Raw genomic sequence first — 103938 nt, 5'->3', positions numbered from 1 at the left:
TCATGTGAAGGAAGTATTACACAGGCTGCAGCGACATCATTTATTGGTCAAGCCGGAAAAGTGTGCTTTCGCCAAATCCTCCGTCTCCTATCTGGGGTTTATTTTGTCCAGCGAGGGGATCGCCATGGATCCCAAGAAAGTCGAAGCTATTCTAGGCTGGCCCTCCCCTTCGTCGGTCAAGGAGATTCAAAGATTTTTGGGACTGGCCAACTTTTACCGGAAGTTTATTCCCAAATTTTCCAGACTCACTTTGCCTATCACCTCCTTACTAAAGAAAGCCTCCAGGCCCTTTCGATGGTCCAGGGAAGCCGAGGAGAGTTTCATCTGCCTGAAAAGAAGGTTCTGTTCTGCCCCTATTCTGAGACAGCCGGACCAATTGCTTCCCTTTATTCTTGAGACCGACGCCTCCGCGGGTGCGGTTGGCGCCGTTCTCCTACAATCAAATCAGGGCCAAGAACATCCCATCGCCTATTTCTCCAAGACTCTGAACCCTAGTCAGCTAAACTACTCCGTCATAGAAAAGGAGCTCTTAGCTATGAAACTGGCTTGTCTAGAATGGAGGCATCTTCTCCAAGGAAGCTTACATCCGTTCCTGATACGTACTGATCACAAGAACCTACAGATCCTACATCAACAAGAGTGTTATAACACCAGACAAGCCCGATGGGCGCATTTCTTTGCACAGTTCCATTTTCTCATAACATACATACCTGGTACCCAAAACCAGGTTGCTGACGCCTTATCTCGAAGAGATGAGACCTCTCTGGGATACGAGAAAGAGCTCATGTTTCCACATATCAAGATCATTTCCGCTGTATCGTCTTTCTTGGAAGAAGTGAGGGAAAGATCTCTTTCCCCAGGAGAAACACTCTTGCAAGTGGGGAGGACTCCGGTGGATCAGAGGGACGGTCTGTACTTCACTCGAGGGAGGCTCATCCTTCCTTCACAGGACCTCAGAATACAAGCTCTCCAGTGGTGTCACAACTCGAAGGTGGCCAGGCATAGAGGCTTACGAGGGACTTTGGAATTACTGCAGAGATCCTTTTACTGGCCCGGTATGCGAGCCGATACTCAGGCATACATCCAGACCTGTCTGACCTGTATGCAAAATAAACATCCTACTCGAAGTCCCCTTGGCCTGCTTCAACAAGACTCGATTCCCTCAGGCCCCTGGAAGCGCATATCTACAGATTTCATCGTAGATCTACCGGTTTCCCAGGGGTTGTACCTGTATCATGGTAACTGTAGACTCCTTCTCGAAGTTGGCTCATTTTTCCCCCTTACCCAGGATACCTTCGGCCTCCCTTATGGCGGAAGTCTTCATGAAATATGTCTTCAGGTTGCATGGTCTCCCCAAAAAGATCGTGTCTGACCGTGGGAGCCAATACACCTCAAAATTCTGGACTGCCTTGTGCAGACTGTTGGGTATTGAAAGGGCCCTGTCCTCTGGGTTCCACCCACAGACTAACGGGCAGACAGAAAGGCTAAACGGGACCCTTGAGCAGTATTTGAGGTGTTTCATTAACCAACAACAGGATAACTGGGTTTCCCTCTTACCAACAGCTGAGTTCGCTTATAACAATTCTGTACACAGCGCACTTGGGATCAGCCCTTTCTTTTGTACGTATGGGTACCATCCTAAATCTATAGTACCCACCTTCTGGACTGAGACTCCTATACCATCCTTAGAAACCTCTCTGTCTAGATTAAAGGAAGCCCATAACACCGCCAACCAAAGTCTTCTAAAGGCCAACACCCGTAACAAACTACAAGCTGATAAACACCGGAGACCTGTACCGGATTGGAACAGAGGATCCAAGGTCATGTTATCCACCAAGTTTTTGCCCCGCTGGGTACGTCCTTCTAAGCTTTCTCCCCGATTTATTGGTCCCTTCGAAGTCCTATCCAAGATCAATCCAGTAGCTTATCGCCTCAGACTGCCTAAGAATCTTAGTCGCATTCATCCGACCTTTCATACCTCTCAATTACGTCCCTTCGTATCAGGGAACAGAAAACAGAATACCCCCAGACTCCACACTTTGTCTGTGTAACGCTCACCTGAATCCCTCGGAGGCGCAGGTCTGGGCTGGGGGTTCTCGGAGTCTTCTAGGGTCACGCGCAGGCCTCGAATGCCACCCTGGAAAGGCCCTCTCCTCACTGAGATCTTGATCTGAAGGGTGAGGTGTCTGCAATTGGGAGAGCAAGGGGTTAATAGGATATATAAGCCTGACTGGGCAAGCTGACTCCCCTTCCTGGTACTCCCCACGTAGTTCGTAGGCTAAATGAGCTCACCTTATATAGGTGAAAGCGGAGCTCTCCATCCTGCGTCTGTGCAGGGGCGCCGAAGCCAGTTACTTCACTGGTTAATTGTCCAGCCTCTTGGTTGCAGAGGATGAAGATTTGGAGCTAGGCCGTCGTTAGCAGCACGAACGGCGGTTGCTTGAATGGAGAGGGATGGAAAGGCAAAGGTATTGCAGGCAAGTAAGTAGAAAATGTCAATTCGAAGTTTAAAGCACTTCTTAATGTCTCTTTTCCTTTTCCAGGTTGCAGAAGCAGCTGGGTAGAAAAATAGATGTCGAGGAATGCGCCGAGGAGTGAGAAAGATGAGAGCTGCCCAAAACACGTGCGTATGGATGGAGTTTTGTATTTCTTAATGATGTCCTTTTGTTTTGCAGATGCGAGTAGCAGCGTCGGCGGAGGCGAGAAGAAGGCAGCACAGGTAGGGAAAGTTTCACGATGGTTACTAACCAATGTCCTTGCTTCCACAGGGTGCCGAAAAATGAAAAGCTGCAGCCCGTGGCTTGAGATGCACCGATGGATTGGGTAAGTGCTGCGCTGGTTGTTATCTCGTGCAAACCTGGTGTTCTTTTCCCTTCTCAGATGCTGCAGAAGACGAAGATGGTATTTCAGAAGGTAAGATTACGGATTTCTCTTCCCTAGATGCAGAAGTTGAAGATTCTCTGGAGCTGACACGGTGAGCGTCTTGCTGCTATTGCAGAATAACGCGAAGCACGTTGCTCTGATCGGGCGTGGTTTAAATAGTCCTACTGGAGTGCTTAGGTGTCTCCTTCCACAGCAGCCTCGCCCAGGTAAGAAGTCCCAGCTTCCAGAATAGTTCCAGTATCCAGTCCCAGGGAGTGGTGCTGGCCACACCCAGAAGGTAAAGTAGTTCCAGCCATGGATGGATGAGGATTTCATCCTGCAGGGGAGTGAGCAGCATGGTCTGCAGCCGGTAGGTCCACCCAAGCACCATTCCTTACATCATGAGCCCGGCACGTCCTGTGGCGGGACTGGGTCCCCTTATGAGCCTGGCGCCACTGGCGCCAGGACAAGGTCCATAAGGCCCCTATGGGAGCCGATGGGTGCCTGAAAATGAAGTTGTGACCCAGCTTCCGAGGCAGTTGGGCTAAACCTGACTCCTTGGAGGCTGCGGTCATGACAGTACCCCCCCTCAAGGCCCCTCCCAAGCTTGTCTTTTCCGGAGGTTTTGGCTTGTTGGGAAAAGCCCGATGAAATCTTCAGACTAAACGAGGTGCATGTACATATTCTGAGGGTTCCCAAGATCTCTCCTGGGGTCCATATCCCTTCCAATCAATCAGGTAGTATAGTTTTGATTTGGAAATTTTGGAGTCCGAGATGTCTCGAATTTCAAATTCGGATTCTCCGTCAACTTGGATTGGCTCAGGAGGTTTAGTCAAACGGGTTCCGGGTTGCACAGGTTTCAGGAGAGAAACATGGAAGACAGGATGTATCTTCATTCGAGTAGGTAATTCTAGTTTGACAGCCACTGGGTTAATCACGGCCGTGATCGAGTAGGGCCCTAAATATCTTGGGTTGAAGGTGCGTGGCCCTTTTAAAGATAAATGTTTAGTGGACAGCCAGACTTGATCTCCTTTTTGATATTGAGGAGCCTCTTTTCGATGTTGGTCCGCTCCTTTTTTGTATGATTCTTTAGCTCGTTGAAGATGAGCTGTGGCTTCCTTAAATGCTTGAGTTATCGCCGAATGCAGATGGTCAACAGCAGGTGTTCCGAGAGCTTGAGGTGGGTCCAGATTTGAGGTTCGAGGATGACTTCCATACAGCAGGAAAAAAGGGGTTTTTCCTGTCCCAGAATGGATTGAATTATTGTAAGCGTATTCAGCAATCCAAAGGACATCCTTCCAAGTACCCTCGGATTGATGCAACATGCAGCGCAGATATTGTTCTAGAGTTTGGTTAGTTCTCTCAGTCTGCCCATCGGTTTGAGGATGATGGCTGGTGGAAAGTCGTACATCAATCTGTGCTAAACGACAACAACTCCGCCAAAAATGGGAAATGAATTGGCTCCCTCGGTCAGAGATTAGTACTGAAGGGAAACCGTGCAACCGGACAATGTTTTCAAGAAATTCTCGGGCTAGAATGGAAGCTGTAGGTAAACCCTTCAGTGGGATAAAATGAGCCATTTTTGAAAAAAGGTCCACGATCACTAGAATTGTGTTGTATCCGGAGCAAGGGGGTAAATCCGTGATAAAATCCATCGAGAGCGTGTGCCAAGGGCCTGGTGGAATGTCTATTGGACGTAATAATCCTGCTGGTTTTTCCTTCTGACTCTTGTTTTGTGCGCAGATACCACAAGAAGCCACAAACTCCTTAACATCTTTCCTCCAAGATGGCCACCAAAAATGCCTTTTAATTTTCTCTGAGGTTTTGGCAACTCCAGGATGTCCTTCCATTAGAGAATCATGGTAGCAGGTGATGACCTGTTTTTGTAAGTCAGCGCAGGGTAAGAATAGTCTTCCTTGGAAATACAATAGGTTCTGATCTATTGTAAAATCCTTTCCTTTCAATTGCCAATTCGATGAATATTCGGGAGTTATGAGTTGATTGACCCTTGCTTTAATCTCTTCGTGGGATGATGTGTTGATTACTCCTAGTATCTTTTGTTCAGGAATTATTGGCACCGGCTCCGGATTAGCTGTAAGTTCGTCTACCCCTATCCGGGAAAGGGCGTCGGCTTTTCCGTTCCTAACGCCTGGTCGAAATGTGATTACAAAATCGAATTCTGCGAAGAATAAAGCCCAGCGTAGTTGCCTCGAAGATTGAGCTTTAGCTGACTTCAGGTACTGGAGGTTACGGTGATCCGTGATTACAGTTACTGTGTGCCGGGCTCCCAAAAGATAATGCCGCCAGGCCTTAAAGGCGGACTTAATTGCCAAGAGTTCTTTGTCCGTAATTGTGTAGTTGATTTCAGGAGCCGAAAATTTGCGAGACCAAAAGGCTACAGGGTGTAACTGGTGCGTGTCGGGGTCTCTTTGTGACAGCACCGCCCCCATTGCAAGACTGGAAGCGTCTGTCTCGACGATGTAGGGAAGTTCTGGACGGGGATGCCTTAAGACTGGAGCAGAGATAAATTTGGTTTTTAATTCTTGGAAGGCTTGTTCGGCTTCTGGAGTCCACTCGAATTTTTTATTCTTTTTCAGAAGAGCCGTGATAGGTTGGACTACCCGAGAGAATTCAGGAATGAACCTTCGGTAAAAATTAGCGAAAACCAGCATGCTCTGCACACCTTTCACGGAAGTTGGGGAAGGCCATTTGGTGATAGCATCCACTTTTCTTGAGTCCATGTGAACTCCGTTGGGTGATAAGATGAACCCTAAAAATTCCACTTCCTTTGCGTGAAAGGTGCACTTCTCCAGTTTAGCAAACAAGCGGTGTTGGCGAAGTCTCTGTAAAACCGCTGTGACGTGTCTACGATGATCAGATTCTGAGGCTGAGTATACCAGGATGTCGTCAATGTAAACGACTACGCACACATCAATAAGTTCTCTGAGGACATCATTCATGAAAAACTGGAAAGCGGCCGGTGCGTTACATAGTCCGAAGGGCATTACTTGATACTCAAATAATCCATATTTAGTGCGAAAGGCCGTCTTCCATTCGTCGCCCTCCTTAATGCGTACCAAATGGTAAGCTCCTCTGAGGTCTAACTTTGTGTATATGCAGGCGCCTTTTACCTGGTCCAATAATTCAGGAATCAAGGGCAACGGGTATCGGTTTTTGACTGTAATCTGGTTCAGGGCGCGATAATCGATACACGTTCTTAGGTCACCTTCCTTTTTCGGGACGAAGAACAAAGCTGAGGAAGCCGGGGATTTCGAGGGGCGGATGAATCCGTTAGCCAAGTACTGGTCCAAGTATTGCCTGAGATGGAGGTTTTCTGGTTCAGTGAGGGCATATATTCTACTGCACGGAGGGGTGGATCCAGGTATCAGGTCTATCTGGCAGTCGTATGACCGATGTGGAGGCAGGGTGTTGGCTTGATCTTTCTGAAAGACGTCGCTGAACTCTTGGTATTCCAGAGGTAATCGGGGGTCCTCGGAAGTGATGGCTGCTAGCTTGATTTCGGGCTGAGGATAACAGGTTGAAGCGCATTCTGGAAACCGAATCACCTTGGCTCGCCAGTTTATCTGAGGATTGTGCTTTTCCAACCAAGGCATTCCCAGAATCACCTGAAACTGCGGGGCCTTGATTACATCAAACACGATCTTCTCCCGATGTCCGCCTTGACATAACAACGTTACCTCCACGGTGGTATGAGAAACTGGTCCGGAAGCTATTTCAGTACCATCCACTGTAGTGATTACGTCCTTTACCATCTTGGGACGTAGGGGAAGATCCATCCTTGTAGCCAAGTCGTGGTCCACATAATTACCGATTGCTCCGCTATCGATGTATACTTTGATAGCATGCATGCGATCTGGTCTATTGGGACATATGAGGACCATAGGCATTACCAAATGCGAGGTTAAGGAACTGGTTCTAACGCTCGGCAAGCGGACCTCTACGCTTGTCGGGCGAGGTCGTTTCCCGATTCCAGTTTCTCAGCAGTTTTATCAGAAGCTCCTACGGTCTTCTTGACCGGTTTCACTGAGCAATCACGAAGGAAATGTCCAGAATTCCCACAGTATAGGCACAGCTGTAATTGCCTTCTTCTTTCCCGTTCTTTCTGGGTTAATGGTCCTTTTACTACTCCTATTTGCATTGGTTCCACAGAGTCATTCCCTTTAGCGGAGCTCTGAGGTCTTGAAAGTACCCGGGTTTCAAATCTGGATCGATCGGTCTTCCTGTTCTGTAGCCGATGATCTAATTGGACCACTAGGTCGATATAATCTGAACAGTCTTGCGGCGGATTCACCACCTGAGCTAAAACGTCTTTAAGTTCCCCACGTAGACCTCTGTAGAAGAGCGTGATTCTCTTATCTTCAGGCCACCTGGTCTCAACCACCAGTCTATTAAAGGTCGCTATGTAAGCCAGGAGATCCTGATTACCTTGTCTGAGTGACAGGAGTTCATTGTCCAAGGCCTGCCCCTGCGAATGTCTTGCGAACAACTTTTCCATACTGGTCTGAAAGTCTTGAAAGTTATAGAGGAGCGGGTCATCCTGTGTCACGAGAGGAATGGACCAGTCTGCAGCACTACCGCTAAAATAGGAAAGTACAAACGCTACCTTGGCTTGGTCCGTTGGGAATGCGGCGGGTCTACACAGAAAGTGCAAGCGGCATTGATTGATGAATACTGCATATCGCTTTGGATAACCGGAAAAACGTTCGGGCGGGGCCAAAGGCACATTCCCTGGCAGATTAATTTGCACCGGATTACTTGAGATTGTAGGAGTGCCGCCCCCTCCATAGGGAGGCAGTGGCGTCTGTCCCGCTTGAGCCTGTAGCAACTGTCTGGCCAGATCATCAGTCCGTTCCTTGGCCATGATCAACTCCCTTCGTAAAGCGTTTGTTTCTTGGCGAGATGCGTGTACTTCTGCCCTTAGTTCCCCAAGCAATTGAGCCAGTTGATCTGTGTCCGAGGTTTCCATTGCGCCTGGGTGGGAATATTGCGGTAGGCTTTGTGTTCTGTAACGCTCACCTGAATCCCTCGGAGGCGCAGGTCTGGGCTGGGGGTTCTCGGAGTCTTCTAGGGTCACGCGCAGGCCTCGAATGCCACCCTGGAAAGGCCCTCTCCTCACTGAGATCTTGATCTGAAGGGTGAGGTGTCTGCAATTGGGAGAGCAAGGGGTTAATAGGATATATAAGCCTGACTGGGCAAGCTGACTCCCCTTCCTGGTACTCCCCACGTAGTTCGTAGGCTAAATGAGCTCACCTTATATAGGTGAAAGCGGAGCTCTCCATCCTGCGTCTGTGCAGGGGCGCCGAAGCCAGTTACTTCACTGGTTAATTGTCCAGCCTCTTGGTTGCAGAGGATGAAGATTTGGAGCTAGGCCGTCGTTAGCAGCACGAACGGCGGTTGCTTGAATGGAGAGCGATGGAAAGGCGAAGGTATTGCAGGCAAGTAAGTAGAAAATGTCAATTCGAAGTTTAAAGCACTTCTTAATGTCTCTTTTCCTTTTTCAGGTTGCAGAAGCAGCTGGGTAGAAAAATAGATGTCGAGGAATGCGCCGAGGAGTGAGAAAGATGAGAGCTGCCCAAAACACGTGCGTATGGATGGAGTTTTGTATTTCTTAATGATGTCCTTTTGTTTTGCAGATGCGAGTAGCAGCGTCGGCGGAGGCGAGAAGAATGCAGCGCAGGTAGGGAAAGTTTCACGATGGTTACTAACCAATGTCCTTGCTTCCACAGGGTGCCGAAAAATGGAAAGCTGCAGCCCGTGGCTTGAGATGCACCGATGGATTGGGTAAGTGCTGCGCTGGTTGTTATCTCGTGCAAACCTGGTGTTCTTTTCCCTTCTCAGATGCTGCAGAAGACGAAGATGGTATTTCAGAAGGTAAGATTACGGATTTCTCTTCCCTAGATGCAGAAGTTGAAGATTCTCTGGAGCTGACACAGTGAGCGTCTTGCTGCTATTGCAGAATAACGCGAAGCACGTTGCTCTGATCGGGCGTGGTTTAAATAGTCCTACTGGAGTGCTTAGGTGTCTCCTTCCACAGCAGCCTCGCCCAGGTAAGAAGTCCCAGCTTCCAGAATAGTTCCAGTATCCAGTCCCAGGGAGTGGTGCTGACCACACCCAGAAGGTAAAGTAGTTCCAGCCATGGATGGATGAGGATTTCATCCTGCAGGGGAGTGAGCAGCATGGTCTGCAGCCGGTAGGTCCACCCAAGCACCATTCCTTACATCATGAGCCCGGCACGTCCTGTGCCGGGACTGGGTCCCCTTATGAGCCTGGCGCCACTGGCGCCAGGACAAGGTCCATAAGGCCCCTATGGGAGCCGATGGGTGCCTGAAAATGAAGTTGTGACCCAGCTTCCGAGGCAGTTGGGCTAAACCTGACTCCTTGGAGGCTGCGGTCATGACAGCCTGCTCCTACCTCTGAGGAATACGAGGTCTCCCACATCCGGGATTCTCGTTACCACAGAGGTCGGCTTGAATATCTGATTCATTGGAAAGGTTATCCTTCTTCTGAGGATACCTGGGAACCTCGGACCCATGTACATGCTCCCCGTTTGTTACGTCAGTTTCACAGGTTACATCCCAGTCGGCCGGGGGGAACCCTACTTCGAGAGGGGCATACTGTCACAACCGCAGGTTCCTGGCGTTTATGGAAGAGGTGGAAATATGGCGGCCGTCCAACTGTGCCGCCACGTTGTGCTCCCAAGCGCTGTTAGCGGTCTAGTCCTTTCCATCATGGCCGCTGCCGAGTGTACTTCCCTGTTTACGCTCGGCGGCTCGGCGCGTTGCAACTTCTGTATCCTCTTCGTTGCTAGTGCTCCACAGTTCTCTCACTTGGCGGTGTTCCGCTCCTGTCCTATTTTCCTCTGCTTACCTCTCTCTTTCCGTTGTCTTCTCTTCTTTCTCTTGCCTGCGCCCCGTTATTTCTCTTGGGCGCGTGGATTGCTCGCTTCCCTTCTCCTCTCCTGCCTTGCCTCTTTTGAGTTTCTCTCTCGGGCTCCCCCCCCCTTTTGATTCCATTTTGTGCCGTTCTCTCAACTCGCCTTTACTGAGCCCTACCCGCCGGTATTCCGGTCTCCCATATTCCAGCTGGTCTTGGTGTTTCCTCTCGTTCCGCTGCATCGGATATCTACACTCCGAAGGGGTTTTTGTGCCGTAAGGCTTTTCCCCTTGCCTCACTTGTCTGTCGCGGGGGGGAGTCACCGCTGATTCGTTCCCAAAGGGTCGCGGTGGCTTCCTCCCGAGGCCGACCCTATCTACACAAGGAGAGGAGGACTTTCACTCGTCGATCCCGCGGAAAGAAGTTGGACTTCTCATCTTCATCAGGTGAGGAGGAAGGGGAATTTGCAGACTCTCAGGGTTCGAGTGGGGTGGACAACATAACGGAAAACCCTGTCGATACGCCCACAGCATCAGGCATTTTTGATAATTGGCTACACCAAGTCAGAGAAGATGAAGACATAGGCATGCAAGACATCATCTTCCGCATGCAGAAAAACAAGGAAGCCATGTAATCCCAAGGTGACAAACACAGGGCTGCCCACCGCACTGAATCTAATGAAGGTGATCTAGTAAAAAAACGCCTTCCTCACAAAGACACCACACCTGGCTCCAAATACAGTAGGCCTGTAGAGGTCACTGCAAAGGGAACTAACCACGTCCGCACCAGCGACAGCAATCGATTGAACCTGGAAAAGTGGCCATATACCACAGAAGAGCGTCCAACAACCCCCCATCCGTGGAAGCAAGAGATGACCATGAGCAGCGAGGTTTGCCCAGCGACCCCCTTCATCCAGAGACAGAAGCTTTGGGGATACAGGATCAAAGGGAAAATTAAGGCATCAGCCCCTCTCCCCAATCCTGGGAATCACTTGGGGTGGTAACACAAGGAGAACTCGATCCACCTGTATCTCCCCACGTCACCGCTCCAGCCCCAGGTCTCATCTCCAATCAAGACAGACACCAGCGGGAGAGAAGGAAGCTTCTTCCAGGTTCTCAGACTTTGTCTTGGACTAGCATCCATTCTTTTCCCAACAAGGGAGGTGTGTGAGGACTCTGCCTCGCAAGATCACGGGAATATAATCTCGCGAGAACTGAGAGCACGAAGCACGCGCAGAAGCACGAGGCGGCAGAACTCGGCAGGCAGTGATAAAGACACACCGCCCCAGTGCTCCTCTTGTTACTGGAGCCTGAGTATCCTGAGGCCCTGACACGAGAAGCCCTCAAACCCAGAGCGTAATACCAGGGCTGAGGGTAGCCACCTGGGTTCTCTGGCTGTGTGATGTGTGCACCCTACTCACACACAGCATGCAGTGAGGTAACTGCATGTATTGGACTACATCCCTTGCGAGTACATTTTCTTCCCCACCCCTGGACTTTGCGTATTCCCAGTTCAGCATTTTTACAAAGGTGTCCAAATAAACACTGTGTCCAGCACCACCTGTGTCCTGCTTTCCTTCAGGCCACCACATCTGCCCCTACTTAAGAGGTGTAACTCTCCCTTTACAGATTACAAATGAATCCTCAGTTATTTTCATTCCTGCAAGGATTTAGGCCTCTTCACTGTGCAGGGCACAGAGGAGCAAAATCTGGTAACCCTCATCCCGTCGATCTTCCTGCGCTGCTAGGATTTGAGGATACCTAATAGACCCCTGTGGGTCTGGCAGAGTGGAGCTGAAGACTGAGGGTGGAGACTTGGGGGTATCTGAGGGCTTTCAGCTCCATCATGTAATTTCCCTGGGATAAGGGTCCTGGCAGAACTTCCAGGGATAGTTTTTCCCAGGGTGAGTTCAATGATCGGGAAAGCCAGTAGGCGAGAGCCAGCAGGGTATCAGGTAATATTATCCCCACCAATAATATCGCCATATACATGGTAGTTGTGACCGGCCATAGGCGTTATTATTAGTGGGAATAACTTTTGGGGTAAATGGGAGCGGGGGTTGCGGGGGTGTCCGCCGCTCCCTTTAAAATAATATGGCGGTTGCTGGGGTGTCCCCCGCAGGTTTAATGGGTTAATATCACATTAAACCGCCAGTAGTGGGGAGTGTCCAGAGAGGTATGAGGCGCCTCTTCTCTGGTAGCTTAGCAATGTGGGAACACTCCGGGGTGGTAGGCCTTGCTGGTTTCTGGGCAACTTTGGGAGAATCTTGGGGTGAAGCGATACTTTACTCCCTTGTTGCTGGGCAATGTTTTGAAGCAAACCTGGCACGCAAAGGTGCCATAAAATGTCAGCAGGAGGTTGCCTAGCAACTCCTTTGTTGACTGTATTGACACAATAATGGGGAGGTGCTCAGCGAAGAAAAATGGCACAGATCTGCATCTTCCTCTTCCACAAGGCATGCCAGTAATAAGAGGAAAAAGACTTTGATGTGGCAGAAGTATGGTGCCATGATTGTGGTGTGTACCCCTTTAATGGAGCTGTGACGTGCTACGTCACGGCGTGTGTGAAATAAAAGGGACATAACCATGCCACAGACCCTTTGCGAGCACGGGGACCCAAACTGCGCATCTGGTCTCTGCATCCACTTAATCGCCAGGAAGGCCTCACCAGAGCGTGGCTATCCCTGACGTAACATTTGCAATGAGACGTTTGCCATGGCGGATCCGTGTGGTGGAATCCCGCTGCCCCGCCGGCTGCGCTGCACATGCAGCTGCGATCTCTGTCTGCCCAAAAGTGTTATAGGTAAGCGGCCGGGCCGCGCTGGTGGTGGCACTGTGTTGAAGCGTGAAGCCATGCTCCAGCATGCCCCGTTGCACCGGAGCTAGCTTGCTCACCACCTGGGCCCCTGGCAGTGTAATCCAGCTCCAGCCTCCGGTTTGACTCCCCTGCATGTCCCCATGGCGGGGCTCTAGCAGAGCATCCCATTCGGAGCGGGCACGTTTTATGTAATGTTTATTCCAGCTCGTGGAACTCCGCTTCCACGACCCCAGTGTTCCAGCCCCGATCCCTAACCCAAGATTCCTACCTTCCCGTTCTAGTTCAGTTGCTCTGGTCCGACCTCTGGGGGCCGCCGAATAAAACTCCTTAACTCACCGTGCGCCTCGCCTCTTTACTTCAATTGGCGACGAGGAGGTGAACCGGCCCCCGGAGCGCATCGGACTGCCCCAGCTGCCAGCCTCGTCCCACCGCAACGAGGCGATCTCCGCTTGCCGCCACCGCATACATACGGCCGCGCCCCTCCCCGATCCCGGGTAGAGGGCGGCGCAGCCGCAGAGCAGGTGCCCTGTGCAGTGAGAGTGGCCCAGCAAGCAAGGTACAATTTATTTGGGGTTTTGGGCACCAGACACCTCGTCACGCGCCATTACGTCCACGCGCAGCACCAACAGCAGAAAAAAAAAAGGAAAGGACCGCAAAGCGTGCATTACGTGCAGCCATTTTGTTGTCCCTGTTGCCATAGTGACAACGTTATCGAGCATTTCCCGTTCCTCCACAGCCGCTAAACAAATCCTTTGCCGACACAAAAGCCCCCATCTGCTCTTAATAAAGACCAAAAGCAAGAGACTCAAACCAGATGTCTTGATCATACAAAAACAGTTCCACAAAGGAAGACAACAAATAACGCCTTTTCACACCCAGTGACTTTTGCAATCCAGAGACACACAAAAATAAAAAAAATAAAAAAAATAAAAAAATGTTTTTTTCCAGTCTGCCTCTTAACGTAGTTTTCAGCACAGTTTCAACACAGTTTCATCCTCGACTTTAACCTTCCTGTCAACCATTTCAACACAGCTTCACATCTTCCATCATGCAAAACATCCCTCATCCGGCCAAAATTTCTCCCGTGCCCTGGGACACCAGACTCTCCCTGGGAACAATGGATCGATGGGTTCCACATCTACCTGAGAGCCATTGTGGGCAACAAATTCAATGATGACCTCAAGGAAGCGACACTCTTGAATTGCATAGGAGCAGAGGCACTAAGACTGTTTAGGGCATTACCAGAACCGGATGATGTTGGAGGTGATGGAAACCACAACCACAAATTCGACACGGCCTTAGCCAAGCTCACCAAACATTTTGGTAACAAGACCAACATTGTACTAGAGAGGTACAAGTTCTTTACCAGGAAGCAACAAAAGAGTGAGTCGATCGACTCTTACATTGCATCCTTGAGAGTACTAATGTCAACGTGTGAATTCACTGGCGTCAGCGATGAGTATCTGAGGGACCAGCTTGTCCTCAATGTAGCCGACCCTCGTATTCAGCAGAAACTGTGGCAGATGAAGAATCCCTCCCTGGACTAAGCCATAGAGACAGCAAGGAGCCTGGAGTTTGGTGACCACTGCCTGAAGGAGAGACTCGCCCAAAAGGATTGTGTTGAGGTGAAATCCGTTGAAACCAGTCCAGAGGCTGACAACACTGAGAATTTGCTCGCCTTGGTCAGGAGGGCTCCAGCCTTCCGAGGCTCAAGAACTAATTCCAGGAGAGGAAAGGGTCCATCCAATGACTTCAGGGACCCTGCTCATTGCCAACGATGTGGACGGTTCAAACACGAAGACCCTGAGAAGACGTGTCCCGCAAATAATGCTGAGTGTTACAAGTGTGGCCGCCGCGGACACTTCGCCAAGGTTTGCAACAGTAACAGGGGTAGAGCAACCAGACCTCCCAGATACAATAGAGGCCCGTCTATCAGATCTGCCTCGGTGAGATTCATAGAAGATGACCCCAGTTACGATAACATGCTGCTCATCGACCGAGCCTCCCCTCCAATAGAGATACTCACCATCACTTCCTCACGTGACGCCAAGGGCCCGTGGGTCGACATGTATGTGGATGGGACGCTTCTTCAAGTAATGGTAGATACAGGTTCCCCCTATACAATGGTGGATGTCCAAACATTTTTGGGAACTCTCTCTAGTAAGATACAAGACCTACGCTGCACGCCAATAAAGGCCACAGGTTATGGCAAGACACCTATCGAAATAATTGGGTATACCTGGGTCAAACTCAAATTTTTCGAGAGAGAGACATATTGTAAACTTTTCGTGGCCAAAAATGGCTCTTCAGTTGTTGGTTGGAAGGAGCAAGCTGCCTTACGAATAAAGATCCACCCTGGAGAAGAAGTTCCCGTCCTGAGTGTGCTGAGCGACACCGATGCTACTACCAGCTTGGAGCCCACCAACATAAAGTCCACTTTAGCCAAGATGTTTCCAAAGGTATTCAACAACAAGGTGGGACTCCTCTGAGGCTTTCAACATAAGATAGTCTTGAAGAAGGACGCTGTTCCTGTAGCCCATCGTGTTCGTGGAATCCCCTTTGGCACCAAAGACGCCTTGAGGAAAGAGCTCACCTGACTTTGTGAGGAAAACATCATCCAACCCATTGAGAGTTCCGAGTGGCTCGCACAATTGTCCTTGTGGGCAAACCAGACAATTCGATAAGGATGTGTGTTGACCTTCCTGACTTGAACAAGAACATATGGGTGGACAGACACCCTTTCCCTAACATATCAGAACTCCTCACAACAATGAAACCGGCCAAATACTTCAGCACCCTCGACCTCTCGTCGGCATACCATCAGATTGCATTGGAGGAGAACTCAAAAAATCTCACTTCCTTTGTGACACCTCTGGGGGCATTCATGTTTAACAGGATGCCTTTTGGCCTCGCATCAGCCGCAGCTGTTTTCCAACGGTTAATGTCGCACCTGTTTGGAGGTCTCGACGGTGTCCACTGTTTTCAGGACGACATACTCATATCTGCCGAAAACGAAAGAGAACATGATGCCAAGCTCATGTGTGTCCTCCAAGTAATTCAAAAAAGTGGACTCACCCTCAAATTGGAAAAGTGCAACATAAAATGCAGTCAAGTATCCTACCTTGGCCACTCCATAAACGCTGAGGGAATCAGCCCCAAGAAAAAACTCATGGATGTCATAATAAACATCGCCGAACCCGAAAATAAGGATCAGCTCAGGAGTTTTCTCGGCATGACCGAATATTACTCAAAGTTTGTAAACGACTATGCCAACAAGACAAAACACATGAGGAACCTCTTAAAGAAAGCCACCAAATTTGTATGGTCCTCGGAATGTAAGAAGGAGTTTGAGGAGGTCAAGTGCGACATTAATAAGGCTCCTGCTCTAGCAATGTTCGACTGTAAGGCAAAGACCATCATCTCCGTCGATGCCAGCAAATATGGACTTGGTGGTGTCCTGGTACAACAACAAAAGGGAAACATTGTGACCATTGCCTTTGCCTCAAGGGTCTTGCGAGGTGCAGAACTAAATTATTCAACGATTGAGAGAGAAGCCCTGGGGGTGAAATGGATTTTACAACATTTCAGGAACTTAATATGGGGCTTACCTATACTACTCAAAACTGATCACAAACCATTAGTAAACATCCTTCAATCTAAAACACCACACCTCATTTCACCAAGAATCAGGCGTTGGTTTCTTGATATCATGCAGTACAACCTCCAAGTTTGCTACACTCCCGGTTCATCAAATGGAGTAGCCGATTACCTCTCCAGACTCTCTACCAACCAGGAAGAAGAGACCGATCAACCTCAGGAAGACATTATAGCTACTATCAATCCTGCCATTTCCAAAGAGGATTGGCTGAACATCACCAACAATGACACAGAACAACAAGAAATGAGAAAAGTCATAATTAAAGACTGGATCAAACCAAACCACATCCTAACAGACTTCATACCGTTCAAGGATGAAATAAGTATGAATGAAAAACACATATTCAGAGGAGACAAACTGATTCCACCCGTAATGCTCAGAGAGAAACTCCTTGAGCTAGCCCATGAAGGTCATTTGGGAAGAAGCTTGACGAAAAATAGACTGAGGAGCAATTACTGGTGGCCGCACATGTGGAAAGAAGCAGAAGAAACTGTAAAAAATTGCGTCGCATGTGCCTCGAGCGACAAATCAAAAATTGTAAGGAAGACCCCTCTCCAAATCATAGAACCACCCAAGGAGGTCTGGTCAAAAGTTGCTATAGACATTATGGGTCCCTTCGAGAACAATGAAGGTGAGAAAATATACATACTAGTGCTCGTAGATTATACCTCGAAGTGGACTGAATGGGGAATAGCTGAAACAAACGTCTCATCCAAGAAAGTCACACAATTCCTGACAGAAATATTCAACAGAGAAGGGGATCCCAAGGAACTGGTCTCAGACAACGGATCCCAGTTTATATCGTCTGAGTTCCAAGAATTCCTCAAGCACAGATGTATCAAACACTCAACAACATCCCTATACCATCCTATATCAAACGGATTGGTGGAGAGGATGAACACACTTGTAAAGAGCATAATACAGCTGGCCATCTCCAACACTCTCCCAAGGAGAGAAACCCTCAAAGAAGCCTTGTGTGCGTACAGAACAACACCACACACCACCACTAACATCGAGCCATTTACCCTGATGCGTGGTAGAGCCGCAACCAATCGTCTAAGACCAGCTTGGATATTCATGAATGGTGGAGAAGTCAAGATTGACATGGATAAAATCCGGAAGAGAATAACTGAGAAACAGACAAAATACAAAACACATTACGACTCCAAAAATGCAGTAAAAGAAATGCGAGTGCAAGAGGAGACTGGGTCTGCGTCAAAGAACCAAAAAAAACATCCAAGTCCGAAAGTAAGTTCAGACCTCCACAGAAGGTCATCCAATGTCATGGTAAATCCGTCACACTCGATGATGGGAAGAAGTGGTCAGGAGACGACATAGTAAAGATAACAACGGACGTTCACAGACCGAGTACCTCCAAGCACGCACCATTCGGAAATCCGTCAGAGTCAATTCCTCCTTCCACGGGAGCATCTCAAAATAGCCAACGTGAAGACAATAGCTCCCACATGGACACTGAGAAAACCCTCAACAGCAAACTATCGAAGAGGAATCGGAAGATCATACAAAACTTCAACCAAGACTTCTTATATTATTAACAGCTTCCATATGTAATACCCCGACCCCTTTCCTTTCCCTTCCCCCCCCCCCCTCCATCCTGTTTTCCTAGCAGCGGAGATGTTATGTAATGTTTATTCGAGCTCGTGGAACTCCGCTTCCATGAGCCCAGTGTTCCAGCCCCGATCCCTAACTCAAGATTCCTACCTTCCCGTTCTAGTTCAGTTGCTCTGGTCTGACCTCTGGGGGCCGCCGAATAAAACTCTTTAACTCCCCGTGCGCCTCGTCTCTTTACTTCAGCACGTGCAACTGGTGATTGCAAAGAAAAAAAAAAGTAACCGAAATCAAGAGACGGAAAGCAACATTGAACACAGCACGCTCAAGTAACGTTCAACACAGCATGCTTTCCCAGGAGAGTAAGAGTTTATGTGCTCACAGCAGCAAGTTCTTTTTTCCCCTCTCCTTCAAACAAAAGAAAAACAAAATCACCAATTTGGAAACGAGACATTCCACACCACACACAGAAGTGAAAGCTAAAGTCACTAACAAACGTTATGCCAGTAAACTGGTGTTTGCAGTGCATCAAGGATTCAGAAGTTTAGTGTGCTCCCACACATGCATGGTCCCTGTTGGGTCATTCCTGGATAGGGCTTGCAGCTACTGCCTGGAGTGCTTGTGCGCCCCATCTTCAGTAACACTGCTAGTTTGCAGACGGAGAGTCCTACAGAATCAGATCACTGCCCATCAAGTACTTTAATGACACTGGAGCTGGAGGGAATTGCAGCTCCTGGTTGGAGTGCCTGTGCACCCTGTCTCTGGCTCCCTATTTGGTCTCAGGCGACAATCACCTGCTGATCGGGCCAAAGCCCCAGTTTAGCTTCTCCAACCATGGTGCGTTTGGATGTGAAGTGCCTGTCTACGCAGTCCCCGTTAAGTGAACACTATGGTGAACGATGCTGGAGGTGCCCCTGCTGGCACCAGAATGCTGCGGCCTTAGGCCTACCATGTCCCACTGCAAGAATTCAACGTCACAGGTGCCCTGTCAGCCTTAGGCCCCAAGTGGCCTGCATGGGTGAAGCGATTTGAGATGCTTGTAGTGGGCGAAGATAATGCTACAAAAAGACTATCATGCTTTACTCAGCTAGTCCTGCTGTACACAATATCTTTGAGACCCAACAACCTGCTGACAGCACTTTTGACGCAGCCAATACAGCACTCCAAGAATACTTTACGCTGATGCCCAACCTGGACTACGAGAGGTTCCTCATGAAGACGGCGTTGCCGGAGGAAGGTGAATTCCTCGATGCCTTCCACGGCAGACTGCAGCGAAAGGCGGTGACCTGTGCCTGACCGGATTCGGAATATGAAATGCGTCAACAGCTTGTCCAGGTCTGTTCGTACATCAAATTGAGAAGGCAAATACTATGTGAGCCTGGCATCACCCTGGTACGCATCCTGGAGCTGCAATATTCCCATGATCTAGTGGATGTGAGGATGAACATGATGTGTGCCGCCATGAAATCGGTCAAGCTGGAGGATGCATGTGCTTTGGGTAAACAACAATATTGCAAGACAGAAAAGAGACCATCATGGAACAAGAGGGATGGTCGGCGAAATGATCCGACCCTGTGACCCCATTGCAGCTATGACCTTCCCCACTTGGATTGCCCAGCGAAGGACCACATCGATGGCAGATGTGGCATGCCAAATCACTTTGCTTGTGTTTGCCGTGCACCTGCACTATCCACGCCTTCGAGAAGGCAAGCCTCTCCCAGGCAGTCATCCCGAAGGTGAGCCAGGTAGGTTGCCCAGATGGAACAGCCTCCCTTGGACATCGACAAGCCGGAGGAAGAAGAGGAAGATTAGTCTGACTGTGTCTAAGAAGCGCCAGCCTAAGTGCGTGGTCCGCATCTGCAACTCCCTGATTCCTTTATTGATTGACACCGGGACATCAGTGAGTGTCATGGCAGAGGAACATTATCACCAGTTGGCAGATGCCCCACCCTTGAAGGACATGCAAGTGTGTATCTATACATTTGGAGGAAAGCACCTGTTGCCTCTGGACGGAATGTTCATAGCATCTGTTCAACACAATGACACAACCATAAAAGCCAGATTCTTTGTCACCAGGGTGTGCCGCAGCAGAGGCGCTGCACATAGTCAATTTCGCTGTTGGCGTCTATCTAGAAGACATTCAGTACCTGCTGGCCCAGTACTCCGGCGTATTCACGGGTGTTGGGGAAACTCACTGGTGACCGATTCACCTTCACATTGACTCCTCTGCCCAGCCCCCTCCCCCCTAGGCTGGGCACATTGACTCCTCTGCCCAGCCTATTGCGCTGAAGCACAGATGAGTGCCATTCCACTTGCAGTAGAAAGTTGAGAGAGAACAGGACAATCTGGTGGAGATGGATATCTTAGAGGAAGTGGAAGGTCTGACTGCGTGGGTCTCTCCCATTGTGATCGCCAGGAAGCCCAAACAGCCAGACTCAATATTGATCTGTGTTGACTTGTGTCTCCCAAACAGGACCATAAGATGAGAGAGGCACATCACACCAATGCTGGACGACATGTTGGCAAATCTACAGGGAGCCAAATACTTCTCGAAGCTGGTCCTCAAATCCGGCTACCACCAGTTGGTGTTGGATCTAGAATCCCGCTAGATCCCAACGTTTACGGCGCGTAGAGGGCTGTACAAGTTTAAATGCTTGGATTTTGGGATATCGTCAGCTGACTAGGTCTTCAAAAGTACCATCCAGGGGCCCAGGCCGGACTTAAAGGTGCCATCAACATAAGCAACAATATCATAGTGTTCGTTAAGTCGGAGCAAGACCACCTGGAGAGGTTGAGAAAGGTCCTGAAGCGTATCCAACAGCTAGGGCTAACCGTAAACAAAGACAAGTGTGCCTTCCTGCAGAAGAGAATTTAGTTCTTTGGGTTTTTGTTCCAGGAAGGGGTTATTTCACCGGAATCCAGCGAAAGTGAAGGATATCCAAGATGCAGGTGCTCCCATGAATGTGTCTGAGGTGCGAAGCTTCCTTCGAATGGTCACGTACTGAGACAGATTCAGCTGGAATTTGGCCACCCTGTTCAAGCGCCTCTGGAACCTCACCAAGAAAGACTGCGCATAGAGGCAGACTGCCCTGGAACAGAGCGTCTTCTAGGACATTAAAAGCGCACTTACCGCAAACAACACCATGGCCTTGTTTAATCCAGAAAAGTCAGTCGCACCCATATACGAAGTTGCAAACTCCTCTTCTTAATTGCAGTACTGGGAAGAAGAGTAAACCTTGATGGCTGTGGAAAAGGAACAGAAACCTGGAGAAGACAGACAACCCCCGGCATTGTGGACATTGTGTAAAAGGAAGAATAACCTGGGCAAGTGAGATGACCCTTGGGATTGTGAACATTGTGACAAAGCTGAAAGAAGGGAGATACTATCTTATGATCTTAAGGAAGTGGAACCAGGGGAAAGTGGGCACTTCCTCTTGGAACTTGTGAAATTCCGTGAGAAGTCAAGCAAAAGAGAACATTCTCTTGACCCCTGTGGAACTTTGTTTGTTTTTGCACCATTTGGAACTTTGTGTTTGGAACTTTGAGAAGAAGAACCTGCTGAGCAGACAACCCCATTGCACCTTATATTTAGTTATTAGTGTGAGGGCGAGAGTTAGGGTTTTGACACAAAAGTGGACTTATCTTTATTTTGACATACTGACAGACCCCTTTAAGATTTATGTTGAGGCAGGGAAACCCCTCTTATCATTAGGGCTAGCAAGGCCTTTCCCCAACCCCATTTTTCCTTTTTATAAATGTGTGTAGCAATACAAATGCCACCTGTGTGTTGATCTCTCACTACTGCACCCACACATATGTTATCAGCCACCTGGGATCTGCAACTAAAGGAGGCAGTTGTCAAGATTCCAAAGGTCCAGAGGGTATTACAATCCCACCCCAGGATCTTCCTGGTACACAAACCAGGCAGCTACAAGTCCGGGCTTATCATAGACCTAAAGGAATGGAACAAGTTCATATTGGCCAAAACATTCATATTGAAAACACTGCAAATAATTATTCTGGGGATTCTGATGGGGGCTTGGCTGGTCTCAAAACATCTCAAGGATGCCTACTATCACATCCCCATATTCAGCGTTTTCTTAGGTTCTCGATAGGAAAGGACCACTTCCTATCCTTAGTCCTTAATTCCGGCCTCAAATCTGCACCCAGGGTGTTCGCAAAGCTATTGGCCCCTCTGCACCAGGAGGGCATTCGGGTCTATCCTTATCTGGATGATTGGCTGGTCAGGGCCAGGAGGTCTGTTCTAGTACACCTGCACCCGATCTATTGTCAAATGGGGGTTTCTGATAAATGTCCTGAAGTCACAACTGATCCCATCCCAAACATCTTAGTTCATAGGAGCCTAGTTTTGCACAAAGGAGGGGAATGTCCATCTACCACGGGACAGAGCCTGCAGACTTCAGAAATTGCAGAACATCCTCCTCAGCAAGAACTGGGTGATAGCCAGAGTGTTGTTGACTCTTAAGGGTCACATGGGCTCATGTGTGTGTGTGTAGTTCCATGGGCAAGAATGAATTTGAGGCTGCTGTTACGACATCTGCTCTTCAATTAGAACCCAGCATCTCAGTTGTACGACTCCAAGATTCTGATCCAGGCACCCGTGAGAAAATATCTCCTCTGGTGGCCCTCCAGATTTCACCTCTGAAAGGGGGTCAGCATGTCACCTACACAATGGATCATACTTAAGGTCATCAGGCGAGGTGGACGCAGGAAGAGCACAGACGCTCCTCAAATTAGAATGAACTAGTGGCCATTGGAAAGGACTTGGTGTTCTTTAAGAATCACGTTTGGAATCAGGCAGTCGTAGTAAGAATGGAAAACACCACTGCTCTTTCCTATGTGAATCATTGTGGGGTAACAAGATCTCAGTCCCTGGGGTACCTTGCGATGTCTATTGACCACTGTGCAGAGACCCACTTTTTTTCCCAGCAGGCAACCCACATCAGCGGGATAGACAATGTGACAGTGGACCGACTTAGCATGGTATTCCCAGTATCAGGGGAAATAATGTGAAGTGTTCCGCTAAACTAAAGTGAAGGGAACAAAGTCTAGGACAATAAAAGGGTTTGGGGTTAGGGACACAGACTGAGGTAGGGGGATGAAGGATAAGAAATGATGACAAGAGAAAGGGTCGAGAGAGGGGAAAGTGAAAAAAAACACAGGAGAAGCAGAGTGGAAACTACAAACTAGTTATGGAAAAGGGGAGAGATGAAAAGAAAGCAAAAGAGCAAACCAAATGAGATGGGGAAAAATGATAGGAATGAAGGAAAATCCCAAGAAGGGTCCCCGGATAATTCCACTGGTCTTAATACCAAAATACTCTTCAGCAGTCTGTTGACATGTACCTCCTCTCCAGGCGGAGTGGACCAATGAACTCCAAAGACCCTAATAGCCACCCATTGTGCTCTTAAAGTGGACAAGGCAACGCCCTTCCAAACTCCCTCATTTAGGAATTGTACAATGGTAGGTTACCAGCATTACTACCATTCTAGGGCCACAAGATTCTTTCTGCCACACCAAGCAATAAAACCTGCACAGCCACTGTCAGAAGTTCCAAGCACAGAATACCGATGAGCCCTCTGGACCACTTCTGCCACCTGAGCTGAGAGACCTTCCCCTGTAGTCCCTTTCTCTCAACTTGCAAATCCCCATTGAAGAAGAGAAAAGTGGGGTAGGTCCTTCCCTTCCCCGAGGGGGGAACAGGAGCCTTGGCAACACCCAAGGGGGTTCCATCTGCAGCTCGAGAAACCTCGGGAACCATCCCGTACCTGGACCAATAGGGGACCACCAAAATTACTGTAACTGGGATCACCCGGATTGTGATGATTACCTGGGGGATTGATTATAGGGATGGGGAAAGACATAGGGGGTGATTATGAGTTGGGCGGTAAGGGTTAACAGTCACCGGTAATGATGCCGGTGCCGTAAAACCCTTAGCATCCTATTCTGAGGTCCCTTAGCGGGTCCCAGCAGGAACGGCTGGTCTGACCAGCCGTTCCCTGTGGGTCCCGTTAAGGGACCTTGGAGCTAATAATGGGCCCGCAATTTGCGGGCCCGTTATTAGCGCCTTCCTCATTCCCATTGAGCCCTATGGGGGCTCAAATGGGAATGGGGAATGGTAAACTGAATGGGGACTTACCAGGTCCGCCTAGTTTGGAATGTCCCGGTAAGTCCCCATTCAGCCAGACCGGACCCGGGTTTGGAGGCAACGCTAATTGCACCATGGCTACCTCCAAACTCGTAATGATTCCCATAGACCAGAGAGTCCAGCCAACCCAGGAGCAGTGTGTCCACCGCTGGAGACCCCTATTGTCAGGAACCTGAAGCAAACTTGGGACACCGTAGTATTTAAAGTGGAAGCAAAGAGGTCTACCCAAAGGTGCCCCAAACCTCCTGCAGAGTTACGGAAACCCAGACGGCTGCAGAGTGTTACGACTGAGAGCTCATAATCTCATGTTGACAGTGATATTATTGCAAAGCTTGCAACCTTTTAGCAGGTCTGAGCTTAATGTGTTTCCTAACCATTACTGGAGAGGTTTATAAGCACTCACTTTCCTCGACATTGTTAGGGGACTTCCATGCCCCCACGTGGTGAGAATGCTCTGTCATGCAGGGTGGCCGAATGGGCCCATTGTGCAGGAGGCAGCCTTGGGCTGCAATAAACACACCAACTCCAGGGTCAGTCTGCAACTACCAAGCTCATGCATGTGACCACCAACATGTGATTCAGCTTGTTGCTGATGTCACAATATCCCATGCCAAGGGTAAAAACAAACAATTCATGCAATAACAACATCACACAGCATGGATTACAGTGACCGCTAACTCACAATGCACTGGTGGGTCATTTTGGTACACGACTGTGCTCTAGCACCCTGAAGCTTCTTTTGTGCTAGATGAAATTACAGTAATAGACCGTAGACCAAATAACCATGCATACTCAAAGAATATGGCAAGGTACTACTTTGTTATCAGTTTAATAAAGCTGGGTCATCCGGCAGACATCAGAATGATGTTTGCACACTCACACAGTACTTGATTACATGGAGGTGTTATACCCCAATATATGTCATCTACGATGTCATTCTGCGTGGTAAAATACAAAATCTGTCAAAGGGAGGGATTGCTTGAGGGAACATATCTACTTATAAAATATATAAGTAGGAGTGTTTGAGTGTTTCATTGGCTACCCCTTATCTGTAGGGCACGCTTTGAGCTACCTTTAAATGCACACAGTACTGATTATGATTGACAAAATATTGGAGGATTGGCTCTTGCAACTTTTATGTTAGGTTGTACCCCAATCCCACTGATTGGTTGGCATACTATTCCAACCTTGAATTTTCATTTCCTTAGCATCACGTACGTGAAACGAAACTTAGGTGTTTGAATCCCATCAGATTACTTCCCATTTTCTCAATTGGACCATCATCTGACATCAGTAGGCCATCAGTCAGTCTTCTGTTTATAGTAGACCTTGTTGCTGCACACTGTTCTGGAACATTCAATGGAGTATGAGCACACCACTAGCTTAGATTAAAGCTCTAATGAATAGTCTTTGTTTTCGACTTCTGGGTCACGTGTGCATGGACATCAAATTTGTCCATTTCAGCCTTCAATTTACTGCTATTTGATTTAATTATGCATGGTGTTGTTGCTCCTCTTGGCCTCTAGACACTTGCTCACTCTATCTGACATGAACATTATACACTTTTAATCGACCAGCAGTTTGGCTATCATAGATGTTTTCGTCTTCCTTCATCTAAGAAGAAGGTCTCACGTTCAGAGCTTATCCAAGTACTCTCTTTGTCCTCTGTACTTATCCTTTAAAAATAGAATCTTCGTCCGGGCTAATCTTGACTCATCGTCAAGTATGTTTATGGGGCTGTCTTTTTCATGCCTTATAATTCTTACAACTTCAGCTTTTTCCTGAGTTAGCTTGGTTACATTTAAGGTGAACCGTCATCCATTTTCCTAATATGGCAGTTCTTGACGTGTCCTCTATGGCAAGCTTCTATGCGTTGTCTTTCTACCTTGCGTTTCTGTGTATTTCCAGTTTTGTTTTTTAAACATTTTTATTAGTTTATTCAAACAAACAATACAAACCAAACTTGCAGTGCATGAAATAACAATTCAATTATGTATCACTTAGTTACGTCCACTGCTCCCCCCTATCACACACCCCCTTTCGAGCCTACTTTCTCTCAGATTCTGTTTCTGCATCTTGCGGTAGGGATTCCTTTTCCGTGAGTTCTATTGGGTCTTGCATTGGCCCAAATAACTCTGCTATTAGTCATTTCCAGGCCATCACAGTTTCCGTTTCTTCCTCCCCCCAGCACTGCTCGTTTCTTGCCATACCATGGTTTCTGCTTCAGCCCATTTCTGTAAATCTTTCCACCATACTTCTAGTCGTGGTTTGTGGCATGTCTTCCACCCCATAGCAATTCTCCTCTTTGCAAGTGCATAAGCCAAGTCTTTTAGTTTGCTCACATGTTTAAACATACATGGTTTAGGAAACCCACCTATCAAGCAGGCCCACACTGTATCTATCACTATCTTAATACCCCTCTCTTCTAATCTGTGCGCCACTTCACCCCAGAAACGCTCAATGATTGGACATGACCAAAACATATATATGTACCATTCCAGCATTTTCCTCATCACATTTGGGGCATGGTTGCCGTCTTGCATTTTTGAATCTGGCTATCCTCTGAGGTGTCAAATATGCTCTATGTGTAATATATAGTTGCATCTGCTGCAGTCTTGCGTTCCTAGACACCTTTTTGTGATACCCTTAGGCCTGTTCCCACATCTCATCACCCATTGGGACGCCCACTTCCGCCTCCCAATCTTGTCTCAGTTGTATTACCTCTTTTCCCACTTTGGACATCATCAACTCATATATTCTGGAAATCTCATGTCCTCCTTCCGCTATGTCATATATCGTATCTATGGTGGTGTCCGGCTCCTCTCCTAGTACCACTTCGGACCATGTCAGCTTGATTCTCCGCACCACTCTATGATACGTAATGTACTGGCCCGTGTGTTACCCAGTTTCATCCCTCAACACCTCGAAGTCCATTATAGTTCCCTCTTGCCATATGTCACCCATTGTTGCTATCCCCACAGGTTCCCAATGATTCCTAATCATCATCCTCAGTTGCCTTTCTTCACCTGCTAACGCCACTAATGGTACCTGTGGGGAGCATGGGAGCAGGTTCTCCATCATCTGGCATGCCCTACGCCACATCTTCCACCCAAGTATCATTATCTTTTGACGCCCTTTCATTTCTGCCCTAGGCAGCCACATAATTTCCTTTAAGTAGAATGGAGCACAATGCTGTCGGAACAGCCTGGACTCTGAGGTTGCCTCCTCTGAGAGCCATTTAGCTACATACTGCAGCTGGCTTGCTATATAATAAACTTCGTAATTAGGCAGTTTTACACCCCCTTTCTCATATGGATTTTGGAGTTTCCAGGGGGCCACTCTATTTCGTGTTCCATGTCAAAGGAAATCCTTGCACATACCATCTAATCTCATAAAAAATGTCTTCGCTATCAAGTGTGGTACATTCCCAAAGTAATGCAAGAGCCTGGGTAGGACCACCATATTTAAAATTGCACCACGTCCCATCATTACCAAAGGCAGCTTCACCCAGAACTTCATGCAATTTTCAATTTTCTTAATTGCTACTTCGATATTATGCTTATGCTCCTCTTCCACCGTATGATATATATCTATCCCAAGATATTGAAATGTACTAACTTCCCATGGTATCTGTAACACCGGTAGCTGTATTAATGGGATCCCTTTATATCTACCCAGTGGGAACATGCAAGATTTCTGGGGGTTCACAGCTATACCAGACAGCCCCGCATATTTCTCCATCACCTCCAGGATGTATCTGAGGTTTTCGTCCGGGTATCGCAAGTACAAAAACATATCATCCGCATACAGAGAAATTAAGTGCTGTTCCCCTCCCACGGCAATGCCTATCATATCATACTGCTGCCTCAGGTATATCGCTAGGGGTTCTAGGGCCAATATATAAAGCATAAGAGACCATGGACATCCTTGTCTAGTACCCCTACGGAGTTGCCACCTTTCTGATATCACTGCCCCCGTTTTAACTCTAGCCAACGGCTCACTATATAAAATGTTTGCCCACTGTAGGTATCCAGACCCTATTCCATAACCAGCCAAGGTCGCCATCAGCCACGGCCACCTGACCGAGTCAAAGGCCTTTATTGCGTCCAGTGACACAATTGCCAATTCATCTTCGTTCTTGTTTCCATGCTCAATAACTCGATGGAGTCGCCTGAGATTGTTGGATATGTTTCTTTTCGGAACATACCCTGTCTGGTCGGGATGTATTAATTTACCAATCACCCTCCTCATTCTATTTGCCAAAACGGCCGTGAGTATTTTACTGTCCTGATTCAACATCGATAGAGGTCTATACAAACCACATCTATGTCCAGGTTTATTGGGTTTGGGGAGCGGTATTATAATCGCTTCTCTGAGGGACTCTGGTAATCTACCAATCTCATATGCCTCATTCAACATCTCTAAAAGTGGGGGAGCACCTCTCCCTTAAATATCTTGTAGAATTCCCTCGGGAGTCCATCAGCCCCCGGGGTCTTGCAGGTGGGCAACTGCAGCACCACCACTTCTAATTCTTCTAAAGTAATCGTGCATCCAACTCCTCTCGCTCCTCAGCACTAATCTGCGGCAGTCCTATATCCTCCAATGTATCTACTATCTCTGTGTGATTACTCTCCTCATCATCTCCATATAATGACCTGTAATACTCTGCAAACTCCTGATTAACCCCTTCTTGGGTGTCAACCGTGTTCCCATCTTCCTTTATTATTGTTCTAATCGTAGGCCTGGCGGTCTCATTCTTATATAGCCATGCCAAGATCCTTCCTGGTTTATCCCCTCCTGTATGCTGTCTCTCTATGTATTTTTTATAGTTAATGTTACACAGCCTCTCCCAATGCCCAGCACATTTCTGTTGCAGCCTGAGTATTAATTCAGTGTCATCCCTGGTAATATCTCCTCTCCTCAATGCCCTCTCTAATTCTTCCTCCGTTTCCTGTAGCTCAGCCAGGATCCCACCTTGCAGCCCTTTGGACTTTGCTATGGCTACCCCTCTCATCACAACTTTAAAGGCCTCCCAAAGCATATCCGCTGCGTCCACACTGCCAGTGTTGATCTCAAAATAGTTAATAATCTCCTCCCTCATTTCTTCCCTGAAAACGTGGTCTTTCAGCGCCTCTGTTCTGAGGCGCCATGTCGGGATCCTCGCTCTCGGGGGTCGATATTGCCATTTTAGGATTAATGGCGAGTGGTCTGAGAGGACCCTCGCTTTATATTCTGTCTGCGTGATCTCTGTTACTATCTCTTGTGTGGCAAAAAAATAGTCCAACCTAGCATGTAGTTGCTGAAGAGCGGTGTAGTGTGAATATTGCCTCTCTTGGGGGTGATGTGACCTCCATACATCCCCAAGCCCAAAATCATCCAGCAGTGTCTGCAATGCCTTGGCGGCTGGGGTGGGTCTATCCATTTTCCCATCTGATCTGTCTACCTTAGGATTTAGTACACAATTAAAGTCTCCTTCCCTAATCACTACTCTCCCCACACACGTGCTGAGATTGTTACATAGAGTTCTGAAATATGCTGCTGTGTATTGATTTGGAGCGTACGTATTTATAATGCTTATCTCCTTGTTTGCCACCAATCCCCTCATTGTGACCATCCTTCCGTCCATTTCCACTATCGTCTGTAACAATTGAAACGGGACATGCGGCACCACCCAGATTATTACTCCTCTAGCGTAAGACGAATATGATGAGCCCACAACAGTTCCCCTCCATTTCTTCCTGATCATCTCCATTTTATCCAACGTCAGGTGAGCCTCCTGCAGCAGGGCTATGTCTAACTTCTGTCTGCAGAGGTATAGCATAACCTTATTCCTCTTTAAATAGGTATTGAGCCCTCTGACATTCCAGGTGATTATTTTAAGATCCCCATGGCCTATCAAAGTCCCACCCACCCCTCACCAGTGCAGTCCAAATCCCAGTATATTCCCCTTCTATATAGGCTTGTTTACCAACTTGAACACCCTTAACAAAAAACACATCAAACACCCCAACCTCCCACCCACCCACCTCCCTTTCCTGCCCCAACAATGCCCTCCCCAACTGTTGCCCAGCTCCTTCCCTGGATCTCAGGCACCCCTGCATCTAGCCCTTTCTGGCAATAGCCTGTACTCGCAGCTCAGCAGGGTAAAGTCGCCCTAATGGCTGTCTTACTGCTACTTCCCTGCGGGTAGGGTGCCTTCATCCTGCTGCTCCTGTTTGATTCAAATTCACCACACTCAATGCTACCCAGTTTACTTATGTGCTTTATACTCTATATTCCAGTCCAACAAGTCCAACAAGTCCAAGAGTATCATAATGTAATTTCAGCATTAGCGTCTGTACCCTTCCACTGTTATCTATACAACAGTCTCTACTGGGATTCCCCCCCATTTATCGTTTCATTATGCATGAAATATCCCCATCACTTATCGTGCTCCTCGTGGACCTGCTCCTCCTCTCGTTCGGACAGCCCTGCAAGTCCAGCCATGCCGCTGCTTCCTCTGGGGTATCAAAGAAAAACGCTCTACTTTTATGCAAGACTTTTAGATTCGCGGGATACAAAATCATGTATTTGATTCCAGCCGTGCGTAGTCTTCTCTTGATCGCCACATAGCTGTAACGCTGTCTCTGCACTAGCATTGTATAATCAGGATACGCCGTGACGGTCGCAGATGCTCTCTCTATCATTCAACCTTTACAAAAGTACTCCAAGATATTCTCCCTATCTTTATAGTTCAGGATATTTGCAATTATTGCCCGAGGGGGGGGCCCGGCCCGCGGTTTCCTCATCAAGGCCCTATGTGCTCGCTCCACTGTAAATCCTTGTGAGAGCTTGTCGGGCCCTATTTCTTGCAGGGTCATATTCTCCACATAGTCCGTGGGGTCCTGGCCTTCTTCCCCCTCCGGCAGGCCGACCACGCGGATGTTGTTTCGTCTCGCCCTTCCTTCAGCTTCCTCCGCTCGGTTCTCGAGGGTAGCAACCTGCTGCTTTAGCATATGAACCTCCTTTGTGTTACTGGTGCTGGTTTCTGTGTTGGTTTTCACCGCACTCTCTAGGCTACTCGTTCTTTCTGCCAGCAACCTGACATCTTGTCGCAGCTGGGTGACCTCTATTCCTACTGCATCTATTTTGGTCTCCAGGGCAGTTCGTAGGTCCGCCCTTGCTATCCCCCATGAGGTTTTCAACTCCGTTATAGCCGTTAGGATCAAGTGGTTTTCTTTTGCCAGGGTACCTTCCATGGATGCAGTTGCGGCACTTTGTGCTGATGTGGTAGGAGTCTGCTGTGTCTTGGCAAAGGCTTCCATCGTGGGTTGTTTACTCTTGGCCTTAGCTCCTCTCATCGACATCCTGCAATCCTGACTGTGTGTCTAGTTTTAGTTTTTTCGTAGCGTGCCAGTTCTGCCTCTTTGTTCTGGCGTGACACCACAAGGACAGTCTAGGCCTGGGAGCGTTACCCTCGAAGGGCTGCAGTATGTGTTCATATGCATTAAGTTGTATTTCAAGTGGGTTGTATCCTCCCACGTCTTCGACCGTTGTTACTACTTCCTATAGACCTTTTCTGACTCCTGGCAGAGCCATCCGTATTCTGGGCGCTCTATACTCTGTACGCTCGTGTCGACGTTCACACAGGTCCCACAGGTACCGTCAGTAATCTGGCTCGACCCTGCATGCCATGTTCCCCCAGCCGTGACAATCAATGGCCAGCTCATTTGTTCCCTAGGGACATAAGATGTACTTCTTTCTTTACCACCATTACGCTTCAGGTTCACATGGTACATAGCTTCTAAATGCGCCACTTTACCCTATGAAGCATCATTACCAGATTAGTCACCTAGGCATATGTCCCCAGCAGAGTGGAAAGGTCCTTCCTCCTTCCATGGCATCCGGTGTCCGTATTCTTTGGGCACTAATATAGGATTTCGTTCGTGCAGGGTACTTATTTTTCCGACACAATGGCAGGGAGCCGTTACATTCAGTATCTTGCCTCAGCTTCCGTATGTAATTACGGGCAAGAATGTATCCAGCTAGCCGTGCTGGCTCCTCTCACACAGTGTGGCTCCTTCGTTGCTATTTGTTTAAGATAGCACTGTATCCTTTCCGTCGGCTCTGCGGCTGCCCAGAACGTTTCGTCCGTGTCTGGAGGCTCACCGCTTATTGTAGCAAAAAGTTCTCAGAACGCGGCAATCCGCCGCACAGTTCGATCCGCCGCTCCGGGTTCTATAGTTGACTTCGATATGACACGGTGGTGTGTTCTATAAACAAACGTTGCTCATAACGTTAGATCAAGCGGACACCAAGGCACGGCGCCGCGTGAATGTTAAAAGCCAGTCCTCTTCCTCAATCTCCACAGCACAGCTCAATTGCTTCTGCGGTCACCCCTTTGGTCCCTTTGTTGTCCGCCATTTTATGTGTCTTCGTTTCCACGGAGCCACATTCTTAAAAGTTCTAATTCTCCGTGATGCTTCACTCGATTTACTTGCTTCCTTCAGTTGTTGCGGAGCACCTTTTCCGACGTCTTTGCAGTTATTTATGAAGTACGTGGGTCATTTTTTAGTGTGAATCTTCGGATCAACGTCGGATCCTCAGGAGCTGCTTCAGCAAGGTGCGTCCTACACCATGGCTAGTAAGCCACACCCCCCTGCGCATTTACAGTTATTGATCAATAAGTAACTTCAGTTCTTTTTAGATTCATGATCACTTTGACTTCAGATTTTTTTTACTCTTAGTACTTCAGCTACTTCATTACTTAGTATTTTAATATCGTTTCAACATAGGTTTATATATCTTCTTCATGGCATCACTTTTCCCTTGTCAGATTTAATTTAACGTCCATCTATAATATTCATTGAGGCAGTCTGACATCTTGGCAGGCAACATACTTTCATGTAACATTCTTCCATGCAACATCCTTCCACACTTTCAGTGTAAGGGTACATTCTGTATGGTTGCCTGAGTGCATAACTCCTCTCATACACTCAATGTGGTATATGAACGATACAGGGGGGTCCCATCTAAAGCTCTTTTCCGACTGTTACCATATGATGGTGGCAAGGGGCGGCGACTGGCAGGATAGTGCCTACCTGCTCCTCTGAACTATTATATACACTCTTTATAGGGGTCCCCTACCAACATTTGGGTGGTTCAGTTTATTATCTTGTGAGTGATGGCGGTAACTACTTGACCCACTTGCAGTTCTGGCAAACGTCGATGACATGCTGTTTTACTGGGCCTACTTTAAGCAGGAGAGTCGTACGCAGGATCACAGCTTCCAATACACGTTAGTACTGAGTCCACTTTAAGGGTAGCATATCTGCTGTATCACTGCATTGTAAACATGCCTCGTTGTCATGGTATGAACTTATACGCATATATACATTGGTGTGAAACACACCTTTGGTTCTTGAACACTTCACACTTTATTAGTCCAGCAAACCATAGGCAGCGCTCCACTTGCCGGCAAAGCCACACCAGGGCCACCGGGGCCATATCGGCAGGTTGCTCAAGGGGCAGCTCCCCATTCCTAGTCCACAAGAGAGTGGGGTTTGCTCCACTGGCTGGAAAAGCTGCACCAGGGCCACATCGGCAGGCCATCACAGGCCAATCCCTCTTTGTCCGTTTGCCCAGGATGGAGAGCACTCTGATTGCTGACAAAGCAGCACCCGGGGATACTGAGGGCCACATCAGCTGTCGTTTCATCAGCAAGTCACTGCTCCATCTGTGCTGAGGCGGGAGCCCGCCGTTGCGGAGCTGGTGGAGGGTCTTTGGCCCCACCATTCTGAATACTGCAGGATGGTCCTTCCGTTGGGGCCTGGGTGGGTCATAGTCCTTGCCGCAGACAGCCTGCAGCCTTTTCAGCCCCTATTCCCCCATGAGGATGGGATCAAGGGGAAGGACACTCTCATTGAGACCATCATCAGGTTGGGAAAAGCTGACGGCAGCGGGCATGGATGTGCCTGTGTTCCCCAAGGCAGGAGTTCTTTCTCGCTACTGAGGGTGGAGGAGGCCCCACCTCGTTGTGGTCAAGGCCGCGCAATACCCAGGTTCCCCAAGGCGGGAGGTCACCCACCAAGTTATGTGGCAGTGGTCTGGGCCCGCCACGGCTTCTCTCTTCTTGGCAGACACAAATTATATTGATAGAGCGGTGGCAAAAGCCACGCCATGACCAGGAAACCCCAGGCAGGAGTTGACGGCAGCGCACTTGAGGCACTCCACCCTTCCTTGATTGCCTTATCACACGAGTACTCTCTAAGGGAAGAACAGCGGCCAGGCTAAGGCTGTTGCTTCCCTGTCCCCTCCCCAGGTGGGAGTTTGTTGTGGCTGTGGTTGCAGTCCTGGTCGCGCCAACTGTGGGCTCCCCCAGGCAGGAGCGATTCATGGTAATGGGAGAGGCGCAGGAGAGGGAGCGGTTCAGGTCGTGCCAGCTCCCGCTGCTGTGTCAGCAACAAAGGATGCATGTTCATTGTCTCCCCCTCTGGCAGGAGGTCGCTGTCTTGGCGGTCCAGGTCACGCCATCTGCGGGCTCCCCTCCAGGCAGGAGGTTGCGGTGGTGGTGGGGTGCAGGAGACGCAGTGGTTCTGGTTGTGCCATCTTCTCTCCCAGACGTGGTGGCTCACGGTCCGCGCTACCTGCAGGCACATCTTTACTTCTATAAGGGGCAAGCAACTCCTCTCCCTTGTATCCATTTGGTGGGAGCATTTAAACATACTGTAGTGGCGTAGGTTGCTCATCTCCCCCAGTCAGGAGTCCCTGTTGCATCAATGTACTTCTCCTCCCCAGGCTGGAGCACCTTGACTTGCTGTGTGGGATTCGACCATCCGCATGGGCAGTGTACGCTCACCTGGGATGTTTTTGATGATTTTTTTCGGAAATGGAATGATGGGAGATCAACCTTCAAAAATGTGTGGGGCTAATCCACACACATTTTCCAATGCTCGCCGCACAACAAACAAATAGTTGAGGGTACTCTTGGGGCGCAGACTACAGGCACAGTCCTCCCTGTCACATTTATTTGATAGGTGACAATGAGGGGTGCACGAAAACATCCAGAGGAGAAGGGCAACACCTTCCTCCTCCCATGGCCAGCTTAATTAAATATCAAAGGCTCCATGGATCCACTCTTTTCTATTGTCTATGTTATGTGGGGTGGCGGCGCATACTGATGAGAGTTAATTGGAGTAGCCCCGCGAGTAGGCCTGGTCACAGAACTTAACAATGGCCAGGAAAACCTAACACCTCTTTGATATGCAATGTGTCAACTTGAAGCTAGCTCATACCACTCTGTACGAAGGGCAGTGAATGTTATATCTGGGACAACTGTTTACAGTGGGCAAACTCCCTTTCAGAGGGACGAAGTGTGTGATTTGAGGGAGACAGAAGTCTGTTCTCAACACAAACTTAAAAGGAGACCTGTGCTTTGATCAAGAGCCACAGAGGACTCAGTTAACCAGAGAGACACTTTAATCTACAACAGACAGGAAAATGGGTAGGACTTAGGAGTACATGGTGTCACCCTTACCTTTCCTGTTGCAAAGCACTCTGGTCCTGACCTCACACAGAACAGAAGATTGTTTGTGGGGACCCTGGATTGGTTCCTTAAGGTAGGCTTAGCCTTCACCAATCAGTGGGGCCCATTTGGCTTTAAAAGAGGGCTGAGCCCCTCGCTTAGCAGATCATCTGAAGGCTTCAGCAGAAGCAGGAAAGAAGAACTATTACACTGTGCCCAATCTGAGACAAAACCCGTTGTGCAGTTTCACTAACCTGGGCAGCGGGCAGACTTCACATCAGCAACAATGCAGAAAGTGAAAGCTTCCCGGGAAGCCCTGCTTCCTCCCAGCCGTTAGTTATTTCAGCTGCGGAGGAACCACAGTCCCCAGGGAAAACCCTCCGGGGAAGAAAAACCCTGTGTTGCTGTGACAGTAAACTGTGGACTCTCGGGACGAATCTGCCAGGCTTCCTTCAAGGAGTCAGGTGTGGTCGAGGCTGATCCTGGGCGAGAGAAAGGAGAGGTGACAAGTGGACTGACGAGAGGAAAGAGTCTAAGGGATAAAAGGGCAGGTAGAACAGGATATTTTAGTTTCAGAAAGCTAAAGATAGGAGGACGGGATATGAACCACTTTCGCTAGGAACGAACTTACGAAGCGCCGATCTGGAGAGTAGCGACGCATCTGCTGAACTTCCTGGTTGGAAAATATGGAGTCACATGATCGTCGCGGCGTGAAAGTACAGAACGTGCAACCTCTGCACCGTGGCCCGCACAAACGGATTCAGAGGCGTCGGCCATCTTGGGTGAGTAAGGCGGCATCGTATTATACACACAATGTTGTCGCCAGAGCGACCATCGGTGCAAAGGTGTAACAGTATGCCCCCTCCTACGGGGGGGATAACCCGGTTTCCCCGGGTGCAGCCTGAAAAAGCGTCGAACCAATGAGGGAGCATGTACTCCTGATGCCAATTCCCATGTCCGTTCGGCAGGAGAACAACCCTTCCAGTCCACTAGGAATTGCAAGCGACCCCGGTGATATCTGGAGTCGCAAATCCCTGCCACTTCATATTCCGGACCAGTATCGGTCATTATTGGAGGGGGACGAACTGCAGAGGTGCGTTGAAATCGATCCTTAATGGATAATTTGATCTGGGAGACATGAAAGACCGGATGAAGACGGGCCCAAGAAGGAGGCAACTCCAATCGGACTGCTACCGGACCGACCAATGCTATAACTTGAAATGGTCCAAAATATTTGGGCGACAGTTTGGACGGCACCAAATGTCTCGGGAGAAACCGGGCCGATAACCAGACAGCGTCCCCGACTTGAATGGAGGGCAGATCTTGTCGATGGCGGTCTGCTACCCTCTTGGCTCGATCTTGGGCAGCTAGCAGCGCTATCCGAGTGAGCTGTTGTCCCTTCTGAATGCCATCGATTAGACTGTCAATTCCAGGACATCTGGAGGAGGACTTTGAGATAGAAGGTTCAAAGGATGGATGGTAACCATATGAACAGTAAAAAGGACTGGTTTTAGCGCCGAATGGCTGGCATTATTGTAAGCATATTCTGCCAAGGGTAGGAGTTCTCCCCAATTATCTTGTGCTGCAGAAACAAAACAACGTAAATAAGTTTCTAATGTTTGGTTAAGGCGCTCAGTCTGTCCGTTGGTTTGAGGATGATATCCTGAGCTGAGGGCTCTATCGATCCCTAATGCTTGACATATACCCTTCCAAAATTGCGAGATATATTGGGGACCCCGGTCAGACACAATTGTGTTAGGAAGACCATGTCTGGAGAAGATTTCTGATATAAAGATCTTTGACATTAGAGGAGCCCCTGGGAGTTTCTGCAGAGGGGTGAAGTGGGCCATCTTTGTGAAATAGTCGATAGTCACCATAATGGTGGTGCAGCCAGAGGACAAAGGAAGATCGACAATGAAGTCAGTAGAAATGACTTGCCAGGGTTTGTCCGGAATAGGCATGCAGGTGGGTAAACCAAAAGGTGGACACCTTGGAGTCTTAGACTGCAGACAAATAGTACAAGCTGATATATAATCTTGAATATCCTTAGTTAGACCAGGCCACCAGAAATGACGAGTAATTAGCTCAAGGGTGTTTTGATATCCACTGCTTTGGAGTCATGGCACATGAACAGGACTTCTCTCTGAAGGGTTGGGGTCGGAATGAACACTTGATTCTTGAAAAAGTAGTATCCTTTCTCCTGGGTAAGCGAATGAGTCATTTGTAAGTTCCTGCAGATCGGATCCAGACGTGCAGTTTCCTGTTTGACTGTATGTAGAAAATCAGTCACTGTTGCCAGAAATTTAGCTTTAGGAAAGAAAGGCTCTGGGTGGAACTTTTTAATTGGAGGATCCTTTCGTGAAAGTGCGTCGGCTCGAAGATTTTGATCTCCCGGAAGGAAAGTAAATTCTATCCGAAATGGTACAAAAAAGTGAGCCCAGCGAGCCTGTCTACTGTTCGTGGTGTGGGCTTGTTGCAACACTTTGAGGTTGTGATGGTCGGTTCGAACTTCGACCTGGTGGGCCGAGCCCAGCAAAAGATGTCTCCACTCCTCAAATGCTCGCTTAACTGCCAGCAATTCTTTCTCGAGGACCGAATAATTTATTTCCGAGGTGGAGAAGGTTTTGGAGAGATAAGCAACTGGTCTTTCTTCTCCTGACTCGTCTTCTTGCAAAAGAACTGCCCCTAGAGCATGGTGAGACGCATCAGTCTCAACAATGAATGGTCGAGACTGGTCCGGGGTGAGCAAGATGGAAGCGGACGTGAAAAGGCTCTTCAGGTCCGAAAAAGCTTTCTGCGCAGAGTCATCCCAAACGAAAGTCTTCCCCTTCTTCAGAAGACTGGTGATGGGAAGCACGGTCTTGGAGAATCCTGGGATGAACTTTCTGTAAAAGTTTGCGAATCCCAAAAATCGTTGGATCTCTTTGACGTTTGATGGTGAAGGCCAATCTAAAACAGCCGAGATCTTCCGAGGGTCCATTGAAATCCCCTGGGCAGACAACACGAACCCTAGATATGTCACCTGGTTCTTGTGAAATTCACATTTTTCTAGTTTGCAGTATAGCTGGTTGGCCTTAAGACGGTCTAACACTAAATTGACATGACCGATGTGTTCCTCTATACTCTGTCAAAAAACTAGAATATCATCTAAGTAGACGATTACATAGTGAAGGAGTACATCGGCGAATAGATGGTCCATAAAACGCTGAAAAACAGCAGGAGCATTAGCTAATCCAAACGGCATCACCCTATACTCATAATGACCGAATGGGGTCCGAAAGGCAGTCTTCCACTCGTCGCCAGGAGCGATGCGAATCAAATGATATGCCTCTCGTAAATCTAACTTGGTATAGAGAGAAGCCCCTTGGACGGCTTCAAGAATGTCAGGGATAAGCGGCATGGGATACTTATCCGGGATGGTAACCTTGTTAAGCCCTCGATAGTCTATGCATGGCCGTAGTTCTTCTGTATCTCTCTTGGGAATAAAGAACAAAGAGGCTCCGGCTGGTGATTTGGACTCAGTTATAAGACCGTTTTGAAGATTAGTCTGAAGATAGTCTTTGAGAGCCTTTTTCTCCGGCTGTGATAATATGTACATTCGGCCGAAAGGTATCGGTCGATCCGGGAACAAATCCAAATGACAGTCATCCCGACGATGAGGAGGTAATTTAGGGAATTCTGGCTGAGAAAATACGGACTGGAACTGTTGATGACACCTCGGGATCTCACTGACCATCCCAATCGATGGGCCTTCACTCGGTTCAACCATCATGGAAGGAGCTTGAATCCCAACAGAGGATTGAGCAAGACAATGGGAGACACAATATTCGGAACCCAAAAACAAAGTTCCCGCTGCCCAATTTATGAAGGGATTATGGGTTCGCAACCATGGTAACCCCAATATAATGGGAAAATGAGCAGTCTTGATCAAGTCGAAGACTAACGTCTCCTTGTGGGCGGCAATCTGGCATGTAAGAGGGGTTGTCTGTTCTCTAATAGGTCCGGAACTGAGGGGGCACCCATCCACCCCCTGAATGGGGGTTATACAGGTCTTGGCGGATCTAATGATTCCATACTTTGCAGCCCACTGGTCGTCTATAAAGTTGCCAGCTGCTCCACTATCGATTAATGCTGGGACTCCTTGCAGCTCCAAGTCTGGTAATCTCAAGAGCAGGGGAAGTACTAACATAGTGTGTTCCGTCATCTCCTCTTTAAGAGAAGTACCAAGTCTTTTTGGGGAACTCCGTTCAGGACCTCCTGCCGTGGTTCCCCTTACGACAGGGTCTTGGCGTTTCCCTGCATCGGATTCCTTGTCCGACGAGGAGGAACGATGGGACAATCCCTTAACACGTGAGATGAAGCCCCACAGTACATGCATAGGCCCTGACTCTTTCGTCTTTCTTTTTCTCCATCTGACAAGGGGCCTCTGGCCAATCCTATTTGCATAGGTTCGTCGGGAATCTGTGATCGAGACAAAGGGGAAGGAGAACCGGAGAAGGGTTTAGAGGGTTTCCCTTTCTTCTTCTCCTGGAAGCGCTCATGGAGACGGTAGTCTATCTGCATCGTGAGCGCAATCATCTCGGCTAAATTGGCGGGACGAGGAACCTTTGAGACTTCGTCCTTCAGCTCCTCGGAAAGACCTCTGCGAAACAGCGTGAGAAGACCATCATCCGGCCACTCTGTTTCGGCTGATAGCTGTTTGAATTGAGTCACGTAACTCATGAGATCCTTATTGCCCTGCTTTAAATCTAGTAATTTTTCCTGAGTAGAAACTGAAATTTCCTGCCTACTAAACATAGATCGTAGGCTATTAGTAAAGGCTGTGTATGAGTCTAGAATGGCATTTCCCGAGGTGACTAGGGGAGTCGCCCAGGCCAATGCAGGGCCTGTCAAGTGGGATATCAGATAACCTACTTTGTCCTTATCGGACGGGAAAAAACGGGCTTTAAAGGTAAACTGAATTACCTTCAGCCAGAGCGACCATCGGTGCAAAGGTGTAACAAGAACTCAGCATTGGCCCTGGCTGGAGGTACAGTCTACCTTACAGCTTCCACCAGTGAAGGAAGACCAGGATTTCAAAGAGGGGAGCACAATCCCTCCTCTAAACATCTCCCAGAGAACAGAGGGAGATACCAGACTGAAAGGATCTGTCGAGCAGCTCCGGAACCGGTACCCAGCCAGCACACAGCATGCCCTGCTAGGTTCTGCCAGAAAGCTTCCTAGGTGGGAAGTGCCAGAGAGTCTCTGAACAAAGGACAATGCTGTTGCCTGCAAACACTCACCTCAGCTTTGGGCCGTCTGCCAGGGCGACACAGGCGCTGCAAAGAAGCTAGAACGAGTGCAACACAAGCATCAACCAGCGCCCACCTTTGAAGGATTGAGAGAGTCGAGCCCTCGCACCGCGACCGGCTGCACCACTGATTGTTGTCACGCTGCGGTCATTAAAGTCGTCCGAGACGCCTCGACCAGGTTTCCAGATCTGCCAACCAGCAGAGATGATTCTTGACTCTGAGCTGCCATGTAGGCCAGCCTACAGCCATCCGTCCAGCCTCACTTGCCGAACTGCCTGCCGCCTGATACCTGCAGCTGTGTCCCATCTCAAACTCTGTTGCAGGAGTAGCAAAGAATCCTGGAACCGACTCAACGCTGTCCCTTCTGGTGAACTAGAGGTGTGGGGCTGATTGATGGTTTAGAAACCGATATTCATCCCTGGACCACGGGTGCCCCAGAAGTTGATTTGTCACACTTGGTGTCTCTTTCCACCCCAGGCAAGAGTACTCCTTGAATCAATGTACTTCTCCCCCCAGGCCAGAGCATCTTTCTTTGGTGTTTCTGTCCCCCAGGCAGGAGTACTTTGGATACATGTATCTCTCTCCACAAAGCCAGAGCACCTTCACTTGGTGTCTCTCTCCCCAGGCAGGAGTACTTGGGCTGCACGCCAAGGTACAGGCTGCTCTTCTGTCCTCTACCCCCAGGCATGAGCAACTTCTGTTAATGCATGTCTCTGCAGGCAGGAGTTTCCTCTGTGCCGCAGAGGCAGCACCACTCTCTCAGGCTGGAGATTTATGGATGTTTGTGCAGCTGCCCCAGCCACTCTGCGCTCCCCCAGGCAGGAGTTAACTTTTCATTCAGAATTTATTGATTCGTTTGTTTTGTGGCAGTGGTGTAGGCGTTGCACTCTTTCTATCCCCCAGGTGGGAGATTCATTGGGCTTCATTACGGGTCCGGCTGTAACCCTGCCTGTTCTGCCTGCGGGTTTATGTTGGACCTGTAAAAAATTACAGGGGCCTGACTTCCCAGTGCCACCGGGCTATTCCAAATCCTGTGGCTGGGAAGGCAGGTGCCAGTAATTTCGTTAATCCCCATTCCCATAGAGTCCCATATGACTCTATGGGAGTGGGGACATGGAAGCACGGGCACCGTTGTTAACAGTGATGGTGCTTCCCTCACGGCTATGCCTGCTGTGCAAAGCAGCTCCGGCAGGCAAAGCCATAGTTTGCCGGTCCGGAAACAAGGGTGCCGGTGAGCTTACCGGCACCCTTATTTCCGGACCGGCAAACTTGTAATGAAACCCATTTATTGGGCCTCATTACGAGTATGGAGGTAGCCATGCCGCTTTTAGTGGCGTGGCTACCCCCATACCGGGTACTGGGACTGGGTTCCTGGAATGGGGAAATACCGGGCCATTCCGACCTTGGAGGGCCCGGTATTTCCCCATTCCAGGAACCCTGACCCCGTACATCCCCATTCCCATTTGAGCCCCCATAGGGCTCATTGGGAATGGGGAGGATGCTAACAACGGGCCTGTTAATGACGGGCCCGTTGTTAGCATCCTGGTCTGCTAGCGGGTCCCACTAAGGACGCCTGGTTTTACCAGACGTCCTTAGCGACACCCGCCAGCAGACCTCGTAATGGGACGGTAGAGGGATAACGGGGCCGGCAGCTCTACCGGCGCCGGTATCCCTCTACCGCATTCCTAGTAGTGAGGCCCATTGGCTTGTTAATGCGGCGGCAGTGTTGCCTGCGCCGCCCTCAAAACCCAGAAAGGAGATGCAGATAATTTTGTGAAGCAGCGAGGACGCTCTGCTTTTCTCCTCCCCATGTGGGAGTTTCTTTTAAATTTTTTCTTTCCTTTGCGGCGGAAACCCTGCCTCTCAATCACCCCCAGGTGGGAGATTTAAAATGTTATTGCGGCGGGTCTCACGTGTCCCTCCCACCAAGCGGGAGGATATGATTCTCCTTTCGGTCCGAATGCGGCAGGAGCCGCATGCATCTGCTTCGTCCCACCTCGCGGGGCGGATGATAGTGGCCAAGAAGGCCGGCGCTGCCATGTGTCCCCAGAGGGCCGAGCGCTGTGCTCCGGCAGCAGCTCCCTGGCTGCGCTGGGCAAGGCCCAGCTCCCCCTCCAGGGCGCAACTGACCCTTTTGTTGGTTGAGCATGGGGAAGCCGGCAGCAGCACGCGGGTCCGTTGAGCATTGTCGCCAGTGGTTAGGGGCCCCGGGCCACCAGCCCCCATGTTGTGAGATTACCCTGTCATTCCGGGTGGCCCGATGGGCCCATTGTGCAGGAGGCAGCCTCGGACTGTAATAACCATGCCAACACCAGGGTCAGTCTGCAACTGCCGAGTGGCGCAGAGAACTTTGTCTTGCTGACAGTTTTGATTTGGACAGTTGGATACCGAGGCTGTGCCTCATTATTCCAATTTCTCTGGTTGAGAGTGTAGTTGCGGTTTGAAATGCTTCATGATCTGTGTTAGAAGCTCGCTCGGCACCTTTCTTAGCATGGTTCACATGCGCCTGTGGTTCATTGCTGGCGTCACAACAGACATCACACCCTTCATTTTTCTATAGCTTAACACTTTGCACTTCACAACAAAGTGACAAACTAACAAATTAAGTACAATCCGTACTTCATTTGCAACTTTGTCCATTTAAGCGTCACTGGAGAACTAAGATTATAACATCAATTGCGTCATTTTTTTTTTTTTGGCTTTTCGCAAAATGGATAAGAGCTGGATGGCGTGGATAATACATGAGCCAGACCACAGATTTGGGAAAGTCCTTGTGGAATGTCCCTCCAAATGGATTGAGTTATGCCTAATGCCTAATATTACAACCACTATGGTCATTAACAACTTGTAGGAAATATTTGTTAGATAAGGCCTGCCAAAACACGTTGTCACGGACAATGGAGTAGTCTTGGCGTACGCTGAGATGAATAATTTCCTAAGAAGCAATAAAATAATTATGCACAAAGTTGCCACTTTATCATCCCTGACCAACGGACAGGTGGAAAGTACAAATTGTTGCATCATGGGCAGACTCCAACTGCTTTTGGTTTACTGGAAAGACCTGTACCTCACCGCCATTGAAGTGATAGCTGCCTATAGGTTCGCTGCTAGTGGTTTGTCTTTCCAACTCGCCTTTCCAACTCATGACCGGTAGGAGGTACCATTCTTGTCCAATGCTGCCTTGGCTGCCAGATGTGAGAAGTTTGCAATCCGTAACCATAGATGACCTCCTATGCAGAGTTAAAATATACAAAGGAGAAATTAACATTACGATCAGTACAACTTCGCACAAACGTCAAGGATGGCAGAAAGGGATTGGGTCAAAATCACACTAAATCATAGTCACCACCTTAACATGTCCAAGTACACCCCAACAAGTACTCAGAAAAGTGGGCATGTTCTCAGAGACAATAGCAGGGTGCGGCAGACCGAGAGGGTGGCACTATTAAAAAATGGTTCAGATTCCGCCTGTGAGAAATAATTTTTCAAAAAAATCCCAAGAGGGACTTACTGGACCCGGTAATACAGAGTCAGGAACCTCAAAATTACCCAGACAATCTTGATGGTAATAACTTGGCAGGCTGGCACTCACAGCAGAACTGACTTGTTTCACTTGTGTTGAAGAGGCCTGTTCTGAAAGACACGGCCAGAATGGCATTCGTAATAGTGTCTATAGACCCCTGCCAGCAATCATGACCAGACCAGCAAGGAAAATAAAATGCCCAGTAGGTTTCATGATTATGAAAAGGACTGTATACATAGTGGACAGCAACTTGTTCAAAGGGAATGAGGTATGTGGCATTGAGACATAGGTTGAGGCCTTGAAGTGTAATGCACTGACACCGCAGGGCAGGCCACCAGGGAGACGTTCATGCACAAGACACACATTTATGGAGAGCACGAACACAAAGCAGAAGCGACTGTCACTGCTGGCCTGCGGCTTCATCACTTAGTATCGTAATAACTAATTACTGAAAGTGCAATACATAATCATAACCTCCTCTGGTGGTAGTGCGATACATCATTGAGTGACTGCTGGTCTGTGCATGGCCCAACTCCACAGATGGCTGTTTGACAGACGGAATGGTGAAGCTCTGAATCTCCTGACAGAATAACACCCAATAATGTTTCACCACAAATCAGCTCTGACCGTGTAGTGAGGCAGCACAGTGATAGAGTAAAGATGCAGGGTGTTGCTGTCAAAAGGTTGCTTTGGGACTGAGCAGCGGTAGATAACTTGCCACTCAGTGATCTAAACCAATTATGAGCTAGTGTTCCCCCAGAGTGTGCTGGTATGTGCGGGTGCCCTGCATGATTCTATGTGATCTGCGCGGAAATATTTAATCGAATTTTTCATTTTTTACTGATACATTTTGCTGCAAATATATGTGGGGGGGGCGCCCCGCACCCACCCCTTAACCCTCCTACATTTGTTATTAGCCCAAACCCACCCACCACATGGGCCAAAATCCAGTAAAATAACTTGAAATAATTCTACTTCAATGAAATATCCTGCAGCAAAAACTCCCTATCCCGCCCGCATCGCTAACTCTGTGGCACACAAACCGGACGCATGGATGGAAGACACTAGATACTTTTATCATGGTATTTATTGAGCGTGGACCTAGAAGCAATGCAGCGCTTTACAGAGATACTTCCCGTTACACTACAGCTGAAGAGTGAAAGATTTGTTTGCAAAGTTCATAATCTTTGAACTTTATGGGTACTCTACTTTCTTAAAAATGGTTGCCTGGGGTTTCCTCCTCAGACTCTTGTGAGGGTGGTACTGTGACTGCTCATTGCCCTTTTTGTGACTCAGATCTGCCTGTTGGCTGATTGTTCCTCTTTCATATAAGGCTCCCATTTCCGTTATCTAGACTCTGATGTCCTCCATGAGGGCCTAGTTCCTTTCTCCTATTGGTGAAAGAGACGACTGTAGTTGGACAGAGTCCCTCTGTTCTTGTGGTTCGTTTCACTTTAACCCAGCCGTTTTGATGTGTGTTGAGAGCTTTTACTGGCTGCGCTGGTCATACTGATGCTTCTGTTTCATTTGCTTTTTTGTTGACCTGCACAATTGTCTTCTATTCCCAAGCTGGTATCTTCTCTGATGTCAGGTATCCAAGAGACTCAAAGTGGTGTAGGGCCTTCTCCCTCTCAATAAATGCAACAATGACACTCTTGTGACCGTGCTGGATATCAATCTGTAGACCTCGACTGCATTTAACGCTGTATCTTTGGAGCTCCTGTTTGAGGTTGCTACCTACTTAAGACTTTCTTTGATTAATCGATTTGCCCTTTCTACAATCTATTGGCTTGTGGATGATCAAGGGCTTCCTTCATTTGCTGTAGTTTGCATTCTTCCAGAAAGGCCACCATGTTGTGGGATGCTAGCTGAACTCTGTTATCAGTTATCAAACTCTTGGGAAAACCGTTCTTTCTGAAAACCTCTTTCAACACAGCAATCACTGCTTCAGCTGTCATGCTGGGGATAACATCAAGTTCAGCCCACTTGAAAAAGCAATCTGCCTTAAGTCTAACATATTGGGGGTCATTACGACCCTGGCGGTAGGGGTATAACAGGGCCGGTAGAGCTGCCAGCCCCGTTAAACCCCAACCACCTCATTACGAGGTTTGCTCGTGGGACGCACGGTAAAACCAGGCGTCCTTAGCGGGTCCCGCATGCAGACCAGGATGCAAACAACGGGCCCGTTATTAACAGGCCCGTTGTTTGCATCCTCCCCATTCCCATTGAGCCCTATGGGGGCTCGAATGGGAATGGGGATGTAGCGGGTCTGGGTTCCCTGAATGGGGAAATACCGGGCCCTCCAAGGTCGGAATGGCCCGGTAACTCCCCATTCAGGGAACCCGGACCCGGTAACTGGAATGGGGGTAGCCATGCCGCAAATAGCGGCATGGCTACCTCCACGGTCGTAATGACCCCCATTGTGTGCCAGGTTCCATCTCATCCAACAGGCCAATAAACTCATGTCATATTCTGTCACAAGATGCCTCTGGAGCTCCAATGCTCTGTTGTGATGTTTGTCTGGTGTGAAGCTTGTTGCGCATTGCCATCCATCTAATGCAACCCGTATGCTTCTGTCACCCTGTGCTTTGTGCGTGTGATGCTCACATGTCCTTTGTGTGCCTTGTCTACAATGACAGATCTCATCTTGAAGGGAGGAATGGTCTTATGTCCTCTGAATGTCACATGCTGTGTGACAGATTGCCAAAACAATTTGTCTGCATGGTTCTAGCACTAATGCAAGCACCTTTCATTGGGCCACATGTCAATTGTACACTACCGGGCTCTCAATAGTGGATTATCATCATGCATTGGTCAAACCATTCCAATGCACTGATTTTGCCAGTCACCACACTGAAAACACATTCTAATGATGCTACTATGCATTTGTATGTTAGGATTGTCATAGGCATCATTTTCTTGCTGGGTAGGAGTGACATACAGTAAACTTGGTTGTTTTTCCAACAGTCATTGTACACTCTTCCAATTTGGCTGCTGGCTTTGCTAACCTCCAGGTGGATGGCATGTTATTCCGAATTTGTATGCTGGGGGTTTGTGATCAGCCAGAAGGTGAAGCATGTGACACCATATAAACATCCTTTATGTAGGTCATGAGTTTATTAGAACAAAAATCGGCGGCAAAAAACTCTGCAAAAAAAATCCTGGCGATTAATGAATGTCGTACCCATTACCCATGTACAGGCCAGCATCTTTCTATCACAAAACAGTTATTTTCCAACATGCTCCCCAACCCCATTCTGCCCTATGGGGGTGGGGAGCATGCCATACTGGCACCCGCGAAAGGGCAATTACCGGCCCATTCATCTCGTAATGGGCCGGTAATGGCCCATTTGCGGGTGCCGGGGCCGGTAGCGATTTTGGCGGGCACCACCGCCAAACTCGTAATGAGGCCCACGCTTTGGGTCTAAGGGTCTTAAACACAGTGGGCCTCATTACACGGTAGGCAGTAAGTAACGGTCCATACCGGCATGGCGCTAATAACGTGTCCGTGTAGGAAGCAGCCCGCTAATTGCGTGGCATCACGAGTACACGGGCACAAGCTTAGCGCCATGCCGGTAAGGACCCTACCGCCATGCTGCAAAAGGCCCCGAAAAGACCCTTAGCGGCACAGAGGAAAGCGCTGATTGCCCTTCTGCCGTCCTACAACACGGCATTAGCGGTTACCGCCAAAAACGGTGACTGCTAATAGCGGTGACCGCTAATAGCGGTGACCGTAAATAAGCGGAACCGGAAGTAGCGTCTTCGCACAGGAACGGGAAAGAGCACGGCGGCCATCTTTAAAAACACAATCCATTGCCATCCTCTGCCCCCAGGACCTGCAGCCACACCAGAGCTTTCCAAAATCATCCCCAGACCCACTGAGAATGCCCAAGGCCATAAAAAAAGGAGCTGTGCGGCTGCGCAAGGAGCGCTTTTCAAATGAAGAGCTCATAATGCTAACCGACACGCTTGCTGCCAACGCAGAGGTCGTGTTTGCCAATGACATGCAGTGTCCCACCCTAATCAAGAAGAAGGAGATCTGGGCAGAGGTGGCCCGTAAAGTTAGTGCGGTGGGCTCCACCCCCTGCACTGTGAAGGATGTACGGAAGCGGTGGGACGATCTATGCCTCCGTGTACGCAGCATCCTGGCTGCCAACTGGAGCCTAGCCATGGGCACAGGAGGCGCTGGAGGATCCCCAATAAAACTGCAGGAGTGGGAGGAGACCTGTGCAAGCACCATTGGGGTCAAATCAATGGAGGCAGTAGGCGAAATGGAGCGCAGTGTGCCGACATCGTCAGATGGAGGTTAGTGTCCACACAAAACATTGCACTGTCAAACATGAGGTAATCCCCCAAATGTGACCCTGAAATCATCTCATGGATGGGGCCATCAAACATACATGCACACAACCCTACCCATATGCGGTGCACATCCCGACACAAACACATGCATGCAGCACCCAGACTCATGCATGAATGACCCACCCAACTGTCTAACGACCTGTATGGCCAAACATGAAGTCAAAATGCATAGAACAGCAGGAACAACAACATCTGCATGAAGCACGTTGAACCATCACCAATGCCATCCCTCTCTCTGTCCCCCACAGGCTCACAAACTGACAGCGATGAGCAGAACACTGCGACGCAGGCCCCACCTGCTAAGAAACAGGCAAGTGGAATGGAAGCAGCCACCATGGCCTGCACGTCGAGGGGCACTGGAAAGAGTGCACTCCCGCAGAGGGCCAAACCCACAAAGCCACCCACGTCACCAAGACGTGAAAGTCCGCCAGACGCAATTTCAGCACCCACTCCAGCAATCCCCCCTACGCACGATCCACCCGCGGAAGGGACACTTTCCGCTGCTAATAGCTCCAACGGCGAGGCAGCTGCCACGGCACCCATGTCCGATGTGGAGGACACTTGTAACTCGCCCATTCAACACCATACACCCAGCCCGCTGCAGTCAATACAATCGAGTCCACGCCCCATATCACATTCCAGCAGCCATGAGCAGTCTGGGGATGAATTTGTGGCACGGTGCTGGAGTCCACCGGTGACATCACCTGATGCTGGACAAATACCACAAGGTGCGCCACCCACCGCACAACGCAGACACAGAGGCCATGACATGGCCATCATCAGACAGCGGCAGGAAGACATCACTGCGCTGGTTGACCAGCATGTGGGCGAGGCTGCCCTGGCAAGGGAGGAGTGCAGGGAGCATGCAAGGCGCATCAGAGAAGCCATAGAAGCCAGCACCAACTGTCTATGTGAGGAAATGTCCCTTGTGATGCAGGTCCTCACACGCATAGCAGACGCGATAGACAGGCAGAACCCCCCACTGGCACAGGACCAACCGTGCACCTCCTCCTCTGCCGGCTCAAGGCAGACCAGCCCCCTGAACAGGTCCTTGCGCGCTATGCGGCGCACAACCTCACAACCCCCCAATGGTGGTAGAGGGGGTGGGAACTAGGGCCAGCCAGATGTTGCTGACACGTGTGCAGCTATGCAGCACTGATGTGCAAGCCATGTTTGGGAGTGTTGTGGGGGGAGGGGGGAAAGGGTTTTTGGGAGTGTTGTGGGGGAGGGGGGAAAGGGTTTTTGGGAGTGTTGTGGGGGGAGGTGGGAAAGGGTGTTTGTGTTGTTGGGTCTATGCACTTTTTTACTTACAATACTTAATACACACTGGTGACATTACAAATCACAGGAGTGGACAATTTTCTTTATGTATGTGTGCTTTACTGGTGGACAGGGCACAGTGTACATTTCACCACAAAACCCAGTGCCCAAATACCCACATCCATTGAACACTCTTCATCCATGTGTATTAGAAATATTGGTCTATCAGATGCTGGTGCACAGCACGTCCCTCCTGGGCATCGCCACCTGCATGACGTGCAGCCCCATCTTCTCCCTCCTCATCCCCATCATCATCCTCACCAGGTGGTTGCAGTTAAATGTCAGGGGGCAGTGTCACATTCCGTCTGATGCAAATATTGTGCAGCATGACACATGCCATGGTGATCTTGGCCACCTTCTCATGCCCGTACAGGAGTGCCCCACCCGACCTGCTGAGGCACCGGAACCGTGTCTTCAAAGGACAAATGTCTGCTCAATTACCACACGGGTACGGGTATGTGAACGATTGTATTCCTTTTCGTGCCTGTTCTGTGGGTTCCGTACAGGGGTAAGGAGCCACCTCTTCAGGGATAGCCAGCATCACCTGCATGGGTGCAACAATGGGTATGTGGGTATGTGTAAGTGTGTACATCAAGTGGAACCTGTACATATCACACAAATCAACTTAGCATTGTGAATGACATCCACAAATCCCTGCATGCATGGAGGTAATCAAAGTAATGTAATGTGGGAAGGTGATGTAGTCCTTGCAAGTGGACATGCACCGTGCATGCCTACGGCAGTTGATGCCAAGTACTGGGTGAGGTCCAGTCATTCATGTATTTTGGTGCAGGCACTGTTTGGACCAAACTGCTAGTGAACTGCCATTCCGAAGTTGATGTCCCCATGCTGTCATGCGGCACTTCTGTAGTGGTGTACAGGTGTGAATCAGTATAATGGATAGAGGTATTCCCTTTGTATGCACTCAAGGTCGCATTTCCGTTGTGATGCTGTTCAGCGTACATTTCCATTGTCCATATTGGCTGCATGTAGCTGTGTTATAGGGGTTATGGTCTGATGTGCAATCTGCATGTTGATGGATATGGCATGATTGGGTTAATGGGTTCATTTCTTTGTTGTGCAGCTTACCACTTGCATGTAATTTCCATGTGTCAAGTCCAGTGTGGGCTGCCTCGGAGGACAGTGGTGTGATTCTTTATGGGCATAGTTGACCCTGACAACTAATGACACCCGGTTGGAGTATGCTTCTCTCCCCTCCCCCAATCACACCCGGTTGGAGTATGCTTCTCCCCCCCCCAATCACACCCGGTTGGAGTATGCTTCTCCCTCCCCCCTAATCACACCCGGTTGGAGTGTGCTTCTCTCCCCCCCATCACACCCGGTTGGAGTATGCTTCTCTCCCCCCCGAATGTACTGCCCACATCACAATGCCATGTGCTTGCCATGCTACTCACCAAGTAGCCATGAACGTTGTCCGGCATGTCGCTCCTTGTAGCATGGTATCGTTGAGTTCCGCAGGACCATTGAATCATGGGTTGATCCGGGATGGCAGGCACAACAATGTGTGACGATCTTGTTGTAGTCACATACCATTTGGACGTTGATGGAGTGGTATTGCTTTCTGTTTCGGTACACTGCCTCATTGGCATGTGGGACAACCAATTCCACATGGGTACAGTCGATGGCCCCGATACAACTTGGGATGCCTGCCAGTGAATGGAATCCAACCTTGGTGTTAGAGATCTCCTGGGCAGTCCGTGGCAGGGATATGTGTTCACTTGTGTGCTTCAGGAGGGCATTGAGCACCTGGTTCAGCGTGCGTGAGAATACTGGTTGTGATATGCCATGCATCTGCCCTACCGTATTCTGGTAGGTGCCTGTGGCCAGGAAGTAGAGCACAGTTACCACCTTCAGTAGAGGGGGGATGGCAGTACGGATCTCTATGAGGCTGACGATGTCATTGTGTACCATGTCCACAATAGTGGTGATGGTATCCCGGTCCAGACGGTACAGGGTGTGTATCTGCTCAGGGGTTAGGTTGAATGGACTGGCTCTGATCCTGGGGATTCGTGGCTGCCTCTGTGGTACAACTAGATGCGCTGGTGGGGCTTGCTATGCCTGTCTCGCCCTCCTCGTCCTCCTGCGTCTCCTCGGTGCTGCCTGTTGTTGTTGCTGTTGCAATGCAGTCATGTCCTCCAGCCCATGTAATGCTGCTAGTATTAGTATCATTTTGGTGTGTGAATGGGTGTGGGAAGGGGTGTGGTGTGCTCCTTTTGTGCTGGCCCAGTCTCCATTGCCTCCACCTGTGCTGATTGTGGGCACCTGTGGCAGTTGGGAACACTGCACATGGCCCTTTATGGGTGGTTCGCGATGCCGGTATTTCCGCCATGCATGTATGAGCTTTTTTGGGACTCGCTCCATGCCGATATTTGCATGTTCGCATGTCTTGTAATGGACTCCTATTTCCGCCATGCCGCTATTGCCGCCATGAAGGGTCGCGCGCCCGCGACCGTTCCGCTATTAGAGGCACCGTACTTAGCGGTGCCGCTAATGGCGGTTAGGCGTGTCGTAATTGGCAGGTGCGGTTAGCGATGCCGATAATCCTTTACCGGCATCGTTTTTCCCTTAACGCCTACCATGTAATGAGGCCCAGTGCATTTGCAATGCACAACTTTACTTCCGAAAATTTGATTTCTTGCTCTTGTTCACCTTTGAACTCCAATCCTTTCGTTAACAAGGACCGGGGTAATCTTTTCTCTGGGAGCTTTGGGAAGGACGTTGCATAGTACTCGGAAAAGCTTAGGAAGGTACTGAGTTCTTCTTTGGTGTTGGAGCTGGGGTACCCGTGATACCTTTGAGGAGCTCTTGCTAGGTCTGATTCCTTCACTAGAGGTGGGGTAGCCCAGGAATTCTATGTTGTCCAACATGAATACACGCTTTCTTTTCTGATCCCTTTGCAACTGGTGCAACACTGCGTTCAACACATCAGTGTGCTTGCATTCACCAACTATGTAATTTAGAGTATCAGCTTGGAAGTCGGACATGTTTCTTACATCTCTCAACATCCTTTGTCTTTGGATACACAGAGGCTGTTGAGGAAAGGGCAAATGGCATCTTGGCGTAAGTCACGCAGAGACGTTTTAATGGGAGGGCAAAAGGGGCATTTGCCCAGGGCCCTCCACCTTGGAGGGGGCCTCCAAGGCTGCCTGATCTAAAAAAAAGTATGATTCCTTTGTTCACCAGACTTAAATAGAACACATCAGAATATTGTATTGCATGGTGCTGAGGCTCTGAACCTATTTGCCTTTCTGTTTTGGCAAGTACATTCTGCCTCGATCAATTCATCATGTAATGCTTTCTGTGTTCACTGTGGTATATATAATTTGTGTGTTCCTTGCAGCAGAACTCCTGTAGCATTCTTTCCTTCCTGCAGGAATTATGTTGATCATGTGCAAAAGCCAAATTTGAAATGCATACTGGTAAACTGAGTGCCACAATGGTTCAGAAGTACTCATTGCAGTGATATGTGTTCCTATGCAAGATTGGGAATAGTACATTTCTTTAAAGCTGGCTGAGTCTTTCCTATGTCCGAAGTTTATAAACCTGCTTCCATATGTACTTGGTCTTGCAGCACAACAGGTGCTATTATCAGCAATATACATGCACCAGATAGTGGTTGCTATAAAAACGAACATGTCATCCTTATGGTGAAGGTCTAGAAATTGGTTTGTTCAGATGGGGTGTTGTAAAACCAAGGCAATCACCTCCAACGATAAGCATAAACTGTTAGTCCAAGAGATGAATAAGTATCAGAATTTGGAACCAAAGCATTCATGCTTATATCCTGGCTTTGCCGGCAGACAATACAGTGATCCTGATCAATCATCTTATATCTCGTACATTATTGTACTGTCTACTGTGAAGTTTGCCTCCTTGCATGCTGGTGGCATCGTTTAGCCCATTACTGGATCTTTCTTCTTATGTAGGCCATTTGAGTGGAAGGGGTTGTAGACAGAAGGGAGCGGACCAGATGGTTAAGGACTCGGGCAAGCATATTTTAAAGTCTGCTCGTTTGACACAAAAAAAAGCTTTGCATTTTTGTAAAAGTCAAAGGTTTTTCTGCACGTTTATAAATGACATTTATAAATGACAATTTGACAAGCCAGTGTTTTGGAAGTATGTAAAACTTTAAAATACAAAAGTCCAACCCATAATCAATCTGTTAAATCGCACTGATCGGTATGCAGGTGCTTATATACGTCTCTTGATGATGGAGAGGATTAAGCTAGAATCAATATGTGTTACACCCTTCTATAGTATTTTGTTTTTAGAAATTGTCATGTTTGGTAATGTGCTGTGTGTACTTTCCAAGATTGTTTTTATAAAATGAGATTATTTTAGTTCATGGTAAGAACTGGAAATGCAAGTGTTCAAATGCAGAAATTGCAAGGTTGGCACAAATACCAGATTCACCCCAAAACCAGTTTGTGTAACACTGGGCATCTAATTTAATCTTGTATTGCCTAGCCTCTCGAAATTGCTAGTCCCAAACCTTTCAAAATTGTCAGATTGTCAGCCCTTCATAGAGATTTCCTTCTCAGGTATGATCTTTAAAACAGCCTCACTCATGGTTTCACTGGCTATAGTGTTGCTTCCACTATAATAGTGAGCATTGATATATTGCACACCACAGGCACTTTACTCTTTTGATCTCTAATGGCAACACTATTTGAAAACCATATCCCACTTATTATCTCAGTCTGTCTGCATACTGACACCTTCCTGGTAGCTTCTAATCTGCATCCACTATCCATGCTATGGTATGTGTAGCTTTCTCCTTCCTCCCAATTGGTCTGCTCTATCCATGCTTGAGCACATTTGCATTTTGTGAGGCAGCAAATGTGAGTTATCTGTCTATTGTGGGTTACATGTACCTTTTACATACAGTCCTGCATTACTACTACAGGCTGCATACCTTTCTGGATTCTATTGATAAAAAGTCTCCTGTATCTATGCTAGAACAGAAGTAACCTCTTCGTAGACTGATAAGGTTGGCCTTCACATGGTACTTTTTTATCAGTCTGATTAAAACAAGAATGAAGAGGGTAAGGGGACTTAAAGGGAGTAAACATCCTTATTTTTAAGTCTGGGAGGCAGCATATCAACCTATGGGTTGTGATTGCGGCGGGAGCCGGGCAGATATTCTTGATCACTTAATTCCTTTGGTTTGGTGGAGGGGGGCCCCAAAGATGTCTGTGCCCAGGGCCCCAAAAGTGCTTAAGATGGCCCTGCATTTACGCCCCAAACAGGGTGATAAAAACTGTCAGTGATTTGGAGTTCCTCATTTAGCTTAGGGCCTCATTACGACCCTGCCGGTCCGGGAACTATGGTACCGGTAAGCATGCCGGTACCGTAGGTCCCAGACCGCCATACTACGGGCTGTGCTTGGGGGTCCCTGACAGCCCACCAGGTTTTTCCTGGCGGGCTGACCGGCACCCGCGAGCACAGCACATCGGATGCACTGGCACAACTCTGCATGTGCCGGTGCATCCGACGGCCCCATCCCCATTCAGCCCTATGGGGAAGAATGGGGATGAGGAGGCCCTTGATTCTGGCACCCGAAAATGGGCAAGTACTCGGTCTGCTTAACTCGGCATAACCCGGTTCTTGCCCATTCACGGGTGCCGGAAAAAATGCATCTCCGGCAGGAAGCCGTGCCGTTTTTAACGGCACGGCTCCCGCCAAAGTTGTAATGAGGCCCTTAGTCTTGTAATATGTGTGTCACATGTCAAGCTTCAGGGGCTTCAGTCCTGATATCAGCATATACTTTAAAATTGAATATGTAAAATCAGTTTTCTTTTCTCCAATCCAAGATTTTCTTGTTTGCCTTGATTTGTTGATACAGCTATTGCGGGGACTCCATCTGAATCTCCCTCTATTGTAAAATCTCTGGGATTCACTTTCGGATTACAAACTGTCTTGTATTTCTCGTGTAAACTCTCTCCGGTGAAGGCTGCAGACTTTCACTTGTTTTGTTTGAATTCAATTTCGTTTTTTTCTTCCACATCTCATTTCTGTCTCTTAGTTCAAGCCCCTTGTCCTTTCATGGATTGACTCTGATGGTTCTGTTTTGGTTGGTCTTCCCCCAAATACTCTTGCATCCAGGGGTGGACTGGCCTATAGGGAACTCTGGATATTTCCCGGTGGGCCTCTGCACCCTGGGCCTCTTTTGTGTGGTATTTCCAAATTTGCTCATAGGAAAAGCATTGGGATTGCTGAAAATGTGTCATATGGGGCCACTTTGAACATTATTTCCAGGGCCTCTTTTGGTCCCCAGTGTTTATTTCCAGGGCCTCTTTCAGTTCCCAGTCCACCCTTGCTTGCATCTTTGAGGGCTGTCCTTTGTACTGCTGTCATGTTGTCGTTTGGAGCCAGAAAATAGGATAATATTTCTTCTGTTCTGAAACGGCTTCACTGGCAACAACTGGCTGGGAGGATAATGTTTAAATTAGCCTGCCTAACTCATAAAGTAGTTCATTCTCACACCCCAGGCCTTCGCTCCAAGTTGGCTATTGCCACGGGAGGAGAAGCCTTTGAAGGAAGCCCACGCTTTGTTTTGAGATTCCTCCATCATCTTGCTTGAAAAGTACTTTTCTAGGGCAGTAGTGAGGATTTGGACTGCCTTACCACCTACCAGTCGCTTGACCTCTGATCTGTTACATTTCCGGAACATGTTGAAAAGGTGGTTGTGGACTGAGCCTCATTACAAGGTTGGCGGTACCGGGAAAAAGTGGTGGCAATTCCATTACCGCCACTTCTCTGTCAAAGCCAAATTAGCAGCTTGACGGAATTACCATAGACGCAATTACCAAGTGGTAATTCTGCTGATTTTTTGAGGAAAAGTCCACAGGTGGTAATACCGTTAAAAATCACCAATGGAGTCCTATGGACGCCATAAATGGGGACTGACACTTCCTTAGCATCACTTGTAATCCAGTGGTAAACCCACAGGACCAAGTGGCGGTAACAGTAATTCTGGGGATTTACCGCAGGAATACCGACAAACTTGTAATGAGGCCCAGTGTCTTTTAAAACATTAATGGTGTTTTCAGTACTTGGTTTTATGATCTGGTGGTTTTCACATTTGTAACTTCTGTACAGCATTGAAATACACCTTGTTTGATACATACGTGCTATATAAATATCTGAAATATAATAAAATAACACTGATATACTTGGCAGCCTATATCAGCACACAGCCAGAGCTTGTTAGTATTAGCCTTTTTTATTAGTACCCCTGAGCTCAGCTATCCTGTGGCTTCCAATGGGTCTATTGTCCCTTTTGTCTCCAGAGTATCGAACCTTCTTTGCAGGCTTCTCTTCCAGTTGCACGCATGGGTTTAACTTTAAGCTTGACTGGTAAAGCTCCTATGCGTAGCTGTCTTTATGCAAGACGCTTTTTATGCACCCATCCAGGTAATTGTATTGTGACACTATTTCTTCATGTCTCCATAGCTAGGCTAATGACTTGTTCTCTACTGCAGGGCTCTAATTCTATCTTGGGGCTTCTCCGATTTTATCAATCTAGGATAGCCAGGACATGTTGTGTGAAATGCTACCGCTGATTTTAATGGTGCAAGATCTGTAGCTTTGGAGATGTCTACTGGTGCCTGCAAGCATGCTGGAATTGAAGTTAGAAGACCTGACTCTGTGTCTTCTCGCACCATTTTCTTGAACAAATTCAGTGGAATAACAGTGAGGGCCTGCCATGAGTCTGATTTAGTTTCCTTGACTCTTAGTGCACAATGGGATTTTGACCATCTCTCTCTCGTCTCCTAATCTATTACCAACAAGCTGGAATAAGCTTCTGTGTTGTTGACTCCTTATTCAACTTTCTCTTCCAGTGAAGTCATACAGCAATGCTGCGTCTAACAGGCAAGAACAAAGAAACCCACACGACTACTTGCTATGTACTCTCTGCTTCTGGGGGAACAATTGTGATCATTATCCACGTGGGACTCACAGTTGCAGTGATGATACAATGTTTTATTTGTACATATCTTTTTGCCCAGTCCTATTATCCTGGTGAATTCTTTTTTGGTTTCATTCTGTCTTCTACATTTGCTACTGGTCTATCACCTTTATTTGATAGGAGTGGCGTCTGACCATCATGTTCTTCTTTGATGCAGCAGTTTGTTCACTTTCATGGCCGATGGTGGACAGATCTTATAAAAACAAATTTCTCAGGTCTTCCATGTGCATCACTGCCATGTTTGAGATCTGGAGATAATTAAAGCCCCCATACAACTACACAAACATGTAGGTCAGAGGCTGCACAGGAAGGTTGAGCCAACCACTCTCTACTACACATGATGGGATACTCTGTGATCCTGTTAAGAAGCCAAGTGCAGAGAGGATGCAAGATGCTTTGCCTAGTCTAGCATGTTTTAAAGTGAGCGGAAAGTCAGACAGATAAAAACGAATTTAAGTTTCCTTGATCCATCTCCATTTCCCTGACAGCCTCTATGGGTCTCTCCTTGGCATCACTCACAGTCTCTTAGCACAGCTGAGTCAAGAGAGGGTTGACGTCTTGGACTGTTCAATATCTAGTTCCAGGGTAGGTACGGTGCAACACACTGCACCGGGACCTGATCCTGTCAACCCATCCCAACTTACTGTCCTCTCCTCCTCATCTTCCTTGCCAAATTGACACTGCTTTTGGGGACTTGTCTCCCGAACTTAATGCTGGCCATTAGGCTGTCTGTTGGCTAACATCCTTGCCAAACCTCCCTGTCGTAGAACCCCCTTCCACTCCTACTACATAGCAGGTCGGTGGATGATGTCATTGGAACTTACTCATGCTCTACTATTCCTTCTCCCATCTCCTCCTTCCTTCTTCCAACTTCTCCCTCCTCTTATGCCAATACCCATCACTGGGCCCATCAGTATCTCTTGCTCTCTGCTCTTCTTATCCTTAAATCCCCTTCTCGACTGTGATGTTCTCCTCCAATCTCGGTCGTCTCCCCACCTGCTTAACATTCTCCTGCTCATGTCCTTTCCCCTCCTGCTTAATGTTCTCCTCCTCCATCTTCTCTAATCTACTTTCGATGTTCTCCTCTCCCAACCTCTTCTGTCGTCTCCCCTCCTGTTTGATGTTTTCCTTCAACCGCTTATCGTTCTAATCTCGCTTCACATATTTCTTCCACTTCCGTTTCAACTCTCTCTCCACCACCTGCTCTTCGTGTACCTTTAGTTCTTTCTGCACCGCCTGCTTGTTCTGCAGCACCTCTTCTTGCTGCACTTTTGGCACTCTCTCCATCTCTTCCTGCACTTCCTGCTTTCTCTGCACCCCCCTCTCGACACACCTGCTAACTTCACCGATCCAAGTGCCCACACTCCTCAAAGCTCTGTGCTGACTTTTATATATTGCCAATCCCTTCCTGTGGGCTGGGCCAGGGTCTGTGGCCTACATGTGTGTCTGTAAATGAGTCTGCTTTGGAATTGTCTGTGCAATGAGTATGCAGCTGAGGTTAATTTGTCTCCACCTTTGTGTCCCTTTCTGTGATCCGACTCTTCATTAGGCTGGCGCACTGCCTTAGAATTGGTATACGTGCGCATGCACAGTAGAATGCTGCAGTCTTGCGCGAGCCGGCGGGGCACGCGAAAGCTCTGACACCCACTCAGGTTGGTGTCAGGTGATATTATCCCCATGAAGAATGTCGCCATGCATATAGTCTCTGGGAAACGGCATAGGAAACATTATTTTTGGGGACACTAAATGGGATTAATGTGAGTGTGAGTGCGGTGTCCCCCCCAGCTCCATGTACAAAAAAATTGGGTGTTGCAGGGGTGTCCCCCGCAGGCTCCATGCGATAATGTCACCGCAAAAAAAACGGCACCATTCTTGCATGGCAACAGTTTTGCAGGGATATTATCATATGCAACCCTTAGGAGCTGCCCTCGAGAGCTGCTGTTCACTGAATTCCCAATTTCTTCTTGCAGGTTAGTGGAATTGCAGGTCACGGCTGTGATGAACTTTTTACAAAGGGATTGCATTACAGGGCTTGTGTCATGATCTCTGCTTCCAAAAGATCAGGACTTGCCCGACTCCCTTGGAAGCAGACCCATAACCCCGGTTCCGAGTGCCAGCCAGTCCCAATTGGGACCTTTTGGACCCTGTCCTGGCGCCAGTGGCACCAGGCTCATAAAGATGCCCAGTCCCAGCGCTGGAAGCGCCGGGCTCATAATGCTTGGGTGGATTTACCTGCAGCAGACCATGCTGCTTACTTACCTGCCAGTTGAACCCCTGATCCTCTTCTGTTTGGGACTACTTTTCCTGTTGGGTCGGGCAGGAGCCACTCCCTAGGTTCAGAACACTGGAACTCTTCTGGAAAGCAGGAACTCTTTTCTTACCTAGGCGTGGCTGTGGAAGGAGACACCGAAGCACTACAGGAGGCTATTTAAACCACACCCGATGGATGAATCTTGCTTTGTGTTATTCTGCATTCTCTGCAGCAGAATGCTCATCGTGTCTTCTGCTTCTGATCCTGGGCTTAAGGGAACAAAGGCTTACCATCCTGGAATCCAGTCTTCAGCAGCACCTGTAAAGACAAAGAAAGAACAGGTTAGCACTACGGTCTTCAGTGCCAGCGCATCTCTTACCTGGTCCATCGGCTGTCACCAACGCCTCGCGCTGCATTCCGGCATCTGAAAGACAAAGGCTTACCTACTCTTCGCATTCTCCGGATGTCTTCACACTGCATTCCGGCATCTGAAAGACAAAAGCTTACCAGCTCTTCGCACGCTCCGGAGGCCTTCGGCGCTGCATCCCGCATCTGAAAGACAAAAGAAGGTGCGTTTAAAGACATTGGGCAACTTTATTACTCACGTGCCATTACTCCTTCCCACGCCGAATCCAGTGGGTATTCCAGCACCCTTCAGCTTCTCTAAAGCTCCGAACTTGTACCTGCAAGATAAAAGGGACAGTTAGTGCGCATCGTGAAGCAGGCTACAAGCGCTTACTTACGTGCTTCTAGGCGCTTCTATTCCTCACGCGGGTTCGATCCTCAACTCTCATCAGCCTGCCATCCGCCGTCGCCGGAACCCTGCAAAACAATAGATATCATTACAAAAGACTCTTAAGACATTTGAAGTGCCCAGAACTTACTGTTCGTGCAGTTAACGACGGACAGCAGTCCTCTGAGGTCAAGAGGCCTGCACCCTTATCCAGTGAAGAAACTGGTTACGGCACCCTGCCCCGAGGCAGATGGAGAGCTTGGCGTTCACTTACCTAAGACATCTTACTCTTCGAGTCAGACATACAGTGCACAGAGGTCCAGCCCAAAGAGCCAACCGTGTGTTACACATCACCTTTGAAGATACGGCATTCACCCAGTCAAGACCGGCGCCTCTGCGGGAATCAGGTGAGCGTTACAGCTTGTGATTTCTTACTCTTTATCCTGAGGGTCTGTATGGACACCAGTCAGAGGACTTGAACCTGCTTTACAAAATCTTGTGGTGGTAGGGGACCTTCTGTTGCAGTCCTCTGTTCCTGGGCCCTGGTGCTGAGGTGGGCTTAGGGAGTTCTCCCAAGGGACCCACATCACAGAGTCAGTTGGTGGTGCAACCTAGACTTCTGGGTGTCCTACACACACACCTTCATGGCCAAATGGGGGTCATCGTCATAGCCCCAACATTATTTTCATTTTACAATAATATGTATGAGGCAATATTGAAAGCACCCCAAGATATTTTGGTGGTAGATGTTGGAGGTTGCATGCAATTGCCAACTCTCTGAGACTGAAAATGTATTTTTCTGCCGATACGTTCGCACAATGTCTTCATCTACTCTAGATTCTTACCTTGAACACAACGAAATTGGTTTTGTTGGAAACATATTTGTTCAGTCTCCTTAGACTTTCTATGGGCAGGGGCACTGCCTTCAGTCTTGCAAAGATTCTCTTTCCTTCCACCCCTAAGGCGTTCAGCAAAATGGCCTTTTTTCTTCCGGAGAAATACCCTGTGCCTCAGAGTACCTCAGAGTACCTATATGTAGATCTTGCACAGTGGCTGCCATAGGTTCCATGAAATAGGAACTTTACCTGGAATGGGCAAGAGCTATGATGATGGCATGGGTCACTGCATTTTTTCTGATTGGACAGTTAATTTCTCATTCTTCTGTTTTTTATTTCCTTGAATTGGTTGGGATGTGGACGTGCCCGATTCTGCGTTTCTTTGCCACTGTCGTGTGATGGATGCTGACACGAAAAGATGCAGGCAGAGCGTGTCAAATTACTGCTTAATTCTAACTTGCTATGACTGCTTAACTTGTTATACACTTAGCACAATCTGCTACAAGTCAACAAATACCCTGACACTTACACGAATTTATTCCTTTTACTAACTGCCTTTGTTCCCACATACTCCTCCACTTCCTCCTCCACATCCTGACCCTGCCCTCCACCATCATCCTGATCTCTCCTCACACAATGATGAGGTTGGTCTCAAGTAGGACATTGCATCCTCCGGTTAACTTATAGAAGAAGTTGGATATCCTATTTCTTCAATCCATCGGCTGGGCTGTGTCCTCGACCATGTAGGTCTCTCTTTGACATTTCTTGGGAACAAGGTGATGTCTGGGAGTGTTCATTGTCACCCGCGTGTCCTCTTTCTTGATTGTTATATGACAGCCCTCTTGGGGTAGTATGTGTCCTTTTGAAGAAAGGCATATTTCTTGTGACTTTTCTTGTGACACTTGCGAGCACTTTGTCCTCGTAAATGTGATGACGTCAGGGCTGAACGGTGGTGCTATTTTGCGTGCTCTTGGTTGCTGCACTGGGCCATTCGCTGTTTGAATTCTTTGCTCTCCTCTTTGTGTTCGCATGTTGCTTCATGGCTCCTTTAGCACCTGCATCTTTTCACCACACAGACCTGTCTTTGTTGTTTACATCTGTGTATGATACTGCTTGTTGCACACATGTTTGGATGGGTCTTCCAAACATCAGTTCTGCAGAGCAGATGGCTGTAGTACTATGAGTAGTGTTCCTGTAGTCTCTTAAGAGTTGGGATAATGTCTGTTTTGTTGGTGTGTTGTTAAAATGGGATATTTGAACAGCTCATTTTTCTGTTGCTCATAAAATGTTCGACCATGTCATTTGCTTGTGGCCGAAGTGGTGTAATCCGCTTATAATGGAATCCATGTAACTTGCAAACCTCCAAAAGTCATGACTTGCAAGCAGAGGTCCATTGTCTGATTTCACCAATCATCCATATGCTTCAAGGATTTTCTCAGAGCTGGAATGGTGTGCATGGCAGCTGTTGAGATGACCACTTCTAGGTCTGGATATCGGGATACATTCATTGATTCCCAGCAGTATGTATGAATCAGAATGTAGAGGCCCTAACAAGTCGATTGCAATGTCATCCCAGATGGCTTGCAGTGAGGACCTATGGGTTGACACGTGTTACTGTTCTTTAGAACATTCCTTATCGGTTTGTCCACCTGCAGAAACTATACCTTTTGGCGTAGTAGACTCTTGGAGGATAGGAAGCCTGTGTGTCCTTCATGTGCCATCTCAACAATGTGTTCACTCAATGGTTTTGGAATGACAATCCGGTTTTCCTTCAGAAGCAAATTGAAGTTCTGTATCAATAGGAACTCCCTTAATAGTGGCATGTTCTTTAGTTCTATGGTGCCTTGTATCAATTTCCCGCTTGCCATTGACATGGCAGTTTCCAGTTGATATCGAGTCATCGTATTATATAATTATCCGTGATGTCATCAAGTTATATGCACAAGGGCTTAGCATGGTTTACTGCATAGTAAATGCTGTGATCTGCCCCTGTGCTATTCTCCATACAGATTAGGGCTGTATGAAAACGGGACTCAGGGAGGAAAGCTTTCAATCATTGTCAACTTTCCTCCCTGCTTAATGTGCTGGGAAAAGATGAACCACAGTGGAGTAGGGGGACTGGATGGAAAAAAGGTCAGTATGAGTAGTGAGGAGAGGGAAGAGGTGGTAATTGAAGGAGTGAAGAGTAGACAGAAAGTGTTGGTAACAGGAGAAGAGAGCGAGAAGGAGATGGTCCCATCATGATTGGAGAGTGGGCAGAAGAGGCACTAGTCGTAAAGGGAATCCAGTAGGGAAGAGTAAAGCAAAGAAGGTGGCGGTAGTAGAAAAAATGCAGGTGGATGTGGAAACATTGGAATGTGAAGGCAAGAGAAAGAGGTGGCAGGCAGGAAACGGTTGAAGGGAATGGTAACATAGAAGGCGGTGAGTGGCATAGAGGTGGTGAGACCAGAAGCAGAATAGGTCTAGGAGGAGGAGGAAGAGACAGTATCAGAACTTAGACATAGAGAACACATGGGCCAAGAGGAGGTGGTGGAATGAGAGGCTAGGAGAAGGTGTGGGTAGCGGGGCCCAGTAGCGAAACAGGACAAGTCCCATCAGTTGAAAAGAGAGTAGTATGGAGCTGGTAACAGGAAAGCAAAGATGACGAAAGAGTGTAGGAGAGAGTGAGGAAGGTCAGGACTCGGACTACAAGAATTGAAAGGTTCCAGCATTTCCGGTCAGTCCTAGGCAGGAACAGACGGTGGGAGGAGGAACAAGCCTGGGACAGGGATGTTTTGCTTCGTTCTGCGAGATAAAGGGGAAGAAGTCCAGGGAAAGCAACCCAGCCTACTGACCTCTCTTTAGCTCTCCCTCCGTACCATGGACCCCTCTACTTGCAGGGCTTGGTGCGGACTTAGTCTTGGGTTACAGGATCTCAGAATGCCTGTAAGTAGTCTGGGACACCGCAAGCCTGCAACACCTGAGGAAAACAGGGGAAGCAACCTACTAGGGATTGTGTAGACTCAGACATTGGTTCCATGGAGCTTGACCTCCTGATTAGATGTCTTCAGGACAAGACATCCTGATCATTATTACTTCTTGTGGGGCGGTCTCAGTTTGCACATCAGTCCCACCATCCTTCTTGCACGTTGTCCTGCCCTCCCAAAAAATAGTGAACCAACACTACTTGGTGTTTGCACCTTTCTTGATCCCAGGTGGCCTACATGGTAAACTACAAAGTGTGCATGCACTTACGGAGAAGTGGGAAATTGTTTTATCGCTGTGATTTAACAAATGTGTCAAAACTAGTTATTCAGTCTTAGCAAAGGGAACCTTTTTCACCTTGCAAATAGCTTCTCAACCATAATGATATGCTCATTAAATGAAATATCCACGATACTAAAGAAGGGCAATTCTTGTTCAAAGAAATATGCACGTGTTAATTAAGAGCCTTTCACACTGAGCATGCGATGCTTCTTAACACTTTGTGTCATTATTTTTGATGGATCGATAGGACAAAGTATTTCGCAGATAACCACAAATCTCACCTCGCTTCTATCATCTCACTTGGCCATTATTCTGTGCAGACCGCAACAGCTTTGCTAATATGTTAAATGGGCATCAGTGAAGCTCTGCATAAGGTGGAGCTAAAACATAGTCATCCGTGTACCTTTTTAGCAGCCTTTGTATGTTTTTTTTTTTTTTTACTCCACATAATATGCACAGAAGCGGCAATGGAAAAATCCAATTTTGCAGTTTAAAACCGCTTTTCAAAAATTGCACACTCCTAACAACAACACTACATGCATCTATTAATGGTTTTATTTTCCCTATTTCTGCCAATGCCTGGCTCTCCTCCTGCTGCCTGCGCTTCTGCGGATGCCTCTCCTCTTGTATCAATCAGCTCGAGCCTAATAAGGGCTTCCCTCCTGTGCATGTGCTTCTGCAACGACAGGTTGTCCTCATGCACGTTATTCAAAGAGGCTGGACAGGTAGATTCATGGATCTATGTCATGCACGTCAATCATACACTCTCATCACTTGCGCAGAAAAAAGGAGCAAGCTTAATTCACAAAGGGCATCAGAATGTGTGCATCTTAAATACGCACATTCAGATGTCCCTTTTCACCCCTTTGCGCATGTGCGCAAATCAGGGGGTGGCGTTTCAGCACATTTAAAACAGGTGCAGAGGGATATGCCAATCATGACATGGTCATTTCTGACCCTGTCATGCATTTTTCTTGAAGTGTGACAGCCCCGTTTTAAACCGTGGCTGTCACACTTGCTGTGACGACATGACTACTGCTCTGCTGGAGCATAGTGGTGAGTAGTGGCTAAATTACCTACTCAGCTCCACATTACTACTAAACCAGCAGTGATCCGAATCATAAAGGTAAAACAGACCTAGGCCTTCAAGTATACCTCCTTCGCCTTTCGTGGTAATGTGGGCCTGAGGGCAGGCTATATTCTCAGAAGGGGTGTGAAATGATAACAGTAGCAGCCCAAAGTACAAAGACTCCAAAATAAAAGAATATACACTCAAGGTTTGATAAAATATATATACTTTAATCAAACAATCAAAAATGCAAACAACTAATTTAAAGACCAACAAAAACCCAACCATGTCTAGAGAACACAGAACATTCGGAACCACTATGGCGTTAATCTCCTGTTCCAAGGCCTGTAGAGGGGCGGAGGGGCGTAACAGCCTGACAGCCCAAGTTATTGACCTGAGCGAAGACTCTTTTCACGGCTCACTCCCACAAACTCCCATTTGCCTCCTTAGCCCTCTCCCATACCCCCTCAAACACTTGCAGTTCCGTGTGATGCACGTTCATTGCCCGTTTCCTCTGGTAGCCACAATTATCGAACCAAGTAACCACAACTACTTGAAAATGTTCCTGCTGCAATCTAAGCCCCTAGCTCACCTCCAACTCCAAATTTCATATGGTGCCCCACAACATGATGCCATTTCACTGTTTTTCTGCCTCCAAATGCCATTTTGCTGCTTTTTGTTTTCCGATATTCATGGGTAAAGCCGCAGCTATCTCTCAGATCAAAAAAAGAAAGATGGCAGCTTTCTCACTTCTGAAAAGGCTTGCTGCTGCAATGCATCATGGGAATATCACTATTTTTTGAGATAAGGGGACACCCCCTTCTCTGTCAAATATAAAAAGAAACTACAGGACAGAATAACCAAAAACCACAAAAGGATTGTGAGTCAACGCTTCATGCCGAAAGTTGTTTCAGACCTGGATCAAATCCGTACAGTGGTTTTTGCTGTGCTCTGCAGCAAAATGTGACCTTTTTATCTATGGGAAAATTAATGCCAGTTGGTCAAAAACTGTTTTTTTTGTTTTGTTAATAACAATCTTATTTGTTTAAAAGTATTTCCCTAACTTTGCAGCATGGGGGAGCCTGGCAATACAAAATGGTCTGAAAAATGTCAGCTAAATCCATCACACTATTCAAATGTTATCAACAATTCATTTGTTGAAATTTCCTATGGAACTCATGACTCGTATGATATATATATATGTATATATATTTATGGTTTTTCTTCAAACCTTTTTAAACCCAAAGTAACTTTCTTGTTGTGTATATATATTACATGGCCTGTGGTAGCGGCCATGTAGTTATGGTTAAGTTGCTAAACCCATAGGAAGAGCACTTTTTGGGCGGCTTGTAACTTTGGTCCCCCTGGACGAATCCTCACCAAACTTTGCAAAAGAAGTATATGGCCCACTTTGAATTTTTCTGCAAAGTTTGGGGAGGTTTGGTCAAGGGGGGCAAAGTTATAGGGGGATCCCAAAATATATTTTTTTCCCATAGACTGAACAGAGAAAATTTTTGCTCACGCCTACAGCCCAAAGCACTGGACGGATTTTCACCAAATTTGCGCCAGGAGTGGCAACTCGGTCCCGAAAGATTGCTTTTGTTAACTTGGTATAAATCCGTCCAGTAGTTTTTTTTTAAAGCGACCAAAATGTAAGTCAAAAAAATTAGTGATATCTATGTCAGCTTCGCGGACACACTTCCCTGGTCGCTCCGTGGAAAGGCCTCTGATTAGCTTAAAGGGCAACGTGGTGTCCGTGGACATCAGACGCGCCCGCTGATTGGATGGGGAAAAGCATGAAGTGCATCAGATTTTTGGAAACGTCTGCCATCTTGGATTCACGGACAGCGGCCGATGTCCGCGGACATCGCGGTAAAAACATATTAAAAAACACAACATTGCACTTATCAAACTTATCAAATAATCTCTGGAGTGGTGAGGGATGATGAGGATGGGATGGGATATGGCTGCAAGAAGCAAAAATGTGGGTGCTTTTTGGCTGCGAAAGTCCGCGAACAGTCTGGATGTTCGCGAACAGTCCTGTGACGTTCGTGGACACCTCTGCATTACAGGGTTGGTGAAAAGCAGTTCTTGGATAGCTTATAACTTTGGCGTCGCTTAATTAAACTGCACAAAATTAGAGTGGGGGGCCCAAAATAATATAATGAGGTGCCATTTGACAAATCTACACTTAAGTTGGAGAATTGCTAATAGATCTAGGTATAAATGCTTCTGAGAAGTGTGGCGGGATTTTGTAGAGCGTGGGCAAAATTAAAAGGGGGTCCCAAATTATTTTAAAGGCTTAGAATGGGGTGCCATTTAACAAATCTACACAAACGGGTGCAAAAACATTATAGATCTAGATATACATGTTTTTGAAATGTTTGGTGGGATTTTGGCAAGAGGGGGCAAAATTAGAGGGGGGTCCCAACATATTGTAAAGGCTTATAAATGTGGTGCAATTTCATGAGTCTACACAAAAGTTTGTGAAAAGATTTTAGATCTAGATATAAATGTTTTCATAAAGTCTATATGGATTTTGTGAAGTGGGGGATAGGTTATATGACTATTGAATGTGCATACATTTGACACTTTTGAAAAAATAAAACATGTTTGGATTTCCAGCACACTTGTGGAAGGAGCATTGGCAAGGATCTGAAAGCATGGTTTTGCAAATGTGCCCATCTTTTATTTTTGAACAAGTGTCATAATGTAGGTACAAAAAATAGTGATATACCTTTTTGGTGACTGAGGTATAGCCGGTAGCCATGGGCAGTGGCCAGATTGTCCGGGTCATGGAATAAGTTCATGATCGGGACAATCTGGCTACCTGCCATGACCACGACGGACAACACATTGGGTTAAAGTGGCCATGTCCACCTGGGACCGGCTTTGTGGTAAAGTTGTTCGAAATTGGGATAGGTTTGAAAGGGAAGAAAAATGTGCTCGTAGTAATATGGTCATAGGGTTTTCTCTTCGCCTTCTGCAGGCTGCCATGGAAAGCGAAGAGGGCCCTGTATGGAACCCCACCTTCCCTTTCCATGGTGGCCATCTTGGAAAATCAATTTTTGGCACCCCGGGTTCCCGCTTTGGGAACCTAGGGTGCTAATGGCCTTCATCCCTCATTACAGGGGCTGGAATGGGGCGATAATGGTCCGGAGACCTCGTTATCCACCCTCGCTTCGCTTGGGCTGATAACTTGGGCTGCTGGGCCAGTATCCACTGTTCCAGTCCCTGGAACGGGGGATGAACGCCACAATATTCCCATTAGCATAACTCAAAATGCAAATGGATATGTTGGATAATCCTATTGCGTCTATGTACTTTACTGAGAAATGTAAAGTAGATGGAGTCTATATGTTTTTTTTGTTCTATTTTTTAACTGTGAACGGTGGTTCCTAAAGGAACATTTCTTTTGTTGTTTTTGGATGGATATTTATTTTTGGCTGGAGAGCTAAGAACCAAAGGTGGCGAGGGAAATGAGGAAAGAGGCACCAAACACTAATATGGAGGAGCAGGTGGACAGGGGAAAATGTTGCACATGTGTTATTTCTAAGGTAGGGGGCATTGTTTCTCATGCTCCTTGATTATATCAGTGGTGGTGGCTCTTGGGGAGGAGGGATGGCAATGGCTGATGCCATTTTAAGATAAATACCAGTTTTGTACTGTGTACTAGGTTGTTAATGGATAATGAGTAGGAATAGGTGTTGGAGCTGTGCGAGGGAAATTTTGAAGTTGAGAGCTCCTAGATCAGTATAAAATGCAGTTCCGAACTGTACGTGAAGCACGGATCTTATCGTTAAGTGCGGACGGGTTCTCGGACATGTCATCATGCCGTGCGCCAGCGTATGCTCATGTGGCACTGTCCGGAAGGTCCGCAATGAAGTCAGATGTTCGTAGACGTCTACGGATGCAAAACTAGTTGAAACAGTTCCAAAAAGTGTATAGAAGTGTTCAAAATTATTCTAGAATATGGCAAATGGCAGAGTTTCAAGGTGACACTTTGTAAATTGGACACAAATATTGTTAAATTGGGTAAGTATGATATTAGTAAGTTATAGGAAAATAGCATGCACTGGTAAAAACCCCTGAAATTCACTGAAAAAACATTGTTAAAGGGATGTTATGGTTAAGTTGGACTAATATAAACCTATGAAATTCAATGAAAAAACTTTGTTAAAGCGTCGTTATGGTTAATTTGCACTAATAAAAACCTATGAAATTCAGTGAAAAAACTTTCTTAAAGGGACGTTATGGTTAATTTGCACTAATAAAAATCTATGAAATTCAGTGAAAAAACTTTGTTAAAGGGACGTTATGGTTAAGTTTCCCTAAAAAAAACCTATGAAATTCAATGAAAAAACTTTGTTAAGGGGACATTATGGTTAAGTTGGACTAATAAAAACCTATGAAATTCACTGAAAAAACTTTGTTAAGGGGACGTTATTGTTAAGTTGCGCTACTAAAAAGCTAAGCAACCATAACTCGCGCCACCACCATGCACTGCTAAGACTAACACCCAGGACATCAAAGTTGACATCACAAATATCAGTGATGACATCACTCATGACATCAGTGATGACATCACTCCTGACATTGTTGATGACATCACATGTGTGTGCATTTACTTTTCATACAAGCGGTTGTGAATGTAATGTTGGCAAAGAAGTATCAGGGATTATCGGGAGATGTGTAATAAACTACATTCTTCATTACGCAATGTAGTGTTCTAAAGAACATTCCATTGCAGTGTCCTTTCTAGTACAGGAACCTACTCATACAGAAATGTAGGTATTGGCTGCAGCATACACCATAGAGGTGCAATATTTGTAATTTTCCCAAGTTATATAATCAAACAGTGAATGCTTCTGTATCAGACTTTTCCCTACTGTGAAACATGTACTAAGTAGCTAATAATGCATCACTTACTACATATTTCTACTAATACACACAAAACATAAATAGATTACAATGCATACAAATATGGGGCTTATATATGGAAAGTAAAATAAGCAAACAAGAGGCAGTATCATTAGCAACTGTGTATAACCTACATGATTGTATTCACGCACAAAAATGATTGCTGTGTTTCAGGCCTGCTTCTTCCCCTATATATGTAAATCATAAGATGCAATTAAATTCTAAAGAAAGTAGTGTAAGAACATGTGAGAATAGTTACATCTATAAATGTAATACCTTTTGAATTTTAAGTTTCTGACTGTCAGTGAATAAAACCACCTGGCCTAGATATGGCAGTGAACAAAAAAGTAGGGGCTAGACATGTGATGTCATCAGTGATGTCATCAATGATATTTGTGATGTCATTTTTGATGTCCTGGGTGTTAGTCTTATCAGTGCAAGGTGGTGGCGCAAGTTATGGTTGCTTAGCTTACCATAACTGGCGAATTTCAGGGGGTTTTCGATTCTGCTTGCAACCATAACGTCCTTTTAACAACTTTTTTTACTGAATTTCCTAGGTTTTTAGTAGCGCAACTTAACCATAACATCCTTTTAACAAAGTTCTTTCATTGAATATATATATATATATATATATATATATTTATATTACAGGGCCCGCGGTACCACTCTATTTATACCTTTTCCTCATTCCGCACTTCCCCAAAATCTCTCCTTCTCCATTCCCCGCCATAAAACCCCTTCCCCTTCCTGCCCCCTCCCCCCTTGCCTTATCACCTTGATCATCTCCCTCCCCTCCCCCTTGCCCCCCCATTCTCACCCTTCACCCCATCCGTTTCCCTCCACCTCCTCTTCCCCTCCCCTGCCTCTCCCTCTCAGTTCTACTGCACTACTCTCCTTCTCCCCTTCAGTTTAATTGCTCTACTTACTGTTTTGTTGGTCTGATTCTCAATTGTAAACTGCTTCCACTGTTATTGTTATTTTGTTAATTGTCATATGTATCCTGTTGTTAAAATGTGCAGCGCTTTGGTGTAAAGCGCTATATAAACTAAATAAATACTAATACTTTTTGGGTGGCTTATAACTTAGCTCCCCTTGGACGAATGTGGCTAAAACTTTGCCAAAAAAAGTATATGGGTTCCACTGAATTCTATGGGAAAGTTGGGTGAGATATCATGGAGGGGGCGGGGCAAAGTTATAGTGGGGGGTCCCAAATATGTTTTTACCATAGACTAAATGGGCAAAAACTGCGCACGTCTTCAGGCCAAATGGCTGGACGGATTTTAACCAAATCTGCGGCAGGACCGGGGGCTTGGTTTCGAAAGCATGCTTTTGTATGTTTGGTGGAAATCCAACCAATACTTTTCTTGAAAAGAAGTGAAATGTACGTCTCAAAAAATTAGTGATTTCTGGCTCCGCTTTGCGGACCCATTTCCCTGTTCGCTCTGCGGACAAAAGTCTCGTTGGCTTGCAGTACGGCGTGATGACGGCGAATATTGGAAGCAGCCGGTGGTTGGCTGGAGGAAAGCGTGTTGTGCATCAACATTTTTTGGAAATGCCTCCATGATGTATCGGAGGACATTGCAGCGCCGAAAGGGCCTGGCAAACATACTTTACCTCATGTGGTGGTGGGAAAAAGGGATGGAAAGGGTGGGGGAGCGAGAAGTGGTTCATGTGAGATATGTTATTAGGTGGAAGAAGACGGTGGTGTGCCTGCAGTATCCATGCGTACTGCAGTAATTTGCGGGTCCCTCCACAGGTGACTAACATTTGGGAGGAATGCAGGCAGCCTTTGTTACGGCACGATAGCTCGTGTTGCAACCTCTTACTGTGGTGATTGGTGGCAGCTGAATTGCAGAAGGGGAGTGCATTGCACATGACATAAACATTGTAACATAGTGCGTGCTATGCTGTGTTGCATGTGGTGAGTCCGTAGACCCTTCCATGCATGGCTGGAGGCCTTTGCACCGACAACTATGGGCCCTGGTTGCAAGTAGGTTCGACATTGTTGCCTTGTGTGTGTGGTTTGGTTGTTGGCTCAATGGGAGCACCAGAAGTGAGCTGATATGCGTATATTGTTGGTTCCATGGGTGTGGCTATTGTTAGAACACCCTACAGTTTTAGGTGTATGGCTGGAGATGGTGCAGTGAGAAGTCCTGCAGTGTACCCACTGGGTGCAGTGTTGGAATACTTTCAGTATAGAAGAGGTTAGGGCGCATCTTCTATGTGCTTGGAAACTGCAGTGTGTCAACTGGGTGCAATGTTCTAATAGTGTGTGCATAGAAGTGGAGAGAACTGCATATTTCAATGGACTTGGGTAGTGCCCATTGCACAGAGTGCTGAATACTGTACTGCACTGTGAAGTATTGGTTTCGTGCACATAATCGAGTGTTGGGAGCAGGGCCACTGTTGTGCACAATTTGTTGGTTTGGTTGGCAGTAACAACATAGTATGTGAATGAAAGTGGGTAGGGGTGCTGGAGGCTGTGTTATGTTTGTAGATTCTGCTAACTGTTGCATGTTTCCATGTATAGCTGTATTGCGGTGCAGAAGTTGGGTAGGAGTGCCGATGGCTGTGGTACATTTGTGGATTGTGGTACTTGGTCACATGTTGGCATGCATGGTTGCATTACATTGCGGTGGGTGTGTCCAAGGCCTAGACTATTGGGTGCATGGCCAAAGGCCGTAGGCTGAAGGCCATGCACCCAAGAGCCAAGGCCTTGACCACACCCACCGCAGCAATGCAGTTTGGACTCTGCATCAGTCAGAGGGTGGTGACCTGTAAAGTAGACTTGATAGAGCACCAGAAGTGAGCTGACCTGCGTTCATTGTTAGTTCCATGGGTGTGAACATTGTTAGAACATCCTACAGTTTTCAGTGTATGGCTGGAGATGGTGCAGTGACAAGTCCTGCAGTGTGGACACTGGGTGCAGTATTGGCATACTGTTAGTACAGAAGAGGGTAGGGTTGAAGTGGATTTTCTATGTCCTTGGATACTCTTTGTGGAGATTGGTGGGTGTAGGGCTAATGTTGTGAAGATTTTGTTGTTTGGCTGGCAGTGACATAATACTTAGTGAATGGAAGTGGGTAGGGGTGCCAGAGGCTATGATATGTTTGTGGATTCTGCTAACTGTTACATGTTACTATGCATCGCTGTGTTATGTTGCGGGGGTTGGGTAGAAGTGCAGCTGGCTATGTTATGTTTGTGGATTGTGGTATCTGGCCACATATTCGCATGCATGGCTCCATTATGTTGTGCTGGGTGTGGGCAAGGCCTACACTCTTGTGTGCATGGCGAAAGTCATGATGGGTGCCACTCTGGATGATTTTGGATGCTGAAATCGTGGATTCTTTTGCAGAGCTTTCTACTGGAGGTGCTTTGGAAGAATACGCGACAGGCACTCAAAGTGTGCAACGGTAAATATGGAGTGCTGCACAGAAATGATAGTGTTGGATGCAGAGGTCTTGGCTGTCATTGGTGCGTGCATTTGTGAATATTTCACAGTACCCAATGAGGGAGTGCTGGATAAAGAACAGTGGAAAAGGAAGAAGTACTGTCCCTGCTTTACGGGGACGCAGCCCTCGCTGTAGCTGGGAAAGCGCACATGCCACATCCTGCCATTCTGAGCAAGGTGGACAAGGAAATGGAACTGTGGGGATTATCCAATCAGGTGTTCAGGGTGTGGTTGAAAGAAAGAGGCAGTTCTATTTTTTCCCAATACTCTGTGTAGTGAGGTTGGTAGAGATGGAGAGATGCACAGTGCTGATCGTCGGTGATACCTTTGTGCAACATCTGCACAGGTGTGCTGTGCAAAAAGGCGTGCTGCTAATTTCAGGTTGGAAGGAGTGGACGCTTTGTGGCCCAGTCTCTATGAGTGCAGTTTCCGCGGGATGGTTTGCCTTTGCAGATATGTGGCCTCTGTGGCTACCGTTAATGTTGTTGTGGTGTATTATGGAAGTCTATATTTGGGTTACATGTCGTGTGGGCATTTGCTCCATCACCTGAAGAAGTTGCTGAATGCAGTGATTCTGATTTTTCCCACTGCCAAGTCGTTTTCTCATGCATAACACCAAGAGGAGTATGGGACCATGTCGGTGTAATTTGTCCCCAGCCAGAGCTCAGAAGGTGTCTTATAAATAGAAGCATGTGTGAATTTATGCGCACTGCCGGGATGTTCTCCACCCACTATGAGATCATGAGGGCGCAAAATATGCAATGTTTCCATAGAAATTGCATTTATTTGACCGCCATTGGTAATGCCATTTTCTTTTACACTGTGCAAGAAGCGTTGACCAGAATTCGGTAAAAATGTAAGGAGGAGAAGCAATCGGAAACTTATATGAAGAAGAGAAAAAAAGGTTGTTTGCAAGCATGTAAAAAAATAAACACGAAACAAAAAAACAAAAAAAAATTCAGAGCCACCACTGCAGACCCAATCCCCTAACCGGTTTCAAATCCCCCCCCTCTCCTTCCTAGCACGATAACTTGGCGGATTCTGCGGTAGTTTTGGCATTACACATGCCACACCCACTCTTTTCAGTATAGAAGGCATGGAAATGGGACTTTTGAGGCTAACACATTGCTCAATAAGGTTTCAGGTTGTGGTGTGTATGCAAAAACTGTGGCAGAAGGTCTGTTTGTCCAGTGAACTGCAGAAGGCTATGGTTGAAGTATGCAAGGTAAGGGGAAGGCATCCTGTTTGTATGCATGCACTGTATGTACTTGTTGTACGTTGCTAAGAAACATTGAATGCTGCTTTTGTGCGATAATTTTTACAAATTTTGTAGGAGATGGGTAAGTGTGGAACAAAATTTGTAGCATTGTCAGAAGGAAAGAAGACAGTTACTGTTTGGATATTAGCATAGCTAATATGGGTAAATGAAAACATTGGAAACATATTCCATTGCACTGGCACTAGATGATAGCTGATGGGAGAAAGAACAGTACGTCTTGTAAGTACGTTGTGGTCGGTCAGAGGCACTTATAATAGAGTTGTAAAAATAGTATACAGAAAATATTTCTACCTGTACTTTGCGGTGATGGGTGGCCATGTGGATGAATGTGGGTGCAGAAATCTTGGATAGTTTTACAGAACCTTCCACTGAAGGTGCTTTCGCATCACAGGCCATTTGCACTCTGAGTGTATAATGGTACATATGAAGTGTTATACAGAACTGACAGTATTACATACTGACGTCTTCGATGTGATTGGTGGATGCGTGTGTGACTATTTAATAGTACCCAATGAGATAGTGTTGGACAATAAATAGTGGGAAGGGAAGAAGGGCTGGTTCTGCTTTACTGGGGTGCAGCCCTCGCGGTACTTGAGGAAGCGCACGTGCCACAGTGTGCGCTTCTAATCATGCGGACCAATGGCAATGGGACTGTGGGGATTATCCAATCAGGTACTGAGCGTGTGGTTCACAGGAACGGGTGGTAGCACTGTTTTTCTTACTCTGCATAGTGAGGAGGGCTGACATGGAGAAATGCATTGTGTTGGTTTTGGGTGATGCCTTTGTGGTATATCTGCACAAGTATGCCAAGGAAAGACACTTTGATGGCGATTTCAGTTTGGAAGGAGTGTACGTATTGTGGAGCGTTGTCCATGTTCGCAGTTTCGGCAATTATGGAGGAATGCATTTGGGTTACATGGCTTGTTTACGTTTGTTCCATAAACTGAAGAGGTTGCTTAACACAGTGAAGATGCTTTTTCCCACTGCCCAGGTGGTTTTCTCAGCCATAACACCAAGAAGATTAGGGGACTATCCTAATATATGTGGTTCCCAGCTAAAGGCTGGACGGTGTCTCATCAACAGAAGCATGTTTGGTTTTTTTGTCCGCTCGTGGGATGTTCTTCTGCAACAATGACATCATTAATTCTCAAAATGCAGAGTTTTTCCATGCAGATGGCATTTCTTTGACCAGCATTGGTAATGATCTTTTGCTTGCCCATCTACAGGAGGCGTTGAAAAGTTTACTGTAAGAATGTGAGGAGGAGAAGAAAACAGAAAAACCTATACAAATTGAAAATAAAGGTGTTTCTCTAGAAGCACCTAAAAAAAAGGGGGCTCTTTTCAAAGGGGGCTCCTAAAGACAAAATCCCCTACCCTGGTGCAATGTATTCCCCCAAGCCCGCACACAGCAAGAAAGCCACATCCGGGGCTTTTGCGAATGGGGACATGGAAATGGGACTATGGAGGCTAAGGGATTGTGCAGTAACGTTTCTGGGAGTGGTGTGTATGCAGAGGACTATTGTACAGACCTAATAGTGTTACATGGAGAGCTCTTCAATGTGATTGGTGGATGCGTGTGTGACTATTTAACAGTATCCAATGAGGGCATGCTGGAAAGAAGATAGTGGGAAGGGAAGAAGGACTGTTTCTGTTTTATTGGGGCATGGCCGTCGCCGTACTTGGGGGAACCGTACATGCCTCATACTACCGTATTCACCATGACCATGGGAATGGGACAGTGGGAACTATAGGTACTGAGGGTGTGGGTCACATGAATGGCCATTAATACTTTTCTCTATTACTGTGCGTAGTGAGCCGGGCTGACCTGGTTGCCATTATTTGCAAAGGTAATGTAGCAGAGCAAATCTGGTCCGACATCACTTACAGCTCAACGCTGTGGCCCCCTACTCTGTTCTGAAAAGTAACAAACAGATTGTGGAGCACCTCTGGGGTGTGGCCTTTTGTAGGGCTGCTGTGGAGACCTTGCACCCGGAAAACAGGCCTACATCATTGAAACAAAAACATACATTTACAATGGCACATTGTGGGGTGTTTGTAAGCATGTACTTTCCCAATAACACTCTGTAGATTGCAGACCACTGCACTTTTCCTCTATCCGTGGGTCTGGATTGTGTCCGTGAAATAAGGGCCCACATGCATCATGGGTGCAGTCGCATGGTGACCTCACCAATGTTCTCGATTGGGACTGTTGTCCGCAGCCCTCGTTTGGGTGGACTACTTTGTGTGCATGTGCATAGGTGTCCTATGCACACCGTTGGGATCTCTGGACTGATTAATAGTGTGACACATGTGCGCCGACCATTTTGGGACATGCTGGGGGTTTATAGGGTATAGCAGGTGGGATGTTTATGTGTGCAGCTACCTATCGGACGTCGGCGGGCGGCTTCACGTTATTAAAGTTTGTCACAGGAGTTTTCGCACATATGCTTCACAGGTGCGGTGTCACCAGGAGACAGAGGAAGAGATACGCATGCGTGTACTTGTGCAACGGACAAACGTCCGCTCCCACAACTAATTATAGGTGGTTCACAAGATGCACACATGCGGATCGTCCTGGCGTCGTATGGATGACTCCATTGTGATTGTGGACACCTCCCTTTTACTTAATTGCGGTAATTCCTACCAGTACTGGGTGCCGCTGAGTCATAACAGCATTTTAACAACAAAGGAAAAGCCACATATGCACTCATCAGCAATTTAAATATCAACGTTCACTTCCACACATTCATACATACCATTATGAAAGGAAGGGGGTAGCAGAAGTGCATACTTATTGTGGGGAATTGGGGATTTGCACAAGTTCGTCGTGAGGGTAGGAAGGGATTGAGGTATCAGCGTAACATTTCTAATCACACAGATTTTGATGGGATGGCAGGCTGTGATATGGTAAGGGGTACACGTGCAGGTCGGGCAGTGGTACTTTATTTTGTGCATAATATGTCCTTGTATGTACTCTTTTAAAGCGGCAATATTGTTCACCTATTCTTCCATTTTGCCTTCCAGGCTGTCCACTTTGCTACTTACAAAGTTTCTTTCCTTTCCTGTTCCGGTATGCTGTTGAGGAAGGGGTACCGCTTGTGTTGCCTTGCTCTCCTTTCCAATATGTTCTCTTACAGAAAAATAAATCTGTTAGGTGTACATGAAGCAGTAGATATTAAATATTTTACGTTTTAGACTCCGGTGCGTACCAATGGGGTTACTATCGTATGTCATTGCGTCATGAGGGACATTTTCTTCCAGCCACTCGAAGGTGGTTGCCATTGCTGCATTAAAAAAGAAACTTTATGCTTTTCTACTATTGTATACTGCACCACCTGTGCAATTATCAGACAAACTTTAGTGTGCTTACAACGTTGTAGGTTCGTTTTGCTCTTAGTACTTTCTAGTCCTTACTCTACCCATTCGTTCTTTGTTACCATGTAAAGTAGCAGTGCGGTAAGACTGTTGACGGCAGACATCACTTCTCTTGTTGGTGCATTTCAGTTATGCTGTACTCTCTATGCCTTTGTGCTGTTTGTTTAATAAGTACACAGTTTGCAGACCTACTTTATTTTCCCTTGCAATTCATGTGCATTGTGCTGTTTCTATATGTGCCATGTATTTGCTGAATGGTACCACTATGTAAGAGAGCTGCTGCCTTTCTGAACAGGTTGGATGCCACCCGAAGTCCGCAACCAGATGCATAGTCTGCGATTGTGGTGCGCATTAACATGGTGCCAGCAGGTTCAGTATGTTGTACAGTACATTTTTACATACTAAGGGTATCCTGGTAAAAACCTATGCAATTCAGTGAAAAAACGTTGTTAAAGGGACTTTATGGTTAAGTTGCACTAGGAAAAACGTATGAAATTCAATGGAAATACGTTGTTACAGGGACCTTATGGTTACAGGTAAAACCACAGAAATTTGCCAGTAATGGTAAGCTAAGCAACCATAACTCGCGCTACCACTGTTCACTGTAAGGACTAACACCCTTGACATCAAAGATGACATCACAAATGCCAATGATGAAAAACTTTATTAAAGGTACGTTATGGTTAAGTTGTGCTAATAAAAACCTATTCAATTCAATGAATAAACTTTGTTAAAGGGACGTTATGGTTACAAGTAAAACCGAAACCCCCCTGAAATTCACCAGTTATGGCAAGCTAAGCAACCATAACTCGCGCCACCACTGTGCACTGCTAAGACAAACACCCAGTACATGAAAGATGACATAACAAATGGCCTACGGCGATGACCCAGACAATCTGGCTACTGGCCATGACCACAAGGGACTAGCAATGGGGTTAAAAAGAGCATGGCCACCAGGGACCGGCAATGTGGTAACGTTTTTCGAAATTGGGATGGCTTTGAATGGGGAAATAAAATTCTGCTTGTAAGTGCAGGTTGAAATGCTGGATGGGATTGCAGCAAATTTGCACTAGGAGGGTCAGCAATAACTTCAAAGCATAGTTTTGGAAATATGCCCTGTATTTCATGTTGTTGTTGAAAGTGTGAAAATGTAAGTACACAAAACAGTGATATAACATTGGTGTCCTGGCAATGGGCCTGGCCGTCAGCAAGGAGAAATGTGTACTGTAATTTGCTTATTGGGGCATGCAGCATGGGCAAAGCGGTAGATTTGAATGGGAAAAAATATTCTGCTTGTGGTTACATCCTGCAGTGGTGGACTAGATTACAACAAACATGCGCGATGAGCATTAGCAAGGACCTAAAAGCATGTTTTTGGAAATATGTCTTGTTTTTTATTTTTCCAAAGTGTAAAAATGTAAGTAGAAAAACTAGCTATATACATTTGGTGTCTGGTTAGTGAACCTGGCCCTCAGCAAACACAAATGTGTACTCTGATTTGCTTATTGGGGAATGCGGCATGCCGAAGCCCATGTCCCATATATTTGGAGACTGCCCATGGCTGCAAGCCATGAGCACTGGCCATTGGTTACATTATTAGGATATAGTGGAGACTGAGCTAGGATGCAGGTCAGGTGCAGTGAATAATAGGGGTGATTTGGCTGGGGTCATGGTGGAGCCTTATGCCGTAGGCAATTGAATGATGATTTCCATCCCCAGCATGTGCTGCTGCTAACGACAGACATAAGTATGTGTTGTAAAAATATGTTTCTTAGAGGAGGTTTATAGTTCTTTCATATATATGAAAAGATAAATTATTAACCACTTATGTAGAATGATGCAACTCCATGAAACATTTTGACTTATAAAAACCTATTAAATTGACAGAAAAAAACATTGTTTAAGGTATGTTACAGTTAAGATGCATCCCACCCCTGGGACTCCTCTGCCCCAGTAGTTAGCCAGTGGTGTCCCACCTTGGCATTTCCCTCCTGGGTTCTCATGAGTACTTGCCCATTCGTACTGTCCCTTCTATTTTTGCACTTCTCTCATTGCACAATGCATATGTGAATTTATAGGAGGATTGTGTACGGTCTGTTTGTGTAAGTAAGGAAAATGCAGATGCAAAAAATGTGTTGAAGATTGTTAAGTGGCAGCTGGTGAGTGGAAGCTTAGTGTGGTCATAGAGTTATATGATTCGTTTTTGGAAGTGATTTATGGATGGATGTGTGACTGTTTGAATGGATGCATTGAGGGAGTGCTACTAACACAAAATTAGAAAGGGTAGAAGAATTGCCCTATGCGATGGTGTGCATGTGCCATCCGGGTCTTTTAATGATCAAGTGGCCTAGAAAGGGGACTGTGGATACCATGGAAAGTTATAAAGGTTCATCAATTATGGTCCATATTGTATGCTAGAGAAAAGTATTTGGGATAGAAAATTGTTTCTGCCATTTTATATTTCTCTCTAGTATACAATTGTCCATTAGCACCCTGGGCTGGGGAGCCAGCCAACCAGGTGGCTTGGAACGCATGCTTGAACCTTCGGTACAAGCCTGTATTCCAAGCCGCCTGACCTGCCAGCTCTTCCTGCCTCCTTCTTCCCCCACCCTCTGTTCCATTTCTTTTTATTTTAACCCCTTGCCCGCCTAGTTATATTATTGTGGCAGCAGCAGGTGCTGCCGCCGTATTTGCTCCTTCTCTTTCCCTCCCACAGGCTGCCATGGAAAGGGAAGAGGGGCACCATATGGAGCCCCTCTTCCCTTTCCATGGCAGCCATCTACAGCAGACATTGACATTTGTGATGTCATCTTTGATGTCCTCTGTGTTAGTATTAGCAGTGCAAGCGAGTCATGGTTGCTTAGCTTGCCATAACTGGCGAATTTCTGGGGTTTTCGGTTTTACTTGTAACATAACGTCCCTTTAACAATGTTTTTTCGTGAAAAAAAAATATATTTATATTATGTATATATATATATATATTACATGGCCACAGTAGTGGCCATGTAGTTATGGTTAAGTTGCAGTTTCCATAGGAAGAGCACTTTTTGGGTGGCTTATAACTTCGCTCTCCCTGGACGGATCCTCACCAAACTTTGCAAAAAAAGTATTTGGGTCACTCTGAATTATTTTGCAAAGTTTAGTGAGGATTCGTCCAGGGGGGGGCAAAGTTATTGGGGGGGTCCCAAAACTTTTTTTTTTCCCATAGACATAATGGGAAAAAACTTTGCTCACGCCTACAGCCCAAACCGCTGGATGGATTTACACCAAATTAGCGGCAGGAACGGCGGCTTGGTCACGAAAGCGTGCTTTGCTTTATTTGGTGTAAATCCGTCCAGTAGTTTTTAAAAAAATGACAAAGATGTAAGTGAAAAAAATTAGTGATATCTGTGTTCGCTTCGCGGACACACTTCCCTGTTCGCTCTGCGGACAGGACGGTGATTGGGCAAGCAGCTTGCGTGATGTCCGCGGACATCTGACGTGCTCTCTCATTGGATGCGTGAAAGCGTGCAGTGCGTCTGGCTTCAGAGACGCCCGCCATCTTTGTTCCTCGCATGAGAGGCTTTGTATCCCGCCTGCACAGTAAGTCCCCCACCCCCGCTCATGCCGTGTCTGTCTCCTGTTCCTCCCACCCCCTGCTCATGTCCGTGTGTCTTTCTCCCTCCCGCCCACCCCCGCTCATGTCCGTGTGTCTTTCTCCCTCCCGCCCACCCCCCGCTCATGCCCCGCTCGTGCCCCGCTCGTCTCTCCCAACCGGCCACCCCCCGCTCTTGCCCCGTGTGTCTCTCCCACCCCCGTGTGTCTCTACCACCCGCTGCTCATGTCTGTGTGTTTCTCCCCACCTGCCGCCCGCTCATGTCCGTGTGTCTCTCCCCACCCGCCGCCCACCCCCCGCTCGCTCATGTCCGTATGTCTCTCACCACCTGCCGCCCACCCCCTGCTCATGTCCGTGTGTCTCTCCCCACCCCCGCTCATGTCCGTGTGTCTCTCCCCACCCGCCGCCCACCCCCCGCTCATGCCCCGTGTGTCTCTCCCCCTCCCGCCCACCCCCGCTCATGTCCGTGTGTCTCTCCCCACCCGCCGCCCACCCCCCACTCATGTCCCGTGTGTCTCTCTGCCTCCCCCCCACCCCTGCTCATGCCCCGTGTGTCTCTCCCCACCCGCCCACCCCCTGCCCAATGTGTCTCTCTCTCCTTCCCCCCACCTCCCACTCATGCCCCGTGTGTCTCTCTCCCTCCCCCCCACCCATGCCCCGTGTGTCTCTCCCCCTCCCACCCACCCCCGCTCATGCCCCGTGTGTCTCTCCCCCTCCCGCCCACCCCCCGCTCATGCCCCGTGTGTCTCTCCCCCTCCCGCCCACCCCCCGCTCATGCCCCGCGTGTCTCTCCCCCTCCCGCCCACCCCCCGCTCATGCCCCGCGTGTCTCTCCCCTTCCCCCACCCCCCGCTCATGCCTCGTGTGTCTGTCTCCCTACCCCCCACCCCCGCTCTTGCCCCGTGCGTCTGTCTCCCTCCCCCCCACCCCCGCTCTTGCCCCGTGTGTCTTTCCCCCTCCCGCCCACCCCCGCTCTTGCCCCGTGTCTCTTTCCCCCTCCCGCACACCCCCGCTCTTGCCCCGTGTCTCTTTCCCGCTCCCGCCCACCCCCGCTCTTGCCCCGTGTCTCTTTCCCCCTCCCGCCCACCCCCGATCTTGGCCCGTGTCTCTTTCCCCCCCGTGTGTCTCTACCACCCGCTGCTCATGTCTGTGTGTTTCTCCACACCCGCCGCCCGCTCATGTCCGTGTGTCTCTCCCCACCCGCCGCCCACCCCCCGCTCATGTCCGTATGTCTCTCACCACCTGCCGCCCACCCCCCGCTCATGTCTGTGTGTCTCTCCCCACCCCCGCTCATGTCCGTGTGTCTCTCCCCACCTGCCGCCCACCCCCCGCTCATGCCCCGTGTGTCTCTCCCCCTCCCGCCCACCCCGCTCATGTCTGTGTGTCTCTCCCCACCCGCCGCCCACCCCCCACTCATGTCCCGTGTGTCTCTCTCCCTCCCCCCACCCCTGCTCATGCCCCGTGTGTCTCTCCCCCTCCCGCCCACCCCCTGCTCATGCCCCATGTGTCTCTCTCTCCTTCCCCCCACCCCCCACTCATGCCCCGTGTGTCTCTCCCCCTCCCGCCCACCCCCCGCTCATGCCTCGTGTGTCTGTCTCCCTACCCCCCACCCCCGCTCTTGCCCCGTGTGTCTGTCTCCCTCCCCACCACCCCCGCTCTTGCCCCGTGTGTCTTTCCCCCTCCCGCCCACCCCCGCTCTTGCCCCGTGTCTCTTTCCCCCTCCCGCACACCCCCGCTCTTGCCCCGTGTCTCTTTCCCGCTCCCGCCCACCCCCGCTCTTGCCCCGTGTCTCTTTCCCCCTCCCGCCCACCCCCGATCTTGGCCCGTGTCTCTTTCCCCCTCCCGCCCACCCCCGCTCTTGCCCCGTGTCTCTTTCCCCCTCCCGCCCACCCCCGCTCTTGCCCCCTGTCTCTTTCCCCCTCCCGCCCACCCCCGCTCTTGCCCAGTGTCTCTTTCCCCCTCCCGCCCACCCCCGCTCTTGCCCCGTGTCTCTTTCCCCTTCCCGCCCACCCCTGCTCTTGCCCCATGTCTCTTTCCCCCTCCCGCCCACCCCTGCTCTTGCCCCGTGTCCCTTTCCCCCTCCCGCCCAACCCCGCTCTTGCCCTGTGTCTCTGTCCCCCTCCTGCCCACCCCCGCTCTTGCCCCGTGTCTCTTTCCCCCTCCCTCCCACCCCCGCTCTTGCCCCGTGTCTTTCCCCCTCCCTCCCACCCCCGCTCTTGCCCCGTGTCTTTCCCCCTCCCTCCCACCCCCGCTCTTGCCCCGTGTCTTTCCCCCTGCCGCCCACCCCAGCTCTTGCCCCGTGTCTTTCTCCCTCCCGCCCACCCCCGCTCTTGCCCCGTGTCTTTCTCCCTCCCGCCCACCCCCGCTCTTGCCCCGTGTCTTTCACCCTCCCGCCCACCTCTGCTCTTGCCCCGTGTCTTTCACCCTCCCGCCCACCCCCGCTCTTGCCCCGTGTCTTTCACCCTCCCGCCCACCCCCGCTCTTGCCCCGTGTCTCTCCCCCTCCCACCCACCCCCGCTCATGCCCCTTGTGTCTCTCCCCCTCCCGCCCACCCCCGATCATGCCCCGTGTGTCTCTCTCCCTCCCGCCCACCCCCTGCTCATGCCCCGTGTGTCTCTCTCCCTCCCGCCCACCCCCCGCACATGCCCCGTGTGTTTCTCTCCCTCCCGCCCACCCCCCACTCATGCCCTGTGTGTCTCTCTAACTCCCACCCACCCCCCGCTCATGCCGCATGTGTCTCACTCCCTCCCCCCACCCACGCTCATGCCCCGTGTGTCTCTCTACCTCCCCCCACCCCCGCTCATGCCCTGTGTGTCTCTCTCCCCTTCCCCCACCCCCCGCTCATGCTCCATGTCTGTCTTCTGTTCCCACCGCTCATGCCCCGTATCTGTCTCCTGTTCTCTCCACACCCCGCTCATGCCCCATGTCTGTGTCCTGTTCCCCCCACCCCACGCTCATGTCCCGTGTCTATCTCCTGTTGCCCCCCACCCCTCCCGCTCATGCCCGTGTCTATCTCCTGTTCCCCCCACCCGCTCATGCCCCGTGTCTGTCTCCTGTTGCCCCCACCCCCCGCTCATGCCCCGTGTCTGTCTCCTGTTGCCCCTCACCCCCCGCTCATGCCCCGTGTCTGTCTCCTGTTGCCCCCCACCCCCCGCTCATGCCCCGTGTCTGTCTCCTGTTGCCCTCCACCCCCTGCTCATGCCCCGTGTCTGTCTCTGTTGTTCCCCCACCCCCTGCTCATGCCCCGTGTCTGTCTCCTGTTCCCCCCACCCCCCGCTCATGCCCCGTGTCTCTTTCCTGTTGCCCCCCACCCCCCGCTCATGCCCCATGTCTGTCTCCTGTACCCCCCACCGCCCGCTCATGCCCTGTGTCTGTCTCCTGTTGCCCCCCCGCTCATGCCCCATGTCTGTCTCCGGTTCCCCCACCCGCTCATGTCCCGTGTCTCTCTCCTGTTGCCCCCCACCCCCCGCTCATGCCCCATGTCTGTCTCCTGTTGCCCCCCAACCCCCTCTCATGCCCCGTGTCTGTCTCCTGTTCTCCCCACCCCCCGCTCATGCTCCGTGTCTGTCTCCTGTTCCCCCTCACCCCCTGCTCATGCCCCGTGTCTGTCTCCTGTTGCCCTCACCCCCCGCTCATGCCCCGTGTCTGTCTCCTGTTGCCCCCCAACCCCCGCTCCTGCCCTGTGTCTCTCTCCTGTTGCCCCCCACCCCCCGCTCATGCCCCGTGTCTGTCTCTTTTGTTCCCCCCACCCCCCGCTCATGCCCCGTGTCTCTCTCCTGTTGCCCCCCACCCCCTGCTCATGCCCCGTGTCTGTCTCCTGTACCCCCCCACCCCCCGCCCATGCTCGTGTCTGTCTCCTGTATCCCCCCACCCCCTGCTCATGCCCCATGTCTGTCTCCTGTTGCCCCCCCTGCTCATGCCCCATGTCTGTCTCCTGTTCCCCCCACCCGCTCATGTCCCGTGTCTCTCTCCTGTTGACCCCCACCCCCTGCTCATGCCCCGTGTCTGTCTCCTGTACCCCCCCACCCCCCGCTCATGCCCCATGTCTCTCTCCTGTTGCCCCCCACTACCCCGCTCATGCCCCGTGTCTGTCTTCTGTACCCCCCACCCCCCGCTCATGCCCTGTGTCTGTCTCCTGTTCCCCCCACCCCCTGCTCATGCCCCATGTCTGTCTCCTCTTGCTCCCACCCATGCCCCGTGTCTGTCTCCTGTACCCCCCACTCCGTGCTCATGCCCGTGTCTCTCTCCTGTTGCCCCCCACACCCCCGCTCATGCCCCGTGTCTGTCTCCTGTTGCCCCCCACCCCCTCGCTCATGCCCCGTGTCTGTCTCCTGTTCTCCCCACCCCCCGCTCATGCCCCGTGTCTGTCTCCTGTTCCTCCCACCCCCGCTCATGCCCTGTGTCTGTCTCCTGTTGCCCCCCACCCCCCGCTCATGCCCCGTGTCTGTCTCCTGTTCTCCCCACCCCCCGCTCATGCTCCGTGTCTGTCTCCTGTTCCCCCCACCCCCCGCTCATGCCCCGTGTCTGTCTCCTGTTGCCCCCCCACCCCCCGCTCATGCCCCGTGTCTGTCTCCTGTTGCCCCCCACCCCCCGCTCATGCCCCGTGTCTGTCTCCTGTTGCCCCCCACCCCCCCGCTCATGCCCTGTGTCTGTCTCCTGTTGCCCCCCACCCCCTGCTCATGCCCCGTGTCTGTCTCTGTTGTTCCCCCACCCCCGCTCATGCCCCGTGTCTGTCTCCTGTTCCCCCCACCCCCCGCTCATGCCCCGTGCCTGTCTCCTGTACCCCCCCACCCCCGCTCATGCCCCGTGTCTGTCTCCTGTACCCCCCCACCCCCCGCTCATGCCCCGTGTCTGTCTCCTGTTGCCCCCCCACTCATGCCCCGTGTCTGTCTCCTGTTCCCCCCACCCACTCATGTCCCGTGTCTCTCTCCTGTTGCCCCCCACCCCCCGCTCATGCCCCGTGTCTGTCTCCTGTACCCCCCACCCCACGCTCATGCCCCGTGTCTCTTTCCTGTTGCCCCGACTCCCCCGCTCATGCCCCGTGTCTGTCTTCTGTTCCCCCACCCCCCGCTCATGCCCCGTGTCTGTCTCCTGTTCCCCCCACCCCCCGCTCATGCCCCGTGACTGTCTCCTGTTGCCCCCACCCATGCCCCGGGTCTGTCTCCTCCATTCCCCCACTCCACGCTCATGCCCCGTGTCTCTCTCCTGTTGCCCCCCACCCCCCGCTCATTCCCCGTGTCTGTCTCCTGTTCTCCCCACCCCCGCTCATGCCCCGTATCTGTCTCCTGTTCCCCCATCCCCCGCTCATGCCCCGTGTCTGTCTCCTGTTCTCCCCACCCCCCCGCTCATGCCCCGTGTCTGTCTCCTGTTCTCCCCACCCCCCGCTCATGCCCCGTGTCTCTCTCCTGTTGACCCCACCCCCTGCTCATGCCCCGTGTCTGTCTCCTGTTGCCCCCCACCCCCGCGTCTCCCTCGTGTTCCCCCCACCCCCCGCTCATGCCCCGTGTTACCCCCCGCACCCCGCTCATGCTCCGTGTCTCCCTCGTTTTACCCCAACACCCGTTCATGCGCCTTGTCTCTCTCCTTTCCTCCCCACCCCCGCTCATGCCCTGTGTCTGTCTCCTGTTCCCCCCACCCCCTGCTCATGCCCCATGTCTGTCTCCTCTTGCTCCCACCCATGCCCCGTGTCTGTCTCCTGTACCCCCCACTCCGTGCTCATGCCCGTGTCTCTCTCCTGTTGCCCCCCACACCCCCGCTCATGCCCCGTGTCTGTCTCCTGTTGCCCCCCACCCCCTCGCTCATGCCCCGTGTCTGTCTCCTGTTCTCCCCACCCCCCGCTCATGCCCCGTGTCTGTCTCCTGTTCCTCCCACCCCCGCTCATGCCCTGTGTCTGTCTCCTGTTGCCCCCCACCCCCCACTCATGTCCCGTGTCTCTCTCCTGTTGCCCCCCACCCCCCGCTCATGCCCCGTGTCTGTCTCCTGTACCCCCCCACCCCACGCTCATGCCCCGTGTCTCTTTCCTGTTGCCCCCGACTCCCCCGCTCATGCCCCGTGTCTGTCTCCTGTTGCCCCCCCACCCCCCGCTCATGCCCCGTGTCTGTCTCCTGTTGCCCCCCACTCCCCGCTCATGCCCCGTGTCTGTCTCCTGTTGCCCCCCACCCCCCGCTCATGCCCTGTGTCTGTCTCCTGTTCTCCCCACCCCCTGCTCATGCCCCGTGTCTGTCTCTGTTGTTCCCCCACCCCCGCTCATGCCCCGTGTCTGTCTCCTGTTCCCCCCACCCCCCGCTCATGCCCCGTGTCTCTCTCCTGTTGCCCCCCACCCCCCGCTCATGCCCCGTGTCTGTCTCCTGTACCCCCCCGCCCCCGCTCATGCCCCGTGTCTGTCTCCTGTACCCCCCACCCCCCGCTCATGCCCCGTGTCTGTCTCCTGTTGCCCCCCCCACTCATGCCCCGTGTCTGTCTCCTGTTCCCCCCACCCACTCATGTCCCGTGTCTCTCTCCTGTTGCCCCCCACCCCCCGCTCATGCCCCGTGTCTGTCTTCTGTTCCCCCCACCCCCCGCTCATGCCCCGTGTCTGTCTCCTGTTCCCCCCACCCCCCGCTCATGCCCCGTGTCTGTCTCCTGTTGCCCCCACCCATGCCCCGGGTCTGTCTCCTCCATTCCCCCACTCCACGCTCATGCCCCGTGTCTCTCTCCTGTTGCCCCCCACCCCCCGCTCATTCCCCGTGTCTGTCTCCTGTTCTCCCCACCCCCGCTCATGCCCCGTATCTGTCTCCTGTTCCCCCCATCCCCCGCTCATGCCCCGTGTCTGTCTCCTGTTCTCCCCACCCCCCCGCTCATGCCCCGTGCCTGTCTCCTGTTCTCCCCACCCCCCGCTCATGCCCCGTGTCTCTCTCCTGTTGACCCCACCCCCTGCTCATGCCCCGTGTCTGTCTCCTGTTGCCCCCCACCCCCGCGTCTCCCTCGTGTTCCCCCCACCCCCCGCTCATGCCCCGTGTTTCCCTCGTGTTACCCCCCGCCCCCCGCTCATGCTCCGTGTCTCCCTCGTGTTCCCCCCACCCCCGTTCATGCCCCTTGTCTCTCTCCTTTCCTCCCCACCCCCGCTCATGTCCCGTATGTGCCCTGTACCCCCCGCTCATGCCCTGTGTCTCCCTCGTGTTCCTCCCCACCCCCTGCTCATACCCCGTGTCTCCTTCATGTTCCTCCCCACCCGCTGCTCATGCCCCGTGTCTCTCTCGTGTTCCCCCCACCACCGCTCATGCCCTGTGTTTCCTTCCTTTTCCCCCCCGCCCCCTGCTCATGCCCCGTTTGTACCCTGTTCCCTCTCACCCCCGCTCATGCCCATGTGTCTCCCCTGTGCCCCCCCAACCCCGCTCATGCGCCGTTGTGTTCTTTATACACCCCGCCTTCCCTTCCCATGGTGGCCATCTTGGTAAAAGATTTTCCTTCCTACACCGAGACGCCGCAGGCGTCCCGGCGTAGGAAGGAAAATCTTTTTGTTTTTTTACCACCCGGCATTCCCACTTTGAGGACATAAGATGTTAGTGGTCTTCATCTATTGAAAAGGATGTTATGGTCACGTTGTACTAATACAAACCTTTAAAATTTAGTAAAAATAAAATGTTACAGGGACGTTATGGTTAAGTTGCACTAATAAAAACCTATGAAATTCAATGAAAAAAGTTTGTTAAAGGGACGTTATGGTTAAGTTGCGCTACTAAAAACCTATGAAATTCAGTGAAAAACTTTGTTAAAGGGACGTTATGGTAAAGTTGCGCTACTAAAAACCTATGAAATTCAGTGAAAAAACTTTGTCAAAGGAACGTTATGGTTCCAAGTAAAACCGAAAAACCCTTGAAATTCGCCAGTTATGGTAAGCTAAGCAACCATAACTCACGCCACCACCGTGCACTGCTAAGACTAACACCCAGGACATCAAAGATGACATCACAAATGTCATTGATGACATCACTGATGACATCACATGTCTGGCTCACTCTTTTTTCTTTTGCTGACATATCTAGGCCACATGGTTTTCTTCAGTAACAGTCAGAAACTAAACATTTTATTTTATTTGTAGACGTATCCTTCCGGTAGGTTCTTACAGTAATTCTGTTAGAGTCCAGTCACATCATATGAAACATATACATACGGGAAGACACAAGCTTGAAAGACAGCAATCCTTTTTGTGCATAAAGATAATCAATAGACTTATGAGCACTTTCTGATAGTTCTGTTGTTTTTTTTTTTATGGCTGTACTTTCCCTGTGGGTCCAATCACATCAAGTGATACATATACATAGGGTGAATAGCAGCTTTGAAACAGAGCAATCATTTATTTGCATGAAAATAATCAGTTAAGTTATGAATTGTTTCTGCTACTACTTGTGCTTTTTTGCTAACTTCACTTTCCCTGTATATACCCATATTGGTATGTGTTCTTGTGTCTTTGTGTTTTGTCTATAGTAATGTTTTATTAGCTACGTATTACATATTTCACAGTACACAAAAATCTATTAAGAAAACAATTATCATTTCATTATTCAACATATTAACATTACGAATATTATACCTTCATCTTGTACACTGCACACCATGTTATGTTTCTGTATCAGTAGCTTAGTATACTAGATAGAACCCCATAATAGAATGCTATTTATATCAATGCATCGTTCAATGCACTAATTAGGGTATGATATTTATTGCAATGATCCTTGACACTTGTTTCGCAACATTATAATAAGAATCCCTTGTACACATATTTCATGAAAAATACATACACATGTGATGTCATCAGTGATGTCATCAATGACATTTGTGATGTCATCTTTGATGTCCTGGGTGTTAGTCTTAGCAGTGCACGGTGGTGGCGCGAGTTATGGTTGCTTAGCTTACCATAACTGGCGAATTTCAAGGGTTTTTCAGTTTTACTTGGAACCATAACATTCCTTTGACAAAGTTTTTTCACTGAATTTCATAGGTTTTTAGTAGCGCAACTTTACCATAACGTCCCTTTAACAAAGTTTTTTCACTGAATTTCATAGGTTTTTAGTAGCGCAACTTAACTATAACGTCCCTTTAACAAAGTTTTTTCATTGAATATATATATATGGTTTTGCAAAAACAAACTAGAAAAGAAATATATACTTCAAACAATTGGTTGGTACAGCCATGGGCTGTTGTATGGCTCTCACCTATGCAAACCTTTTTATATGTTGGTGGGAGGCCACAATAGCCTGGTCTGAACAATATGATGCATTTGTTAATCATGTGGTACATTGGTACCGTTTCATAGATGATTTATTAATCATATGGGAAGTCCAATGGACACATTAGTTGAGTATGTTGGCTGCTTAAATATCAATTAACATAATATACGATTGACTGTAAGCTGTGAAGGACTGGTTTTCTTAGAGGTAAAATTCAAAGTGGTGAAGAATAATTTGACACTCGAGTTATATAGGAAACAAACAGCATCCAATTCTTTATTTCTTTATTACATGCACGCAGTCACTATCCCAATCCGCTCATACAAAGCATACCATATGGAGAACTATTGAGAGCGAAAATAAATTGTTCATATGATCAGAATTTCAGAGTTATGGCTAAATCTATAGGTGTTATGGTTCACCGTGGCAGAAAGGGAAGGCATGGATGGTGGTTACAATGCCCTCTCTCGCTGCTACAAGATTGGCACCTTCCATGGCGCTTGCAACAGCTCCATGCAGACAGACAGTTGAGTTTGCGTTGGGGAACCCGTTATGTTGCCATGGTTACCCCACACGAGGGAATGCCGGAAGGGGATGTTCCGTCCTTCTCCATAAAGGCTTCTCCTTCGGTTATAGGTTAAAGGTTCGAATCAAAAGGTTAGAAATACAATAGGGTTGAATCAAAAGGACCGAAATCAAAAGGTTCAAAAAAAAAAATTATATATTTTTTTGGGGGGTCCCCCCCAACCCCTGTTTTTGTGGTAAAAATCAAATTTTTTACCTAAACGGAAACCCCCCAAAAAATATATAATTAAAAATAAAATGTGAACCTTTTGTTTTCGGTCCTTTGGCCCAATCCTATTGCATTCGAACCTTTTGTATTTGCACCTTTAACCGGACACCTTCCCCTTCCAGCATTCTGTGCTTCTTATGAAAGTTGTGTTTTGCGGCTTCCTTACTGCCCTACTCATCTTCCTAAACACTTAGAAAACCTTGTCTGCTGGTTTGAGAGGATTCCTCGCCTCCTCTCTTTCCTTTCTACATTTGGATTCCTGCGAACAACGGTGAGCGGACTTCTCGATTTTGGCACCGTCCCCCTATCCCTCGCTTTGTGACGCCTGTTCTCTAACAGGCTTTCTGTATTCCCCACACATCCCGCTTGCTTAGGGGCATGTGCTCATGCTTTCCATCTATAACATCGGACTGCAGAGCAGGGTTGCTGGCTGCCCTTCACTCAACGTTTCTTCGCCTTCCCCATACTGACCTCGGCTTACTAACGGACTGCTTTGAATACCCTCAGCTTAACGTTTGAACGCACGTCTTCAACTGCCCTCGGAGCACCATTTGGATTGCTGTGGATTTTCCTTGCTTTGTTCTTCTGTGACTTTGGAACTTTTGGTGGACACCTTGGCAAGCCGCTTTGCAGTATTCAGGTGCCTCGGATAGAGTTGTTAGAGGGTCCTCGTGCCACCCAGGCAGGTCACTACTAAACCTTCCTGTTTATTGTTTTCTCCTCCATGCATTGGAATTATTACTTTTGTTTGTGCATCACCTACGAGTCAAGAGTGAATATGAAGACCGCTGCATACCACAATAGAATACTTGCTCACTTACCACATCTTCAGGTTAGTCTGTCCTTTCTATTCTTCTGTATCTACACCACTATTAAGATTCTAAAGTTTTCTTATCCTTCTTTACAGCTTAGTGCATACTATGATGGTATGATTTGCTCTTTTGCTCTACCCACCCCTCTGTCTATATGTCTAAACAGACAGAGTGGTGTTTAGGGAAAAAGCTCTTCCTGAGCTCAGGAGACTCCGGGTTGGGGTTACTATACTGCCGAATTGGGATTTCGAAGTTGGGACTCTCACAAGTATTGTATCCGGTAAGTGGTGAAATAACAATAGGTAACCACTTTTTAAATAGAGGTTACTCACATAAAACAATATACCAAGCCTATCCGAAAACAAAACTAATAACAAGACAAGAATTGCTTGTCAGGTACATTACCCAGTATGCTGACCACAAAAGTGATGGGTGGAAGGTTTCGAATGAATCTAAACCACTGGCAATTGCTCTGGGCAACCTTCCACACCACCGTTTTTTAGCCCGTCTGCGCCATTGCAAAAGGGGACCAGCAATGTGCAAATCAGTCAGCAGCTGCCGCCACCGAAGGTAGCAGCCCAGCCCGAACTGCTAGGCCAGGTCCCCTCTGCACAGAAAACCAAGCAACCCCAGACATGTTTTGGCCTTGTTGGACCTCCTCAGTGAGGTGCAGCCTGGTTCCCTGTGGCGCAGCGAGCAAGGGACCCACGTCTGGGCATACCCTCTCTCACAAGGAGAAACAAACTGACCACAAAAGTGATGGGTGGAAAGTTTCGAATGAATCTAAACCACTGGCAATTACTCTGGGCAACCTTCCACACCACCGTTTTTTAGCCCGCCTGCGCCATTGCAAAAGGGGACCAGCCATGTGCAAATCAGTCAGCAGCTGCCGCCACCGAAGGTAGCAGCCCAGCCCGAACTGCTAGGCCAGGTCCCCTCTGCACAGAAAACCAAGCAACCCCAGACACGTTTCGGCCTTGTTGGACCTCCTCATTACCCAGTATAACATCCCATCGGTTAACATCAAACAAATCTTTATCACTCTTCAAAATAGACCAGTGTTTTCTAAAGATCTTAGAAAAGTCTTGCTTAGGAGTCCCCAAATCACACACTCTAAAGCCCCTTCACTTAAGGATAAATTAGAACCCAGCATGCTAAAGGAGGTGGTTGAACACCAGTCACTGTGGTCTAATTGTTTTAGCTACAGTAAAGGCTTCCTACCTTGCAATACATCTAAGATCTGTAATCTAGCTCTCAAGGGCAAAAGCGTGCAATATGGAAAACATACAATATGGCAAATAGAACACACTGGCCCACATTACGAGGTTGGAGGTAACCATGCCGCGTTAAGAGGCATGGTTGCCTCCTTATCGCATACCGGGCCCGGGTTCCTCAAATGAGGACGTACCGGGCCATCCCAACCTTGGCAGACCCGGTAATTCCTCGTCCGAGGAACCCGGTCCCGGCCCATCTCCATTCCCATTCGGGCCCCCATAGGGCTCAATGGGAATGGGGAAGGAGCTAACAATGGGCCTGTTTATAACGGGCCAATTGTTAGCTCCCTGGTCTCCCGCGGGACCCGGTAAGGATGCCTGGTTTTACCAGGCGCCCATTGCGGGTCCAGCGAGGAAACCTCGTAATAGGGCGGAATGGGTTTACCGGCACCGGCACCATTACCGGTGCCGGTAAACCCATTCTGCCAACCTCGTAATGAGGGCCACTGTAACATGTAAAACCGATTTTGTGGTCTATTATATTGATTGCCCATGTATGATGAGTTGGTTCTGCCACTATACCACTCAAACTAAGAATCTTACACTATAGAGCGATCAAAAATGTGGACGCTAATTACCCTTTGGCAGACATTTTCCAAGTATTCATAACAGTGATGTCTCTCAAATGAAGTTTGGTGTTCTGGCACATGAGAAAGCACATAGACGTAAAGGAGACAGAGAAAAACAACTTATATGCTTAAAATCCAAACTCATCACTAAAATGGAAACATTAAAACCAAAGAGTCATAATAGTGATGAAGAGTTATGTTTTTTAAAGATAGCACCATCTTTGTGAGCCTAGATCATCTGGCTATACTCCACCACATGTATTCTTCCCCCTTTTTGGTTGTTACATCAGCTGGGATCTGATATTTCATCATGATCATTGCACAAGAAATACATATTGTTGCATTTGGTTGAAGTATTGATATGTTTTATATGTATTATGCCCACTGGAGCTGAACTGTAACGATTCAGCATCAACATGCTTATTACTATATGAGGTAAGTAAGAGATCTACTAATGTGTCGATGTATGATGTTGTATTATAACCATACCATTAATTACATAGACAATGTGTAAAAAATACATAATAGTTGTACATCATGTGGAACCGGAGGGTTTGCAGCTACTGATACATTATATCAGTGGTTATTTCTAAACATCATACTGTTTCTCCATACGTTAAAGAGTTATGCATTGAGCAACGAGGCACATTTAAACATCATGTTCTATTTCAAGTATGGATTATAGAATGGTACTACGGTGTATACCATCATGGAGTCTTAAACTAATTTTTTTTACAGCGTTTCTGCACAAGCCTTTAATTAGCACCAATTAATTGTGTTTGTAGATAAGAACGGAGCAATTTGCAATAATTGTTAATGATGCATTAGCACTTTGCTCGGTCTAATAGTATTTTAAAAAATAAAAGCGAAGGGCACCACTTGTAGGAAATAAAATAAAGTACAAATAACAAAATAAAAGTACAATGAAAGCCATACGAGATGGCCATATTTTATCATGCTAAGATGGCAGGCGTTTTTCGATGAGAGTGTCAAGCTTACACAAGGCTGTCATGTGATTCTTGAACGCATAACCTAATGCTATATTACAAACACCAGGCAGTTTGTTTATGGCGTTAAGCACCCGTTCCAGGGGCTGGAACAGGTGTTAACAGCCCAGCAGCCCAAGTTAAAAGCCAGAGTGAAGCAAGGTCTTTTTACGAGGGATCCGGGATGTTAACACACGTTCCAGCTCCTGGATCCGGTACTTAACACCATTAGCACCCTGGGTTAGCAAAGCTGCATTGAACGGGATGCGTGAGGCGTCCCGTTCAATGAATGAAATCCTTTGTCAAGATGGCCACGATAGACAGAAACGGCAGGGCTCTTCGGAGACCCTCTCCACTTTCCATGGTGGCCGGAGAAGAGGGAAAGCAGCTGCGGTGTGCGACCTGGGCTGCCAGAACAAACAGGTAAGTGAGCATGGGAAAAGGGCAAAAAAATTAAAAAATAAGGGAACAGAGGGTGGGGGACGATGGCCACCGGGGGAAGCCGGCTGTCAGGCGACATGGAAGGCAGGCTTTCACCGGCAGTTCAAGCCAGGTTCTAACCGTTTCTTAGTCACGGAAATCTTCCTGCGTCACCCCTACAAAAACATCCCATTGATAAAACATGTTGCTTCCCTCATGAATATAGTCCTGAATGACTAACCTAACTTCTCATTAGTTCTTACATACTTAGCCCATTATTTTGAGTGCTTCCACAAGTAAATATAACTAAACTCGTCAATAACTTACTTTTAGGGTGTATTGATTTTAGGCATGTAGGGCCTCATTCTAACTTCGCTGGTCCGGAAACAATGGTGCTGTGTCATGATCCCAGTAAAGGAGCACAGTTCACATTCAGACATACCAGGTAAGCAAGGAACTTCACATAAGTCAGTGGGTCAACAGTGGCTACAAGCCTGGCACAAATGGCATTTGTCTCATTCATAGCATTGCACCCATAGGCTCACATAGCGCTTACATTGTTTTTCATACTCAACATGGCCGCCGCCAAGTCCATTGTCAACTTACAGCACATACTATACCTATTGCAGAGGGAGTTACTTAAGCCCCGCCTCTGCTGGAGCGCTCACTTTGCGTCTTCTCCGTTGACAGCGGGTAACGCTACCGGCAATCTCCTGACAGAACCTGTCAAAGAAAAGAAAGTTCACAGACATTAGTTATCACAGAAAATCAACATAATTCCATTGTTTTTTAGAAGACTTACCGAACTGAAGTATTTCCGAAGCATTTCTTCAGTCAGCTGTTTATTTCGTAGTCTCCACATCTTCTGTCAGAAGTTCCTTCACAGCCGCAGCATCTTCTTCACAGCAGTCTTTGTTTGCGGTCGCAGTGCCTTCATTTAGAAGTTTCCTCAGCAGACTCTGCATTATCCGAAGGCATTTCATCCACAGCTTTCCGAAAACCTGCAAAAAAAAGTTATTTTTCATTAATGAATGCACTTATACAAATAAGAAAGAAGGAGTTTTACATAAGTTGCTTACCTTAAGTTCTAGTAAGTTTTCTTCACTTAGTTATTACCGCGCTCGTCTCTGAAGGCTAGTTAAGACGAACTTACGTTTGTTAAACGTTTCTTCAAACCGAGTATAGTCACAGCCAGTCCGCAGCCATTAACCTTTTCTGAGAACCAAGAACCTGCAAGTTAAAAGGGAAAATATTAGAAAGAGAGCATAGGAACTGCGCAGAATCTAACAAACTATAATATTGTTTCACCGAATACTTACCCAAGATAATTCTAGAAAAGCAAGGACATTATTCTGACAAGAATCATTTCAATACTGCAGCCTTTCAAGTTAAAGGTTTTCTTACCAACACGCCCCTGTAGAATACATAAAACATAAACACAGGTGAGAAAGGAGGGATTATCAAAGGCGCACTGCTATACCGTTTTTTTCCCAGCAAAATAGAAATTACAGTAGTTTAATTAATTATAATTATAATTTATATTTGTTGTTTTCACAGAAAAAGAATCCAAAAGGTTCCCAAATAAAAGATCCTCATGCTGAGAAGGCATTACGTGCCGCGGAGTCCTAGGTCAGCCTTACATGCTGGTAGGCTTACCGGCACCGTTGTTTTCGGAGCAGCAAAGTACAAGTCTGCCGGGCGGGTGCCCTCCTGCCTGGCAGGTCTAACTTGCCAGTCTGATATTTGTCTCTAAAATGAGAAGCTTTGTTCAAGATACCCGAGATGCTAGTTCCAAAATTGAAGGCTGTAATTTTGATCCATCGGAAAATGTATTATTGTGCCTAGACATACGTCCCTGTATACTAACATCCCAAAAGGGCAACTTTGGAAGCAATAGAAGAAATTCTCCTTAAAAGAGATGATGAGCACCCTGTTAGTAATTATTGTATTCTGTGGTGTGCAGATACAGCTTTAACAAATAACTTCTTTCAATGTTTGGGTCAATTCTACAGTACAGGTTGAAGGTACTGGCATGGGAGCTGCTATGGCACTCAATTTGGCTAATCTGTGTATCGACATGTTCGAACAGACAGTGGTGTTTTCAGAAATAAATCCCAACAAGTCCAAATTGATTAAGTGGCTGAGATGCATTGACGACGTATTCATGATTTGGCAAGCGAATTTGGAGGAAGCTAATGTTTTTTTGACCTGGCTCAATACCCAGAATAGTTATTTGAAATTCACTGCAACCACAAGTATTGTCGAAGTTAATTATTGGACTTGACAATATTTCATGGAAGGGCTCCTTATTGCTGAAGCCCTTTGTCAAAACTACAGACAAAAATGCATTACTCCACTACAATAGTCATCATGCACGACATGTAAAATCAACCTCCCCTTTGGATATTTTGTATGCTTAAAGCGCAACAGCAGCACAAGGGAGGCATGTGAGGAAGGAGCTACACTGATCGAGAAGCTGACATTGCGAGGTTACCTGCCTAGAAAAGTTAAACAGACAGCGAAAAGAGGGTTCAATAATAATAGAGAGGCTCTATTAGAAAAAAAAAAGATACATTTGGACAAGAAGAAAGAGAACCCCAGGTGTTTGTTAATGCCTTCAGTAACTTATCCTATAAAGTCAAGAATATTATCAAGAAAAACTGTAGGAGAGTGATGACTACACCACCCCCTTTAATGGTGTTCAAGAAGAATACTGGCATATGGAATATTGTCATAAAAAATAAAATACATACCGATAACGGCAGTATGAGACAAGGCACCCTATGGGGTCTACCTCATGTCACGGGACACCACCCGGGTGGACAATACACAATGTATGCTCAAACTAAGAAAACAGAGGCAGTGAATTTGGGATTAATTCGAGATTGGCAACTCAAAGAACATACCAACTGTAATACTGCAAATGTGGTATATATGATTAGGTGCCCTTATGGATACATGTATATTGGTAAGACGAATCGCAAATGAAAGACAAGGATGATTGAACACAGCAGCTGTTAAAAAAGAAAATCGAACAAGCCCCTTTAGTCAAAACATTTTTGGAAATGAAACATTAATTCAATGACTTTGAATGGGTGATTCTGAAACAGGTATAAGGTAAATCATAGACAGATTTTAATAAAAAACGTATCACCTTGGAACAAAAAGATTTTTTTTACCAAAAGCTGCATTGGAGGTCTCAATAAAAGGATTGAGTGGCATAACATCAAGTGGTATACACTGTTGGGTCATCCTTGTGATGCATTTGGATCGCATATAGGGGCATGCAATGTAAGAGGGTATGCAATGTAAGAGAGGGTATGTTAACCCCTATCTTGTATTAGATTGTAATACATGTATTCCATATTTGGTTAGGTATGTGACTCACTTAACTACATCTGGCGATGACAACACAAGAAATAATGTGAAAGAACGTCGTGCTCTGGAGCCTGCTGGGTCGTTGATATGGGGGTGGAAGAAGCGACATTTAATGTGCAACATGTATCATGCTATTTTTTACAAGTGTAAATAATTTAAATACAACACAGTGGGCCTCATTACGACCCAGGCGCTAATGGGTTAACGACGCCATAAAAGGCTGCAGCGCCGTTTACCTATTAGCACCTAATTACGAGGTCCCTTTGCGGGACCCGACCTTAACGGCTGGTGTAGACCAGCCGTTAAAGTAAGGACCCGCAAAGGGACCTTGGTGCTAATTACGGTGCCGCAATTTGCGGCACCGTACTTAGCGCCCTCCCCATTCCCATTGAGCCCTATGGGGCAAAAATGGGAATGGGGAAGGGCCATGGAGGAAGGGGGAATTACTACCCCGCCAACCTTGTAATGGGCAGGTAATTCCCCCTTTCTCCATGGTGGAGTCGGTAACTTACCGGCATGGACCATGGTGCTAATAGCACAATGGTCTTCCGCCAGGGTCGTAATGAGGCCCAGTGTTAATAAGGTGTGTTTGAATTCCCTCAAATATATATTGCTGGCTGAATCTGTTACAAGTAATATGCTTTATGTGGCATATGAGTAACAGAACTACTGATACCATGAGTCTTAGCGCAGCAGTACGACCTTCCCTGTTTAATGTGCAATGTGTTATAGCCTGTGCTTTACGAGTGTAAATCATTGAAATGCATCACAGTGGCTATTATGCTTGTTTGAATATCCGAGAACACATATTGCACTCTGACTCTCTTTTGAGCAGTGGGCGTAGTGTGGCATATTAGGAACCTAACTACTGATACCATAAGTCCTAGTGGATCATTAAGACACTCCCTGTGCAACGTTTAATCAGACATGCCCATATGAGAACAAACAGAAGCACTTGTTTCTTTGTTAAGGGACTCACCCAGGTTTGGAGTTTGACTCTATAATTTGGTCATCTATGCCAGACGACACAAGTCCCTAGAAGAGGTAATAAACAACGGTTCCGGGACCATTCGGTTACTGCCTGGGGATGCCTTAACATTGGAATTGAACCCATTTCCATCCCTAGAGTACACCATGAGATTGACCTGCACGTGCACTAGAAAAACAGAAAATAGAAAAGAAAATACTACGTGCCTAAAACCAATACATCCTGAAAGTAAATTATTCACGAGTTTAGTTATATTTATTTGTTGAATCATCACTTGATATAATGGGCTATTCACAATCTCCCATGCATGTGTTTGTTTGCAGTGGCAGTTCACCACTAATAGGGAGCTTCTGATGAGATGGAAATTCACCTTTCCTAGTCCGCGGGGACTAAGTAGGTAAGAACTAATGAGAAGCTGGTTAGTCAGTCAGGACTATATTCATGAGGGAAGCAACACGTTTTTATCAATGGGGTGTTTTTCTTTGTAGGGGTGACGCAGGAAGATTTCTGTGAATAAGAAACGGTTAGAGCAAGATTGGAAGGTGCTATTTGGTGGAATGGATGCACGTGAGACTTCTTGTAACCCTGGGGATGTAGGGTGTTCTCTATAAATAGAGGTTTAACAGTGTACGTGTGTCATCAGTCACTTTTTCAGAACACATACCCTCCCTGAAGAATGACCGGCACATGTAGCCATTAAGGACAGACATTTATAAGTAGGGGAAGATATCACCATTAGCTATACATTATGGTCAGAGGACGCAGACTATGGGTATTCAAGTGACAAAGACTTGGTCTTCAAAATGTATCGGATTATTTGTGTTTTGTATCATAAGATATACATTACTGATGTAAAAGTTTTAAATGAATGTGTTTATATATTGAATGTACATTTTGAATAAAATGTATTGCTACCTGTTTATTATATGAATGGGGAGTAACATTTTGCTAAGCACTGTATGTACCGCCTCAGTAATGTGGATACACAATCTCGATATGGTTTAGAGACTTTCCTTTTGTTGTCATAATACTGCCTAAAAAGCTTTCCATTGTTAGCAAGAATGACCTGGCTGAGTGGCCACAAACAATGCTCCTGTGGGTTAAGACATGAAGAAAATACTTTACACTTTTTGTTGATATGACCAATTCTCAACACTTTGAGAAGAACGTGTTTTAAACTTATTTTGGAAAGTTCAAAATTAGGGACAATTTACGAATGCCATGTGTTTATTTATGAATTTTAATTTTATATCTGATGTTTGTACCTTTTTAAAGGAGTTGTTCAAAAGTTATGTCAGACGGCAAATAAAATTATTTCCTTCCTTCCTTCAATAGGAAAGCGAGAACCTAAAAGGAGATATCGCCATTTTTGGAAGGCTTGTTTTATGGACAATAGTTCCTTCTCCAATAAAGTGTATTTGAGTTCAGAACGGGACAGAGTCTTGGAAATCTAAGCAACTGGGAATCCATCACCCGAAGAAGACCTCTGTTTTAGCACAGCACCTAATGCACCATGGGAGACATCTGATTCTACAATCAATTCTTTTGACTGGCCAGGGATTCATAACAAAGGAGCAGAAGTAAAAGCGGATTCCAGGAGATCAAATGCTCTTTGAACTTTTGTATTCCAAACGTATCTTACTAATTTTTTAAGTAAAGGAGTGAGGGGTAACAACAGACAGGCAAAGGATGGTATGAATTTTCGGTAAGAGTTTGTGAACCTCAGAAACCATTGTAGTTCTCGTACCGAAGATGGTACAGGCCAGTCAAGGACTGCATGCACTTTGCCTGGATCCATACTGGTCCCTTGTGCAGAGAGCACATAAACCAAGTAGTGGATTTCAGAATGATGAAACTCACATTTTTCAGCTTTGACATATAAATGGTTCTGACAAAGACTTTGCAGTAACTCCAACACACGGGTAGCATGATACGCTTCTGAACAAGAAAAGACCAGAACATCGTTGAGGTACACAATGACAGTGTGGAAATGGAGATCTGAAAAGACGTGGTCCATGAAACACTGGAATATCGCAGGGGCATTCGAGAGGCCGAACGGCATAACTCAATATTCAAATGGGGTACAAAAAGCAGTTTTCAATTCGTCACTGGGATGGATTCTGATGAGATGATGGCCCCCCTTAAAATGAGTTTAATAAAGGTGTTTGCTCCCCTGATGGCCTCTAGAATTTCCGGTATAAGTGGTATAGGGTATCTATCATGGATTGTAATCTAATTTAGATCCCTATAGTCTATGCAAAGATGGAGGTTAGTGGTGTTTGTCTTGGGGATGAAGAAGAGAGAAGCACCCACAGGGGATTTAGATTCAGTGATCAGTCCATTCTTCAGATTAGTCTGTAAATATTCTCTAAGAGCCTGCTTTTTGGTTTCAGAGAGAACATACATACATCCAAACGGAACCGGTTTATCAGGTAGGAGGTTGATACAACATTCATCGCTACAATGTGGAGGCATTACTTTAAACTGGTGATCTGAAAAAACAACAACATGCCCCCTCAACAGTTGAAACAAAGTTGTGCTGATATGGAGGATTGGGTAAGGACTGAGTACAAGGGCCATTGATGCTCAACAACTAATTACTCCCATGGTTGTTCAAATTTTGATTATGTGCTGTAAGGGAAGAGCTAGTAACAGGCACAATGTCATTGGGAGCAGGCTGGATGGCCTCAACGTCTTCAGGTCCCTTTATGTCCATTAGGGCTGAGACCCTCTCCTGCTCTCGGCAAAGTTCAGATAAGTTCACATTTACTTTTGAGCTCTCTGGTGTTTTGGT

The 103938-nt window shown here is 48.0% G+C and overlaps 1 long non-coding RNA gene across 1 annotated transcript; it reads left to right on the top strand.

Moving 5' to 3' along the window:
• The first annotated feature begins 42597 nt into the window (after positions 1 to 42597).
• Positions 42598 to 103333, top strand: LOC138521118 (uncharacterized). Its single transcript, XR_011282946.1, has 3 exons — positions 42598 to 42640; positions 101468 to 101541; positions 102480 to 103333. It is a non-coding gene; the product is annotated as an uncharacterized lncRNA (long non-coding RNA).
• The last annotated feature ends 605 nt before the right edge of the window (positions 103334 to 103938 follow it).

This window comes from Ambystoma mexicanum, chromosome 13 (genome assembly GCF_040938575.1).
Source record: "Ambystoma mexicanum isolate Mex_15411 chromosome 13, UKY_AmexF1_1, whole genome shotgun sequence".
NCBI classification, from domain to species: domain Eukaryota; kingdom Metazoa; phylum Chordata; class Amphibia; order Caudata; family Ambystomatidae; genus Ambystoma; species Ambystoma mexicanum.
Note: the sequence above shows the minus strand (reverse complement) of the source record. Positions and strands in the feature narration are given on the sequence as shown.